The following is a 144,179-nucleotide window of genomic DNA, read 5'->3' as shown; positions in this document are numbered from 1 at the left end:
TGTTGGGTAGAAAAGTGTCTTGTCTCTGGACTGGAGGAGTTTTACCTCTCTTCAGGTTCCATTAGCCTGGCAGCCTTTCTCCTTCAAACCTGCACCATTAATTATTGCACTCCGACGTCTTTCTCCAGCCTCAGCAGCAATACGATTTCCTTCAACTTGACATCAGTTTAATGTGCAGCTGGGGACCAGAGACACTTACGTTTCTTAACTCCAAACCCTGCATCTCCTTGCTTTCTCATAGGGTGGGATTCTGAAATCATCCATGCTCTCAAGGCAGTGTGAGGGGGGAGCGCTTGTAGTTTGCTTCCCCCTCACACAAATTACCATTCCGATCTCTGCCTTAAATTTATATTTTTCCTAATTTTCCCTAGCCTCTCTGGCATATTTTCTATTAAAGTACAACCCCAAGAAGATGGCCCCTGAGTGTTACTTAGTGTGAAATACATCTAACCTCAAGTTTCTGTAGAGATTTGCATAGGTCCGGCTCCAGAGTTTGCTTTGACCACGTTACATGCTTAGATTCGAACACCAGGCTGCCAGGGGATGTTTCCTCTGTGACCAAAGTGCGGGACTCCAAGGGGGCTGAATGAATTCTGTGTTTCCTAGGTTTGCTTTCATTTTTTTTTTCTTTCCACCTTGGGCCTCGCAACACCTTTAGTCTGGCAAGCATATGAAGAAACTGGCACCCGTGATCTCAGCTTCCCTCCCAATCTTTCTTTGGCTCTTCTTAGATATTTACAGGGTGGCTCAATTACACGAGTGTGTTTAGGGACTGAGAGTATGGAGTCAGGCCTGGATGTTCGGGTTTTGCATTTTGGCTGTGCCTTTAACAGTGACCAAGGAACGTAGCCCTTGGCTTCGTTTGTGTTCATGTATTGTTTAACGTTGTTTAAATTAATATCATGACCCTCTGTTTTCTGCTTTGTTAAGTGTATAGTTAAGAAACTGTAATGCTGGCCAGTTTCTAGCAAAGAGCCAAGTTTGCCTCCTATAAGCAAACCTGCCTCCGTGAATTCCTTCATTTGCTAAATGGAGATAATAACAGTCCTTATTCCATAGGGTTCTGGGGAGCTAAAGGAGTATGTATGTATGTATGTATGTATGTAGTATGTATTTATGTATGTATGTATGTATGTTTTAGGATGGTGGCTGGCGTAGTAATTACAGTGCAAGCGTTAGCTATTACTGTCATTGATCTCACAGGTTTGCTGTGGGGATCGAATATTAGAATGTGGTCAAAATATTCCCACTTCATCTATCCATCCATTCATCTATTCATTCACTTCACAGAGGGAAGTGTTGGGTGGGCATGGGGAATACCACTGGGAAAGACTTGCATTCATTTCCTTACTTACAATAAGGGCCACGCACGGCAGGTCTTCTCCATGATTCTGGAAGGTTTATGAGCACTGTAGACAGGAGTGGCTTGCTGCGCAGGTGCCAAGCTATACTTTCAGGCTCTCTTTATTTGCCTTTAAGTATGGAGTCCCCTGGGTTGCATACGAAACAGAGCAGAACAGAACAGTAAGACATACGGTGCTTCCTTTGACCCTAGATGGCATTAACCAGTTATAGTATCCCAGGCCTTGCTCTTCTGGCTTTTTCCCCCTTTCCTTCTCTTTCCGTTTTGTTAAGTCATGAAAATTCACCTTGGCCAGTCCAATAGGACATTCTTCCAGTCACCTGCCTTGCCCTCAGAGGAGCTAACTTTTGATTTAGACTCAGACTAGCCAATGGCTGGCTGCTGCTCTTTCTGTTATTAGGATTATAGCCATGTTGTGGCTCAGATGTAATCGAACACTTACAGGCAGAATGCAAAGTGCCCCTGTGAACTCCCTCCCTGTGTGCTGAGATTAAAATGCTTTTTACGGCTGAAATCTGGAAAAGGGATTCAGGGTGTGCAGCCATACCTGCTCGCATAGATTTGCTGGCCCAGCAGGTGGGCTTCCCTAAGAGGTGCCTGGCAGCAAGTGCCCTTTAAGAAGCTCCCAGATGTCAGCAAGTGGAGGGTGAGGCTTACCCTCCCTTCCCCCCCTCCTCCCCGAGGTGATGGAGAGACAGATAACATTTAATCTATCATCTGACATCCTTCTACTCAAAAACGGAGCTTGGGGCCCCGGGACCTTTTATTTAGGGGCTCTCCTAACCTTGGCAGTATGTGAATTGTGTAAGCGTTCTTCTGGTTCCTGTGGCCACAGTTGGGGAGTTAAAAGATGATCTAGCATTTCTGATGATTTATGGGAACACTGGAGAGGTCAGAGGAACATGGACTCTGCATAACATAGGCTTCGGTCTCTGTGGCTCAGTCCATCTGGACGGCTGACCGGACTGGGAAAAAACCTCTGGTGTTGGTGGGTGGCCTTCCAAATATCTTCATTACTTTGGGGGAGCGCGGGGATTTTCTGAGCCCATAGGTTTTTGTAAGTTAAGAAAACACAATTAAGCCTCTGGTGGCACTTCACCTGTTTATCCATTCACCCCTTCACTCACAAATCCATGGAAGCAACCAACACAATATGGACTGAACACTCCAGTGATGGTTTTAAGCATGCAAGATGTAATGGTGACAAGGACAGAAAGATATTAAGCTCGGGGGAAAAACAAAATTCGTAACTAAAAGGGTACATGCTATATAATTTCATTTATATATGATTCTAGAAAATTCAAACTGAACCATGTGCCAGAAAGCCAATGTAAATGTTGGATAGAATTATTTCGTGGTAAAGTGTCAGGACAGCAGTGTGTGTGTGTGTGTGTGTGTGTGTGTGTGTGTGTTAAAGGGAATGAGGACACACTTTGGGGACTGGGAGAAATACTTGTGAACATGACTGTAGTGATAGCCAGCAGTGACCTTCCTATTTCATAACTGATGCTGCTGTTCACTTTAAGTGGTGGCTTGGCAGTGCACATTAATTGTGTTAAGAGAATGGAAAATGTAGGGGGTCTATGAGATGTCTCAGGTAAACTCTCAGAAGGAAATGCCATAAACCTTCGAACTGAGTTCAAGTCCTGGGAAGCCACATAAAGGCGAAAGGAGAGAACCAACTCTAAGTTGTTGTCCACTCCACACCCTGCTTCCCCTCAGTGCCTCTCACAGTCCATTGGCGTCCATGATGCGTACGAGGTTCTGATGAGAGCTGTGCACACACCACACATAGATAACCAATTAAACCGAACATTTCCATTCGGCAATTGTAGGAAATGGCTATTGTATATTAGGGATTTAAAGGGGTGGGAGGGATGTTGCAAGTGCCATGTTTAAGCATTTGAAACCGTTAAAGGCTGTCTGGGGCTTGGTCACGTTTGGCTTGGGGACAGCACAGGCAGGGTGGAAGTGAGACTGGGTTGGCACCAAGCCATGTACGTGTCCTGGTTCTGGAAGGAGAATAAAGTTTTGCTCAGGTATAGGTTGCTGGGGAATAATGCTTCCCACTAGTCTACCTGGAAACAAAGGACCCCTGAATGTCAGCAGCTCCCCTACATAGAAAAGCAGACTTCCTACTGCAGAGACAGGAGGACACGTCTTCCCAAGGCAGGTGGATGCAGAGAGAGAGCTCAGGTCTGTGGCTAAACATTCTCAAGAGTCCCAGCCTGGCATGTGGCTCATTGGTCACATGGCTCTGTTGGCATGCAATGGCCAGTTGTCGGGAAGGGTCATCTTTGGTGGAAGACCAGCAGGTTTCTTTTACTCACACAGCCTTCTATGGACTGATATTTGTGCAAACATAATAAAATACATTACTAGAAAACAGTTACACTATAACCTCACTATATCTTATCTGCCTATTATTTATCTATTATTCCCCTCTCATCAGAACCCAGTACATTATGGACTCTGAGAAGCTCCCTTGGAGCAGAATACAGGGGGAAACAGTGGGGCTTTCCATGCACACCCCACACCCTTGATTCTAGGAAGAAACAAACCCTGGTCCCTTTCATTAGTTTTTTTTTTTTTTTTCCCGAGACAAGGTTTCTCTGTATAGCCCTGGCTGTCCTGGAACTCACTCTGTAGACCAGGCTGGCCTCGAACTCAGAAATCTGCCTGCCTCTGCCTCCCAAATGCTGGGATTAAAGACGTGCATGCACCACCCGGCTTCATTAAGATTCTTAGCTACAGCCACAAAATCCATTTTTTTTAAAATTGATCCATCGGGAATTTTACAACACCCCAGATCCACTAATTTTCAGTCCTTCCATATCTGACATTCCATTTGTAATCTCCCCCCAAAATAAAATAATGAAATTAAAAACCAAAACATCTCGTCAAGGAAGCTATAGTATGCCCCAGTGTCTCCCTTGGTCACACAGCTTTTCATGGCAATGAGTCACTGGCCTGGTTAGAAGCCTTTGGCTCCTGGTATAATGTAGCAGTACCTAATTAACGCTAATTCCAGTAGCAACGGCACTCCTTACTGCCCTTCCCAATGTCCTGGACTTCTCGAATGAAATACACACACACACACACACACACACACACACACACAGCCTTTATCTTTTGATATGTCTTAAACAGCTCAATCAATGGCTGAGCCACTTCCTAACCTCCACGTGGCTAATCTACCCTCTGATATTCCAAAGTTACTACTTACTAAATCTGTTTTCCATCTTTGCTGCCCTATACCCAGACCATATTGGGCTGGGATCCCCTTACTCCAATATGGCGGCTATGTTCTCTGTCCTGAGCTTCTCGGGTGTGGCATCTTAGTTCTCCTTTTTCCAGCATGGCGGATCTTTCTCTTTTTCCTTTCCCTGTCCGCATCCCAGGAATCCTAAAAGTCCCGCCTCTGTCTGCCCTGCCCAGCCATTGGCTGTCCACATCTTTATTTACCAATCAGAAGCAGTAGCTCTGGGCAGGGTCCCTCAGTGTCTTACATACGGGACACTGCAAACAGGTTTTTGGGAAATGTAATTAGCATAATACAAACAACATTAAACCAAACCCACAACACAATGCTATCAATACTGGACCCTCAAGGCGACTCCTTGGAAATCCTGCTGTTGCCCTGAGTTATGGAGATCCCGCAGCGTTTGTTCTGCCGGTCTGATGCGTTCTAGCTGCTCGCAGGTCGGGTAGATGTTGGGGTGGGGCAATCCAAAGTCTGCGATCTGGGCCTGAATTGGTCAGGCTGCATCTAAGGGGCATTAAGTAGGCAGGTAGATGAACCAGGAGGCCAGACATCTGGGTGGGCTCTTTCAGCTCCGAGCATTTCAGTGTCCTCTGAGCATAGCTGAGCGCTTCCTCAGAATGCAAGCTTACTGTCAAACAGGGCCAGCACCCCTCTCTCCATCCCTTACCCTTCAATGGGCTATGTCTCTGCCACACTCCTCAGTTCTGCCAGCTGGGTTGAAGGAGTTTCAGAGCCCTTAAAAGATTCTTGGGATGTCCTCGGGGGGGAAGGGGGACCGAGAAGGTGGTTACCTTTCATGGCTCACCTGAGAACCCGGGCTAGCTCATTGGACCCTCAGAGCTCTTTGCAGGATTTCTGCAGTTTCTCGTTCAAATGTGGGAGTAGAGTTGTGTGGCTGTTTCTTTGGGATCTCTGAGCCGTGGAGCTGCTTGCTGCCAACAGTCATGTGTCACTTTTTATCAGAAAACAATACTAAAATCAGTCATGGTGGTACATGCTCTGCATATTAGAGGCTGAGGTAGAGACCAATGGCAATGCAGACCAACCTGGGCTGCGTCACGCTATCCTGCCTTAACCCCTACGCCTCTCCCAACAAAATAATAGCAACCTTAAGTCTAAATGAAGCTAGTTGGCAGTTCCCCCAAATGTTAGAGCCCTCAGGTAAGGAATGCTTTGGGGGTGGGTGGGACTTTTGTGACTCATGGCAGAGGTGTGATCTGGAGTTTTTTTTTTTTTTTTCCATGTTGGGAACAATCTAATGGAGGGGACAGATTTGCTAGGCTCAGGACTGTGGCCGCTTTGTGGTTTTTCTGTGTGGTCTGTAAATGCCTTTGATTTCGACCTGATGAAACGGTAGAGAGCTTAGAGTAAAGCTAAGCCTGCCCCAGTGAATTAAACTGTCTTTGAACCTCTGAAGCCTGATGAGTTGATGGCTGGTGCCAGCTGTCAGTCTGTGTGACCCCAGCCCCCACCGGGCTCCCTGTAGTCAGGACAAGCAGAAGGTTCCAGTTATGTGTTTTTTTTCACTCCGACGAGTGTAAAGCAGGATATGTGTTGAAAGGAGCCGGGATTTGGAAAAAGGAAGTCCGCATTAAAACCTGTATTCTGTCATTAGCAGAAGGATTTTGCCTGAGTGTTTTCATCTGGTAGAACAGTCACTGTAGTTCTGTGTGGACTGAAGGACTTCATCCGTGTACTTACCTGCCCAGCAAGTGTGACGTCACCAGGCTGTCACCCCTCACCCCCACCCTAGGGGCAAGCCATTGGCATCCTTAAGTGAACTGAAGGCAGAGGAAGGAAGGGGTCTCTACTTGTGCACACCACGAAGGCTTACCTTTGGAAGATCTTTAAAGGCCTGGATTGTTAAATGTTTGGGCCTCAAAGTGGGGCTACTGGGAGGTGGTGGGACCTTTAAGAGGTGGGGCCTAGGGGAAAATGTACAGGCTAATGGTGCATGGTCTTAAAGGGGAATAAGTCAGGTCTGGCTTGTTACATTCTTTCTGGCTATGAAGCAGGCAGTTTGCTTTGCACATGCTCCACTATGCCACTCGACAGACCAGTGAGCAAGGGGCTAGTGAGAAGACTTAGTGGTTAGGAGTCGTTACTATTTATGTTGAGCGAACCTGAGTTCAGTTGCCAGAACCCACACTGAATTGCATATAACTGCCGGTAACTCCAGAGAATCCAACCTTTCCTGGTATGGTCTCCGAAGGCACTTGTATATGCCCCCTCTCCCTCCTTCCCCAAACCCGAAAATAAATCTTTTTTTTTTTTTTTTAGAGAAGCCCAAATAAACTCTTTCACTAGCAAGTTTATTTTCCCAGGTATTGCTCTGGTGAGCGGGAGCTGTCACATACCAGTGCCATACAGTTTAATATGCTGCTGCTTATTAAACATTGCTGATCATAACATATGCTGCATTACAGAGAAGATGACAGACTTTAATGCCATCTCAGCTAACCCAGAGATCTTAGAATGAGGACTGTGAATTAGAAGGTCAGAGGGGTGGAGGGCTGAGATTCCAAGTATCCGCTGAGCTCCTGGGTGGGGCTGCACATCTCGGGCCACTCTTTGTACAGTGTTTGTTACATGTAAGCGGCAAGTGTACCTGGCAAGCAAGACTAGTTAGGGTAAAAGGGCAGTCACCTTAGCCAGTGATCTCCCAATAGGAAGGTGGCCCATTGTCTACTTCATTCTATAAGAACTATTCCTATGGATAAGAGCGTGGCCTCTCTTTCTCCAGGAAGCCCGGAGGGTAGCCTTGCACTCTTTTGTTTTGCATACTTGGTGACTGTGATGGATCTGGTGGCTTCTTACTCTGAGTCACCAGCGTATGGTATGACATTTGCTTGATAAGATATGTGGAACATCTGCCACATGACTAGTAGGCGCCACATGTCTACCAGGCTCCAGGTGCTCCAGGTGCTTCAGGTGGATGCTGCAATGATGCTGTTATAAGGTTCCCTGGTATCCACTAGAGATCTCCAAGCAGCCCAGTGACTTTGGACACTAATTTTGCACGGGGTCTGGGGGCGTTTTAAAGCCTCATACCAATGCGCTGAGTCAGTTTTCCTTGCTGTGACAAAATCTTAGACTAAAACAATCTGGGAAGGCTTGGTTTTGTTTCCGGGTTTTAGATGGTTTTAGACTATCATGGTGGGGAACCAGAGCGGGAGGGAATGGCTGTGTTAGCCGGCTTCCTACTTAATTCCGTTCTGGGTCCCATACGGTGCCACTTATTCAAGGTGAGCCTTCTCCCTTTAGTTAGTTCCTCCTAGAAAGCACTCTCATAGACACTCCCAGAAGTGTACCTTGCTGGTCTTTCAATCCATTCAATTTGGCAGCCCAGATTAACCATTCTATCAGCCATATTCCCGCCTCCCTACCTTTGCTTGGAGATACAGTTTTCAACTGGGGGTAACTTCTAGCCCAGGGTCAGTTTATAACATCTGGAGATTTGTTGTTGTTTTGTTCTTTTTTTTTTCCTGTCATAACTGTTGAGTGGAATTTAAAGGTCTAAGACAGGGGAGGACGCTGATCCCCTTCAGAGCGCAGAGCAGGTACCCCACAGATGAAAATGTCCCGGCAGCCCAGTGTTAGTGATGCTGGGCACAAGAGCCTTTGGCTTGAGTGGTTGGTTCATCCTGCAGTAAATACTTTCCCTTTCTGCTTGGCAATCTTCTATAGGTTCTCTGAGCTGACTTGGGAATAAAAGTCTCCATTGTCATTTTTTTTTCTATTTTGTATTCTTCTTAGTCTAAATTTAAGGCCACTAAGGAGCTTCCTTGTCCCCTCCCACTGCCTAGCTGCTTTTCATAGGATAGTGAGACTATGGCGCTCTACCTTCTCCTTCTGCAGCATGTGTCAGGGGAAGAGAAGAGAGGACTCCTTTGGTTGCCTGTCTGTGTTACTTTACTGTTTACATTTTCTGACTGAGACCAGGCGCTTTAGACCCACTCTTCTTGCATCATCCAGACCAGTTACTTTCTTTCATCGGCTGCAGGAGAAAGAACACTTAAAAAGAAATAGTACTTTAAGAAATTTGTTTGGCAGAAAAATCTAACCCCCTTTACCCCCAAGGGGGGGGAGGGTGGAGAAAGAATTGACAAGGTGTGACTTCTTCATTTAAATGATTTAATTTGGAATTCATATCAATCAACAGAGCCGAGGATTCAAAACACCTTCCCTGGCATCCCTGGAGCCAGGACACAACCCAGCCTCTGAAGGAGCATTCTGTCATGTGCTGCATACAAGCATACAATGGATCAGACCTGGGAGGAGGCCCTGCATGCTGCCTCCTGAAATGGTTTCTTTGCTGCAGGCCTGTTTTGGAGATGTTTATCAGAAAGGGGTGGACAGGTCTGCCACGGACAGGCCCCATTCTGTCTCCAGTGGCCTTTTATTGCTAGTGATAGGTGCCATCAGTGTCTTGCCTGAGAAATGGCCATGCTGCAGGCACCTCTGTCAGAGCATCTTATTGATCTGTGCTCCGCCTCTCTTCCAGGGTAGTAAAAAGGCAGAGACTGCTGGCAGGAGCTGCTATGGCACCGTGAGCTGCAGCTGATCTCCAGGATGAGTGCAAGGGTTACCATCACTACAGCTGTTCCACCCAGAGTCACAGAGCCTCACTCCAGGACACAAGCTAGCCTGGACTGCACAAGGACCCTGCAGCAAGATGAATGGTGCTTCTGAAAATTTTTTCCCCATTGAGGTTGTATGGCTGAGATTCATTTTTCTCACCATTGACCCATTGGACCTTGATAACATAGGATTAAAAGCGATTAATCTGGAAATCTCCTTCATAAATAATCCTTCTTGGACCCCAGCATTGGTATATAAGTAGAGATTTGTAAGTTCAAACCTGCAGGCCAAACTGCAGGAAGCAGTGTGTACCCAGCCTCTGGCTTTGCACATGAGATTAAATGGTTATAATCAAAACAGCACCATAAGCATCAGAGAGCATTCTTATGATATTTACATAAGGCTTTATACTGTAGAATAGACAGGACCTGGTCCCAGTCCAATCTGGGCATAAAAATGTATCTGATATATAAAAACATGAAGCCACTTTGGCAAAAGTTCTACTGTATGGCTGTTACAGCTATAGAGAAAGGTTTGTAGATGGTAGGCTAGGCGAGGCTAGAATTAGAGTCAGAATTGCAAGGGTATGCCAGTGGTGGGGACGGTGGCATTGCTGAGTTACGGCTGTATGGCTAAGAATCTGGCAAGTGTCTGGGCCCTGACCACGATCCCCTCACCTTTAAGCTACATGACCTTGGGTTGCTCTAGTTCCCTTTGCATCAGTTTATTGATGGAAATAAGAGTACCCGCCTTCATATGGTTAATTTTTTTCCTCTTTGGTGGTATAGGTGGTTCATATCTGGGATTTCATGCATGCCAAGTTAGCATTCCACCATTGAGTGACAACCTCAGCCTCACATAAGGTTCGTCTCCAATGAACTAAAATGTAGAAAACGTTTAGCTCATTCTTGCAGTATATAACTGTTAAGAAGGGGAAGACAATGCTGATGGTGGTGACGATGTTAGGGATGACGGTAATGATCACGATGCTTGCAACGGTGATGATAGTAGTGGTCAGCTGATATCTGAAATGGTGATGGAGCTGGTATCCAAATGCACCATGTTACAAAGTATAACCAGACATCTGACTCATTGTCCTCTTACCCCGGTCAGGTAAGACACAGGCTGAGCAGGTCACTCCCAAGCATAGCTGGTGACAAAGAGGCCCAGCTAGGCCATTATAGCTATGTCTCTGAGATGGCTGATTGTCCTGCTGAGCCAGTCCTGGACACCCCCTCCCCCGTCCTCACTTTCTCTGACTGTGTTGTGCTCCATTGGCTGTGAGTCCTGAGACTGAAAAGTCATCTCTACTATGAAGACAAGCAAGCTCTGGTTTGTGATGGCAAACTTGCGGATGCAAAGGAGATGGTTTGGCCAGCACCATCATTCACTACTTCTGTCTGTTTGATGTTGTCCATGATGTTGAGTTCGTCCAACGTTGCCACCTCACAGCGAGGATGGCAAGTGAGAGAACCTAAGCAGCCGACATCTCAGTGTAGACGTTATTAAAGAGCCAGGATTCTGGGTATCCTTTCGGGGAACAAGAACTCATGTTTGACTCCAGCCATCCTTTCATGGAACTGCGGGAGTCTGAAACCATCTCAATAGTTAACTTGTACGGAGCCTGATCTGGTGCCAAGCATTCAGGGGGATGCTTTACAAATGTGACCACAGTAAATGTGGCACCAGGCTGCAAAGAAAGCCCCGTATCTGTCAGCATTCTTGGCTGTAAGCAGCTGGGGCTGACTCAGTGTCACAAGGGGAGGAGGTTTATTAGAAGGGTGTCGGTGGCATCTAGATCTGTCAGATACAGGGAGGACAAGGCTCTGAAGGGAGTGAGGACCTGAGGAGCCCAGAGAGCCAGGTGGGCTGTAGTTTCTCCTCGGTGCTGGTCTTAGACCTCTGCTGGAAACTCTGTTTCTCTACTGCCCCCACTAACTTGTAGGTGTGCTCACCCCTGTTGCTACTATCAATTAGACTTCCAGCTGTCTTCGCGCTGCTTTCAAGCAAGACAGGTTGAGTGTGTATGGAGAGCTGCCCTCTGGCTGAGAAAGAGGTTGGCTCTGTTTCTCATCCCCAATATCAGGCAGGCTGTCAATCACCAGCATTGTATGCCCCTGGGGAGGGACTGAGAGGAATTTTGGAGATAGGAGACTAAGATTGACCAAATGGATAAATACCTTCACAATAGCATGCATGTTCTTCTTGTGCAGATTAATAAACAGATGCTCAGAAGGGCTGGTACGCTGCCCAGTTTCATACAGGAAACAAGTGGCAGAGCTGGGCTTGCGTTCAGGATTCTTCTGTTCCACTACTAATCAAGGCTCTGTCTTTGATTAGAGACCGTGCTGGGGGGGAGTGGGCCAGCTGGCCCTACTGCAACCCTCTAGAGATTAACGGGTGGAAGTGTAGTGTCTTAAGTACCTGGGGTTCTTTAATCTTGGGTTGTAGGCATGATCTTAGGGGCCTGCCCAGGTTAGGCTCCATTGTAACTTCAGGGATTGGGGTGGTTTCTGGTCATCAGGGTCCCTGCATATCTGTCATGTTCCACTGGGGAAAGCCAGAGTATATTTTGATCCACTTTAAAGCACACGAGGAAACTTTTCTCAGATGTCACAAATGTCTACGTCAGTATTGTTGGCTAGAAGTGGGGTATGTGGTCACTATCCAGATACCAGCTGGATACAGTTTAACTCAGATTTAAAACTGGTGCTGGAACAAAATTCCAAACTGCATGGCCTATAAAGGTGATGGAGATGAGAAAGAGGGGCTGCAGAGATGCAGGGCATAGCTCATCTTTTCCAGAATGCTAGCTCTATTCTGTCCCCTTGCACACTGCTTCTTTCCACCTGTGACCCCCCTCTGGCTCCCTATGGGACATGAGCCACCTAAAATAATCCATACCTCACTTAGAGGTGTTGGACGCATCTTTCATCTTGATTTCCTGGATCCCTGAAAGGCCTCTGCTGTTTCATGTGGTCCCACCCCAGCCCTGAATCTGAACTGAGCTTAGCGGTGACTCTCTGGATGATCCTGTAGGGCATTTCCTAGACAAGGAGGCCTGGGGCACAGTCCCACAGATCCAGAATCTGGTGCCAAGGAGGGGAAGCTTCGGTAGGAGCAGGGAGGGGACTCTCCCTGGTCATTTGTGGCCTTGCTTTTGTTGTTGCCTTTAGGGATTCTAAAAGTCTGATCTCTCACTTCTTATTCCAGAGGATTCTCCGAGAAAGGTGTAGGGTCTTTCAGAATGGTTAAGGAGCTGAGCGAATGCGTACCACATCACATCTACCAACAGAAAGGCCACAGGCAGACTAGGAGACAGATGGGTATGCAAGTCAGAGCCTTACCAGGGCTATAAGAACATCTATTGTCAAACTGTGCAGTGTAGCAGCTGCATCGACATGAACCCCCACCAAGGTCGGGGCTGTGTATGAGTTGACTTCGGACTCTGGACTGCAAGTCTCCTGGCACGGCATGAGTGGAGGTGAGTGGATGGATAGCTAAAGGCTCTCCCTTCAGGGCGGAAAGAAAAGTGCTCAAGAGAGATGCATGCTGGTTGCCTGGATTTTCAAAGGTTGGCTCTTTTGACTTGGTGAAGTGGGAAAGACATTAGCTATTTACTGTAAGCTGTGCCAAGAGGGTATCCAGAAAGGCTGAGGAGGAGGTCGGCTCAGTGTGTCTGCTGTTCCTGGTCTGGGCTTCACAACTGAAAGTGCTCTCTAGAGTGCCAACATATCACGGAGAGTAAACGAGAATGTCCCCAAATGTCAGCAACTTTGCCATAGTCACTGATCTCCATACATTACAACTGGACGGCCTTATTCCACGCAGTAACCAGAGGATTATGAGGGAGAGGCAGGTCAGGGATAAGACAACTGTAGGAGGACCAGAGGGCAGGCAACTGAGGTTTCAGACGGCATTGACACAGCTCTGCCAGCCACACACCACGTGACCCCAAGCAAGCCTGTCCTTGCATGTAGAGTCTATCTTTTCATAGTACACAAGGCGATAGATTTGTTATCTCTGTGGACCCTGCAGCCCCACTGCTTCATGCTCGAACACCTGGGCCCTGCTGGCTGCACTGAATTCCTAAGAAGGGCACTGATATCTTGAGTTATTCAACAAGCTGGGGAAGATGCTGAGAAGTGAGCCGATTCTAAGAATAAGGACAGAGTATTCCTGCTGCTACAGTCAAGAGTGGATTCTGGGTAAAGACATGCAAAAATGAATGAATGGCCGGGCGTGGTGGCGCACGCCTTTAATCTCAGCACTTGGGAGGCAGAGGCAGGCGGATTTCTGAGTTCGAGGCCAGCCTGGTCTACAGAGTGAGTTCCAGGACAGCCAGGACTATACAGAGAAACCCTGTCTCGAAAAACAAAAAAAAAAAAAAAAAAAAAAAAAAAGAATGAATGAATGAATGTGTGTTAAATTCCCAGAGTTGATGTAGACTGCAGAGATGCTCCTCTAGCTAGGTCCTTAGAGGGAGGGTAGTTCTGGTCTGCATATGGTTAGACACTCTTGCAGGTGATATCAGAGCCAGCCACAGACAGAGAGCTTGGGTCTCGCCCTCAATTTCACAGGGAGATCTGGACTTAATGTAGTTTTCAGGAGTACAGAGCAAGATTGTAGGAAAAGTAACCCCTATGCCTGAATGGGGGTGAGGGCTCCCTAGAGCATGTCACAATTCAGCTGAGCCAAGGACATGTGCTGCTGGACTGTGTAGGGAGCTGCAGCAGTGTGTAGGTGGAACAGGACCATCACCACAGACGGGAGCTCCTGAGGGCTGCACCCTGGGTCAGGTGGCTCGGAGGAGTGCTGTCCTCCCCTCCATGCCAAAGTTGAACTGTGTTTCAGAGGGTTCTGTAGGTCATGATGGTCAAGGCCATCAATAAAAGAGTCTTCTGACCCAGCAAGAATTTGCTCGCAGTTTTCACCTGCATTTAAAATTTATTTTTTCAAGGAAGTCACAAGATTTCCTATGGGCCAAGTAGAGCACCAGAGAGTTATCTTAGGAGCCTCTTGTAGTTTCCTTTCTTTCATTTTTATTTATTTGTATTTGTGTATGTGTCTGTGTGTATCACGGCAGTGACTGCTGAGACCAGAACTGGGGTTACAGGTGGCTGTAAAAGCTGCCCCCCATTCGAGCTGAGAATGGAATGTAGTCCTCTGGCAGAGCAGCAAACGTTTTTAACTGCTAAGCCCTCTCTCCTGCCAGATTTCTGATCATGTTTGGTTCTGGGCCACTCTTAAACAATTCATTTTCTGGTACAGGCCTGCAACTCAGTGGTAGGACAATGCCCACCATGTGCAAGACCTTTGGCTTGGTCCCTAGCAATGCAATAAGTAAATGAATTATCAGTTTATCAGTCTATAGGAGGGTATTAGAGAGTCTCTCCTGGTCAAGAGAAATGCCCCGACTCAAAAGCAAATCTTTGTCCATTAAGATCCAGTACACATATGTATTACAAAGAAAAATCATAAAAAGAATAAATAAATAAAATGACAGTGATTAAAGGTGAAGTGTTTTTAATTCCTAAGGCCCATCACCGGGGAACTTGGTAGAGATGAAGGTTTCCAGGTCCTGTTGTGCTACTAGCATCCTTGGGAGCCTGGCCAAGAGTTCCAGGTGAGCCCAACACTTACTAAAATCTAAGAGTTGCCTAATCTATTTAACAACAACAACCACAACAACCACAACAGCATGCACGTCTAGGTATAGTATAAAAGAGGCTACACCCACACCCCTCACAGGCTGCTCCTGGTCTCACTCACTTTGTCACCTTAGCTGGTCTGACTCATTCTCAGCTCTCTCCAGACTCTGTGGGGTTCTGTCCCCTGCCTGGACAGGCAGCTCCTCACCTGCTCCAGTATGGCGGAGGGGCTCAAAGGCTTCTTCAGGGAGACTGCCCTATCTAAACTCTTCTCTTTCAGGTCTAGCTCCCCGGAGTGCAAATGGAAATTGTGTCCTCGTCCACAGTCCCTGGGATATAGTAAATCCTCAATAAACACTAGTGGAGAAGACAGAAGCGGAGTGATCCTCCGTCAGAGGGGCCGCTGTAAACTGGAATGTGAAATGCACTTTCAGGCCACAAAGCTTTGTCCCACCCTGCACCTGCCAAAGTCTTTCCTTCATCCAGGAATGCTTTCCTTAGCAAGGAAAGAACGAAGACAGGATTCCTTCCTGCAGGTGTTTTTCAGCCCTACTACTTTCCATGGGTAATACTCTACATGTTTGGGTACCTGATTTGAGTGTCGCCTAGGAAGAGACTTCAGAGAAGGCCAAGAATGCTCTTTTTCTTTACAAAGGATCCTCTTTTCTCCCCTCACGTGTGAGCCACATCTTTAGATGCAGCCTTCTGGCGAGTAGAAAGAGCAGTGGCCTGGAAGTCCACTGTAGAGCTTAGAAATCAATGTAAAAGGAGCCTGGGTACAAAGAGGGCTTGGAGTGATTTGTGTAATGATTTCAATGGAGCGTGCGAGCCTTCGGAGCTTGTGGGAGTGAATGTATGGCTTGGTTTCCAGCCTGCAAGCATCCTTGGCTTCTGCATTTTCATTGCTGAAGCCCTTCCTAGGCAGGTGGTGACTTTGGGTGGTCCCCTGAGGCCCTCCTTGCCATTCTTCTAGAAGCATTCCAGGGGTCCCGGAAGAGCGCCCTGCCGCGCTGTTTGCTGGATAGCGTTATGTCTGAACTCTCACAGCTGAAACCATTAAAGGCTGTTCTCCTTTTAATTTCTCCTGGTTCCCTCTCAGCCTGCCTCAGAGAAACCTCTGATTTTCACTTGTGAGATGCTCGGCTGAGCTTGTCATACCCTAAAAGGTGATTTCAGTTCTCTGATGCCAAAGAGCCCTTTTCTGCTAATCAAAACACAGCTGCAGAGGCCCGTGTGATTTGCTAATGGGCACCCCAACTCGGGGGTATGTCTGTCTATACCTGGAAAATAGATGTAATTAGGATAACAGATATCATAAGGATATGCTAATGCATCAGGTAAAAAAAAATGGGCTGGGACGTCGACAAGCTCTTGATGCTGAACCCCACCAGGCCAGCTGTGCCACTTAAGGAGAGGCCAAAGCCAGCACCCACAAGCCTTCTCCAGTACCAGTCCTGGAGATCTCTCTGCATCCGTTTTATCCCCTCTGCTGGGTGTCTCATACACATAAATTGTATTAAACAATCTTTCCAAGGTTTTCTTTTTATTTAACGTATGTGGGTGTTTGCCTGAATGCGTGTCTATCCTGTGCACCACATGCACGCAGTGTGCTTTGACAGAGGAAGAGGGCATCAGATCTTCTGAGACTGGAGTTACAGGTGCTCATGAGATGCCATGTGGGTGCGGGTGTTTGACGTGCACTCCCCCACCCCTGCTCTATCCTCTGAAGGACCAGCCAGTGTGCCGAGCCATCCCTCTAGCCTCGTGCTTCATTTCTAACATCAACTTAGGTACCCATCACTTTCTGAAGATAAGTCCAGGTTTGATCACATGGCAGGGACTGTAGCACCGTAGAGGTGAGTGAGGACAAGAGGGCCAAGAAAAGAGCCATTTCAATACGGCCCTATTCCCCTATTCCTAGAGTGACAGTGTTGTGACTGGAGATGACCTGGTACATCCTTCAGATCCACCATGGGAAGAGGCCAGTCACTCTCTGTTGCTGCCTTCCTGACGTGCACACTTAGAAAAGGGACTCAACTCTCTGTGTCTTGCGACCTTAAACCTAAAACGGACTCAGTCCTATTACCTCGTGGGAAGGGCCTGGAATGGTGGAAGCTCAGATGACATCACAGTTTATGAAGGAGTAACAAGAGAGAGTCAAGCAACAGCCCAGGACTCTCACTCTGCAACATCACTCCACCCCTCTGCCCTTACATGATATTTCCTGCTCTGAGCCTCAGTTTCCTCATCCGTAAAGTGGACTGATGGTTTCCGGGACTATTGTAAGTAGATAGTCAAGCTCAGTAGATAGGGGACAGATGCTGCAGGGATGCAGGGATGCAGAGAAGTTAGCAGCAGTGTATTAGTGAACAGATGGAGCTGTGCATGTCAGATTTGAGCACGGCGCCTGTAGGGAGCTGGGCCGGATGGTACTGAAGAGACCCTCATTCTGAGAGCTCTTTTTCTTGCTCATCTGCTCTGCCCAAATGTAATAGTTTCCAAATGAAGGACTACAGTTCTCAGCTTCCTTTGTGGACTACAGAAGTGATTTCTGCCCCCATAAGTGGACACATCCCATCTTCCCCTAGAGGCATTTTGGCCACCTCCACACATGGGTGACAAAGAAACCCCCTCAATATGAATAAACATTGTTGCACCTAATGTTAGACCACGCTGCTATTTCTTTCTACATGTTCTCTCTCTGCAGCTGCTTTTAAAAATAATCTAATATATGGTGCTGAACGACCCAGGATGGGAGATCTGAGCCTGCTAGTGGCTCAAGCCCACCTGAGGACCAGCCTCCCTCTCAGATGAGCCCTAGCCCCAAAAGTGCCCATTAGGGCTACCTGTTCTTCTCAGGCAGTCTGTCTTTTCACTTTCTATCTCTGCCCAGTCTCTCTCACCTTCCTATCTAGATGCAGTCTGACCTAGGTGGTAGGCCATGCTGCATTTAATCAGAACATGCAAGCAACAGAGCCAAACTCTGGGACAAGGTGATCTATGGGAACTACCTCAGAGGTGCCTAGTTAGATTTCAAGGCTCCCTGGAACTCTCATAAGACTCATGAGTTGATAGCTCCAGAGACTTTCCACTGGTTGTGAGTCAACTTGTTCATTGGAAAGCTCTGACAACCTTCTGCTGGCTCCTTAACCCTGACTCCTTTGTAATGCTTGGCCACTCCCAATTAACATTCCAGAAGTATCTGATAGCCTCAGGACTTAGGGGATGCTCTATGCAGTGGGACACAGACCCCTGCTTTTACCTCAGCCCTGGGCCCAGCCATGGATTCCAGATTCTCCATCCAAAGTACCCCAGCCTGGCTAGAGGCTAATCTTCAAAGCTCCATTTGGGAGACATCATACCAAGGTGACTTGTTCAGCTCTGCATTTAAACGTGGCCTCAAAATACATTGGACAAATAGCTACTGTTGGACCAAATTGGGGATTTTCCATTTCTGATACCTAAACTAATTTAGGTAACTCTGTAAGATGGAATGGCAGCACGGTCTGAGACCCATATCCCATAAAACCCACAGTTCACTTTAATCTTTCTCAAGGTTCTGGATTATAACTACACTCAACACCCAAATGCTAAAATATAAAGGCATTTTTTAGGCTGTTTTCTCCCACTTGCAGACATACACAAATTATTTATGGATAGTAGATCACTGATTTAGTCTTACAGCGTCTTTTGAGTATTGACAATATTGAAAAATTATTGCATGTTGTTCTACTCTACTGAGAAGTAAGGAGTAAGATTTTGGACCATCTCTCCCAGACCCAAGCATGTTCGTTTAAAAGTTTCCTCCAAAGACTCTGTCCTGGCTCAAGTAGGTCTCCTGACTCTGTGACCAAGAGAAGAAGGGAAAAACAAAAGAGGCAGGAACAGACACTTTGCTCTTGAGAATAGCAAAGAAGTAAACGGTTTCCCACAGAAGTTATACATGGCAAGGTGTTCAGCTCTCTGAATTCTTTCCCCCTCCCTTGTTTGCTTGGTTTTGTTCCCTTTTGTTCAAGCTTTTGTTGAAACTTTAATTTTCTACATTTTAGGATTTATAAGTTCATAGAGTGTGATTTTAAAAGGATGTAATTTGCTATAACACCATGTTTGTGACTTGGATTCAGCTTGGTGTGGGAAAGAACGTGTTCCTAATGGGTTAACCTCAGATTACCATGTCATTTGCTGCCATCTTGGTTGATGACATGACCTAGGCTCACCTTGGAGTAAGCATGTGGTTCATTGGGGCGCCATCTTGGGAGCCATGTGACCCAGCCACCATCTTTACTAAGGTTAAAGAAAGGACATGTCATGTGACATCACCTCTTGGTTAAGGTGACCTTGTGAGATAAACGAATTAAAATAGCATGCATAAAACAGCTCCACCCACTGAGCTCTCAGCTTATCGTTGCATCTTCCTTTTATGAGACCGAGGAGGTAACCCCAGGCTTCCAACCATGGTTTGGTTTGAATTGAGTCATAAACAAAACAAAAGAGAACAAAACCAAACAAAACAAAAAATCAGGCCATTTTGTAAGACTAAGCTAAAAAACGGCCAATCTCTCTGTGACTTGTATTTATGATTTAAAGTTTATTTTGTTACTAAATAAAATATTTTGTGACCAAAAGTTATAATTCACGAATTATATTTTTAAGGCTCAAAATTAACAGGCATAAAATCATAAAATCCTAATCTTATAAAAGAATTACTTACCAATTATAACCTGTTAAAGATAATTAAGATATACAAGTGAATGCCCAGTCATGCATGCTATGTATAAATGTAATTTATTTACAGAGACAAGCTTGGAGAGAGAGAAACCAGCTCTTATCCCCTGTCATATAGTCTGCTGTTATACCATATAGTATTCTTCAAATGTCAAATTAAGCCTAAAGCAGGTAAAGTAAAATCAGAAGTTTTTGTTAATTCAGTTCATGTTACATGCAAATTATTACAGATTTGACATGACTGACTGCTTTCTTCTTTCACTTTTTTTTTTTTTTTTTTTGAGACAGGGTTTCTCTGTATAGTCCTGGCTATCCTGGAACTCACTTTGTAGACCAGGCTGGCCTTGAACTCAGAAATCTGCCTGCCTCTGCCTCCCAAGTGCTGGGATTAAAGGTGTGTGTCACCACGCCCTGCATTCTTTCATTGGTTGAGTGTATGGAATGAGTATTAGAGATTTTTTTTTTGAAGTTTCTGTAAATAGGGTTAATTTTACAAAATTTGGTAAGGTTAATAATTTATTCTTGACCAGGCAGACACTGTCTCTAAGAATATACTTTGGAAATTGGAAATAATTTTTTTTTTTCTGGGGAACACAACTTAGAATTAGGTTGTCTCCTTATATAGCCTGACAATATAAAATATATTCACTAGGTAATCTTGCAATGTGGTAATCTTGCAATGTGGCTATAACAATTCATGTTAACAAAAATATGTATTGTCATGTTTTCAAGTATAGGTCATTAAGTTAATAATATCAATTTTAAAATTTTCAACTTACAAAATTGTTTCTAACCAAAACTTTTGTTTTACTTGAAATATTCTGTTTTTTTCATTAAATAATAGCTGATATTGTTAATATTTGAAACAAATATACAAAGTTCATCATACTTGGAAACAAGGACTATTCCTTAGACTCTCTGTTCAGATTCATTCCTTAGATGCTAGGAGAGTTTTAATGACTCTCTTACAAAGCTTCCAAGTGTTCCCTCCTTGTGCGGGAGTCTGAGGTAACAAACAGCTAATTAGTCACCTTGTCCTTCTACAGAACTCTGCTGCCTGGTCCAGCCAGTTGTACAATTGCTTCAAGACTGCAGCATGGCAATCACTTGAACCATTGCAGTGGATCAAGTTTAAGACTCTTCTGCTACATGACCAAAGGACCCCCTCTTTGATGGACCCAGAACTAGCCTCTCCCACAAAGACCCTCCTAACCAAAAAAGAAAAAAAAATAGCTGTAATGTCTCTGGCATGCATTTTTATATCCTTTCAGAGTTAGCAATGCTAGTTTCCCACTCATCCCAGCTCCCCTTGCAGATTATCGTAGTCATTCCTACCCCTGTAAGCGGCCACACCCCATCTTTTTCTGTTGGCATTTTGGCTATCTTCACAAAGAGAGACAAAGATGCCCCCTCAACGTGAATATACATGGTCCCACCTGAGGTCAGACCACACCCCCTCTCTTTCTCTCTCTGTTTCTCTCTCTCTCTCTGTTTCTCTCTCTGTTTCTCTCTGTCTCTCTGTCTCTTTCTTTCTCCCCAGATGCTTTTTAATGCTCTAACAAAAAGGGCTGCCTACCCCTGTGTGCACACCTCACAGTATGACTGCTGGTAGCCCCTTGGTGTGGGCATTCAGCTCCCAATAAACCACGAGGGCCAGAAAGTTGCCATTGAATCTGGGGTCAGGGACAGTGCTGCCCCTCTTTGAGACAGTCTTTCATGCCTCCCAGGCTGGCCCTCAGATCTCAGTTGGCTTGCCTTAGCTTCCAGAGGGATGGGAGGCACAGTGCTCAGGCCTTTGCCCTTTCTCTGTCTCTTTGTTTTGCAACCGAGAGTCTAGTATACTGCAGATGCTCAGGGGATGTGGACATGTTAGTGGGTGACTGGGAAAGAATTCTCCTATGAGAGATTCCTGTGTCCTGTGGTGCAGTGAGGAAGGTACTGAGACCTGCAGTGATTGAGAGTGACGTGAACTCATCTACCTGTGTCTCAGGATCCTTGTCCTCCACTGGCCTCCATGGCATTGACAGACTGATGCCATTTTCTGACGTTGAGGTCATACCTTGATTTTGCCTTCATTATTTCTTTCTTGGTTAGTTGTTTGCAGTAGTGGAGATGTGAACCCAGGGCCTAGAGATTGCTATGCAAGTGTTCTACCACTGAGCTCTAGTCCCAGCCTTTACAATTTTTAAAAAAATATTTAAAATAGAGTCTGTGTGCTGGCTTTGAACTCACTCTGTAGTCCAGGCTAGTCTTGAACTCGTGAGCCTTCTTCTGTTCTCCTGAGTAACTGGCCTGGTTTTATCATGACTTCTCAGTGACTGACCCAGTTTGAATTTCCATTTCCTAAAAACTGGCTGAATTGGGAAGGCTTTGGGGGCTGATTCTGTAGGTTGGTGTGTCTGTGTCTGAGCCTGGTGTGTGCTAGGCGAAGGTGAAGAATGTCCCCCTCCATCTTCCCGTTCACACAGAGCTAGGCCTCCTGTTTCATACACAGCCAGCAGGTCTCAAGCCCCAGAAGAGAAAGTCATCCCTTATCTCCCTCGGCGGCACTGATGGTTTTATTCTTCTGAAAGCGTCAATGTTTGCTCAGTGGTGTAAGTCTTAAATAAGCATCTACATGACAAGCTGCAGATGATGAAAACTGTCCGTGGAAAAAATCATCTCACACGATCATGTTTCTGTCATTATCTGGGGCCTCGGCAGTGGGCAAATCTCTGCAGCTACTAAACGATAACATTAGTCCTAATACCATGTAAAATGACTACTTCCTCTGGGTAGGTTTATTTTTAATGGTGTTATGTCAGCAGCAAATAGCTGGGAAGACCCCAGAGGAAAAGCCCCGCTCTTGCTCTCACTGAAGTGATGATATGGATATATTTAATATCTATATTAAAAACCTTTTAGGCGCTGTAGTGATATTGGACTGGAATATAGTTAGAAGCATGTAGGCAAAACCCAGAGCTATTTATAGGCGCTCAGTTGTGTGTGTCATACAGCCTCTTGAGGTTGTTCAAAGTCAAAATCTTTGACAGACATTTGTCTCCTGCAGTAAAATGCTCAGAAACACAGGGCCAGTGGGTAAGATCCCACCCTCCCTGCTTTTCTGTAAGTGTTGGTATGTTTGCTACACTGTTTAAAGTTTTTATGCCCAGCAATGGTGAGGTTCCATCCCAGGCTGCTCTTTATTAGCATGTCTGCAACATGTTTGCTATTTCTCCAAAAGAGAGTTGGAGATGCTCATAGTGAAAGCCCCGCCCACTTTTCTTTTGAGAGAGTGTTTCCCAATGTAGCCTTGATTAAGAGGAAACTATTATGTAGACAAGGTTGGTCTCAAACTCGGTGATATATCAGCCTATGCTTCTCCTGCCCTGGAATTAAAAACAACCACCACCCATCTTGGCAACAAGACCCTAAAATAAATAAATAAATAAATAAATAAATAAATAAATAAATAAATATCTGCTTTGTAGCCCAGGCTGGACCCAAGCTCTCATGCTACTGCTTTAGTCTTCTGAGTGTAGGGATCACAGACGTGAGCCTCTGCTGAATTACAGACCACACTTTAAAATCCCACACAGAGGTCGAATGAATGTTATTTTGGAGTTGACACAGAGGAAACCGGCATGCACTGTTTTGCCACCCCATCTGCCTGTAGACCATAGACTACTTATGGTGTGTCCTTCAGGCACTGGCTGGCACAGAAGGAAGATGTGACAGTACAGGAGCGGCTGCTTGCCAGAGTCAAGATGAGGGTTCCTCTCAGCCTGCAGGTGTGGGTGATGCTTATGCCCAGGGAGAGGATAGATAACCAGACTTCAGGACAGCCTCCGCTAGGGCTCTCTGTGGTCCTCACCATGTCCTTCCAGGCTTCACTCAAGGCAAAGCAAATTCTGGTTCTAGAGGGGGCACACTAGCAGACTGTGGCAGACTGTGGCTGTCCTATGTGACTTGGCTCCATCAGATTCCGTTACTCATAGCCAACCACCATCCAGACAGGAGAAAATCCCAGAAAGGACCAAAGTGTAGTTTCACCTTGAAAATTAGAAAAATACATTTTAAACAGTGGACCATTCTCTGTAGGGTGAAGAATTCTCATGCCATCAGCCGTCGTCCCCTTGGGGCAGTGAGCCATGCCTCTTTCCAGTGTGTGTGCACCGTTCACTCCACCTGCCCATTACTCTTCTAGGAGCCATCCCAGGATGGGAGGAAGGATTTTGTGTGTGTAACTCAAGGCCTAAGTGGACCTTAGAGACGGTCAGTCTGGGAAGGAATGATTTAATACAGTGAAAATATGGAGTTCCCTCTCTGGCTTTAACAGCCAAGGGAGCTTCATGAGAAGGAAGACACAGTCTCCCCTATCTTCTCTAATGGGGACTTTGTTTTTAAAGCATCATTTTATTTATATGTGTGTGTGTGTGTGTGTGTGTGTGTGAGAGAGAGAGAGAGAGAGAGAGAGAGATAGCATACAGATGGAGTCCTGAGAACAAGTTTGTGGAGTTGGTTCTTCTCTCCCATCTTTATATGAGTTTTCCGGGGATTGAACTCTGGTCATCAGGCTTAGGCCACAAGCACCCACCCCCCACCCCTGTGCCACCTTGCCAGGCATAATTGACTTTAAATCGATTTTTATTATTTTTCAGACAGGAACTCTTTCAACCCAGGTGGTCTGGAGCTCCCTATCCAGCTGAGGCAGACCTTGAATTTCTGATTTTCAGGCCCCTGTCTCCTGAGTAGTGGGAGTGACAGGCACATGCCACCGTGCCAGGTTTACAGGATTTTCAATGCAGCAGAGCCCTTCCATCTACCACAGCTCTTGGCTCTGGGCAGGGCAAGTGTCAGGATACTCACCTGCCCATTTCTATGGAGAACTGGCTAGACTCACAGACTAAAGGACTTGCCCAAGACACTAAGCCAGGAAACAGAGGCTAGGGGGTCTTGAATGAGGCTTCTGTGTGTTCACTGTGGGATCAGGGGTTTCCTTCACTCTCTTTTGCATTCAAATAGGAAAACCGTGAGCAGTTGGCAAGATTGCCTTTGGGAGCTTGTAAAAGATGTAGGGAAAAAGTCCAACTGCCTAGTCAGAGAGGCCTTTTCTTCAGCTGATGTCTGACCAGGAAAGCTTGTTAGGGAAAAACCTCCCAGCTGTGAGTCAGGGACAGCATGTGGGGGTGGGGCCTGGGGAGGCCCGGAAGTGCACTGCTGGGATACTTGATGAGGGTGAAGTGGGAGAAAGACACTGGCCTGTGATGCCTGGGCCTGTGATGCTCTGGGAAAAGCAGTATCTGCAGACTGCCTTCCCTGACGGAGGTTGGCAAAGGTCTGGCCTTGGGCATTGCTTTTTCCTGGGCTTGGGCTTTCTCTGAGAATATTAGAAGTCTTACCATGCATACATGGTATCCTGCAACACATTGTCCTTCCCTTCTGTCATGGAGAAGTGGAGACTAGCTCAAGGTCACAGACAATCTAACACATACAACTCTCTGTTGTCCCTCCCCCTCCTCTCCCCTCCCCTCCCCCTCTTTCAGTGTATGTGTGTGTGCATATGCACGTGTGTGTGTGTTCGTGTGTGTGGGGGGGGGGGTGCAGAGACTGACAGCAAGTGTTTTCCTCTCCACATTGGCTCTCTACCTTAGTTTTTGACACTGGGTTTCTCACTGAATCAAGAGCTTGCTGATTCAGCTCTGCTGACCAGCTAGCAATCCCCAGGGATCCTGCTCTCTCCCTCCCAGTACTGGGAGGACAGGGGTAGGCACAGCTGCACGCAGCTTCTTTATGTGGGCTCTGGGGGATCAAACACAGGTCCCCAGGCTTGCATCTTGAACCATCTAACTCATCCAGGGAGGATATTGTTGTTATTCTATTTCCCAATTGAGATGTTTAGTCACTGGCCCAAGATCACACAGCTAGTTAGCCGTGGAGCTGGGAGAAATGGCCAGTGGTTTAGTTTCCTGGTGACATTAGGGAATGGTTAGGGCTTTAGCAAGCTGTGCGTGCAGTCTCACCTGAACACCGTCACTCAGCTCCAGTCAAGGACTGTAAAAGAGGAATATGAGTCTCTTTTGGTCCTGCCGGATCTTCTGATCTTTTCCTTTTAAAACAGACATCAGAACAAAACTCTCAGACAAGTTTTTAAAATATAATTTATTTTTAATTTATACACACTGTTGTTTTACCTGTGTGTATGTCTGTGAGAGAGCGTCAGGTTCCTTGGAATAGATGGTTGTGAGTTACCATGTGTGTGTGCTGGGAATTGAACCTGTGTCTTCTGGAAGAGCAACCAGTGCTGTTCCAGGCCAGTTCTCCAACCCCTTCAAACTCCCTAATTGCTATGCAAAGGTTATTGTGGGCCACTGTAGGCTGTAGGTGAAGACCAGCCATTGGAGACCTTACAACAGCTGACTCAAACACAAGAGGCTGAAAGCTGAGGCTGGTGGCTAGCCCAAGCTAAATGACACAGCCCAGGCAGAGATGTACAAGGAGGGTACCACTTGGGGGTCTGAAGAGGCTTTTCGGGATTGGAGTCTGGCCACAGTGACATGTGACATGGCTACAGGACTGAGATGTCAGAGATCAGAACATTCCCAGGCTGGGGCCAAGGCAGGGCCAATGGAGGGAACCTTGTCAAGGACTTAGCCACACCCTGTGTGTTGTCTTCATCATCCACATGCCTAGCATTCCCTAGGCTGGGATCCAGCAGCTTTAGTGATATTTGTGGGGTTGGACCAAGTTCTACCTGAGCATCCTTGTACCACAGAGAGAAGAAGCTGTCACTCAACATGGTTCACTAAACATGGCTTCCTGGAAACTAGACATGTCCCCTAGCCAAAGGGGGACTGTTCCTCCATATACCTCTCCTGGCATCACAGTGTTTTCATCAGACTTAGCATTTATCTTTTGAGGCTCCACTCATTCCTAGGGAGCAGAGAGAGTGACCAGTAGTTATGGCTTTAACATACAGACTGAAGTTCCAGTGACAAGACTCCATTGTGTACCCAGAACCCCTGAACTCATCAATTACCCTCAGGGTTCCACAGAGCAGAAGGTGACTTTAAATGTTAAATGCTGTTGTGTGTAGCCCATTTGCAGAAAGAAACTTGTGTGTGAAGGACATTTGGAAAACTGTTATGCCATAGAGCAAAGTCTTTCACTGCAAGAACTGCAAAATCTCTCTCTCTCTCTTTCCTTTTTTTGAGACAGCGTTTCTCTGTTTAGCCCTGGTTGTTCTGGAACTCATGCTGTAGACCAGGCTGACCTCGAATTCAGAAATCTGCCTGCCTCTGCCTCCCAAGTGCTGGGATTAAAGGCATGGCCACCACCACCCAGCGAATTGCAAAATCTTAAATTGTGTGATTATCATTGCTGAAGGGCAGCCCTGTGGTCCTGGAAACTTCCAGTTTACTTCGTTTTTCTTCAATATTTTTGTGGGGTGTTATTGAGGACATTCTTTGAGATGCTCTGTTTCATCTTCCCTATAAGTTCTCCCATCACTTCTGGACACCATAGTCCCTTACTTATTTACGTATTTATTTTTGAGCTGGAGTCTCCAGTCTCTCAGGCTACCTTTGAACTCTAGGTAGTCAAAGAGGATGGCTGGCATTACAGGCATGCATCACCCCCCTGGCCTGGGCCTGGTTGCTGCTGCATGCCCTAGGCTAGAACTGAGGACTGAGCCACATCCCCAGCCCTCCAAGGATTTTTTTTTGTTTTTTGTTTTTTTTTCCTTTAGAATTGTAGTTTTCTGTTTTCAGGAAGTAGGTCCTTTCTCTAAATCAGTTTGATTCAAAACAGAGGTGGTTAATGAAAACTGGGGGGCAGCCATAGCATATCTATCACTGTCACCCCTGTTCCTGAGTTCTAGGCTGAACACAGGTGTCCTCCCTGGTCCCCAATTCAGGAATTTCCAACCCACATGGACATTTACCTTGAACCAGAGGGGCAAGGGAGAAAGTAACTTTCTTATGGAAACAATTGCTCTTTTGCCCTCGGGGACAGCTCCCTCCACCCAGGAGGGAAGCCCCTGAGGGTCTGGGCAGAAGTGGCCCCTTTTATGGCCTTCTTGTTTATCCTGGAGCCAGGTTGTCTCCTGAACAGGGACTTTCTTTCTGGAAGGCAGTGGGAGTAGGCAGGGGTCCTCCAGTTCGCTGCCTTGAGATACATTGTTTCACACTAGCATCTCTGGGCATTTTGTTTCCCTCCAAACCAGCTGATTCACTGCAAGTGGTCTTGGTTTGATGTGCCTAACTCTGGGAATCAGTGTGTACAATTTGGGCCTGATTTCAGCTCTGACCCTGGAGATAGCTGTGTGATTTTTGGTGAGCCTGTGTGTCTCTGAGCCTCATTTATATTGGTAAACTTCCCTCAGTGTTATTTGGGAGAATGCACAGACCCATGTGTCTGGCATGTGGTAAATGTCAATAAGAGATTACGGCTAAGATCTTTCATCTTCCTCCCAGAGTCAGCCTGAGGCCACAGGGGTGGGTGTAGGGACTGTGGGCGGTTGTGCTGTGGGGATGGAGGAGAACCTGCCTAGAAGCTTCGGGACTCTTCCTGCCTGGGCACACCAAGCATTCTGCCTCCCGGGGAATGCAGGCTGTGATGGACCACAAGATGCCTAACTAAGATGAAGAACATGGTGTTAGGGCAGCAGACAGCAGGAGAAATCAATAAACTATAATTATCAAGAATAGTGTCTGTGGGATTGGGGGTGGGGACAGACAGAGATGGGAGGGGCAGGAAGATGCCAGAGGGAGAGCAAGATACACTGACAGATTCCGAAGTGTGCAGTAAAAGAAGTAAGTGGAAAGAAAGCGAGTTGTGGTAGCCTGGTGTCTTAGTGGAGGGACGCAGGGTGGGTAGAACGTAGATCCAGCGTGCTCCTTACTATTCTCCAAGTCCTCACACACATCATGCCTCCAAATTAGGATCACAGGGACAAAAGTAGGAGAGCCCAAATATAGGAGCTAGAAAGGATGCTACATATCTCTGATACAAGGATCCGCTTACAGTGTCTAAAGTATGAGTTTAATCATGCTTAGATACTGAACCAACAGAGACCGTAACAGGTTAGGTTAAGCGTAACAGGTTCATCAGCACCCTGGAACTGGCTATGCCTCTTGCTGTCACCGACACAGGTTTATTTTCCTGCCTGGAGCCTAACTGTGAGGCTCTTGTCATAATGGAATTTGCCAGCTATTCAAGAATGCAGCCAGCCTGGAGTTGGTAGTTTTGGCTTCTTTTCTAAGACTTCATTTTTTTTAAAGGCATAATTTAACCATTACAGAAAAATTGAAAGACAGGCACAGAGGTTTCCCACATACACCAGCCTTACACGTGACCTGATTGGTTTACTGTTGTCCTGGTGGCTAACATTGGCTGTTTGTACACCATCCTTGGAGAGGGATTACTGGATATGTGGGTTCCCTGTCTGCCTTTCTCCTCATTTAGCAGGATTTCCTTTATCAGCCTGTCTTCTGTACTGTTCAAGGGTGGAGGCTGCAGGTGCTCTTGGGTCTGAGAAAAACCCTCTGAGGAATGTTTATAATCTTCAAGAATGATGAGCTCCTGGTCTGTTTTATCCTGTTTTTTTTTTTTTTTTGTGGTCTCAGAGACTGAACCTACAGCGTTGTTCATGCTGGGCAAACGTTTTACCACTGAGTTCTAGCCCCAGCCCTCTCTTTGTGGTTTATTTAAAGACAAGATCATAGTAATTTGTCCATTCTGACCTTGAACTCAGTCTGAAACCCAGGCAACCCTTCTTCTTCAGCCTCTAGAACAGTGGTTCCCAACCTTTGGGTTGCAACCCCTTTGGGTGTTGAATGACTCTTTTACAGGGGTCACCTATGACTATTGGAAAAACACAGATATTTACATTATGATTCCTAACAGTAAAACAAACAAAACAAAACAAAAAACAGTAGCAATGAAATAATTTTATGGTTGGGGTCACCAGAACATGAAGAACTGTACTAAAATGTTGCAGCATTAGGAAGGGTGGGAACCACTGCTCTAGAGTACCAGGATTTAGAAGATGTGCTCCAACAGCTCTGCCTGCCTCCACCCCCACCCCCATAGATCTGGGGATGGAACCCAGAGCCTGGTGCACACAGGGCAACTGTTCTCTAACTGAGTTACAATCCAGCTCTGGAGGACATTTTTTATTCTATGCAAATATTCAAGCAAAGTTGGTTGTCGTCTGAGCTTTGCTGTGTTCGGGCACTGGGCTCGACTTTTCCACATGCATTAGATCCTTAGTGGGCTTCATTTCCACAGCATCCTCGAGAACAACTTCTAGCCCCATTTGTGAGCTGAGTGGTTGCTGGAAACATCCCAGCATCTCCTCCTCTTACAGAGACTCGGACCCTAGTGGATGTCCAAGCAGGCCACTGTGTCACATAATGTCATCACACCTTCTCCAGTGAGGAAGCTGGGGGAGATGCCCTTCCAAGACATCCCGAGACCCACAGTGATGAAGACCCACTAGGGTTTTCATTAGGTCTCCAAGGAACAAGTTGAAGAGGACAAAAGGAGAGACTCCTGTAAAACCGACTCTGTGCTGGGAGTGTCCAGGGACAGCAGTGATCTTCAATGAGCTTCCTGGCTGCCCCTGCCTCTGTCTGCCTTGACACCACCCTTCTCCAGCTCAGGACTACAGGTTTTACAAAAGGGTCGGATTCCTGATTGGAACCACATGGCTTACCAGCTTCCCAGGAGGCAGAAGGCAGGAGATAGGACCAGGCTAGGGCAGGATCCATCTTGACCCGCTTAATTCCAACAACCCCTGAGTACCCTCTCAGTATTCTTTTGCAGGTAGGCACTGCACAAGGATATTGTCTCCTGGAAACAGAAGGAAGGATCCATCTGTCCATGCACTGGTCATCTTCGGTGCTGGTGTAAGGATCCTTCCTTCTGGCATATTTCCTGTATAAACAAAAGGTCAGATGATGAGGGGTGTTGGTGGTGGTGTTGGAGGGGGACCCCCTTCTCCCTGAGCCCTACACAGGGCGCAGATTCTACTTCTGTAACTTACTTGCCTTTTAGAAAGAACATTTCATTTGTACTTTGTTTCTATTTTTAAGTTCCTTCAAATTGACTTCTGACCTTGGGCAAAGGCAGCAGGGAACTTCCTCTCAGTCTTATCTTTTTGTTTTGTTTTGTGTTTTTGTTTTTACAATGTATAAAACTGCTGGGAGGCTTAATTTGGATACAATGAGCCTGATACCAGAAACCTAACCTCCCTCATGCACACCCTGGACCGTTTTCCTCTTCTAAATACAGCCCTACATTTTACACTTGGGAAGTTATTTTCCTACCTGACAAGCTGTGGATAAAAAGGATGGTTAAAAAAAAAGTGATGTATGTTTTTCTGCTGTAATGAAAGGAGAAGGTAGATCATAGAATAAGGATCTGGTACAAGAATCCCCACAACTTGGCCCATTTCACTCGGCCCCAGGGCTCAGGTTCAGGTAAGGGGCCCTGTTTCTCCCCTCTTTTCAGCGTCAGTGCCCATTCTGTCTGTTATTACATCTGATTCAGAAACAAGAACTTGAGAATTTACAAATGATTAAATAAACCTTTGGTTAGAAGCACTGAGTTATCAAGCTGAAGGAAGCTCCCGCCCTGCTCCCCCCTCCCCCCCGCCCTGCCCTGTCTAGTTCTGTCTATTGATGTATCTTTGTTGGGGAGAAATCCTTGCCACCTCTGCCCCACCCAGAGCAGGGGGATGGTAGTCCCATGTTTTCTTCCTGGCTTTAGGTCAAAGAGAAGTCTTGAGTAGTGTGGGGAGAGATGATGCAAATGGTGACTTTCATCATGACTTTTTGATCCCTGTCTTCCTAACCCTTCAGAGCCCGCAAAAGAGTTTGCTGGCTTGGATGTTCCTGGGTGGCTTGGGGTCAATGGTCTGAGGGGAAGGAGGTCTGGGAAGCAGTTTTCCTGGGTAGAACCTGGGGCTGAGCTGAGGTCTCTACATCATGCTGAAGATGAGCCCTCTACCTTTTTTCTGATACTGAGTTGGATGTCCCCGGAATTATATTCGGGATTCTTTAGATGTTTCTAAAGTCCCTGGCTGCTGGTTCTGAGAGTTGAAGAAGAGAACTCCAAGTATTGATTTTCCTGGAATATATATATATTTGGTTTTTCGAGACAGGGTTTCTCTGCATAGCCCTGGCTGTCCTGGAACTCACTCTGTAGACCAGGCTGGCCTTGAACTCAGAAATCCGCCTGCCTCTGCCTCTGCCTCCCAAGTGCTGGGATTAAAGGCGTGTGCCACCACCACCCAGCCTTCCTGGAATATATCAATCTGATATAATATTGCCTGGAAACTGGCCAGAGAGACACAGTAGGAACACTCCTGCTGCTGTTCCTTTGGACACTGGCTTTCTGTTTGGACTGGCAAATTATCTCCCGTCTTTCTACGCATGCCTTATTCTCTTTTGCACCTTTCAATGTGTGCCGAGAAACACGTGTGTGAGAGCTATGGTGCTTAGTATCTGTCACTTCATCTTTTCTTTCTTGTCAAGATTTTGCATCTCTGCCTAAGACTCAGAGGGATTTCGCTGCAGGGTTGGCCTGCCTGTGCTGACTTCTTACTGGCTAACCCGTGGTTCATGCTCCTCTCTGGGCTCCTTTAAAGGCCCCACTGTGGTCTGTCTCCTGAGGAGCACTTAGGGTGGCTTTGATACAAAGTTTTAAGCTTGTCTCAAGTCCCAAGAACATTTCCTTCCTAATGCCCCCATGTTTTCTCCCTATCTGTTAACATGGACCAAGTACCTGCTTTCTGGGCTGATTCATGGCTGTATTAGGGAAAATTCTACCAGGGATATAAAATGCAGTGTCCCATACTTGGGCCCGATCTTACACGCTTATCAGTGATTGCAAGTGCATTTTATAACCCTGTGCCAAATCGAAATCAAGGTGATTTGTGCTTCAATCTCCCGGATAAAAATCAGGGCATGCTCTATTGCAGTCTGACCTTCCTAGGACCTTTGCTGGTGCAGCTCGTCCATGTGCCTTGGACAGTTATTGGAGACAGCTGAGGAGTGGCCAAAGCTGAATCCCCAGCTGTATCAAAAGGCTAAACTGCTCGTCCCACAGACTCCCCAGAGGTGGATGCTCCTGTTGGAGGTGGATGCTCCTGTGGGCTTTGTAACACCTTGGACCTTCTCTGAGGATCTTTCAAAGCATCCTCGACCTCCCCAGTTCATCTAAGATGTGAACTCTTACAGCAAGCTGACAGAAAGGAGCCCCAGAGAAAGCCGACATGCTACAGGGTCTCCCAGCCATAGTCCCAAGAGCTCAGCTGACTGCAGGCCAGGGAAGTCTCTCAGCTTTTAAATGAGCAAGGGCAGGGAATCCCTCTGCTCTCGCCACTACTGTCAACCATTAGTCCTACTTGCAATTGTCACAGAACAAGGTCAGGACTTCCAGAAAAACCCAAGAGTCCCCGGTAAAGTTCCAGTCTGAACCGCACTTCTCCTTGATGCAGTACAAGTCTGTCATGGTTAATACTACTTTGAACAGATTTGTGGAAATTGTAGATTTTTAGGATGTCCAATCTCCTTCATGTGGTTGGTCGGAGAGGGTACTTATGATAAATATTTTTAAGTTAGGATTTTATGACTATAATCTGAAATTTTCAACTTATATTTAACCCAAACTTCTTTTTAAAGCAATTTCAACTCTTTTGATTTTATACCCTTTCATAGCCTGGGGAGGAGCTCAGATGTCTCTTCAAGTGCCACAGCCTGCTTTGTGAAACCCTTTTAAGATATGCTAATGGTGGGCTGATCATTATGATAAATGCCTTGTGTAGGAAACCGGACTTAATTATAATATCTATAATTAGTCACCGGTCAGCCTAGAAGTTATAATTTATTGTTCCCTAATTTGCCTTTATTACCAAAGATATTTAACTTAAAGGGACTATTTTTAGGAATAGCCTGATTTAAATGGTAAGCATTTAACAAACTTCAAAACTATTTTTTCAAACTTTTCTAAACTCATAATTTTAGGAAATAATACACCAGCATAAAGAGGGTTGTTTGCATGTGTTGATTAAAAAACATGGAAACATTGCTTCATAAGAAGAAATGATAAAGGTTTTTTCTTACAGACCCTTATTTTTAGAACACTAGGTAAACTTTTATATTAGGCAGGTTCGAGTTAGCTGGGAACATGCTGTTGTGTGGCTCGAGAGGTGTCTCTTTCTCCTCTATCCATCTATCTATCTATCTATCTATCTATCTATCTATCTATCTATTTATCTGGTGTGCATTGGTGTTTTTCCTACATGTATGTCTGTGTGAAGGGGTCTGATTCTGGAGTTACAGACAGTGTGAGCTGCCATGTGGGTGCTGGGAATTGAACCCAGGTCCTCTGGAAGAGCAGCCAGTACTCTTAAGCATTGACCTATCTCTCCAGCCCCCTGAGGTGTCTCTTAATGAAATAATTGATAGTCGTCCTCATAGATGATAATTTGCTCTGGACATTCATAAATGGAACAGCTTTTGCCGCTGCTGCGACTTTTTGCAGGGATTGTTCCACACAGCTCAATTGGGCTTCTAGACAAAGGGCCTCTGTGCTCTCTCCTCTGACCCCAGCCCTGGCAGGACTCTGGGGTCCTTGGCCACACAGGCATGATGTTCTTGCAACTCTTTGTCTTTGAATTAATGTGGGTATTGAAGGGGTCTTGGCCCCCATGTGAGATAACAGAGTCTGTTATCTATTGTGCCTCCCAGGAATCTTTTTTAATAAATTTAGACGCACTTTGTTTTGCAGTATGTTAGTCTGAAATATATCCACAGGGAATTGACACGTGGATGTCATAGACATTCCTCTGGAGATGCAGGAACCTCTGTCCCAGAGTGATGGCTGCATTATCTGCATGAATAAACCTCTCAAGGACCCACGTGTTCTGGCCAAGATCATCCACGAGCTATCTGGACCCACTAGAAGCAGAGAGCAGAATGCTTCTGTCTCCATTCTCTCTTCCCAGGTCAGAAACGAGGTGTTGTTGTTTTTGTTTGGTTTTTGTAAGAGTGTACCAGTTTGATGGTCACTTTAATAAATCTTCCATTGTTTGGAAAAAATGTGTTTCTTTTATTGAGGTGAAATTGAGAAGAAAAATGGAAAAACCTTTGAAGGTAGATCCCATGTCACCCTGTGTGTTTGTGGGTCAGGTGTTAGGCTAAGAGAGTTCCTCTTGGGTGATAGACAAGACTGATGCCTTAAAGCTCATGAGATAATCTCTGGTCATTCCTGCAAGGGCGTCCTGCACAGGAAGCTCTGCTGAGCGGTGGTGTGACCACAGTGCGATTCGTATGGTGAGGGACACACTGGATGCAGAGAACTAAGGGGAAGGCACCACCTAAGAGAGATGGTTTTTGAAAAGCCCATGACGTAGCAATTCCAGGGGTAGTGGGTAGCCACTGGCATGCCGCAGGTGGAGCTTCAGGCTTGACACCAGGGTTCTATGTGAATCTTAATATTGAAGCCTGGTCCCTTGGTTGGGTCAAGGCACTCACTCTCCAGCAGCTCCAGAGGGTCAGAGCTGCCACTTTGCTTCATTGTCCCTAAGCAGCTCACAGTGCACATCTGGCCCCAGCTGGAGAAGGGATCCAAGGGTGGGAGTTTCTGCATTTCCATTGGGCAGGACCAAGGCTGTTCAGGAGACCACAGCTTTGCTTGGCTTTTCCTTCTCTTCCTTTTGCTTGGCTTCTCCTCTCTTTGCTGCCCTCTCCCTGGAGAACAACCTCACCTACTTCCAGGGATTCAGCTTCCTGTCTCAGGCTGTGCTGTGGGGACTTCCACCCCTCACCCCCAATTTAGGAGACCTCTCTGGGCAGGGATTTTCTGAAACAACACCGCCTCATCTCTAGTCTCCCTAGCCCCTCCCCCTATGCCATTCCTACATACAACTGACCTATCTCAGATCCCAAAGTACTTGCAATCTGATTTCTTTTTCTTCCTCTTTTGCCTTCACCACCAGGTAACCTTTTTAGGTTCATTTGTCATTCACAGGTCTGAGTTACAGAACTCTAGTCATGCTACACCAAAGATGTCAAAATTTGATGCTCAGGGGCTCTGTTTAAAAGTCGCACCCAAACTCTGGGATGCAAGATGCCATGAACTTGTGTTGGAACAGGTGTGGTTTAGCCCTGATTGGCAGTTGGCTCTTCCAACAACTAAGTAGACCTTACTACAACTAAGGAAAAAGCCCAGCAGCACCCTTAACAGGCGGGTGGACTAAACCTCGGTGATCTGCTCCTGAGTCCCCATTCTTCAACTGTAGCCTATCTAAGGGTGTCTGTCACAGTCCTTGGCTACTCAGAATGAGAGCAGTGAAGGTGAGTCTTTGTTTCATAGAGTCTATAAATGTGTCTCTTTTTGTTGTTGCTGTTGCTGTCTGTTTGCTAGTTTGTTTTTTGAGACAGAGTTGCTTCCAGGCTGCCCTCAAGCTCTTGATACTCTTACCTCTGTCTTCCAAATGCTGACACCACCAGCATGGACCACCAAGGCTAGCCTGTCCATGATTGTCTCTTGATGAGATGGTGAAGACAAAGACTATGATGACGATGACAAGGTTGAGAGAAGGTTTGCACACACAGGCTCAGGCTGTAGCTCAGTAAAGTGTGATGGTTTGAATATGCTTAGCCCAGGGAATGGCTCTATCAGAAGGTGTGGCCCTGTTGAAGTATGTGTGTCATGGTGGGTATGGGCTTTAAGACTCTCATCCTAGCTGCCTGAAGGCCAGTATTCTGTTAGCAGCCTTCAGATGAAGATGTAGAACTCTCAGCTCCTCCTGTACCATGCCTGCCTGGATGCTGCCATGCTCCTGCCTTGATAATGGACCTCTGAACCTGTAAGCCAGCCCCAAATATGAGTTGTCCTTTATAAGACTTGCCTTGGTCATGGTGTCTGTTCACAGTAATAAAACCCTAACTAAGGTAGGTAAGGAACTTGTCTACCATGCATGAGGCCCCTATGTTCAGTCTCTAAGAACCCAATCCCAGAGAAGCCAAATTGGAGCAAAACAAAACCTTTGTGTATTTAGACAGCAGAGGATGGTAGTGCAGTGACTTCTAGAGTCTTCCCCAAATGCTCCTTCCAAGGAGAAAACTAAACCAAACCAAAGCAAAACAAAACAAAACAAAAACAAACTAACAAACAAAACACCCAAAACACCTGGAACCTAGGATTACCTCCAGCCTGTCTGGGAGTGAATTTGAGGCCAGGAACCTGAGATGCCAACCTTGGGTGTGTCCATGTCAGGATAAAGTAGAAAGAGTTCCTGGGTGGACCTGCTTAGTACTCTGCCTGGCATGCAAGGTGTCCAGCGGCTGTCTGGGGGAGGAAAGCCTTGTGTCATGGGAGGGGACGTTGGAGGTTTCTAGAAAGGAATAAATAGTATGTAGCTTCCCATCTTGATCATTTGGGCTCTCCCAGAAGTCGTTGCGGAAGGCTTGCAAGAATTTCCTGGACTTCTACAGACAGAGATCTGTTCCACTGTTCAGGTATTGCCTGTTTCGGCCACTGTCTGTTTCCTAGGCTCCTTCCCTGTCCCCAGGTGTCCTGTGCTCCCATATTTGACCTCACTGAAAGACAGTTCCAGAAGCAAATGCTCACGAGGATAAGGATTTTAGCCTCTCAGTGCCTGCATAGTCCTCAGCATATGCTAGATGTTAAGAAAAACATTGTTGGGAAAATGAATCTTGTCAGGAGCCCAGAGCCTTTAAGATGTATATGTTCTGCTCTGGAACTGAACAAAACTGTAGACTCTCCTCATCTAGGCTGCCATTGATCCCAGGTCTGCTTTACACAAGAGAGTGTCAGTTGAGGCTACCACTGCTTTGAATTTAAAAGCGATGAAATTGATTTGAAAAGGACAGTTTTAGTAAATTCAGATAATTTTAGAATTCACAGGAGATAGTGTTTCTGGACAATATGATATAGACATGTTTTCTTAGAAGTTTCAAACCATCTTTCCAATTAGCTCTTGGGTTGAGACGGGGGAAAAATTAGAAATGAGGATACCACATACTAGAATGCACTTGCATGCACTCAAGTGTGTGCATCTCCCCTTCCTCACCCACGCACACAAAGATTAAAGACATCTTAACCTAGCCCTTTTCACAGCTAGATCATGACAGCAGGGTGTGTTTCTAGCAGGGTACTTTCTGAATGTGGTCAGCAGCTAGTACATTTTCTATAGTCAATGGCTGCCATTGTGCAGAGCATAGAGTTTTGGTAAAGACATGGCCACTGGAAAGTAACCAGTCATACTCTACTTTATCTAGGGCATTCTCAGAATAAGTGGAAGAAGATGGGAGGTGTGACTGGAGGGGTGGTCCTAGAGGGAGCAGGGCTCATTCTGGGTAGGGTAGTTAACCTCACTTGTCATCCACAATCATTTGGGAGATGGATCTCTGGGGGGACTGATATGCTTAGGTTAGCTGAGGTAGGAAGACCCTGGGTACACTGTTCCTGATCTGGGATCCTGAACTGTGTTCAAAAGAGAAGGCAGCTGAGCATGAACAGCTGTTGTTCTCCTTTCTGACTGTGTTAGACTGCATGTTTTTGAACTGTGAGCCAGAACAAATCCTTTCTCCTCCAAGTTTCTTTTTTCAGGGCATTTTGGCTCAGGAGCAGGAAAAGAAAGAAAGATCCTGGGTGACCTATATGATATGGCAGAAACACAGATGGGACCTGGAGCCTTGAGTGTGACAAGCAAGATCCTAAGTCATTGGCAAGAGTTTCCATGGCTGGAGCGGCAGCGGGGCTGTGTGTGTGTGTTCTAAAAAGCTGGCTTTCTTTTCTAGTCATTTTGGATTGTGACTCTGATAATCATTGGCGACCAGACTCTCACTTCCATGATGGTACGTAGAGCTCCCCTGGCCCTGGCTGGAGCAGAGCCTTCCTGTGCTCTCTTACCAAGTCCTGGCTCTGGGATTCAGAGAGAAGGCCAAATGCTTCTCTGTTGAGTTGTCTGTACTGAGGGTACTGCCAAGGAGAAGTACCTAGGGAATCGGAGGACTTTAAAGCCATGTTTTTGGGTCATCCGAGGCTGGTGGCCCACCTGCACTGACAACTATGCATCAGGCCCTCGGTGATAAGGGGTTCACTCTGAGGGTAGGTGTTCAGATGGGGGTTCCCCTGACTTGCTGGTCACTTGAAGCCTTGTTTGGTGCAATTTGGTTGGCTAGATTTTTGATAAAATGATATTTGGGTATTTTGGAGGTTTTTCATAGGAAATTATGTAAAAGTTGACTAAAAACACAAGTTACACCAGACTGACCTTTTCTTACTGAAAAGACTTACTGACCTGTGCCATTTTCTTACTGAAAGAAAATACACAGAGAGAGCAGAATGTTCTATTTCAGAAGGAGCTTAAAAATATGATTTTGAATCTCATGAAATTGTCACTGTTTGATATTTCTTCACCTGTAAAAACAGCAATTTCCTGCAGGTCATTCTGGTAAGATGTGGTCCATGGGTTCATCTCTTTAGAGGCAGATAGCCAGTTTTAACTATGAATTGTTGCTGTTACTGTCCTCTGTCTGGTTCCACAGAGAAGCAAGAAGACTGGCAGCTGAACCTTTCTTTTTTCTTGGTAGTATTTTGCTCTGTTTGCAGCTGCCACACACTCCTTTATATTATACTGTCTACAGCACAGTAGGGGCAGGCTCTGTTACCCAGAAATCCCCTTTAGTGGAGCATAGATCTGTTCATTTCTATGTTGATTTGAGAATTGTCTGGGAGACATCCACAGGCATGCATAACACACAAAACAAGTGTCGGGCTACAGGCTTTCTTCTCTCGACACTCAGATGAAGATGTTTTACTTACTGGAACTCAGATGTCACCTGGAAGAATAAGAGGAGGGACTGGAGGAAGAGAAAGGAGTGGAAGAGGCATGGTGAGGGAGGCAGGTGGTCCCTCTTGGTTATCAAGTGTGATGACTCCCCGAATATGACAATAAATCACGGCAGGAATCAATCTGTCGGGAGGCTACTGCTCCACGCTGATAATGCGTCAATCAATATTTAATGTTTACACTTTAATTAATCCACACGCGGGAAGCATTCTTTCAGTGACAAAAATAAAGGGATGAGAAATAAAACACCTTTTATATCAAGGAGCCATGTGAGTGCATGGCCTGTCTGGGTGGCTTTGATTGGAGCTGTCATTGATCATCGGGAGAGTGTCTGCAGCCTTCTAGTCACATTTGGATATCAAGCTAATGTGGGGGAGGGTGCAGAGGTGTCAGAATTCAGCCTGGGAAGATGGTGAGATGCTCAGAACTACTGCAGAAGAGGGATTCCAGCAAAGGTAACAGAACCAGGGAGACTCTTCAGTCCCAAGCATTGGTGGTGTCTCCCAGAAAAGACTTCCCTCCAAGGATGACAATCTATGTCTCCAGTAGAGACAGGGCAAGCCTCAGAAGTGTTTTCTTCCCTGATTTTGAAGAGTGCAAGAATTGTGTTAGATGCAGGGGTTCCCAAATCAACCACTGGGGTTGTGGCTTGATATTCCTAATACTCTGCCTTCCCCTTATCAAGGGCTGCTTTAAAAATGCCAGTCTAGTATTAAAATTATGGCTCAAATGTGACTGTACAAGACTCAGTGGCTATAAGTGGTTTTGTGCTGGCTTTGTACTGCCTTTTGCACTCACCTTGTGAGATGCTTTACAGAAATCTTTACATTGCCTTTTGAGATCTGGCAGTCACTGCTTGGCTCTGACTTGTGACCTTCAGTGCCTTTTGCTTGGCTCACCAGTGTCTTCAGGCCTTACAAGCCAATGGGTGGCAAAGGGCATACCTAGAGTTTGGTTTGAAAAAATGGCTTGGTAGACATTCTGTATATTTTCCCGGCATCTACCACTGACCATATTTCCAATTGTATGGGTAGAATGGAAACTTTTTCAAGATCCTGTTACAGGAAGCTGGTCTAGCTTCTGTCACATTGAGTAGTAGTAATGTTAGGAAGTCTTTAGTTACAAATAGTAGCCTGGGATTTTCCAGCAAGAAAAGGAACTGTTACTGGCTGGCCCAGGACATCTTTGGTGACCACAGAGAAAGCTTGCTGTAAACTTGCTGTGTGCCAGGCCCTCGGTATAACCAGAAGAACTGACTTTGCTTCCTAGACGGCACTTGGCAACATCTGGAGTCAGGGTGGGAAAGGACTACAGATGTCTGTTGTGTAGAGACAGAAGGACTCCATCATGTCCTATAGCGCACCTGACAACTATAACCCAAACATCCATCCAGGAAAAATGGAATACTGAAGTTTTGTCCCATGTAGCTGTGTTGCTCTTCCTAATGGTACCCATTTCTGCCAGTGCCCAGTGGTGCCCTTTATTGACTTAGTACACACACATACACACACACACACACACACACACACCCTTTCCAGGGTTATCCCCTGGAGATTGACACTGAGCCAGAAGGCCAGACACGACCTGTTTTTATTGGAGCCACAGGCAGATTGCTGCAAAAAGAAAAAGCCTGAAGTCTAGCGTCTTCAGGCTGCTGGGGGAGCTGAGTGCTGCCTCCTAAAGCTTAACCCTGTGGACAGATCCCCTAAGTGAATTCCCTGTTGGTCAGATGTAGAATCCCACAGCCTTTTCCTTTTCTCTCCCTTCCCTGTCACTCCGGTCTCACTGGACACTAGTCCCTCTGTCTGGGAATTGGCCACATGAAGGGGGAAGCACAACATGGAGAGCTGAGGACCTTGGGCTTGGCCTGAGTCCTTCGCTGTGAGGCATGCACATCAGGCTCTCATCCCTAAATCAGATCCCTGGAGGAGGTAAATCAAAAGGAGGAGGGATTGATTTTTGACACCGTCCCTGGCTTCATTGCTACCAGACGTGGAAATGTATAACATAGCAGGGGCCAGGAATGTGGCTGAGCAGAGGTGTTCAGTACAAGACGGCTGGGATTATGGACTGTGTGTGTGTGTGTGTGTGTGTGTGTGTGAGAGAGAGAGAGAGAGAGAGAGAGAGAGAGAGAGAGAGAGAAGAGGAGAGGAGAGGAGAGGAGAGGAGAGGAGAGGAGAGGAGAGGAGAGGAGAGGAGAGGAGAGGAGAGGAGGCAGAGGAGGGAGATGGACACGAATGTGGACACAGACACAGAGAGGTGTTCACTACAAGATGTATGGGATTGGTGTGTGTGTGTGTGTGTGTGTGTGTGTGTGTGTGTGTGTGTATGAGAGAGACAGAAACAGAGAGACAGAGACAGAGGTGTTCACTACAAGATGGCTGGGATTGGTGTGTTTGTGTGTGTGAGAGAGAGGGAGGGACAGAGGGAGGGAGAGAGAGAGAGACAGAGACAGAGAGACAGAGAGAGACAGAGAGAGAGACAGAGAGACAGAGAGAGAGAGACAGAGAGAGACAGAGAGCACGCAGAGAGACAGAGCAGAGAGAGACAGGCAGACAGAGAGAGAGAGAGAACTAGGGACAAGGCATAATCTTCAAAGGCATGAGTGCTGTGATCCGTTTCCTTCTGCCCCCCCCCACCCCCTAAAAGGTTCTATCATCTCCCAAAGTAGCATCACCAGCCAATAACCAAACCATAAGCACATGAGCCTCAGGGCCACTTCATATTCAAATCATGTCTGGGCTGGGCATGATAGATTTAAATCATGTGTGTGCGTTGTTCTTATGATTTTTGCCATGTCTATGAACTTCTTAGATTCATATGTACTTAGTCCTTTTGATTCACTAAATTTATTCTACACATTTTTTGAAAATGAATTTTTCTTGATTCATAGGTAAAAATCAGTTTGTACAAACAGAAGATAACTAAAAAGAAAAATCAGCATAACAGAAAAAAGTCTTACTATTAAAATTGACCTGAATGTTACCACTCCTTGAAGGATCTAGGCATGGTGGTACATGTCTGTCTGTACATGGACTTAGGGGCAAGACACAGGATCAGAAGTTCAGGATCATCCTTAGCTACATTGAGGCCAGCCAGGGATACACAAAACCTTATCTTATTAAAAAAAAAAAAGCCTAGCACAGAAGGGGCAATGGGGTTAAAAGTGGGGCAGGAAACATCCTTTGAGAGTCTGGGAAGGTGGTGCCAGGGTTACTGGAATTCCAGATCTTTAGTTCCTTCGTTCTGGGTGATCCTACTGGTGCTAATTAATCTTCTGTCCCTCTAGTTCCCAGGGAGTCAGGCACTTCAATTTCCTTTTAATGTGCACACAGGCACATAGCTGGCCAGGCATGGAGAGCCCTGGTGTTTGCTGATTAGCTTTCCCCACCCCCAACTCCGCACAGTGAGATTCTCAAGGTCTCTGGGCCAGGGTATGTACTGCAGCTAACGTTCTCTAGAAGGCATGGGTGGGGATGTGTTGCAGGTCCTGCCTGGCTTGAGACCCTGGATTCACCATCCAGCTCTGAAACAAAACACAATAAAAATACCACCCAAAATGTGCCCCCATGGCAATAGCCAGGTCCATATGGAAGTATCCTTTAAGGGGGCCTGTACCATTTGAGAGCACATATCCACAGCCAAGATGTCTCGTAGGCTCAGAAAAAGGCTATGTTTCTTCTCTGACTGCAGGGTCCAGTTCTGTCTTAGCAGACTGAAAAACCAAACTAGGGAAATAATAAATCCTAATCCCATTCTGCAATGAAGTTCTTTTTTTTTCTAATCTTTAAGGGTGTTTTTTGTTTTCTTTAATGGTAACTGAAAGAAAACTCTTTGTTGAATTGCTATAAAGTGGCACTTCCAGAAGCAGACTGGAGATATGGATGACTTTAACGATGGCGTTTCTGGAATAATAAAAAATGAGTCCTAGGTGACCAGCGGGGAAATGTCTAAATTTCTTACTTAAAAACTCCGATTTGTCTTTCCTTTAATAAAGGTTATGCTTGTTTTGTTATTGTTGATGATGATGATGTTGGGTTCTGCTGGTGGTGTTGGGTTTTTTTCTTTCTTTTTTTCATGATGGTGGCATGAGTGATCTTTAGCACTCTCAGGGGAAGAAACTATCACACCTAGTAGACCATTGTCGTGATAACCAGATCATTGCATGGTTTTGGGAATCGGTGAGCAGGCTTTAAACTTGCTTCTAGGCACTGTGTGGAAGTCAGCCCTGCTCACACCTCTCATGGCTGGGGTCAGAGGAAGAGCCTTGAGTGAGTGTCTGGGTCCAAAACAAAAGAGGCTTAAAATTCTGATATTAGGCTAAGCCATTTTCTGTGTTGAAATCTTCAAGAATGAATCCAATTTTGGACTAGAATATCTTTGAAATGGAGACTCAGGGGTGAACTGTGAGCTTTCCTTCCTTAATGACTCTTTCTCTTGGGGACATTCTCTTAGTATTAATGACCAGAAGAAATGCTTTGTCTGCTACATACATGACTTCCCGTCCAATTCCTGGTATACCCCAGAGCTCCTATCTACAATGTTCTTTTCTGTCTGTAATACAAAAATGAAATTTAAGCTGGGTGCTGAGTGGTGATGGCGCACACCTTTAACCCCAGCCCCCAGGAAGCAGAGAGGTAGGTGGGTCTCTGTGAGTCTGAGGCTAGCTTGATCTACAGAGAGCTCCCTAAGACACTCGGGGCTATAAAACAGCTGCTTGTTTCAAACCTCCTCTCCCCCACGAAAAGAGAGAGAATGAAATTTAGGGCACCTTTACAGGATGATGGGATTGTTGAAGTACCGTTGCCCAGAATGTGCTGTGAGCCCTGATGGGCGCTGTGTAAGCTTCTTACAAAAGGAGCTCCAAGTTGCTGAAGCATGTTAGAGAACCAGCATATTGTATTGAGGCATGGCTGTTTTGAAAGATTTAATGAAGAGTTCTACTAAATTGGCTTTTCCAATAAAAGACTAATTCCACCAAAAATACTGGACAAGGTCAGACAAACTCACCACTCCTAGGCTCTCAGAACCTATACCCAGAGGAGATGTAGATGTCCATTTATTACAACCCATGGACCCTCCACTTGATGCTGACGGTGGTGAGTGGCACTGTACTAGTGAGATAGGGAACATGGAAGAGTTGGAGATGGGGTCATCTGGATTTCCAGTTGAGTGTTTTTAGGGTGTTACCCATTTAGAAAAATCAACCTGCCTCATTCATTGTACAAAGGCTAATGATTATAAAGCTACCATCCATCCATCCATCCATCCATCCATCCATCCATCCATCCATGGATGAATCATCTACCCATCATCCAAAAATATTTAATGATTCTCTCTCTTTGGGGCATTCTCTTAGGTTCTAGAGATACAAGAGGGGAAAAGCAATCTGTGTCTTCAAGAATCAGGGCATGCTATGGATGCAATGTCTTCCTGCAACCTGTCTGCTTGGACTCCTTTGGGAGCCTAGAGAAGCTGTGTAGAAAGCAGAGGGGAGGGAATCACAGATGGATACACAGGCAGTCTGACACCTGTGATATCTTGGAGCAAAGGAGTATCAGCCCTTCCTTTCTGTCCTTCCTTTCAAGACTATTGGCTACTGTTCTTTTACCTTTCTGTGTAGACCTTAGAATCAGCCTGTCAGTATCTGCAGATATCATGGTGTGTGGAACTTTGGGATAATCAATCCTCACTGCTTCACTGTTCTATTCCTAGCTCTAGTATCTGAGCCTTTTCTCTCTCTTTTTTTTTTCCTAGCTAAAAAAGTTGTCAAGTTGGTTGATCTCTTCAAAGAACCAATCTTTGATTTCATTTGATTTTTCTCTGGTTTTTTTTTTTTTTTTTTTTTTGTTGTTGTTTTAAGACAGGGTTTCTCTGTATAGCCCTGGCTGTCCTGGAACTCACTCTGTAGACCTGGCTGGCCTCGAACTCAGAAATCCGCCTGCCTCTGTCTCCCAAATGCTGGGGTTAAAGGCGTGAGCCACTAATGCCCTGCTCTGTTTTTTTGTTTTGTTTTGTTTTTTATTTATTTATTTATTTATTTATTTTTGGTTTTTCGAGACAGGGTTTCTCTGTATAGCCCTGGCTGTCCTGGAACTCACTCTGTAGACCAGGCTGGCCTCGAACTCAGAAATCCGCCTGCCTCTGCCTCCCGAGTGCTGGGATTAAAGGCGTGCGCCACCACGCCCGGCTGTTTTGTTTTTTAAAGCTGTGATTCATTTATTTCCACCACAATCTTTATTCCTTTCCTCCTGACACTGTGGCTTCATCTGTTATTCTTCTTGTTTCCCCGAGATGGAAGTTTAAGTCACCAACTTATAGATATTCTTTTAAGATTCTTAAAAACTATTATGTATGTGGGTATTTGTCTTTGTGTATGCATGGGCCCACTAAGGAGGACAGAGGGTATTGGCTTCTTATGTGCTCAAGGAGGACAGAGAGCATTGGATCCCTTGGAACTGCATCTGTAGATGGTTGTGAGTGCCGGGACTCCTTTGCAAGAATTGGGCTATCGGGCTGGAGAGATGGCTCAGCGATTAAGAGCACTGACTATTCTCCCAAAGGTTCTGAGTTCAATTTCTAGCAACTGCATGGTGCCTCACAACCATCTTTAGTGGGATCTGATGCCTATCCTCTTCTGGTGTGTGACAGCGACAGTGTACTCATATACATAAAAGAAATAAATGTTTAAAAAAAAAGAACTGGGTCATCTCTCTATCATCTGGATCATTGAAATATATTTTGTTCTTTATTTCAAACTTGCTTTATTTATTCATTTATTTTTTAAATTTCTGTGTATGTTTGAGTATATAAATACACAGGAGGTTATGAGTCACAACATGGGTGTTGTGAACCAAAGCAAGAGAAGGTATACTTTTAGCCCACAACTCATCTCTCTCCCCCACCTTACATCTTTTTAAATAGCACTGAGAACCATAAAGTTTCCTGTTGGCACTTTTAGTTTTCTCCTATAAGGTTTTGTAGATTATGGATTTGATTTATTTTTATTTGTCTCAAAGTGTTTTGGGGTTTTCCTCATGGTTTGTTTGTTGGTTGGCCATTGATTAGTCAGGAGGGTTGGTTTGTGAGTATGTGTGGTTTTTGTAATTTTGTTACTGATTTCTAATGTCATTTCATCCAGTCAAAGATCATTTTGTGTGTTATTTCAATCTTTTTAGAAGCCCTGAGCTCTAATATACAAGCTAGCATATGGTGTACCTTGGTGAATACTGCATGTCTACTTGAGAAGAATATGGCTTGGTCATTCTGAGGTGGAGAGTTCTGTATAGATGTCTGTCAGGGATAGTGGTTTGGAGTACTCTCGGTGTCTTCTAGCTTCTTATTGATCTTCTGCTAAACTGTTCTATTCACAATGTATAGTGGCACATTTAAGCAATTAAATAACAATGTTATTCTTAGCTATACCCAGTTTTATTGAAAGCATTACATAGCAGATTCAAATGGTTCCATATGGCATTTTGAAATCTATCCCAAGTGTAGGCTGAGTGACCTTCAGCCTGGAGACACTGGAAATTCAGAAACGTCTGTATTCCCTTGGTATCAGGATCTACTTCAGGAGTCTCCTGATTCAGAGCCAAGACCTCAGGATGTAGGCTTAGATTTTTCAAAACCTACTTTAATAAGGGTTCTCAAATGATTCGATCCCCCTTCAGCCCACCCTCCAAAGGTAGGAGAGAAAATATGGTAAATAGGACCATTGGGATATAGACCTATTTAGAAATAATTCTTTGGGACAACTCCAATCTCCATTGTCAGGACACCAGCAGCTCAGCTTAGTAGTGTTAGGATACCAACAGTCTAGCTCAAAAATTGTCACAAAATACGAATCAGTAGAGGTGGCATGATCCAGCAGAAACAGCTAGGCCTCCTCTGTTGAATCAGCACCAGTTAATGGGAGTGACCAGAATCAGCCAGAATGCTAGGAGACAGTTTTGGCAGTGCTTTTCTCAACAAAGTGAAGATCAGAGAAGATGCAAGAACAATGAATCATTGCATGGCTAGCTATGCAAGTGGCCCACCCCTGTCTGTTGGGTCCTACCTATACTCTCTCGAAACATCATATGTCCTCTCACTGCTCTGCTTCAGCAAAACATCACGTGAATCTGTACCACGTGATACAAGCAGACATTTCCACTTCATCTGGAAGATAATTTATTCTTCCTTTCTCCTCCAGCAACCTGATAGAGCTACAGTTCTCAGGACCTCTCTGAATTCACTTTATCTGCTGCATGATATAGACTGATAGCATGTTGGGGAACTGCTTACCAGAATCATGGTGATATCTGTGCACAGGTGGTTGTTGGTGTGGAATTCCTTAAGTGGGTGTGTGTAGTACTTCTAGATGATGATCCAAGCTGCCTTCTTCACAGTCTTGGTTTAACTTCATGGTCTTGGTATGAATCTAGCCTATGTTGGCAGATCCTGGTAAAAGAGAAACACAGCTATTATTGTTATGTTGCCTGTTTTCAATTTTGCCAATTATTGCCTCATACGTTTTAGGCTGTCTTATTGGGTAATATATGTTTATAGTTGTATGTCTTCTTGCCAGATTAGACCTTTTACTCTTACTAAGATGGTCCTCCTTTGGGCCAAGAGACTACCATCTTAATCTGTGAAAGGTGCTGCCACTGCTGGTGACTGTATCCTAATGTACAAGTACATCCATGCAGTACAGCTACATCCACGATCCTCAGCACTAACTTGCTCTGTGGCTTTCTGAACCAATGATTTAACAGCAGCAAGCATACTGTATACAACAGCAGTCAGAACTTACTCTAGGAAGTCCATACTTCCAAGCAGAGTGTCTGTCTGTCTGTCTCCAGTGTTTTCCCCTGGTGCTTGGGGCAGAAGACCTTCCTTAGCACCCAAGCCAGAGACTTGAAGTTATTTCAGGCTTTAGTTTTCATAAACTGGCACCGTTTGTTCAAATGAAGTATTTCAGACGATCTCTTATAAAGTGAGATTCTTTACATAGATTTGAATATATCCAACTTTGCTTTTCCAATAAATAATTTTAGGGAAAAAAAACCTAGTATTTAAGCATACACATTCTCCAGTTGAATAGGTAGTTTTCATTCTGTACCATAAAAATTCAGCTAGCCGCATGCCAGGGCACGTCTACTTGTCTGACTTCTTGGTGCTTTGCACCTGCTCGGCCCAGGAGTTCTGCATCTTACTAGTGAAGTCTTGGTGGATCGTTCATGAGGCCCAGCTAGATATGTAAGCTAGTGGCCAGGCACCTGGAGGGCATTGGCTGAGTTTGATGCTCTTCACTTCATTTGGCACTGCCACATTACCAACAGGGGATCCCCAGAAGCAAGAGAGGCACAGCTATGTTCCCCATAAAGATTTATTATTTTCTGGACACCAAAGAGACTGGGCCATTTGTGATGATGTCATTATCCCGGACCTATTGCTCTCGGTCACTGGATCTTTACTATTTACAAGCATTTTTCAGAAACATGTTTTTAGAAGAAAAGCTCATCTTTATAATCAAATCTCTCTCTTTCTCTCTCTCTCTCTCTCTCTCTCTCTCTCTCTCTCTCTCTCTCTCTCTCTCTCTAACACACACACACACACACACACACACACACACACACACATACACCATGCACCTGATGTTCTCCATGGGGTCTAGAATCCCAGTGGTAATTAGGGTCAAGATGTTCTCTCAGCCCGTAGCTAATGAATACATTCACATGGAAGTGTGGCTGGGACCAAGGGTACAAGTTTATTTTCTTTAATGTGTGTATCCAGACATGAATGAGAAAGGTGCATTTTGGAAAAACCAGACATCTGGCCTTGAAATGCACATTGAAGGTAAGAGCGCCTGTAGCTTTGCAGTTGTGTGCTGTGTTACTTCCTAGTAACACATCTCTTATTCTTTTTCCACTTCTCTTCTATCTGTGGATATCACTTTCTGCTCTTAGGAGATTGAACTAAGAATAAATGTGTTTGACCTTGACTAAAAATATTCAGAAGATTCAAAGAGACATGATGCTTGTGAGCACTGGAGGCTGTGACTTGGAAGAGGATGCGGGCTCAGAACGTTTGAACCCATGAGGTAACACCAGTCCTGATGTAAGTCACCCTGGTTCAGACACGTGGTCTAAGAGGAGTCTATCTGACAAGGACTTCCAGAGAAACAGCAGAATGCTTTAGAAAGCAATGGGATCCCTTGGTTCTGGAGATACCGCAACACACCCTTGACAGTCATGCATCAACTGCTAATGTGCCTCATCTCTAGGGTCCAGAACTAGACGGAAGAGAGTAGAAGCAGCTCCAGTGGCTAAGCAGGTTGCAGCAATGAACACATTATGCCATGCAAACTCAAGGATGAACTGAAGCGTCCAGCTTTGAGGAGGCTATGGCTTGGTGTTGGCAGGTGATGCCACCCCTGTGGGACAATAGCCTTCCGAGGTTACCCTGGTTGTTATGGCAGCTGGAGACTCAGCTTTGGATATGATAGGCAAAGGTTCAGGTCTCCTGGAGCTTCCATTTTGTTGATTTGTAGAATGTGGACAGTTAACAAGGAAAAGGACATATCTGTAACCCATGGCCATGAATGGCTATTGGGTAAGAAGGAGACAGACAGGACCCTATGGAGCAAGCACTCAACTCTATTTCCAGGACCAATGTGGTGGGAGGCCATCCCCACTTCTGAGTACTTATCTCCTAACAGTTCTGGAAAGCAACTGTTATGACTCAGTCAGGGGAAATGTCTGATAACTTGGCTGCCCAGGAATTGACAATAATCAGGGCCTTTGGGCTTCAGCTACCTGAAAAGTTGAAGCAAACAGCACAGAGCTCTGAACATCACTCGACTCAGGGGCACTGACTCCCAGAAATAACAGGACTCTTGTTTGCTTTGGGTTTCCTGTCCAGCTTGGACTTCACCAGTTTGGGACAAAGGTTATTGTATTGATTTTTAGCGGAAAGAATTAGAGTAAACCAATAACCACAACAAAAGGGCCGAGCTGTTTGGACTCCTGAGTCCCTTCTGAAGATGACACTCTGGGGTCAGTTTAGGATCAGTGCTTCTTTGGCTTCATGATCGGCCCTGGATTTGAGGGAAGGGCAGAGCCCATCCTACACAGGTTATTGGCTCAGAGTACAGGCTTTTTTTCTTTTTTTCTTTTTTTTTTATTTTTATTTTTTATTTTTTTGTTTTTTGAGACAGGGTTTCTCTTTATAGCTCTGGCTGTCCTGGAGCTCACTTTGTAGACCAGGCTGGCCTCGAACTCAGAAATCCGCCTGCCTCTGCCTCCCAAGTGCTGGGATTAAAGGCGTGCGCCACCACGCCCGGCTCAGGCTTTTTTTTAAATCAACATTTTAAAAATGTGAGATCTGACCTTCAAAAAACAATTCCAGATTTCTGACATTGCTTGGAAAAGAGATCTAGCAACAAAGGTTGGCTTTCTACAAGGTACCATCGCTGGGGAACATAGAGTAGCAGCTTCCTCCAAAGGTGGGCGCTACCTCACAGTCTTGCAGCCACCCACTGAGCCACTGGGAGAGTTTGCATTCTTGAGCATGCTGTTTAACCAGCAGTCCTTAAGAACACTGTCATATTATTCATTCGAGAAGAAAAGCTAGCAGTGAACCTGGAACTCTCAGAGCTGAAAAGACATTTAAAGAGCCACTTCCACCTGTGTCCAAATCAAATCCAAAACAGACACTTACCCATGGTCATATACTCACAGTGATCTCGGCGACAAACTGCTCACACATGGGCACCCCATAGCAACCGTCACACCAAGATGATTCCAAAGCAACTCAAGAGCGCATTCCCATAGTCTGGATTTCCTTCTCAAATGTATTGGGTGGATAAGAAAGTCTGAAGGGATCTGCAACCCTATAGGCGGAACAACAATATGAACTAACCAGTACCCCCCAGAGCTCGTGTCTCTAGCTGCATATGTAGCAGAACATGGCCTAGTCAGCCATCATTGGGAAGAGAGGCCCCTTGGTCTTGCAAACTTTATATGCCCCAGTAGAGAGGAACACCAGGGCCAAGAAATGGGAGTGGGCGGGTAGGGGAGCAGGGCAGGGGGATGGATATAGGGGGACTTTCAGGATAGCATTTGAAATGTAAATGAAGAAAATATTTAATAAAAAAAATCTAGAAACCAAAAAACTAAAAAACCAAAACAAACAAACAAAAAAGAAAGTCTATGTTCTCTCTTGGGCCCATGATGTGCATTTTAACAACCTTAAAAAATGGGAGGCAAATATTGACTGTCCTTCCTTGGACACTATCTTGTTGATTTGTGCATTGTTGTGAGTTTAAAAAGTCATGACCATCTTTCATCCCTCTGGCACAGGAGTCTGGGAGGTGAGGGGAAGACACAGGAGTAAATGCTCTCTCTTCTCCTCAGATGCTGGGCAGGAGGAAACTCCTTTTATTTGTGAAAGAGTGGGCTGCACTTTGCATGCACAGTGTCTCCTTTGACGTTGAAGTCTGGAGTGTCACCATTGCACTTTGGCTTCTGGATCAAGAAAATGGTGAATGTGCTGCCATGGTAAGGCTACAGGGGACTTGATGTCACTCCAGGACGATGACATATGCTGCCCATTGGCAGCTCTGCTCAGTCACTTCAGACAGCTTCTGTCTGATTGCTCATACAGCTCCACAACCCCGTGAATGAGGAAACTGTTCACAGCTGACAGACAAAGAAACTGAGGCACGGAGAAGCTAAGGGATTTGTCCAGGACCTCTCAACAAGTCATGCCAACACTAGGGTGTGCACCTTGACCCCAGGGACTCTATGCTGCTGCTCTATTACTTTAAGTTGGGTCTTGAGGCAAAATGTATATTCTGAAGTTCTCTCTCTTTTTTTGTGTGTTGTCTTTTTTTTTTTCAATTTTTTATTAGATATTGTCTTCATTTACATTTCAAATGCTATCCCGAAAGTTCCCTATACACTCCCCCCACCCTGCTTCCCTACCCACCCATTCACACTTCTTGGCCCTGGCATTCCCCTGTACTGGGGCATATAAAGTTTGCAATACCAAGAGGCCTCTCTTCCCAATGATGGCCTACTAGGCCATCTTCTGCTACATATGCAGCTAGAGACATGAGCTCTGGGAGTACTGGTTAGTTCATATTGTTGTTCCACCTATAGGGTTGCAGACCCCTTCAGCTCCTTGGGTACTTTCTCTAGCTCCTCCATTGGGGGCCCTGTGTTCCATCCAATTGGTGACTGTGAGCATCCACTTCTGTATTTGCCAGGTACTGCATAGCCTCACAAGAGACAGCTATATCAGTGTCCTTTCAGCAAAATCTTGCTGGCATATGCAATAGTGTCTGCTTTTGGTGGCTAATTATGGGATGGATCCCCAGGTGGGGCAGTCTCTGGATGGTCCATCCTTTCGTCTCAACTCCAAACTTTGTCTCTGTAACTCCTTCCGTGGGTATTTTGTTCGCTATTCTAAGGAGGAATGAAGTATCCACACGTTGGTCTTCCTTCTTCTTGATTTTCTTATTTTGCAAATTGTATTGTGTGTATTCTAAGTTTCTGGGCTAATATCCACTTATCAGTAAGTGCATATCAAGTGAGTTCTTTTGTGATTGGGTTACCTCACTCAGGATGATATCCTCCAGATACATCCATTTGTCCAAGAATTTCATAAATTCATTGTTTTTAATAGCTGAGTAGTACTCCATTGTGTAAATGTACCACATTTTCTGTATCCATTCTTCTGTTGAGGAACATCTGGGTTCTTTCCAGCTTCTGGCTATTATAAATAAGGCTGCTATGAACATAGTGGAGCATGTGTTCTTATTACCAGTTGGAACTTCTTCTGGATATATGCCCAGGAGAGGTATTGCTGGATCTTCCAGTAGTACTACGTCCAATTTTCTGAGGAACCACCAGACTGATTTCCAGAGTGGTTGTACCAGCTTGCAATCCCACCAGCAATGGAGGAGTGTTCCTCTTTCTCCACATCCTCGCCAGCATCTGCTGTCACCTGAATTTTTATCTTATCCATTCTGACTGGTGTGAGGTGGAATCTCAGGGTTATTTTGATTTGTATTTCCCTGATGATTAAGGATGTTGAACATTTTTTTCAGGTGCTTCTTGACCCTTCGGTATTCCTCAGTTGAGAATTCTTTCTTTAGCTCTGTACCTCATTTTTTAATGGGGTTATTTGAATTTCTGGAGTCCAGCTTCTTGAGCTCTTTTTATATATTGGATATTAGTCCCCTATCAGATTTAGGATTGGTAAAAATCCTTTCCCAATCTGTTGGTGTCCTTTTTGTCTTACTGACAGTATCTTTTGCCTTACAGACACTTTGCAATTTTATGAGGTCCCATTTGTTGATTCTTGATCTTACAGCACAAGCCATTGCTGTTCTGTTTAGAACTTTTTCCCCTGTGCCCATATCTTGGAGGCTTTTCCCTACTTTCTCCTCTATATGTTTCAGTGTCTCTGATTTTATATGGAGTTCTTTGATCCACTTAGACTTGAGCTTTGTACAAGGAGATAAGAATGGATCAATTCGCACGGTAACCGCCAGTTGTGCCAGCACCATTTGTTGAAAATGCTGTATTTTTTCCACTATATGGTTTTACCTCCCTTGTCAAAGATCAAGTGACCATAGGTGTGTGGGTTCATTTCTGGGTCTTCAATTCTACTCCGTTGATCTCCCTGTCTGTCGCTGTACCAGTACCATGCAGTTGTTTTTTTTTTTTTTTTTTTTTTTTTTTTTTTTTTTTTTTAATCACAATTGCTCTGCAGTACAGCTTGAGGTCAGGCATGGTGATTCCACCAGAGGTTCTTTTACTGTTGAGGATAGTTTCTGGTTTCTTAGGGTTTTTGTTATTCCAGATGAATTTGCAAATTGCCCTTTCTAACTCAGTGAAGAATTGAGTTGGAATTTTGATGAGGATTGCATTGAATCTGTAGATTGCTTTTAGCAGGATAGCCATTTTGACTATGTTAATCCTGCCAATCCATGAGCCTGGAAAATCTTTCCATCTTCTGAGATCTTCTTCAATTTCTTTCTTCAGAGAATTGAAGTTTTTATCATACAGATCTTTCAATTCCTTAGTTAGGGTCACACAAAGATATTTTATATTATTTGTGACTATTGTGAAGGGTGTTGTCTCCCTAATTTCTCTCTCATCCTGTTTATCCTTTGTGTAGAGAAAGGTCACTGATTTGAGTTAATTTTATATCCAACTACTGCACTGAAGCTGTTTATCAGGTTTAGGAGTTCTCTGGTGGAATTTTAGGGTCACTTATATATACTATCATGTCATCTGCAAATAGTGATATTTTGACTTCTTCCTTTCCAATTTGTATCCCCTTGACCTCCTTTTGTTGTAGAATTGCTCTGGCTAGGACTTCAAGTACTACATTGAATAGGTAGGGTGAAAGTGGGCAGCCGTGTCTAGTCCCTGATTTTAGTGGGATTGCTTCCAGCTTCTCTCCATTTACTTTGATGTTGGCTACTGGTTTGCTGTAGATTGCTTTTATCATGTTTAGGTATGGGCCTTGAATTCCTGATCTTTCCAAGACTTTTATCATGAATGGGTGTTGGATTTTGTCAAATGCTTTCTCAGCATCTAACGAGATGATCATGTGATTTTTGTCTTTGAGTTTGTTTATATAGTGGATTATGTTGATGGATTTCCGTATATTAAACCATTCCTGCATCCCTGGGATGAAGCCTACTTGGTCATGATGGATGATCATTTTGATGTGTTCTTGGATTCAGTTTGCGAGGATTTTATTGAGTATTTTTTACATCGATATTCATAAAGGAAATTGGTCTGAAGTTCCCATTCTTTGTTGGATCTTTGTGTGGTTTAGGTATCAGAGTAATTGTGGATTTATAGAATGAATTGGGTAGAGTACCTTCTGTTTCTATTTTGTGGAATAGTTTGAGGAGAGTTGGAATTAGGTCTTCTTTGACGGTCTGATAGAACTCTGCACTAAACCCATCTATCTAGTCCTGGACTTTTTTTGGTTGGGAGATTATTAATGTCTGCTTCTATTTCTTTAGGGGAAATGGGACTGTTTAGATCATTAATCTGATCCTGATTTAAGTTTGGTACCTGATATCTGTCTAGGAAATTGTCCATTTCATTTAGGTTTTCCAGTTTTGTTGAGTATAGGCCTTTTGTAGTAGGATCTGATAATGTTTTAGATTTCCTCATTTTCTGTTGTTATGTCTCCTTTTACATTTCTGATTTTGTTAATTAAGATATTGTCTCTGTGCCCTCTAGTAAGTCTGGCTAGGGGTTTATCTATCTTGTTGATTTTCTCAAAGAACCAGCTCCTCGTTTGGTTGATTTGTTGAATAGTTCTTTTTGTTTCCACTTGGTTGATTTCAGCCCTGAGTTTGATTACTTCCTGCTGTCTACTCCTCTTGCGTGAATTGGCTTACTTTCGTTCTAGAGCTTCTAGGTGTGCTGTCAGGCTGCTAGGGTATGCTCTCTCTAGTTTCTTTTTGGAGGCACTCAGGGCTATGAGTTTTCCTCTTAGGACTGCCTTCATTGTTTCCCATATGATTGGGTATGTTGTGGCTTCATTTTCATTAAACTCTAAAAAGTCTTTAATTTCTTTCCTTACTTATTCCTTGACCAAGGTATCATTGAGTAGAGTGTTGTTCAGTTTCCACGTGAATGTTGGTTTTCTATTATTTATGCTGTTATTGAAGATCAGCCTTAGTCCGTGGTGATCTGATAGGATGCATGGGACAATTTCAATATTTTTGTATCTGTTGAGGCCTGTTTTGTGACCAGTTATATGGTCAATTTTGGAGGAGGTACCATGAGGTGCTGAGAAGAAGGTATATCCTTTTGCTTTAGGATAAAATGTTCTGTAGATATCTGTTAAATCCATTTCTTTCATAACTTCTGTTAGTTTCAATGTGTCTCTGTTTAGTTTTTGTTTCCAGGATCTGTCCATTGATGAGAGTGGGGTGTTGAAGTCTCCCACTATTATTGTGTGAGGTGCAATGTGTGCTTTGAGCTTTACTAAAGTTTATTTAATGAATGTGACTGCCCTTGCATTTGGAGCATAGATATTCAGGGTTGAGAGTTTATCTTGGTAAAGTTTACCTTTGATGAGTATGAAGTGCACCTCTTGTCTTTTCTGATAACTTTGGGTGGGAAGTCAATTTTATTCGATATTAGAATGGCTACTCCAGCTTCTTTCTTTGGACCATTTGCTTGGAAAATTTTTTTCCAGTCTTTCACTCTGAGGTAGTGTCTGTCTTTTTCCCTGAGGTGGGTTTCCTGTAAGCAGCAAAATATTGGGTCCTGTTTGTGTAGCCAGTCTGTTAGTTTATGTCTTTTTATTGGAAAATTGAGTCCATTGATATTAAGAGATATTAAAGAAAAGTAATTGTTGCTTCCTGTTATTTTTGTTGTTAAAGTTGGGATTCTGTTCTTGTGGCTATCTTCTTTTCGGTTTGTTGAAGGATTACTTTCTTGGTCTTTCTAGAATGTAGTTTCCATTCTTGTGTTGGCATTTTCCCTTTATTATCCTTTGAAAGGCTGGATTCATAGAAAGACATTGTGTGAATTTGGTTTTATCATGAACTACTTTGGTTTCTCCATCTATGGCAATTGAGAGTTTTGCTGGGTATAGTAGCCTGGGCTGGCATTTGTGTAGTTTTATGGTCTGTATAACATCTGTCCAGGATCTTCTGGATTTCATAGTCTCTGGTGAGAAGTCTGGTATAATTCTAATAGGCCTGCCTTTATATGTTACCTGACCTTTTTCCCTTACTGCTTTTAATATTCTATCTTTATTTAGTGCATTTGTTGTTCTGATTATTATGTGTCGGGAAGAATTTCTTTTCTGGTCCAGTCTATTTGGAGTTCTGTAGGCTTCTTGTATGTACATGGGCATCTCTTTCTTTAGGTTAGGGAAGTTTTCTTCTATAATTTTATTGAAGATATTTGCTGGCCCTTTAAGTTGAAAATCTTCATTCTCATCTACTCCTATTATCCATAGGTTTGGTCTTCTCATTGTGTCCTGGATTTCTTGGATATTTTGAGTTAGGATCTTTTTGCATTTTTCATTTTCTTTGATTGTTGTGTCTATGTTCTCTATGGAATCTTCTGCATCTGAGATTCTCTCTTCCATCTCTTGTATTGTGTTTCTGATGCTCACATCTATGGTTCCTGATTTCTTTCCTAGGGTTTCTATCTCCAGGGTTGTCTCCCTTTGGGTTTTCTTTATTGTTTCTACTTCCATTTTTAGATCTTGGATGGTTTTGTTCAATTCCATCACCTGTTTGTATGTGTTTTCCTGTAATTCTTTAAGGAATTTTTTGTGTTTCTTCTTTAAGGGCTTCTACTTGTTTAGCAGAGTTTTCTTGTAATTCTTTAAGGGCTTCCATCTGTTTTGCAGTGTTCTCCTGTATTTCTTTAAGTGAGTTATTAATGCCCTTCTTAGAATCCTCTACCACCATCATGAGATATGATTTCAAATCCAAGTCTTATCTTTCAGGTGTGTTGGGTTATCCAGGACTGACTGAGGTGGGAGTGCTGGGTTCTGATGATGGTGAGCAGTCTTGGTCTCTGTTAGTAAGATTCTTGTTGTTGTTGTTCTTCTTGTTGTTCTTCTTGTTCTTCTTGTTCTTGTTCTTCTTGTTCTTCTTGTTCTTCTTGTTCTTCTTGTTCTTCTTGTTCTTCTTGTTCTTGTTCTTGTTCTTGTTCTTGTTCTTGTTCTTGTTCTTGTTCTTGTTCTTGTTCTTGTTCTTGTTCTTGTTCTTGTTCTTGTTCTTGTTCTTGTTCTTGTTCTTGTTCTTCTTCTTCTTTTTCTTCTTCTTCTTCTTCTTCTTCTTCTTCTTCTTCTTCTTCTTCTTCTTCTTCTTCTTCTTCTTCTTCTTCTTGTTCTTCTTGTTCTTCTTGTTCTTCTTCTTCTTCTTCTTCTTGTTCTTCTTCTTCTTCTTCTTCTTCTTCTTCTTGTTCTTCTTCTTCTTGTTCTTCTTCTTCTTGTTCTTCTTGTTCTTGTTCTTCTTCTTGTTCTTCTTCTTCTTCTTCTTCTTCTTCTTCTTCTTCTTCTTCTTCTTCTTCTTCTTCTTCTTCTTCTTCTTCTTCTTCTTCTTCTTCTTCTTCTCCTTCTTCTTCTTCTTCTTCTTCTTTTGGTTTTTCGAGACAGGGTTTCTCTGTATAGCCCTGGCCGTCCTGGAACTCACTCTGTAGACCAGGCTGGCCTTGAACTCAGAAATTCGCCTGTCTCTGCCTCCCAAGTGCTGGGATTAAAGGCATGTACCACCACGCCTGGCTGTTAGTAAGATTCTTATATTTGCTTTTCGCCATCTGGTAATCTCTGATGTTAGTTGTTATAGCTGTCTCTGGGCTGGAGCTTGTTCCTCCTGTGATTCTGTTACCCTCTGTCAGCACTCCTGGGAGTTCAACTCTCTCCTGAGTCTCAGTGGTCAGAGTACTCTCTGCAGGCCACCTCTTCTCTGACTGGGGAGGAGGGCAGATGTCTGGAGCTCAGATCTGCTTCCTGGCTGAAGATGAAGGCCGGAAACGGGGCCTGTCCCAGAAGCTATGTTGCTTCTGCAGTCCACAGGCTCTCCTGCTCAGACTGGGCTCTCCTGAAGGTCTGTGCTGCTCAATACTTAAAATCATTAAACTTGTTGAAATCTAAAATCTAGATCTTGAGCTGGGGAGATAGCTCAGTGGTTAAAAGCACAGCTTCCCTTTCAGAGGATCTGAGTTCAAATCCCAAAACCCACATCGTAACTTATCTGTCTGTGACTCTAGTTTTGGGAGTTCTGATACCTTCACACAGACAAATGTGTAGGCAAAACACCAATGCACATGAAATAAACATAAATAAATAATAGATAGATAAATAGATATATAGTTAGATAGATAAATAGATACATAAAAATAAAACCTAGATTTTAGCTATGTTATATACATTCCACAGCTCCAGAGACCCACAGAACTACATCCTATAGGAAGTCTGAGCACTAAAGATAAAGAAAGCTACATCTTTCTATAGAAACTCTATGGGGAAAAAGCACAGTGGCACATGAAAAACCAGAGATGCAAGGAAACTTAAAAAGCATACAGTGAGATCCAGGCTTTGAGAAGCTCACAGCTCAGACATCCCATCGGAGCCCCTCCCTGGCTTCCTGTTCCTGCCTCCTGCATAACTTTCTTGTGGATACCACATTGCCCAGGGTAGGTAGCTCATCTTTGCTTTCCTGCTTGCTCTTTGCCCTGAGGGTTGGACTGTGACATGGTTGTCAGTACCTGCACACTCACTTGGCACTTTAGGAATCTTCAACAGAGACATGGTTGAACAGAGAGAGTATAGACTTTGAACTACAGGTAGCAGTGGCAGGCACTTGGGCAGCTTATGAGAACCTGGACCATGAGTGGGATCACCTGTAAAGGAGTGTTTGACTTCAGAGGATCTGGAAATGATCTGGTCAAACACTCTAGAGCCACAGCTCTGGTCACTACCTTGCTGTAAATGGCTTATGTGTTACTGTCCTTGCACTGGGCGGATGCTCCCCAAGGGTATACACATACTTCATGTGTACCTCCTGATCATTGCTGTATCCTTTAGGCCAGCTCTAAATTCTGGAAGTCTCTAATAAATATAATAATTACTGGTTAAAACAATGAGGGGTTTAGTCTCAGAAGAAATTTGTTATCATAAGCTTTATGATTTATATCTGCCTCCCTCTTCTTTTGTTTTTTCCTCTTAAGAGGAGATCTCACTATGTAGTCCTAGTTGACTTGGAACTCACTCTGTAGACAAGGCTGATCTTGAATTCACAGCGATCCACCTGCCTCTGCCTCCTCAGTGCTGGGATTGCAAATGTGCACTAATATGACTGACCTGGGAGAAATCCATTTTAAGACCTTTGTAGATGGCTGAAACTGTGACGGAATGAAACGTTATATAGTTTACATATCCCTGTGATGACCTTTGATCTATTACATGGGGGTCTAAGCTATGTGAATGTGCTCGCCACCGCCCCCTCTCTTACTTTACTGCACACATCTTTCTTATACCCAATAGGAAGTCCACATGCGATGAAATGACACAGCCTTATTCTCCATGAAAGGGACACTTGAACACTAGTCCCGAGATGTCCTCACAGTGGATGTGATAAGCCAGATGATCAAGTGGATACCTAACAGGTAGCAGCTATAGCAAGGATAGCTGGTCCTAGAGATGATTCTCAACCAGCGGGGTAGAACAAAATTTCCTCATAGCTCTCGGTAAGGCATGCAACTTAAAACTTGTGAGATTTTTCTTTCTAGAGTTTTCCATTTGAAATTTGATCATGGGTAACGGAAAACATGGAAAGCAAAAGTTACACACCAGGGGAGTATAGTCTAGTTCAGCTCCCCACCAGATGCACAAATCTCTAGTAGCAAGTGCCTTTGTCATGCTAGCCTGGATGCTGCTTGTACATCCAGCAATGGGGACCTCATTACCTGCAGACAGTGCTTGGCAGCTTGGATCTCCCTGCTGGATTGTCATTAGTGTCTGGTGGGGCCACAGACAAAAGAGGGTCCTGGGCTTTAGGTCATCTTTTTTTTGCCACTCAGCCCTATGAATCTCTTGCCTTTGCAGAAACAGGGTACTGCAAATTGTGTCTCCAGCTAGCTTTGTGAGGTTTCATGACTATCACTGGGGGTGGGGAGAGGTGGAAAATGAGCCGAGAGAATCTGGCTATTAAACACATTACCTGCATTTATGGTTCTCGTGCCCCAAGGCCTGGGATAAATCGGAGAAGGAAAAACATTCCACTCTGGCTCTCGGTGACCCCTGAAGGAAACCCCCCATGGAGTCGTTTAGGATAGTAATTTGAGCATAGACTCCGGCATGTTTCTAGCCTTCCCCTCCATAAACTCAGGAGCCTCATGATAATCGGCACCAAAGTGCTTGAAAATGTGGCCCAGAACCCTTCCAGATGAGGGTCGGGCTCGAAGAAATAAAAAGTTAAGGGCGCGTTGCTATGGCATTACCATTGAGGGAGTGTGCACGGACTTCAAACTGTGCGCTGAAAGTATGTTCTTTCTGTGTGCCCGGCCCATGAAATGCTAAGCCAGCAAAACCATTAAAACGTCAGACAGGGAGCCAGGTGGGAGAAATGCATGTTTAATAGCAAACATGGAGCCCATGGTAATTGTGTCCCCTGAAGAGTTAAAGATGGGGGGGGGAGAAATTGTGAAGAAAGCAAGCTGGGAGGCGGGGCTGCTGGGCTCCTCGAGCCCTCTCCTGAGCAGGCAGCCTTCCCTCCTCACCTATCAAAGCCCACAAAACAACTTCCACTCCTTTCCCTTCATTAGCTCTCTGCAGTAAATTAACCAGAAAGTCCCAAGTCCTGACTTACTTTCAAAATATTAGGTTGAATTACACAAAGTGGCCAGCATCACAGCTTCTTCGGTTTATACAAAGTGTCAGCTGTAGAAGTCAACTTAATTAAGTCTTAGACTAGCTCCTTGGCCCACCTCTACTATCACCACTTTGGTGCAAGTGGTTTTGTCCTCTTATAAGGAGAGTTCAGGACACTCGAGCACACACAGGCAAGTGCTGCTTGAGCGAGAGGGAGAGACGGGTCTGGAGAAGGTGGCATTCTGGTCTGCAGTTTCTTCCTCTGAACTGGAAAGAACAGAGTCCTTGCTTGCTCCCGCAGGCCTCTCTAGGGGGACTTTCTGAGGGACAGCTCCTGTTTTGCCTAATTACAGACCTCAGGTGAGCAGCAACACTGCATGATGAGCAAGTTCTACAGACTCAGAGCAAGAGATTGTGGGTGGAGAAGCAGTGTCATCTAAGGAGGAACTGGGGTGAGATCTTAAGGGAGGCACTGCAAAGGGTACACATCGTGGCTGGAGAGATGGCCCGGCAGTTAAGGGCACTTGCTGCTTTTCCAAAGGACCTGAGTTCAGATTCCAGGAGCCACCTCAGGCAGCTCACAACTGCCTATAGCCCCACCTGCAGGGGATCTAATGCCTTCTTCTGGCCTCTGTACACACACACACACACACACACACACACACACACACACACTACAATTTTGTAAAGAATAAAAAGAAGAAAGAAAAAGAAAGAAAAGAAGAAAGGAGAAAGGGAGGGAAGAAGAGGGAGGGAGTGAGGGAGGGAAGAAAGAAAGGAAGGAAGAAAAAAAAGTCACTCCCTGTTCTCCACGAGGAAATGTTAGCAGGCTCAATCTTGTGATGGTCTTGCTCTGATTTAAAGATTTCAATGGTCATGTTATGCTCTGAGGACAAAAATCCATCCTACCTCGACCCTAGCTTATACTCTTTGTGTCCCCCTTTTTGCAGTGTTTAGTAAGGCTTGGAGAAAAAGGTATAGCGTCTCCATTCAATAATGAGTTACACTTAACACTTTGAACACTTAGTAGTCTCTGCAGTAACTGCTTCCCTCTTCTAAAAGAAGCCGGTGTGACCAGGGGAAGCAGGAACAATAATCTATGGGAAAAACATAAGTGTTTGGAAGAAAATTTGATAGGCCTGTCACATTCACTAAAGAAAACATTAGCAATTGCTTTCCCTAGGGCTTATGACCTTGTTAATAGGGGACATTTGCCCTGGTTTAAAGTACCAGACCTGAGTTTTCTGTGTGGAGTAGGCCTTGAATGCAGAAAGTACTTGGTTGCCCCTGTAACTATTGTTCCAGTGTTGTACACGGGAACACATTTCATCTGACATGTTGATGGTATAGCGCACAGGGTCCACGGCTGAGAAGGACTGTTGGCTACAAATCCCTCTTAGCAGTCCACATAGTGCCTTTTGGCACTAACAAAGTCAGTTGCCAGGGAGGAAGCTCTGTCTTAGTCCCAGCGTTCTCTCTCTCTCTCTCTCTCTCTCTCTCTCTCTGCACATATGTGGAAGTCAGAGGATTACTTTCTCCTAAATGTGGGTTCCAGAGGTCAATTTCAGGCTCTCAGGCTTAGAAGCAAGCACTTCTATCTACTGAGTCATCTCACTGTCCCCTAGCTTGATATCCAAGTCATGGGGCATCTTCAGAACCAGGTCTTGTCATCTAGTTTTAGCATGCAACCAGCAGTAGTGACAAGAGCCTTTTATGGCTTGTGGCTTCAGGGTCCTCTCTGGCCTTTAACTTATATCACTGGGGATACAGGCACTGGGATTTTCCTCCCAACAATCTTGTGGCTCCTGGAAAGTGCCTTCTGTTCACACAGTGCTTAATTTCCAATCCTTTAATTCTGTTCTTTTCTTTATTTTAGTGTACTTGCAGATGTTTCCCCAGATCTATAAGTCATTCAAGAGTTAGCACTACAGGGAGAGGAGTTGTCGGTGAATAAAAATAAAATATATTGTATGGAAGTCTTAAAGAGTTAATAAAAAAATTTTTTTTAAGGAGCTAGCACTTGCATAATGAAACCTTTTTACAGAGTGTAAGCAGGATCTCTGAGAGCTCATTGCCCATTCCAAACAAATGCCAATTGGTCTCTGGAGGCTAAGCGGGTACTAAAGTAAAACTTTAGTAAGGGCCAAGGCGGCATGGGAAGATCCCTTCGCCTGCACCAACTGTCTCCTGGAAAGAGTAGAGGAGGTACAGTGTCATGGTTGGGAGGCACCGTCCCCCATTCCACAGCCTCCATGACCCATCTGGCCTTCTCGACCTGGGGTACTGCCTTGGGGTTCCCATTTCTCCCCACTCCTCAGACTCAGCAGGGATAGCTTTCACTACTTGGCCTGGCCCAGGGCCAAGGGGAACACAGCTATGCTCTGCTGGAGTTAGTTCCTGGGGTCTGACAGGCTCTGGTTGTCACCATGGCCGCCACCTCTCCTGAAAAGGCTCCAAGCAGGGTGAAGACTCCACCCCCAGTATACTTCTTTGCAGGGAAAAAGGTACCCAGTATACCCAGAGGAGGGTGATAAGTGCTCACCCCTAGGTTGAGCTTGCTCTTTTTGTTTGTTTGTTTTGTTGTTTTGTTTTTCGAGACAGGGTCTCTCTGTGTAGCCCTGGCTGTACTGGAACTCACTTTGTAGACCAGGCTGGCCTCGAACTCAAAAATCCACCTGCCTCTGCCTCCCAGGTGCTGGGATTAAAGGCGTGCTCCACCACGCCCGGCTGAGCTTGCTCTTTTTTACTCTGTCATTTATTCCTTCTTTCGATCCTTTGGCGAGCAGTTGCAGAGGCCCCAAAGCCGTCCTGAAGCTCCTTTGCAGGGTATTTGGCTTTTGATTAAACTTCCGGGAGAAATCTGACCCAGCACAGATCTCACGCCATCAGGTTTAGAATGACCAGATGCCCCTTCTGCTTTCGCCTCTCCTCATCTCCCCGGGAATGATCAAGTGCTTTCTTAACTCAATTACACGGTGGTCTAAGCCATTCAGCTCTGCCAGGGTCTCCTACCCTCTGGAGCGTCACACCAACGGGTCACACCAAGATCCTTGCTGAGTTGGTCTCCTTTTCAGTTCACCTGTGAACACAGACATACAAGTCCAGGGAATTGGGCTTCAAACTCTACTTCTCTTATAACCTGTTTCCTCAGTAATGCTATGCCTTCAGTACTCAAGGGGACTTCAGCAGGTACTATTGAGATGAAAGAGTCCACTGGGGCTTGGGCTCTTTCCTTTCTTATTTAAAAGTCTTCCACAGACTAGTGAGGTGGCTCAGGGGGTTAAAGATGCTTGTCCTTAAGCCTGATGATGTCTTTGAGTCCCAGATCCCCCTTGAAAGTGGGAGAGAACTGACTCCTGCAGGTTGGTTTCTGACTTCTCGGTGTGCCGTAGTGCATGTTGACCCAGACATGCAGGCAAGCAGGGGCATGCGCATGTGGGCATGCATGTGTGTCCGTGGGGAATAGGTATCCCGTTCCTCCCTTATAAACCTTTCCTAATTCGTAATCAGTTTAGAGGCTGAGTATTCCCTGACTACCGTAGTTTCCTGTATTTGGCCTGATCTGCATGCTGAATCATGGGTTCTGGAGTTTTGCTTTCTCTGTACTAAAATCTGGCTCTGAGAGTTATGTTCTACCATTTCTCCCTTGCTCTCTCCCTCTTCAGCCTGAGTTTTCCAATGGCTTCAAGGGATTTGGATCTCAGAAGGGGCTCCTGGGACTAACTTTTTTTACTCTTCCTGGTGATGTGCTAACCTCCCCAGACAAGTGCAGCTAAAACCCCCGACAAGTGCAGCTTAAGCTTCATTTTGCCTCACAGACTGAGGTAGAGCCCATCACTGTGAGGAAGTCTCGGCAGTGGGGGCTAGAGGCAGCTAACCATTGCTTCTGTGTCCAGAACCGGGGAGTAATTTATTTTTGTGTTCAGCCCATTTTTATTCCTTTTTATACAGCTCAGGGTCCAATCCCAGGTGCCACCCACAGGGATCAGGTTTTTCCACTTCAGATTAGCCTAAAAAAGGCCAAGTAACATATAAAGGAGTTGTTGGTGAATAAAAATAAAATAAAAAAATCTGATTTCTCATCTGAGACTCTAAAAGCTTGAAAGGCCTGGGCAATCCTCTTGAAGACCTAAGAGACCACAGATGTCAGTCTACACTACCATACCCAGCAAAACTTTCAATCACTGTATATGGGGAAACCAAAATATTCAATGACAAAATCAAATTTAAGCAAAAGCTTTTCACTAACCCAGTCCTACAGAGGATACTAGAAGGAAAACTCCAACCCAATGAGGGTAACTGTACTCAAGAAAACACAAGAAAATAAATAATTTCACACCATTAAAACTAATAGAAGAGAAACATTCTCTCTCTCTCTCTCTCTTTCCTTCTCTCTCTCTCTCCACCAACATCAAACTAACAGGAAGTATCATTATTTGCCATTAATATCTCTCATCATCAATGGACTCAAATCCCCAATAAAAAGATATAGACTACCAATGGATGTGTAGTAAACAGAATCCATCATTCTGCTGTATACAAGAAACAAATCTCAGAAACAAAGGTAGTCATTATCTCATTATAAAGGGCAGGAAAAAGGCTTTCCAAGCAAATGGACCCAAGAAACAAAGTGGAGTAGCCATTATAATATCTAATAAAATAAACTTCCTACTGAAAGTAATCGAAAGAGACAGGAAAGGACACTTGATATCCATATCAAAGGAAAACACGAAGACGACATTTCAATTCTGAACATCTATGCCTCAAATGCAAGTGCACCCATATATGTAAAAAAATACTACTAAAGTATAAATCATACATCTAACCCCACACATTAATAGTAGGAGACTTCAAAACCCCACTCTCACCAATGGATAGGTCATTGAGACAGAAACTAAACAGAGAAATAATGAAACTTACAGTGGTTATGATTCAAATGGTTCTAACAGATAGCTATAGAACATTTCACCCAAACACAAAAGAATATGCCTTCTTCTTAGTACCTCATGGAACCTTCCCAAAAATTGGCCATATAATTAGTCACAAAACAAGCCTCAGCGATACAAGAAGATTGAAATAACCCCTTGAATCTTAGCAGATCACCATGGATTAAATCTGGACTTGAACAACAACAGAAACAACAGAAAGCATATATACTCATGGAAACTGAACAACTCTCTACTTAATGATCATTGGGTCAGGGAAGAAATAAAGAAAGAAATTGAAGACTTTCTAGAATTCAATAAAACTGAGGGCACAACCTACCAAAACTTATGGAACACTATGAAAGCAGTGCTGAGAGAAAAGCTTGTTCATTGCATTAAGTACCCTCATAAAGAAATTGAGAGTTTTCATACCAACAAAGTAAAAGTAAACCGGAAAGATCTAGAAAAAAAGGAGGAAACATATTCAGGAAGAGTAGATGTCATGAAATGATCAAACTTAGGGCTGAAATCAATCAATTAGAAACGAGAACAATACAAAGAATCAAGGAAGCCAAGAGCTGGTTCTTTAGAAAATCAAGATAGACAAACCCTTAGCCAAACTAACCAAAAGTTAGTGACAGTATCCAAATCAACAAAGAGTGACAGTATCCAAAGAGTGACAGTATCCAAATCAACAAAATCAGGAATGAAAAGGGAGACATAACAACAGACACTGCGGAAATTCAAAGGACCATTAGGTCTTACTTCAAAAGCCTGTACTCCATTAAATTAGAAAATCTAAATGAAATGATTTTCTAGACAGATACCAATTATGAATATTGAATCAAGATCAGGTAAACGATCTGAAGAGTCCTATAACCCCTAAGGAAATAGAAGCAGTCATTAAAAGTCTCCCAACCCAAAAAAGCCCTGGGCCAGATGTTTTTAGGGTAGAATTCTACCAGGTTTTCAAGGAAGAGTTAATGCTAATACTTCTCCAACTATTCCACAAACAAAAGGAACACATTAAACTCATTCTATGAGGCCACAGTCACCCTGATACCTAAACCACATAAAGACGCAACAAAGAGAATTTCAGATCAATTTCCCTTTGAACATTGATGCAAAAAATAAAATACTCACAAACTTAATCCAAAAACATGTCAAGACATCATCCATCGTGAAGAATTCATCCCCAGGGATGCAGAGGTGGTTTAATATACGAAAATCCATCAACATCATCCACCATATAAACAAACTGAAAGACAAAAACCACATGATCATATTACTAGATGCAGAAAAAAGCATTTGACAAAATTAACCATCCCTTCATGATAAAAGTCTTGGAGAGAACAGAGATACAAGGGGCATACCTAAATCCAGTAAAGGCAATATACAACAAGCCAATAGCCAACATCAAATTAATGGAGAGAAATGCAAAGCATTTCCACTAAAACAGGGGCAAGATAATAGGGGCTGTTCACTCTCCCCAGATTTCTTCAATATAGTACTTTAAGTTCTAATTAGAGCAATAAGAAAACTAAAGGAGACCAAAGAGATACAAATCGGAAAGAAAGAAGTCAAAGTATTGCTATTTGTAGATGATATGATAGTTTACATACATATGTAACCTCTAAAATTCTACCAGAGAACTCCTACCCCTTCAGCAAAGTGACTGGATACAAAATTAACTCAAAGAAATCAGTAGCCTTCCTCTACACAAGCAATAATCGGGCTGAGAAAGAAGTTAGGGAAACAGTACCCTTCCCAATAGCCACAAATAACATAAAATACCTTGGTGTAACTCTAACCAAGCAGGTGAAAGACCTGTATGACAAGAACTTCAAGTTTCTTTAGGAAGAAATTGAGGAAGATATCAGACGATGGGAAGCTTTCTGTTGTTCATGGATTGGTAGGATTAACATAGTGAACATGGCCATCTTGCCAAAAGCAATGTACAGATTCAATGCAGTCCCCATCAAAATTCCAACAAAATTCTTCACAGATCTTGAAAGAATAACTCTCTATTTCGTATGGAAAAACAAAACCCCCAGGATAGCTACATTGATCCTGGACAATAAAAGAACTTTTGGAGGTATCCCTGACTTTAAGATGTACTACAAGCAGTAGTAATAAAAACTGCATGGGTATTGGTATAGAACCAGACAAGCGGATCAATGGAATTGAATCAAAGACCCAGAAATAAACCCATAAACCTACAAAGACTTGATTTTTGAAAAAGAAGCCAAAATCATACAATGGAAAAGGGAGAGTATCTTCAACAAATGGTGTTGGTCTAACTGGATGTCTACATGTAGACGAATGCAAATAGGTCCATATTTACCACCCTGCACAAAACTCACATTCAAACGGATAAAAAAAAAAAAACCTCAATGTAAAACCAGACACACTTAATCTAATAGAACAGAAAGTGTGGAATAGCCTTGAACTCATGGGTACAGGAGGCAGCTTCCTGCACAGAACACCAGTGGCTCAGACACGAGGGTCAGGAATTAATAAATGGGTCCTCATGGAAGTGAAAAGTTTCTGTAAGTCAAAGGGCACCATCATTAAGACAAAATGACAGCCTACAGATGGGAAAAGATCTTCACTAACCCTACCTTTGACAGAAGGCTAATATCCAAAATATATAAAGAGCTCAAGAAGTTAGACACCCACAATCCATATTAAATAACCCAATTAAAAATGGGGTACAGAGCTAAACAGAGACTTCTCAATAGAGGAATCTCGGATGGCTAAGAAATACTTAAAGAAATGTTCAAAGTCCTTTATTATCAGAGAAATGCAAATTAAATTGATTATGATATTCTAAACCTTACACCCCTTAGAATGGCTAAGATCAAAACTCAAAGGACAGCATATGCTGGGGAGGTTGTGAGCAGGGGCAACACTGCTTCATTGCTGGTGAGAGTGAAAACTTATACAACCACTCTGGAAGTCAATTTTGCGATTTCTTAGAAGATTGGAAATAGTTCTACATCAAGACCCGGCTATACCACTTCTGGGCATATACTCAAAAGTTGCTCTACCATCCCATAAGGACTATGTTCAACTATGTTCATAGCAGCTTTATTTGTAATAGCCAGAAACTGGAGACATCTTAGATGTCTCTCAATTGAAGAATAGATACAGAAAATGTGGTATAGCTACAGAATGGAATATTACTCAGACATTGAAAACAAGGACATCACGAATTTCACAGGCAAATGGATGTGACTCTCGTCCTAAGTGACATAATCCAGACCCAAGAGGATGAGCATGGTGAAGCAGTCCATCACGGGAGGAAAGGGACAAGAACAGGATCCTGACATCCTCCATCAGGAAACAGAGAGAAGTAAGTGTTCACGTTTAGCTGGATTCCTGCATTTCATGCAGCCCAGGACCTCAGTCCATGGCATGATGTCACTCAGTTATGACAGGTCTTCTCATCTCAGTGACCCCAGTTTACATAACCCCCTTGTACTGATGCCCTGAGGCTTGTCTCTAGTGCCCGTCAAGCTGACGACTTGACATCATCCCTCTTTCTCAAATTCTTCTGAAAATGTGAAGAGAGGAGAATTTTTCCTTAGGCAGGTGGGGTCAGGATTAACCTGATAAAACCGAAAACCAAACAAAGAAGCTAGAAGAATTGTTAGACTTGCCTCCCTTATGACTACTGATCCTCAGGGAAATATAACAAACATGATTTCATAGCACTAAAGTAATTATATACTATGACCAAATGGGATTTATTCCTGAAATATAAGGGTAGTAAACATGAAAATCAGTGGGATATAAAATACTAAATAAAAAGCCCCATGCCTGGAATGGATCGTCTCTATTGGAATTACTGCCCAGCGAGGTCCATAAAACTCCAAACACTACAGGTTATTATTGCCTCTCTTCTCGATTACCCTCCAGATCATGACAGTAAGGCCTTATTGCTGCAGACAGCACATCTGTGAGTCATGGAACATAGAGAAATCAAGCTAGTACTGGCCTGCAATCCTCGTCCGTAGTGACTAGCTTTCAAAATGCTGGGAGGTGGTGTGCTTGCTACTAGAGAAGAAAACGAATCAATCTACCCCAGCTGTGGGCCCTGCAAACCACAATAATTGCCTCCCTGGCAATCTATGACCACTAGTGCATTAGTGGCATGGATGGAATGAATGTAGCCAACGACTCTACGATTGGATTTTAAGTTCATTCCACAAATAGGAAGGCTTACTTTGAGCAGCTATTATGGCTAAAATACTGTGGATAGATGTAGGTCATAGGTACCAGGAGACAAACCACTCTTAGTACTCTGCTAGTGGGTTATAGTATTTAACCAACGTCTGGTGATTTCTTTTTATTCCCTTAGATGAGTGCATCTTTCAAACCTTACCAGAGAAGCTTCCTTTCAGTAGATAGTGATTAACACCGAGACCACACCCACTCAGTGTGCAGAGAATAAGAAAGTAAACAGTACACAGCCCTAAATGGGACATCTATAATATATAATATACCCACCTCCTCCCAAGAATCAAGATTAGTGCAGAAGAAGGGCAGAAAGTTTGTAAGAGGATGAGGTGATGTTATTGAGTTGGAAATGCTGACTTCTTGTAGTCACTGGATGTAGACATAATAGGAACAGTTGAACATATAAACCCACAGCGGTTGGGACAGCACTGCACAAGACTTGTGTAATCTAAAGCCACATAAACTTCCAGCATGGAGTCTGGGAGGGGGTCATGAATTTCTACACCTACCTGAGGAGTTATTGGCAATTGATGCTGTCAGGAGAGAGAGAGAGAGGAAGAGAGGGGAAGGAAGAGGGAGAGGGGGAGGGGGAGAGAGGGAGGGAGGGAGAGAGAGAATCCTTTAAGAGTATGACCTTGGGTAGATCTATCACATTCCCGGGTATGACCACATACCTAAGAATATATTGGCAGCAATAATGAGTCACAAAACAAACAGAAACATTAGGAACACAAAGTTGGGCAGGTATGAATTGGGAGGTGGGTCGTGTGGGGGGAGTGATGGATATGATCAAAATACAATGAAGGAAATTCTCAAAGAATTTCAATACAAAAATATATAATAAAAAAAGAAAGACCTTGAAAGAAAAGAAGGAAGGACTAAAACACAACTCTGTAATCTCAACTGACACAACAAATGCAGTTTGCAAAACCAACACTGTCCTCTGACAGACACCAAATGAACTAGGACTAGAAAGAAACTGTTGATAGCAAGAGGGCATGGCTGACTCCAGATTAAGCATAAAAGATGTTTTTCCCTATAAAAGGATGGAATGACAAAGATTTCTCCCTTTACTATTTCTAGTTAAGATGATGTCGCAGCTTCTAGAAAGAGCCCCGAGTCAATTAGAAGAAATGGGAAGCACCCTCATTAGACAGGAAAGAAGTAAAATGACCTCTGTTGCTAGATCCACTATCACATTCACAGAAAACAGAAAAGACCTGCAGAGCAAACAAACAAAGTTAGAACTAATAAATGAGTCAGCAGCCCAGCAGGGCAGGAAGTGATCTCACGAACATCAGTTGTGTTTGCATGGACCAGCAGAGACCAGCATAAGAAGTATGAGAAGAATCCATAATAACATAAAATATTGTGTAATAGAGAGGAGATCAGGACCACCCATGGCAAAGCAACTCCCAGAGACGAGACAAGGTTCTAGCAGCTGGGGGAGTAACAGGAGGGAAGCTAGACAGAATCCAGCACCCTGCCCAGCCCATCTTCATATCACATGCTTCAAGTTCACCGCTAGCTCTCTCTCACTATACACACTCCACCTGAACATAACATCCAATTTAGCATGCTAGTGTGGTCCCCTTATGTTCTTACCCTACATTGCCATTCTCTCGCCTCTTTACTCTCCTCTTTCCCTTTTACTGTCCTGTAACCTGACCTGGTTAGCAGGACCTCAGTCTCCCTTTAGTCGACCTTTAGGCTAAACTCCCTCATCTTGTGTTCTTTTTTATCCCTAAGTGCGTGCTTCTATTTAGGTTCTTCTCCAGTTTCTATTGCCTCAGTACATATAGTCTTACTATATTTTCTCTTTCTTTTTATTTACTTTGCACATACATACACAAAATGAATGTATTAATACACAAAGTACTGTCAGTGTCCCTTTACTCCGTAAAGACTACTGCTTTAGAAGTGATTGCTCTACTCTGTTCTCACGGGTCTATCCCTGGCTACCAACACTTGTTATAGACAGTGTTCTGGTTCAGAGGAGGATAGGGATACAGCCTGTTGCCCTGAAAGCCAGTTTAATAGAGAAAAACAATACATCAATTCTACTAGAACCCAGTCTCTCTTAAACATTGCAGATACTTGCATCAAAAGCAGAGTGATGAAACAAATGGACAAATGCTCCCAAACCAACAAATCTAATAAAGAGTCTGACTCCCTCCTGAGACCCAGGTCCTAATACAAAAAACGTAAGCAACAAAGTATTTCCACCAACAATTATTAGTGTCACAGTAGAGGTCACCGAGGAGAGTGACTTTGATGATACTCCAAATAAAGAATTCAAAGGAATGAACATAAATACGTTCAAAGAAATCAAAGAGCAAGTCAAAAAACTCTTGTGTTAACTCTAAGATATCACAAACAAACAGCTAAAGGAGATAAGGAAGAAAATACAGGATATTCTATAAAGAGATGGAAATAGAGACACAAAACAAAACAAAACAAAACACCCAAACAAATGAAAAAAAGTCAGTAAAACAAATGAAAACCTGTACAGAAGGGCTTAGCATCCGAAAGGATCATGGAGAGGACAGAGGCCAAAGCTTGGAGACCAGGTAGGAGAGCTGCGAATTCCAGTAAAGGACAAGTTAAGTTAAAAACACAAAACCAAACAGACAAACAAAGAAAAGATTCGATCTGGGCAGTGGTGGTGCTTTCTTTTAATTCCAGCACTTGGCAAACAGAGGCAGGTAGATCTCTGTGAGTACAAGGTCATCATGGTCTAACGAGTGATTCTGGGACAACCAGGGGTAAACAGAGAAACTGTCTTGAAAAACCAAACAAAACATTTGGAAGTAATATGCAAGATCTTAGAAATATCCTGAAGGGGGAAAAAAGGAAACTATAAATTATAGGAAAAATGAAAGAGAATTCTACACCAAAGGCACAGAAAGTATTTTCAATATAATCATAGCAGAAATTTCTTCAAATCTAGGGAAGGAGAAGCTCTTTTTTTTTTTTTTTACAATGATTGGCATCTTTATAAAAAGTGGAAAGTGAGGATATACAAACATAGAAAATACCATACCATATTAAGATAAAATTCAAAATTGGGGTGTTTCTACAAGCCAATAAATACAAAATTTAATAACAAATCACCAGAAGCTAGGGAATAATCACTAAACACATGACTCCACACAATGTGTGTAGGAAACAACACTGTGAATGCCTTATCTCAGTTTCTGTCCAGCAAAATCAAGAAACAATGACTTCTGCTCACATAATCCATTCTTTTTACAATGTCTTGTACATCAGCCATATAAAGCAAAGACAGTGTGGAATTAAAATTAAAAAAATATACATCATAAACAAATTTCCATTTATTTACTATTAAAAATCTTCAACATACATAGAACTGTCATATAATTGACAACGAGCTATTTCTTAAGAGAGACAGATCAACAAAAACAGAAATATATATTGTTTCCTAATTGTAAGATTATTTTTTACTTTTGTTTATATGAAATTATACTTGGTAATATATATAGACATATTTTATACTATCATTTAGTCATTTTTTTTTAAAATGTATACAGAGAAACCTATTTCCAAAAGACCAACTTCCATGACTGTCTTTTTTTTTTTATATTTTTATTACATATTTTCCTCAATTACATTTCCAATACTATCCCAAAAGTCCCCCATAGCGCCCCCCACTTCCCTACCCACCCATTCCCATTCTTTTGGCCCTGGCATTCCCCTATATTGGGGCATATAAAGTTTGCAAGTCCAATGGGCCTCTCTTTCCATTGATGGCCGACTAGGCCATCTTTCGATACATATGCAGCTAGAGACAAGAGCTCCAGGGTTCTGGTTAGTACATCATGTTGTTCCAACAGTAGGGTTGCAGATCCCTTTAGCTCCTTGGGTACTTTCTCTAGCTTCTCCATTGGGAGCCCTGTGATACATCCAATAGCTGACTGTGAACATCCACTCCTGTGTTTGCTAGGCCCCGGCATCGTCTCACAAGAGACAGCTATATTTGGGTCCTTTCAGCAAAATCTTGCTAGTGTATGCAATGGTGTCAGCATTTAGAAGCTGATTATGGGACGGATCCCTGGATACAGCAGTCTCTAAATGGTCCATCCTTTCATCACAGCTACGAACTTTGTCTCTGTAACTCCTTCCCTGGGTGTTTTGTTCCCAATTCTAAGAAGGTGCACAGTGTCCACACTTTGGTCTTCATTCTTCTTGAGTTTCATGCGTTTATCAAATTGTATCTTATATCTTGGGTATCCTAAGTTTTGGGCTAATATCCACTTATCAATGAATACATATTGTGTGAGTTCTTTTGTGATTGTGTTACTTCACTCAAGATGATGCCCTCCAGGTCCATCCATTTGGCTAGGAATTTCATAAATTCATTCTTTTTAATAGCTGAGTAGTACTCCATTGTGTAAATGTACCATAATTTCTGTATCCATTCCTCTGTTGAGGGACATCTGGGTTCTTTCCAGCTTCTGGCTATTATAATTAGGGCTGCTATGAACATAGTGGAGCATGTGTCCTTTTTACCGGTTGGGACATCTTCTGGATATATGCCCAGGAGAGGTATTGCTGGATCCTCCGGTAGTACTATGTCCAATTTTCTGAGGAACCGCCAGACTGATTTCCAGAGTGGTTGTACAAGCTTGCAATCCCACCAACAATGGAGGAGTGTTCCTCTTTCTCCACATCCTCGCCAGCATCTGCTGTCACCTGAATTTTTGATCTTAGCCATTCTGACTGGTGTGAGGTGGAATCTCAGGGTTGTTTTGATTTGCATTTCCCTGATGATTAAGGATGTTGAACATTTTTTCAGGTGCTTCTCTGCCATTCGGTATTCCTCAGGTGAGAATTCTTTGTTCAGTTCTGAGCCCCATTTTTTAATGGGGTTATTTGACTTTCTGGAGTCCACCTTCTTGAGTTCTTTATATATATTGGATATTAGTCCCTTATCTGATTTAGGATAGGTGAAGATCCTTTCCCAATCTGTTGGTGGTTTTTTTGTCTTATTGATGGTGTCTTTAGCCTTGCAGAAGCTTTGTAGTTTCATGAGGTCCCACTTGTCAATTCTCGATCTTACAGCACAAGCCATTACTGTTCTATTCAGGAATTTTTCCCCTGTGCCCATATCTTCAAGGCTTTTCCCCACTTTCTCCTCTATAAGTTTCAGTGTCTCTGGTTTTATGTGAAGTTCCTTGATCCACTTAGACTTGACCTTAGTACAAGGAGATAGGAATGGATCGATTCGCATTCTTCTACATGTTAACAACCAGTTGTGCCAGCACCATTTGTTGAAAATGCTGTCTTTCTTCCACTGGATGTTTTTAGCTCCCTTGTCGAAGATCAAGTGACCATAGGTGTGTGGGTTCATTTCTGGGTCTTCAATTCTATTCCATTGGTCTATTTGTCTGTCACTATACCAGTACCATGCAGTTTTTATCACAATTGCTCTGTAGTAGAGCTTTAGGTCCGGCATGGTGATTCCACCAGAGGTTCTTTTATCCTTGAGAAGAGTTTTTGCTATCCTAGGTTTTTTGTTATTCCAGATGAATTTGCAGATTGCACTTTCTAATTCGTTGAAGAATTGATTTGGAATTTTGATGGGGATTGCATTGAATCTGTAGATTGCTTTTGGCAAGATAGCCATTTTTACAATGTTGATCCTGCCAATCCATGAGCATGGGAGATCTTTCCATCTTCTGAGATCTTCTAGAATTTCTTTCTTCAGAGACTTGAAGTTTTTATTATACAGATCTTTCACTTCCTTAGTTAGAGTCACGCCAAGATATTTTATATTATTTGTGACTATTGAGAAGGGTGTTGTTTCCCTAATTTCTTTCTCAGCCTGTTTATTCTTTGTGTAGAGAAAGGCCATTGATTTGTTTGAGTTAATTTTATATCCAGCTACTTCACCGAAGCTGTTTATCAGGCTTAGGAGTTCTCTGGTGGAATTTTTAGGGTCACTTATATATACTATCATATCATCTGCAAAAAGTGATATTTTGACTTCGTCTTTTCCAATTTGTATCCCTTTGATCTCCTTTTGTTGTCGAATTGCTCTGGCTAGGACTTCAAGTACAATGTTGAATAGGTATGGAGAAAGTGGACAGCCTTGTCTAGTCCCTGATTTTAGAGGGATTGCTTCAAGCTTCTCACCATTTACTTTGATGTTGGCTACTGGTTTGCTGTAGATTGCTTTTATCATGTTTAGGTATGGGCCTTGAATTCCTGATCTTTCCAAGACTTTTATCATGAATGGGTGTTGGATCTTGTCAAATGCTTTTTCCGAATCTAAGGAGATGACCATGTGGTTTTTGTCTTTGAGTTTGTTTATATACTGGATTACGTTGATGGATTTCCGTATATTGAACCATCCCTGCATCCCTGGGATGAAACCTACTTGGTCAGGATGGATGATTGTTTTGATGTGTTCTTGGATTCGGTTAGCAAGAACTTTATTGAGGATTTTTGCATCAATATTCATAAGGGATATTGGTCTGAAGTTTTCTATCTTTGTTGGGTCTTTTTGTGGTTTAGGTATCAGAGTAATTGTGGCTTCATAGAATGAGTTGGGTAGAGTACCTTCTGTTTTTATTTTGTGGAATAGTTTGTGAAGAACTGGGATTAGATCTTCTTTGAAGGTCTGATAGAACTCTGCACTAAACCCATCTGGTCCTGGGCTTTTTTTAGTTGGGAGACTATGAATGACTGCTTCTATTTCTTTGGGGGATATAGGGCTGTTTAGATCATTAACCTGATCTTGATTCAACTTTGGTACCTGGTATCTGTCTAGGAACTTCTCCATTTCATCCAGGTTCTCCAGTTTTGTTGAGTATAGCCTTTGGTAGAAGGATCTGATGGTGTTTTGGATGTCTTCAGGATCTGTTGTTATGTCTCCTTTTTCATTTCTGATTTTGTTAATTAGGATGCTTTCCCTGTGCCCTCTAGTGAGTCTGGCTAAGGGTTTATCTATCTTGTTGATTTTCTCAAAGAACCAGCTCCTTGATTGGTTGATTCTTTGAATAGTTTTTCTTGTTTCCACTTGGTTGATTTCACCCCTGAGTTTGATTATTTCCTGCCGTCTACTCCTCTTGGGTGAATTTGCTTCCTTTTGTTCTAGTGCTTTTAGGTGTGTTGTCAAGCTGCTAATGTGTGCTCTCTCTAGTTTCCTTTTGGAGGCACTCAGAGCTATGAGTTTTCCTCTTAGGAATGCTTTCATTGTGTCCCATAAGTTTGGGTATGTTGTGGCTTCATTTTCATTGAACTCTAAAAAGTCCTTAATTTCTTTCTTTATTCCTTCCTTGACCAAGGTATCATTGAGAAGAGTGTTGTTCAGTTTCCACGTGAAGGTTGGCTTTCTATTATTTATTTTGTTATTGAAGATCAGCCTTAGTCCATGGTGATCTGATAGGATGCATGGGAAAATTTCAATATTTTTATATCTGTTGAGGCCTGCTTTGTGACCAATTATGTGGTCAATTTTGGAGAAGGTACCATGAGGTGCTGAGAAGAAGGTATATCCTTTTATTTTAGGATAGAATGTTCTGTAGATATCTGCCAGATCCATTTGATTCATAATTTCTCTTAGTTTCACTGTGTCCCTGTTTAGTTTCTGTTTCCATGATCTGTCCATTGGTGAAAGTGGTGTGTTGAAGTCTCCCACTATTATTGTATGAGGTGCAATGTGTGCTTTGAGCTTTACTAAAGTTTCTTTAATGAATGTGGCTGCCTTTGTATTTGGAGCATAGATATTCAGGATTGATAGTTCCTCTTGGAGGATTTTACCTTTGATGAGTATGAAGTGTCCCTCCCTGTCTTTTTTAATGACTTTGGGTTGGAAGTCAATCTTATCAGATATTAGAGTGGCTACTCCAGCTTGTTTCTTCATGCCATTTGCTTGGAAAATTGTTTTCCAGCCTTTCATTCTGAGGTAGTGTCTATCCTTTTCTCTGAGATGAGTTTCCTGTAAGCAGCAAAATGTTGGGTCTTGTTTGTGTAGCCAGTTTGTTAGTCTATGTCTTTTTATCGGGGAGTTGAGTCCATTGATATTAAGAGATATTAAGGAAAAGTAATTGTTGTTTCCTGTTATTTTTGTTGTTAAAGTTGGCATTTTGTTCTTGTGGCTGTCTTCTTTTAGGTTTGTTGAGGGATTACCTTCTTGTTGTTTCTAGGGTGTGGTTCCTGTCCTTGTATTGTTTTTTTTCTGTTATTATCCTTTGAAGGGCTGGATTCGTGGAGAGATAATGTGTGAATTTGGTTTTGTCGTGGAATACTTTGGTTTCTCCATCTATGTTAATTGAGAGTTTGGCTGGGTATAGTAGCCTGGGCTGGAATTTGTGTTCTTTTAGTGTCTGTATAACATCCGTCCAGGATCTTCTGGCTTTCATAGTCTCTGGTGAAAAATCTGGTGTAATTCTGATAGGCTTGCCTTTATATGTTACTTGGCCTTTTTCTCTTACTGCTTTTAGTATTCTATCTTTATTTAGAGCATTTGTTGCTCTGATTATTATGTGTCGGGAGGTATTTCTTTTCTGGTCCAGTCTATTTGGAGTTCTGTAGGCTTCTTGTATGTTCATGGGCATCTCTTTCTTTAGATTTGGGAAGTTTTCTTCTATAATTTTGTTGAAGATGTTTGCTGGTCCTTTGAGTTGAAAATCTTCATTCTCATCCACTCCTATTATCCGTAGGTTTGGTCTTCTCATTGCGTCCTGTATTTCTTGGATGTTTTGAGTTAGGATCTTTTTGCATTTTACATTTTCCTTGATTGTTGTGCCGATGTTCTCTATGGAATCTTCTGCACCTGAGATTCTCTCTTCCATCTCTTGTATTCTGTTGCTGATGCTCGTATCTATGGTTCCAGATTTCTTTCCTAGGGTTTCTATCTCCAGTGTTGCCTCATTTTGGGTTTTCTTTATTGTGTCTACTTCCCTTTTTAGGTCTAGTATGGTTTTGTTCATTTCCATCATCTGTTTGGATGTGTTTTCCTGTTTTTCTGTAAGGACTTCTACCTGTTTGATTATGTTATCGTGTTTTTCTTTAAGGATTTGTAACTCTTTAGCAGTGTTCTCCTGCAATTCTTTAAGGGATTTTTGTGCTTTCTCTTTATTGTCTTCTGCCTGTTTAGCAGTGTTCTCCTGCATTTCTTTAAGTGTGTTATTAAAGTCCTTCTTGAAGTTCTCTATCATCATCAGGAGATATGCTTTTAAATCCGTGTCTAGCTTTTCCGGTGTGTTGGGGTGCCCTGGACTGGGCGAAGTGGGGGTGCTGGGTTCTGATGATGGTGAGTGGTCTTGGTTTCTGTTAGTAAGATTATTACGTTTACCTTTCGCCATCTGGTAATCTCTTGGGTTAGTTGTTATCGTTGTCACTGTTTAAAGATTGGAGCAGAAGGTGTGTTCCACTCACCAGCAGTCTCTAAATCCTGCGGCGGGGGTCGTGGGTAGCTGACAGTACCCCGGTGCTGGTCCAGCCGGAAGAGGCCTGTGGTCCTACACAGGCCGTTTTTCTGCTTCCCTAACTAATGCAGTCTCTGGTCCCGCGTGCAATTGGATTGGAGCAGAAGCTGTGTTTCACTCTCCAGAAGTCTTAAGATCCTGCGGCGGGGGTCGTGGGTAGCTGGCGGGTGTCAGGCAACCCTGCGCTCCCGCTACCCTGGCGCTGATCCGGCCGGATGAGGCCTGTGGCCCTCCTCAGGCCGGTTTCTGCTTCCCTAACTAATGCAGTCTCAGGTCCCGCGCAATTGGATTGGAGCAGAAGCTGTGTTCCACTCACCAGCAGTCCCAAAATCCTGTGGCGGGGGTCGTGGGTAGCTGCAGGGTGTCAGGCAACCCTGCGCTCCCGCTACCCCGGCGCTGATCCAGCCGTATGAGGCCTGTGGTCCTACTCAGGCCGGTTTCTGCTTCCCTAACTAATGCAGTCTCAGGTCCCGCGCAATTGGATTGGAGCAGAAGCTGTGCTCCACTCACCAGAAGTCTTAAGATCCTGTGGCGGGTGTTGTGGGTAGCTGGCTAGTGTCAGCAGACCCTGCGCCCCAGCTGCCCAGGTGCTTTTCTCGAGAAGCTCTTCTAAGAAAGGAAGCATGGAGAACACCAAAGAGAAAGAACTAGAAAGAAACTCCCCACATCATAGTTAAACCTCTCAGTATGGAGAATAAAAGAAAAAAGTGTAGCTGGGCGGTGGTGGTGCACAGCTTTAATCCCAGCACTTGGGAGGCAGAGGCAGGCAGATTTCTGAGTTCGAGGCCAGCCTGGTCTACAAAGTGAGTTCCAGGACAGCCAGGGCTACACAGAGAAACCATGTCTCAAAAAAAAAAAAGTGTAGAGATCTGCAAGGGAAAGACAAAAACAAACAAACAAACAAACAAACAAACAAACAAACCTAGCCAAATTACGTACAAAGGCAGAATTCTAGGAATGACAGCTGATTTCCCAACAAAAACTTTAAAGGCCAGAGGGCATGGGATGGTACCTTTCAAGTTCAAGCTAACAATCCTAACTACTGCACACTTCAAAATTATTTGTCATAATTGATGGAGAAAAAGAAAAAAAATTGCATGATGAAAAAAGGAAAGGAATTCCTGACTACCAAGCCAGCTCTGCAGAATGTACTAAGAGAATCCTTCAGAAGGAAGAGAATGACAAACACATCCAAGAGGAAGAAAATAACAGTAGAATGTTAGCTAAACACCGAGGATCAGGAAAACACCAATCACTATGAAATTATCAAAGATGGCAGGAATCAACACAACATTGTCAAGAATAACTGAACATTCATGGACTTAATTACCCATCGAGCTTGACACAGCCTAGCAGATTGGATTTAAAAATGGGATTAATTTACTTGCTACCTCCAATAAACAAACAAACAAACAAACAACAAAACAAACAAAAAACCTTAAACTCAAAGGTAGACATTATTTTAGAGTGAAAGGATAAAAAAATTTCAAGAATATCAAACTAGAAAGTGAGTGTCACTATTATTATCTCACAAAGCACATCAGGCAAAAACTAATCAGGACACTTGGAGAATGTCAACTCCAACATAATGATTCCAGCAAGAGGAAACCTCAACTCTGTACATATATGTACTGAGGACTGCCATACTCAATTTCATAAAACAAACCCTATGAAATGTAAAGCCACAGATGAATCTCAACACAGCAATAGTGGAAGCTTCAGTTCTCCATGTACTGGAAAGGTCATCCAGGCAAAAAGTAAACAGAGAAGCACTGTGATTAAATGATATCAGAGTTCAAATGAACTTAGTAGCTATCTAGAGAACATTCTATCCAAACCACAGCAGAATACACATCCTTCAGAGGAGTCTATGGAATGTTCTCTAAAATGTATAAGATAAACCATGTCTCAGAAAACACAGGAGAATTGAAATAGCTTCATGTATTTGACCTGATCATAACTGACTAAAGCTTGGAATCCAGAACCTGGGAAACTACAGAAAATCTATCAACTTGTGAAGATTAAAAAAGATGCTTGAGGAATAACGAATGGATCCTTGGATAAATCATGAAGGAAACAAAGATACTCCTACAACTGACGGAAAAGGAAGGACACTAGAGCAAAGCAGTGAGCCCCAATGAAAAGCAATCCTCAGAGACATGTTCATAGCTGTGCCTATTTATTAAACAAACAGAGAAAGAAACCAGAGAGTTCTCAAATAAATGACTTAACAATGCACTTTAACTCTTGGAAAAACAAGGAGAAGCCAATTCCAAAAGAAGTAGATATAAAGAAAAAATTAAGATCAGAGAAGAAATTAATGGAGTAAAAATGTATAAAATAATAGAAAAATCAATGAAACAAAGAATTGGTTCTTCAAACAAACTAACAAAATTGGCATCCAATCAAAATAACCAAGAGAAATAAAAAAATTAATAAAATTGTGTATGAAAGGAAGACGTACAACTGATAACAATGAAATTCTGAATACCATAGGGACATGTATTAAAAACTGACATTACAACTAACTGGGAAAATCTAAAAGAAATGGATGATTTTTCTCGATGTGTATGATATAAATAATCAAGAAATGAGACTGAAATAGTAATAAAACAATTTCTCAAATGGATTCACCCATGGAATTCTACTAGATCTTTAAATAAAGATTAACATTGCCAGGTGATGGTAGTATATGCCTTTTTAATACGGGAGGTAGTGGCTCTGAGTTCGAGCCCAGACTGGTCTACAGAGTTAGTTCCAGGACACCCTGAGTTACACAGAGAAACACTGTCTCAAAAAACCAAACCAAACCAATCCAAAACAAAACAAAAACAAACAAACAAAAAGCAAAATACCAAACAAACAAACAAACACCAGAAGCAACAACAAAAAATTAATCATTTTCTAATGATTTCATAAATAGAAAAGGGAGTAATACTTCCAAATTCTTTTTACATAGCTATTAGAATTACTCTGATATCAAAGCTAGATAAAAACAGAACAGCAATAAGTAAAACTATAGACCAATCTCAAATGGAATTCATGAGAATCTCAAGAAGATCATTGGCCATAATCAAGCTGGCTTCTTTCCAGAGATGCAGGGATGCTTCAATATACACAAATCAATACACATAAATAACATACCACATAAATAATTAGTGGATTCAAGGACAGAAATTACATGATCATCTCAATAGATTCATAAAAAGTCAATACAATGTTACTTTATGGAAAAAACCACGGAGAGGTTAGGAATGGAGGGAATGTTTCGCAACGCAACGAAGACAAATCCACAGGCAGCATCATGCTAAAGGAAGCTCAAAGCATTCCCACTAAGATGAGGGCCAAGACAAAGGCTTCACTCTCTCCCCCCTTATTCAGTAATAGTTCTCCAAGTCTCAGCTACAGCAATAAATCAAAGAAGGGAAATCCAAGGGATACAAACAGGAACCGAGGAAGTCAAAGCATCACTTTGGTGGTCACTGTGAAGGTGGTGTCATTCTACACCCAAGAGACCCTAAAGAATCCGTGAGAAATCTGTCAGAACTGAGTGGCGGTTCCAGCAAATTGGAAGGGCACAAAACTAACATACGAAAATTAGCAGTCTTTCCATACAGCAATGCTCAGCTCAGCACACCAAGAAAGAGATGGGGAAGGATCTCATTCACAGTATGCGCAAGATCAAACAAATGAGCAAAGGAACAAAGCCCTAGAAGTAATCGTACTGAAGGAAGTGAAAACATATAGGATGCAAACCTCAAAACAAGGAAGAAGGAAATTGAGGCAGACACTAGAAGATTGAAAGACCTCTCATGCTCACCGACTGGAAGAATCAATAGTGTGAAAATGGCCATCTTACCAAAAATCATGCACGCAGTCAGTGGGATCTCTAACAAAACTACAACACCATTATTTACAGAAATAGGGGAGAAAAGTCTTCAAATTTATATGGAAGCACACAGACCTTAGCTAGACAAATAATCTTGAACAAGAAGAATAACGCTAGAGGTATTTTGATACATGGTTTCAAACTACACTAAGAGCCAGCGTGGAACAGGTACAAAGCAGACAAAAAAGGTCAAGTAGCCCAGAGAACTGTATATACACCAACATAGCCACAGTCAGGTGATTTGTTTTACAAAGAGTCCAAAAAAACCAAACCAAACCAAACCAAACCCAAACCCAAACCCAAACCCAAACCCAAACCCAAACCCAAACCCAAACCCAAACCCAAACCCAAACCCAAACCCAAACCCAAAACCAAAACCAAAACCAAAACAAAAACAAAACCAATCAAACAAACAAACAGACCCCCAAAACCTACTGGCGAAAGGATAGATATTTCAGTAAATGCTGCCAAGTAAGATGTACTCACTGGTGTTGTAGTGGCAAATCAGAGTGACATCCAACTGCCTTCTGATGGGACTTGAAGCCTACCAGACAGGAGGGCTTCGTGTCAAAAAAATCTGTGGCTAGAGAGACCATTAGGGACACTTCTCTTGTCATTTTTGCTAAATGGAAATGATATGCCAATTAAATCGCCTTCTAAATAGCCATAGACTAGTGCTGCCTTCAGAGAAACATCTGTCTACTGCAGTCAGCAGTGGCAGCAGAGACTTATAGCTTGGTCAAAGTGATGAGTGTAAGTGACTGTTGAATACTAGGCTGGGAGAGAGCTATAGCATCCTGTCAAGGCTCAGGGGCTCTCAAGGAGGGATGGAAAGAATGGAAGAGCTGTACGAAGGGGAAGATCGATGTAGGGCTCCAGAGAGGCTCAAAAGATTTGTTTTGTATGTGTACGAAGGTCTGCCTACATGTATGTATGTGTGCTAGGTGTATGCCTGGTGCCCTTGGAGGCTAGAGGAACGTGCTAGACTTAAGAGTTACAGATCATGGTGAGCTGCCATGCTGGGTTCAGCAAGAGCAGCAAATGCTCTTCACTATACTGAGCCATCTCTTGGTTCTTACACCCTTGAACTCACCACAGCTGTGATTTACATGTACCTGGTCTGTATACAACTGGAGTTGTGTTGTATACATCCTGTCATGGAGCAAGAGGAGGCTTACTGGACCCAGCCCTGAGGATCTGTACATGGTGGGTGACAGGGATGCGTGAAATGTCATTCACCCTCTTCCTCCTCTCTCCCAGTAGTTGCCTGTCTCCTGGTAGTTCAAATTTTCCATTTTGGTTTGAAGTAAGTATTTAGAAGATTGAAAGACCTCTCATGTTCACTGACTGGAAGAATCAATATTGTGAAGATGGCCATCTTACCAAAGGGCACGGACAGGCTCACTGAAATCCCTAAGAGAACATCATCATTAGCTACTGGTGAGATTCCTGTGTTCCTGCCAAGGAACTCTCACTCAAGATCCTGAAAGTCACCCCAGTGAAACTCACTGAGTTATTTTAAAACTAAAACCCAAACCATGACACTATTTGGCAGCCTATCATTGAAAAGAATAAGAAGATTAGAAGGGCTGTGTGAGAAGGCCAGCATGGTGCTGTATGCCTTAATCCCAGAACTGAAGAGGCTGAGATAGGCAGATCTCTGGGAATTTCAGGACAGCCAGGGCTCTGTGGAGAGACCCTATCTCAAACAAACAAACAAACAAACACCCAAAAACCAACCACCACCCAAAACAACCTCCCCTCCAAAAAAGTTAAAAAAGAGAGAGAGAGAAAGAAAGAGAGAAAGAAAGAAAGAAAGAAAGAAAGAAAGAAAGAAAGGAAGGAAGGAAGGAAGAAAGAAAGAAAGAAAGAGAGAAAGAAGGAAAGAAAGAAAGAGAGAAAGAAGGAAAGAAAGAAAGAAAGAAAGAGAGAAAGAAGGAGAGAAAAAGGAAAAAGGAAAAGGAGGGGATGAGGGGAACAGGAGAAGGTAATGAGGAAAATATGATAGAAATATAATATGGGGCTGGAGAGATGGCTCAGTGATTAAGAGCACTGACTGCTCTTCTGAAGGTCCTGAGTTCAAATCCCAGCAAGCACTTGGTGGCTCACAACCACTTGTAATGAGATCTGATGCCCTCTTCCAGTGCGTCTGAAGACAACTGCAGTGTACCTATTTATAATAATAAATTAATCTTTAAAAAAAGAAATATAGTATGTATATGTTAATTCACCTTTATGTATAGCTATCTATGTTACTAAAGAACATTAAAGAATAATTTAATACTCAGGAGTGCATTTAACCAAAGATGTGAAAAACTATGTAACAGAAACAGCAAAAAGCTTGCTGAAAGTGGATATGAGTAAAGACTCATCCCGTCTTCACTGATCATTAAATATTCTCAAGATGTCAGTATTACTCAAAGCTATTACATTCATGAATGACTATCAACATTTTTTCATTGTGATATTTTTGCAGCACTGTTCACTATCATTAATGTATAGGGTATCCTATGTTCCCATCAATGGATGAATGGATAGAGAAAACACAGCAGATATACACAACAGAGCATTAGTCTGCCATGAAGAAGAAGAAAAAAGGCATGTTTTAGCAGAAAAACATATTAAAGTGGAGACCACCAGGCTCAGTGAAATAAGCCTAAAAAAACAAATGTCATATTTTTTTTCCTCAGATGCAGAGCCTAGATTTAAACCCACATAATTACAAGAGAACTTCCAGTGAATAGGAAGGAATCTATTGGGGGACAGTGTGTGTGACGTGGGCGCTGATCCAAATGCGTTACATACATGTGTGAGATTGTCCCAATTAAGCCCCTCATTTTGAGGTAATCGTCACTAATAAAGACACAGCTACTCACTGTTAAAACAGATGAAGCAATTTTAGAGAATTGTTTTTGTTATGAGCATCTAAGGCTTCACCTCCATACAAAGAAGGGAAATTTGAAAGTCTCTCTTCCCCACTCATAAATTCCAGAAAAGTGACAATTGAATAAAAAGTCCCCAGAGGGTAGATTGTCCCCAACCCCAGTGTTCATCATCTAAAACAGTGGTTCTCCACCTTCCCAGTGCTCCGACACTTCAGCACAGCCCCTCGTGTTGTACGGACACATAATCAGAAGATTGCTCATGTTGTACGGACACACAATCAGAAGATTGCTCATGTTGTATGGACACACAATCAGAAGATTGCTCATGTTGTACGGACACACAATCAGAAGATTGCTCGTGTTGTACGGACACACAATCAGAAGGTTGTTTTTGTTGTTACTTTATAACTGTAATTTTGCCACTGTTATGAATCTCAGTGTAAACAACGGTGCTTTCAGACGGTCTTAGGCCACCCCCTTGAAAGCATTCACAACCCCCAGGTTGAGAACCACTGATCTAGAGCAATGTCACTAATACTTATGCATGAATGCTAAGGAGATCACTGGTGTCTAACGACAGCAAGAGAGGCCACCCTACCCACTCATCCAGGAAACTGTCTAGCAGCTAGCCCCACCTCAAGGAGTTGCTCTCCTTTTATAAGAGCAAAACATTCATAACATAAATGTTTACCATTTCAGCCATTGTGATTGTTAATTAAATCACATTCATTAAATTTAAATTGCAACCAACCACCACTTCTGTCCATGTCTAGAACTTTTTTTCTTTTAATCCCAAATGGGAACTTAGTGCCTGCTGAACACTACCTTCAGGTTGTCCTGTTTGTTCCAGCCCTCGGATTGCCAGTCTGTACTCCTGGAGTCTCCAGTCTCAGAGAAACTGTAGCACCTGCTCTGTGGTCTTTTGCTTCTGGCTTTGCTTTCTCAGTTAACGTTGTGAAGAGCCCTTCAGACAGCATCTTCTTCCCTCACAGAGGAGAGAACCTAATGCCGAAGCACAAAAAAATTTGACCATTGTGTCAATGAGCCACTGAAGTTATTATAGTGGCAATTTCTGGCACAGTGCAGGGGCAGAGAGCCATTATCAGCTTGAAGGAAGCAGCTCTCAGAGGACACCAGACTTCCTGATGTCTTTTCACGCGTGGCCCATTTCTCTATGGTTTCTGTGAATGGAGGCAGCTGAGGGGAGGAGCCTTTTGATAGATGTCTGGGTGGACCTCCAGCGATTCATTCCATCTCGCCTTCCATCTCACCGTCTCAAACAGAAGGAAACCTGAGCAGGTAGATGAGTTCTGTCACCATGACAACTAAACAAACCCGCAGATGAAGGTAAGAAGAGGAAAAGGACCATTGGGTGATGATGCTTTGCAGGAGGTCTGCGTCTGTATCGCCTTCCCTCACGGAGATAGGCTCCACACCTCCTCATCCTCAGCTTGAGATTTCTTCTTCTTCTCTTGGTTAGGACCCAGGTGAGCAAGTAGGACTGACTGGTCGCGATACCTTGGACACTGCCACTTGCTTGGCGTCATCCCAGACCTGGGAGCAGCTGCCCAGCCAGCCAAGGGAGCCTCCCCACCAGAGGTGTAGCATAGAGAATGTACGGCTCCAGCTTCCAGCTTCCCCAGGCCGTGTTTACACTGCCACGCTGTGCAAATTGGAGAGTTTTCTCTCCGTGAACATCTGGGAGGACCAGCTGGACACGTGTTTCCCTTCGCATTAATTTAGGCTCCTAATTAATCGTGCAAAAACCCAAACCAAATAATCAGGAATCGGGACTGAAAATAATCATTAGCCCCACCCCGCGGCACACACAATTCAATGAGAACTTGGCCCAGGTGATGGGGGCTCGCTTGGCTCAGGGCTGTGGTGTGGAATTGTGGTTCTACACTGGGAGTTCACCAAAAAGAAATGCCAGGAAACACACGGCCATCTGTCTTGCGCAGGGCAGCCTCAAAGCCAATGGGTGGGATCTGTGTCCAATAATTCCTAAGGATGCCTTCAGTGAACCAAGTGTGTTGGGTTCAATGGTGTCAGGCGGCCTGAGTTCAAACCCTCCCTGCGGTAGCAGCTGGTGTTTGGCTCTCTAGCCTGCAGTTTTTTCCTCTGTAGAATAGGAACACAATGTCCTCTGTCTCACAGGCTATTGTGAAGATTAAGATGATCTATTTCAGGTGCTTAGTTTAGTTTTGACTGTGGCACACTATAATCTTAGTTGTCATTCTTATCATAGTTCATATCCGTAATCTCTATTATTGTTAATCACATTAAAAAATAAAAATGTTAGTGGGCAGAGTGGGTATAGTCTTTTAATCCCAGCACCAGGGAGGCAATGCAGGTGGATCTCTGAGTTTGAAGCCAACCTGGTCTACCAAGAGAGCTCCTGGATTGCCAGGACCACACAGGGAAACCCTTTCTCGACCTTCTTTCCCCAAAATAGAAAAGTTAGGAGCTAAGGGTACCATATTAATAAACCCCAAGATATATTTCTACCAACAGGTCATAGGCATAAAAGTATTTTTCTTGTCTTTGTCATCTGTCTTGGGCCATAAGAATCCAGATGTGTGTGTAGTTGTGGTCATCTGCTATGAGATGCATCTTTCTTTTTTGATAGCATTGTGGACTAGTCTGCGTAGGGGGCAGCATCCTAGCCAGAGGGAAGTATCTATGCTGGGTGACTTAAAACTGGAAAGTGCTTGGTTTTGCAACCTCCTTATATCCTGAGATCAGGGCTCCTGGAAAGATTGATTGGTTGATTGATTGTTTCAAGGGCGTCTTGCCCATCAGACAGCTGTGGAAAGGCTGATGTTGTCCTAGTGCACCCGAGGCCCATGAACTATGCTGTGCTATGTTTGGGATTACACGGACCAGGTTTGGGTTATTTATTTTTTGTGCTCGTGCTGAAACCTGGAGTATATACTAGGTGAGCTAGTCAGAGGAACAAAATTTATAGAATGTGTGTGTGTGTGTGTGTGTGTGTGTGTGTGTGTGTATAAAGGGGGTTTATTAGAATGCCTTACAGCTATGATCCAGCTAGTCCAACAATGGCTGTCTACCAACAAAAGTTTCAAGAATCCAGTAGTTGTTCAGTCCGTGCATAAGGCTGGATGTCTTAGCTGGTCTTCAGCATGCATCAGAATCCCAAAGAAGATGACTCTAAAGCCAGTGAAGGAACAGACTTGACAGTGAGAGTGAGGGCAAGCCGGTACAGAGCAAAAGCTTTCTTCTTCCATGTCCTTACATAGGTTGCCAGTAGAAGGTGTGGCCCAGATTAAAGATGGATCCTCCTACCTCAAAGATCTAGGTTAAAAGTGAGTCTTCCCACATTGAATGATTTAATTAAGACAAACAAACAAACAAAAAAACCAAAACAAGCGAACAAACAAAAAATTCCTCACAGGTGTGTCCAGTCATTTGGATTTTAGTTAATTCCAGATGTAGTGAAGTTGACAACCAAGAATAGCCTCCACACTAGGCAAAATATTCTATCTGAGTACTCTAGGATTCAGGCCTTTTCAAAATTTAAGACAGGGTCTTGCTAAGATGTTTAGCCTGGATTTGAACTCACTGTAGCCCAGGCAATGCCTAGAACTTGAGGTCCTCCTGTTTAACCCTCCAAGTAGCTGGGTAACAGATATGTGGCATCCACAGCTCTTTGAGGGTGGGTTGGTATTGCCCTTTCTTTTTTTTCTCTTCATCTTCTCCTCCTTTTCCTTTTCCTTCTCCTTCTCCTTCTATTTTGTTTGTCTGCTTCCTTGTTTGTTTTTCAGTATTTTGGAATCTGGAAGATTGATTTATTCAGGCTCACTGTGATACCTTGGAGACCAGAAAGACATTTGCAATTATTCATATGGTGTAACATTTCAAACCACCTGTGCTGAAAACTGAGAACTGAGTTTCCTGTCACTTTTTCTGAGATTTTCTTAACAGTCAAGCAGGAAGAGATCAATAGATACAGAGGTATCACAATGAGAAACATTCTGAAACTGTTGAAAGAACAAGGAATATCTCTTTGTAATAAGGAAATATTAAATCAAATTACACAAATGTTTTCCAACACATAGTCACCTTTTTCTTTATCTCCCAAAGACCCCTGAAATGCAGTGGAAATGGGACACAGAGAAAAGTATAGGCAGCTACCTCCTTAAGGTCAAAGCTGACTATGGGCCTATGCAAGTCTCCTTGAGGTGAGGGAGCTGCCACCTTAGCCTGGAGTTGTGACTCTGTTTACCTCTAATATCTAGCTCCCTCTCCTGCTTCAGACTCCTCCCAGTTCCCAGGTCAACAGAGTCCTGTCCCCTACAGTGTTCTAGACTACACCCCAGCGTCCTCCCCAGGGCTCCTTCCAGTCATGCCTCAGAGCCTTTGATTTTCTGGCAGCATGTTTCCACCAAATGAGCCTTCATTCAATTTCTCTTCTGTATCTTCTGTCATCCCCCCATACCTCCTACCTCTTCCAGAGGGATAGAGCCATATGAGGTCTCTGTCTCTTTAATTTGATATTCTAGACCTCTCTCTGGCTAGAGGTTTAATGAGTTTGTGTGTGAGGGAACTACATTCAGGCTGAACTGGGAAGACAGACAGAGCCACTGCTCAGGGCCACCTAAGCAAACCTGCATAGTTGCATGCTCTTCCTACAGACTGAACCCATCTCTCTGACACGGCCTTCCTAGTCTCCTGCCAGCTCACCTCTCCTTTGACCTTTGGGTTTATGTCACTTGGCTTCCTGACTGCCCATAGGATCCTGCATGTCCAGGTCAATGATGGCAACTTTAAGTCACACTGACTTGTTTTGCCTCACACTCTCTCTTCTAGACATCATGGGAAAAAGCCAGGTCCTTGCAAAGTCCCCTCCCCATCCATTCTACCTGCTGTGTTACCAAGCATGAGGCCTCATGATTCATCTCCTCTCAACAGAGAAGGCAGTCACTATGCAAGCTTCCATAATGTTATGTCAGAGCTGAAAGCTGCCGGTGACCTGGAGTTCGAGGGAGGATTCTGTACAACAGCACACAAAGGCCAGACAATGTGCTCCCAACACCAGGAGACTGAGGCTGGGGAACCCTGAGTCTGGGATACACAGTAAACCTTGTCTCAAAATAAAACAAAAAGGGGAAAAAATAATCCAAACAAACTGATACTGGATTTCCTGTGGTAAACAGAGCTGAGAAACCTGGCAGCTCTAAAGGTTTTGTGCCTGCAGCTGTCAGTACCAGAAACACCCAGCTCAAAGCTGTGCAAGCACGGGAGGCTGTTCTTGTGGGTGCTTGGAAATCACCCGTGAAGGGTTCAGGCTGAGCTGCCCACCCTGAGGTTGGGTGATCTCACTAAAGACCCACTTTCTCTCTGATGGCTTTCAGTGGCTTTGGAAACTCAAGATATTATTTGAATCAAGGAGGGAAGAGAGAAATACCTTGTTTCTGGCATTTCTAGAATGTGTTTCTATTAAACTGGTTCAACTTTCAGCCAATCGCCACGGCCATGGGGAGGGAACATGCTAATGGAAAGGCCAGACGACTCCTAGAATGGGGGAAGCTGACTACTTCAGAAAACCACGGGCTTTTAAATAGAAACCAAGAAGGAAGAAACAGGGACACATGCTACAAAGGCCGCCACCGACCACTGTGCATCCATAAGTAGCCCGGGCACAGGAACCAGTAACTGCCGATCAAAGAGCTCCCCTTGGTGAATGGCAAGAAATTACCAGTGGCTGGGTGTGTGAATGCTGTGGCACTGTGCCCTGGCCTCTGCCAAGAGCAGGGGAGGAACATTTGGTTGGGATTTCTGCCAGCTTTTGGGCAGGTACACAGTTGGGCTGTGAACACATGTTTGCAGGTGTCTCTGGAATGGATACTAGAGCCACGAGCTGGCACCTTGCTTGGTCACTCCTGTGGCCAGGGTCCCATTGTCCCCACACAAGCAGGGCAACATGAATGTCTCTCTCATTACATTTCCTTGTCATCTGGACATTAATCCAAGCCCAAGGAATGTAATGCTAACCCACACACAATGCACGAGAAGCAACCTCAAGCCTTCTGGTCGTCACAGGTTAGCAGCGCAGTCCCCTGTAAGAGCTTGTTTACTTATGCAATACACAGGTTTTACTTGGTTCAATGTACTGTGTTACAACAACCTAGCAATTTGCATGTTCTTCCTGATTATCTGGTAATTAAACCCAGTAAGTACAAACATACTGTAATTATCGTGTAACCGACCATCTGGACGGAGGGATGGGAATAACTGTGTATTTACGCGATAGCTGTATGATAATTATGACGTAATGGAATGATCAACCATGAGCAAGAGAGAGGATTTGCTGAGAGTCACAAACATGCTTTAACGTGTTTCTAGAATTAATTCTGGCATTAATTTTCTAGAAATAGCCAGCACTGAAAGGCAACATGGCTGATGAAGCCTATCCAAATGGGAGCACGGGAGGCATTGCTTCAGATGAACTAATAAGGAAGAGGGGGCTGAGCAGGAATCCAATGCACCCACTCATTTATTTGGATCATGTTTACACTTCATTGGACATCGCTAAGCATTTGTTTATTTGAGCTGTTCCCCATTTGCATCAGACAAATCAGTGCCCATCAGTAAATGAGAATGTGTTTAAAATTGGTTGATATGTTTTGTTTTATAGGTCTCAGATTCTTGGAGGATGAAATAGGGTGCTCAGCCACAGAAATAGTTTGCAGATAATAGCATTTTGTACTGTTATAAAAGTATTTGTAAAGCACGCTTGATCTGTTGAATAGAAATGGCGGCCGTGGCATCCTGGCTGGTGGGTATGCTTAAACATTAAGCACCACAGAGTGATGTGTACATGGGAGGAGAGGAAAGAAAGCAATGAACGTGGGACATAAAGATAGCCAAGTTGCAAACATCTGAGTTATAAGCTGTGAACCGAGGCATCCCTATCAAGTTTTGGATGCTGGTAAGATCAGGTACATCACTCAATGTTTTCTTCCAAGAATTTTAAGATTATGTTGATTGCAAGCACACTCATACATACATTTAGATGTGGATTCAGGATTTTTTTATTTTTAATCTTCTCTTCCTCTTTCTCCCCCTCTCTTCCTCCCCTTCCTCTTCTTCCTTTGCCTCCTCCTCTTCCTCCTCTTATTTCTCCTCCTTGTCTTCATTTTTGGTAGGATCACAACCCACGAAGGCCTCAAACTCAAGATCTTCCTGCCTCAGCCCGCCAAGGGCTGGGTTCTAGGTGTACAGGCACGTGCCGTCATGCCTAGCTCCCATTTGCATGTTATATCTTTTGTTCTGTAAACTCAAAGGAGAAACATATGGAGAAGGTACTTGTAAGCCATCTTTGTAGGGTGTGGCTGCCTCTTTCAGATGGCTTTTGACACTAGATACTTGCTGACTATGTGGTACAGTGACATACTACATTTTCCATGATGAGATGTTTTCTATGCTTTGTTGTTGTTGCTGTTGTGTGTTTGTGTGTGTGTTATTTTGGGGGCAGGTTGCAAGGGTGAAGGGCAGATATGAGGGGATGGGAAGAGGAGCAGGGCCAAGGTACATGATGTGAAACTCACAAAGAATTAATAATAAAGTTTTTTTTTTAAATGTTCCTCATGTCATTGTGCCTGTTGGTGACCCCGCATCTCCTAGAAGACATAATCATTTATGGTGGCTCTGAAATGGAAGTCACAATGTTCATTAAGTTAGAATCAGAAGGCTTTCCCTCAGTAAATATGTATATGAATGTTATATGAATTAAAAGAAATCCAGTTGACAAAAGCCGTCTTGAGGGCATTGGTTTACTCAAGATCCCTTCATGCTGAGTCAGGCTGCAGGGTCGTCACTGAAGTAGTCTATCGTAGACGAAGGTTAATGAATCTACAGATTTGTGTTTTTAAGATTTTCATCCAAAAAAAGTGGCCAACACGTTCCCACTGTGACTGAGAGATCACCAAGTGCTTCTCTTCTGATACCTGCTTCTTCAAGTTTGCTGAAGTTCACTGCACTTCTGCTCTTGAATCCTATCCTATACATAAGTACACTGTGGCCATGAGCCCCAGCAAGCTTCTGGCAACAGGAGTGTAGACTTTCCAGAACATTCTGGTCCTTGAGTCTGCTGCTTCTGTGTGGGGGTGAGTTCTTCACTCTCTCCCACTTTCCCCAGTAGCTTTTCAAGCATCCATACCACATGACTTGGTCGCTGTCTCCCAGCAGTGGATCTAAACACCCAGGAAGGAGCTGCTAATTGTATCAGTTAAGGTCAGAGCTCAGTTGATCCAACAACTGTGGCCAGAATTCGAGAGTCACCAAAGATACAACTGGCTCTCAGTCCACCCTTGGGGAGTAGGAGGAAGGTCCTGAGAGCAAGAACTCTGGAAAGAGGCTTAGTCCCGGGGATGTGTTCACTCCCAATGGCCTTGGAGTGGTCTCTTCAGGGCTTGAGGCCAAGTTCCTCCTGTATAACTGAGCTGTGCCTTGTGTGAGAATGGAAATAAATGGGCGTGGGTGTAGCCACTGCTGTGAGATAACTAAGTGTGGAATGCTTTCCCAGGTTCTCAGCAGTGCTGTGTATATCACAGGGATTGGAGAGATTCATCCCTTGAGTGGTTCACCATTGTACACCTAGCACTAGGAAGCTCTCTTTAGCAACACTGTGAACAACATCTGCTTCTCTAGCCAGGTTCAGTGCACAGCACTTTCTCATTCATGAATACACTGATCCAGGGCTCCTCTTAGGCATCAGAGCCCATGCCCTCATCTGACAGACGAAGCAGCTGGATGGTTTCCTTATCCCGTGGTTCTTGGCATGAGCATCTCCTGGGAATTTGCTAGAAGCAAATCAGAGTTTTCAGTGGTTCTCTAGGGTATGCCTTTGACAGCGATTGTGATTCTTGTACCCACCAAGGCCTTGGCCTCTTTGCCAGGTCATTTCCCTGCAACCTTTGCAGCCCTCAAGGTAGGCTTGCCTGCTGAGTGCATGTACCTGTAGCCCTCGTTTGAGCTCACGAGGCCTCTGATGCTGCAGATTTAGAGTCAAAGTTCCTGCTTCTTAGTTCTTACTTACTAGGGACATCTGAGGAGCCTGGCTCTGTCCTTCTGTCCTTCTGATGGCCTTTGTCAGGCAAGGCCAGACTAGCTCTGCCATATCCTTCAGTCCCTCCATACACCCCAGGGTTTGAGCTGAAGAGAGTGAACTGCCATGGGGAGTTCTCTCTGTCTGTTCTCCTGGCTCTCTCCTCTTGCCTCTCACTCTTCCCTGAGGAGTCTAGGCAGTGCCTTAGTGAGATGATGGTTGGTACAGCCGATGTACCAGGGTTTTCATGGCAGCATGGGCTGTGTATGATCCAGTGGGTTTAGGTATGTGGTCTGTAGTTGTCTTTGGCTACTTTGTGGGGTCTTCCACCCTTCCCCACTCATTTTCTCCTATTTTTTTCAGATCTCTATCACCAGATATAGAGGAAAAAAGGGTAGAGAGGAAAGGAAAGAAATCTCTGAATAAAGTAAGGGATTGGAAAGGGGATGATGCTATTGTTAGACTACTGCCTGCCGATTAGGGGTGTTAAGTTCCTTGGGGCAAGCTTCATGCTCCCTGTCAGCATATCAAATTTCTTCTTGTTGTTTCTTTTTAAGTGCACAACCACTTAACAAACAGTAACCAACAGTGACCAATGGTGACCAACAGCAAATCACCAATAGCCAGTAACCCACATGCTTCTCAAGGCCCTAGCATTTCTATCAAAAGTTCTCAGAATTCCAAATGTCCCAGTCACAGAAACTATCTGCAGCTGGTAAAACCACACCCCTGCCAGAGCACGAGGTAGATTACAGTCAGCTGCTGTGAACACTCTGAAGCAGCCCCTTATCCTATACCTGGGATTAAAATGAAAACATGTTCTTACAATATTTCTGTGGTCTTTTCTTTTCCTCCTCTATTCTCCTCTCCTCCCTTCCCCTCCCCTCCCCTCTCCCCTCCCCTCCCCTCCCCTCCCCTCCCCTCCCCTCCCCTCCCCTCCCCTCCCCTCCCCTCCCCTCCCCTCCCCTCTCCCCTCCCCTCCCCTCCCCTCTCCCCTCCCCTCCCCTCCCCTTCCCTCCCCTCCCCTCTCCCCTCCCCTCCCCTTCCCTCCCTTCCCCTCTCCTCTTCTCTAGACCAGGCTGGCCTCGAACTCAGAAATCCACCTGCCTCTGCCTCCCAAGTGCTGAGATTAAAGGCGTGCGCCACCACCGCCCGGCTTCTGTGTTTTTTAATGAAACCAAAATTCCAAAAATTATCACTACAGTGGTCCACCCTGTTGGTGCCAATAACAAATTACAGAATCCCAATGCTCATGTGTGCTTGGCTGCAGTGAAAGACTTCGTCATGGCGTCCATAATCTCAATAAGCTGAAACTCAAGTCCTTTAAGAACTCCGAGCAATACTTTTCACCCCGCACTACTCTCTCAGCAAGACTGGTACCTGTAAGGACCCACAGGCTGACATAAGCAGGAAAGAAATTAGTTAAAGGTGCTGGGAAACAGCATGCCATAGGGAAAGCTGAGAGGTTCCACTCAGGGACTGCAGTGTCAGGCGATGCCTAATTTTTCACGAGAAGATCTGGTAAAGGCCACTGCTCCTGTGGCCTACATAGACAGCTAATCTCACTGGGGCGACCCTGCTGGCTGGCTGCCTTCCCACACATCACATTGCTACTACAGCCCCCAGTATTTCCAAGTTCTATCCTTTTTATATCTTGAGGGTCCAGAAAAAAACAAAAACAAAACCAAGAAACCAAGGTCATGTGCAAGGGATCCTGGGAGGTGGATATTTGCTGAAAGGAAGTTGGAGAGCTTCTTCAGAAGTTTCAACTCTGCAGAAATAAACAGACACTGGAGTGTCTAATAGGAAGGGGAAAATGCATTCAGATTTACTCCTGTGCACGTGCACGGAGCCGTGTGAAATAGGCTCACAGAAGGACCAGATGGTTGATGTTTAAATAATGCCTTCATGGAGGAAAGCAGAGGGGTGTGAGTACTCTTAGAGAAGAAATCATTTGTAGGAGAGAGTAGAAGCCGGGAGAACTCACAGTAGGGGCTAGGAAGGTCATCTGACTTTTTCGTCTCTTTCACTCCGTGGTGGGTTTATTCTTCCCGGAGTAAAGAAAGACCTGTCATGGAGAAGATCTGAAGGCAGTTGGCATGACCATCAGTTCATTGGCTTTTACGTAGATAGGAGAACTTAAGAGCAGATTCCTGGCCTGGTGAGATGGCTCAGTGGGTAAGAGCACTGACTGCTCTTTGGAAGGTCCTGAGTTCAAATCCCAGCAACAACATGGTGACTCACGACCACTCGTAATGAGATTCGACACCCTCTTCTGGTGCATCTGACGTCAGCTACAGTGTACATTATAATGTATAACAATAAATAAATCTTTTTTTTAAAGAGCAGATTCCTTCTTGCATAACCTGTTCCCCAAGGACTCTCGTTTTTAAATCAAATTACCATCTTTGGTCTTTGAGGTCCATTTATTGGGACTTGACATGACTATTTTTATCTTTTTTGTTTTTTGGTTTTTTTTTTTTTTGGTTTTTCGAGACAGCGTTTCTCTTTATAGCTCTGGCTGTCCTGGAGCTCACTTTGTATACCAGGCTGGCCTCGAACTCAGAAATCCGCCTGCCTCTGCCTCCCGAGTGCTGGGATTAAAGGCGTGCGCCACCACGCCCGGCTATTTTTATCTTTTAATGAGGGAGATAGACTATGCTTTTTTCCAAGGTCCAGAAGGTGGGACGTTTTCCCCAAATAAAAGAAATTTATAAACTGGATATTCCAAAGACTAGCCATTAAAAAAATCTTGACTGTGGAGCCATCATGGTGACACATGGAACTATGAGGCAGGGAGGTGGGAAGTTTAAGGCCAGCCTAGGCTTCATAACAACACCTTGTCTCAAAAAATGAAATCAAATTAAAATAAGAAAGCAATCCTTATAAAAAGCTGAGAATTCCATAGCTCTTACGGTGCTGTCCAGCACACATACCCGTCTTAGGTGGAGTTTCAGGTTCTGTGATAAAACACTAGGACCACGGACAACTCGAGGAGAAAGGGTTAATTTTTATCTTATATTTCAAGGTAACAGGCCGTCAATGAGGAAAACCAGGGCAGGAACTCAAGCAGAGGCCATGAAGGAACACTGCTTACTGGCGTTACTCCCCATGGCTTGCTCAGCCTGCTTGGCACTGCCCATAGCGACCTGGGTTCTCCCACATCAGTCTTTAACCGAGAGAATGTGCTAGAGGCTTGCCTACCTGCCAATCTGGTGCAGCCTTTTGTCAACTGAGTTACTGAGGTTCTCTCTTTTCAAATGATTGTAGCTGTGTCAAGCTGACGTAAAAGTAGGCAGCACACATCCCTTCTTTAGCCTTCCCAGAAGTCCAGTGAGAGTGGTACTATTATTACCACCCCATGTTAGCAGGAGGAAACAGAATCCAGAGAGATGAGCCCTAGGAATGAGATCAAAGAAACCCCCGACTAAGTGCTTATATGATGGGATGAATTTACCCCAGAACCACAGCTCCAGCAACTTTGGGAAACATCTCTAGAAGCACAGTGTCTCTGTGTGTCTTATGTGTCTCTCTGGACCTGAATAGACTTTTCTTGTCATTCTTCCTTAAGCAGCCCAGAGTGGAACTTTTTACAGAGCAGTTGTCACATCAGGTGCCATAAGCCACCTAGGAAGATGTTCCTAGGCTATGGGCAAATACTGCTATGTTACAGGTGAGGCCCTGGCACCTGAGGAGTTGAGAATACTGAGGTACTGAACCAATAACCCTCAGGGATACTGAAAGGAGATGGTATTGGAAGCACTAATGGTGGCTTTGTTGGTTACTTCCAACTCACCAGAATGGGCATGTCACACAGGATGTCAATGGTGTCCTCTCAGATCTAAAGAGAGTGCATTCCAAGTGACTCCAGCCTGAGATCTCTTTCTAGGGAGTCAAAGCAGCAGGCAAGCTGTTTCCAGCGCACGTGACCATTGACCTGTAACCCATGGTTAAAAACGAATATGATCGGGGAAGCTATTCCCTTAGTTTTGTTGGAATTTTTCTCCACTTAATGCAATTATGTTGCTTATTGTAAAAATCACATCTTCTTTAATTGGGCATTTAACAATACTAGGAAGTAGAGAATGGGGAGACAGTATTGCTTGAATGTTACATTTTCATTTGAGTTTCCTGGCAGTCTGGTAGGGAAGGACAAAGCTGAGTCCTGTGAGCTTCCCTCTCTAAGAAAGCCAGGCAGAGTGTAAATTAGGATCATGGGGACCCTGGCTCCCAGGTGGCATTTTTTCACTATGTAGTAGTTCCCTTATTCAGGGGATGCCTGAAATTACAGAGAGTAGAAACCCTACATGTTTTCCACACTTAAACCTTCAATAAAGTTAATGTATAAATCAGGTCTAGTACAATGTTAGTAATAATAATTAATAATAAAATAAACCAGAGCCAATGAGATGACTTAGCAGATAAAGAACTCTGCTGCTCTGCCAAGGATCTGAGCTCCATCCTAGAATCCACGTGGTAGAAGAGGAGAAGTGACCACTGCACAGGAGCCATGCAAACAAATTTAAAAATAAAATCTAACAATCACAAACATGCTATGATAAAAATTCTTTCAAACTCATGAATTACTTATTTCTGGAATTTTTCCATCTGCTACTATTGGACTATATATGACAGGAGTCAGTCAGGAGTATCTGAAACTGAGAAGCAAAGTCACGGACCAGAAAGATCAATACACACGTTTAAAAATCATGGACTTTATTTTTTTTATTTCTGATTATTCTCTTTTCATGGTCATGCTCACGTGGTGATATGCTGCTTTAATGTGTTTATCTAGCCTGCAGGTCAAGTTCAGCCTCTCTGTCCACCTTCTGTGAGTGCTCTCCAGCCACTGCACACAGGGCAGTCGGTCGGTACATAGTTTCTGCATGTGAGCCAACTCAGCAGATCTCTTTTCACCAGCCCTGCCTTACAAAGAGGGTAAGCTACAGCCACCCCAGGTTCAGAGCTCTCTAACCAGCAGCCAGCAGCTCCAGTTTGTCACCCTTCCACCATTCTCTCCACTGCTGCTCCCTTGTCCCCAGACAGCCCCTGGGAACACCCTGTTGGGACATGAGATGCACACACTGGTGGCCTGCTGCCCAAGGAAGCAACTGTAGCTCCTGCTACACACTGTGCTGCTTGCTCCCCTGCTTCCAGAGGAATCCATTGCCTTTTGGATAAAGTCAAAGTCCTTCCCAGGTCCCAGCCCACAGGCCCTGCCCTCCCCTTCACTGCCCTCCCCTCCCAACACTCCCCCCCCATCTCCTCCATTCATAGCTCTTGTATTGGACCTTGTTTCTTTCTTTCTAATTGCTCCAGCTTCCTTAGCTCTTTCTGTACTTCACATGTACTCCTTAGGTGCCCACTTCCAGACCTCAGCCATGGCTTGTCCTCCTCTTGGACCCACCCCTAAGCAGCCAGCTCAGGTCCCCTCTCAATTGTTCTCAGCACTGTTTCTAAACTAATCTCCCCACGTCCACTCCCTAACCACAGCTCATACTTCACGTTGTTCCATGATTTCAGTAGTATTGATGGTGCCCATTTCTCTGAGTACCTGTTTGTTTGTTCACCAGGCAATGTAAATTCCTTAGGGGATAGGGGGTGGGGCGGAGCTCACGTTTTGTTCATTATTACTGTGTGCTTTGCTCCAGAGCAGTGCCTGGCACATAGGCGATGCTGAATGTGTGGCATGAATGCATAAAAGTCTATGATCAGTCAACATTTATATGCAAGATGTATGGATGGACCCTGCCCAGATAAAGACATCTTTATATCAACGTAAAGTTTGGAGACATAGCAATGCATTGTTTGATCCTGAATTGTAAGGATACAATGCTATAAAGATAGCTATGTTTATATCTGTAGTGTTTCCAGATTAAAGGCCAAACAATGGCCAGTAGTCAGAGCAGCTCAGAACAATGAGAAAGCTGTTTACAGTTTCCTAGTGGCTCAAACTGAGCCTGAGTCCCATTTCTCCTGAAGCAATATTAACCCTTTGTGGGATCGCTAAAGCAGTATGGCTGGCCGACTCTTCTCTGTCTGGTGGGGCAGAATCTAGACATGGGGCCCAGATTTACACGTAGCTTTTGACATAACTATCATTCAATTAGCCTGGCTCACTTCTCCAGACTGCACCTGTGTGGCCACTGGACCAGAACAAGCCTGATGATGGCCCAGGCCATGCCTTACCTGTCAGAGCCTCTCAGGGCAACGCTGAGAGCTGCCCTGCCCATTTCCATCGCTGTCAGCCTATGCCATCTCTTTGCCCCCTGCTAACAGGAGCTGCCCTTGGCCCACAAGTCTTGTTTCAATCATGGCAGAAATGTATCCTTCCCCAAATCGGGGCTGGCCTCACACCCATTCAGGTGCGCCGTTTGGGCACGCCATCTAATCTTGTGCAGCTGACTGCCCGAAGAACTTTTTTTCATTATTTGCATCCCAGGTGGGCAGCATTGGCAGACTGTAGAGCCTGGTTGGAGATAACTGGTGGGGAGTCGGGGTGGGGGTGGGGTTATCCTAATCTGGAGAACTGTGTGAGCCAAGCCATCCATCAGGTGGGGACCCTGGTGGGAGCCTCACTGCCCCTGAAGCCCTCCTCTGGTCCTCAAGCTTCCCATTTCTTTGCACCCTACCACATGAGTTCTTTCAGCCCCTCTTGAGGGAGAAGGGATTTTAGTCTCTGGCTTAGAGGCGGTCTTCCACCACTGAGAAGATGGGGGTGCCCTTACGGGGGTGTCTCCCCCCCCCCAAGCTCCTCAGACCCTTCTGCTAGGAGAAAATGCCTTTTCTGCCCCCTCTAAAGCCACTTCCGGAGGCAAAGCTTTAGGAGCGGAGAGCAGATGTCAGCCGAGACACCCAGCCATCGATCTACTCAGTGCTTGTATTTTCCTACCAATTTTGTATTTTTCAAAAAGGACAATAAAACAATTGTACTCCGGGCTAATTAATGACAAGCTGGTAAAAGCGGCCTCTCATTGTTCCATTTATTTCTCCATTTCTCCCAGTTAACAGCCCTGTCTCCGAAATGAATCAATGTCGTTTACACAATGCTGTCACCCCATTGTTCCTTTATCATCCTCCATTTTCATAAATCGGGGTGTTAATCCCTTAATGGCTTTTCTCAGCACTTAAAAAAAAAGAGAGAGAGCAAGGGAAAGAAAAAAAATATCTAGCTTCAACTCAGTCTTAATCCACCCAGAGACAAAGCCTGTTTACACAGGCGGCCCTACCCTGAATTCAGCTTAGGGATTTAGCCCCTTCTGTTTGTTGGCCAAACAGGATCCCCGACCCCACCGGGACACGCCCCTATCCAGTAGGGTCCTCCCTAGAGTTGCCTTCAGATGAGGCCTCAAATTTGGCCCTGCACCTAAATGGGTGCAAGACTAGAGGAAAGGGAGTAGGGGTTCCTGGCCCCCTTCCTCACTCCCCAGGTTGGAAGGCAGTGTTTCAGAACTGTGGGGTCCCTGGGTAAGCAAGGTCCACATCACCTAGGCACCCGGGAAGAAGCTGGTCCTCCAGATGACTTCTGATGCACCCCAACATTGAGACCTGCAAGCCCAGACCATCCATTTCATTCTCAGCTTAAGCAGAGTAAATGCAGAGAGACTCCCTCTGATCCAAAATGCTTCTGTCAGAAGTGCTTCGGATTAGGGACGTTTGTGGGTTGAGGGATATTTGTATATACTTCATGCCACACCTGGGGGAGCAGACCCAGGTGTGAATGCCAAATTTATGTGTCAAGTATGCCTTACACACACACAGCCTGAAAATACTTTCATACACAGTTTTTTAGTGTACTTTTTCTGTGACTATCACACATCTATGAGGCCAGGTGTGGGATTTTCCACATGTGGCATTGTAGCAATCTCAGAAAGGGGGCTTGAAGTTTTTGGTTTCTTTTCTGATTACAGATGTTCAATCTGTATATAAAACAAGATCATTTCAGTGAGTAACTATTGTCTGGCTTCTGATATGTTTGGCACAACACGGATAAGTGACATCGTTAGAACTGGTGCTTCCAAGAAGATCCCAGTCTACTGAACTCTGCCAGGCTACCACTAAGATCAGCAAAGTGGTGGCCATCAGTATAAGTCAGAATGGAGGCATCAAGAATTTCCCATCATCAGCTGGGACAGGCTCATTCCCCGCTTCAGCATGATTGCTAAGCACCAAAGGCACTTGCAGTTGTTGGATGGAGAGAGAGAAAATGAGAAAGAGCCAAGGCCTTGGCCACAGCTTCCTGCTCAGAAACCTAGGTTCTCCATGATGAGGGCACATTATGTTTCATCACTCAGTGAGTGAACCCTTGTCCTCAAAGGGCACAAAGCTCAGGAAGTGTACAGATCACTTGAAAACCTCCTTGAAGGCTCCGATAGCTTGTCTGAAATTGCACGAGAAGGTACAGTCGCTATAGTATTAGGTGGTGAAATAGACCTGGCAGGGGCTGCAGTGGAGGAGGCGATGTGTATACTGGAGGTACTGGTGATGAAAGCACTGAGGCTTAGATGCTGGCAATGATGGTAGGATTGGAGGTAGTGGTAGAGAAGGTGGTGGTGCTGGTGGTGTAAGAGTTGATGGCTGGGGTGATGATGCTTGGTGGTGGTCAGAGTGGGGGTAAGTGTGATATAGCAGTTGATGTTGGTGATGGTGGTGGTGCTGAATGTAGTGTTGAGCTTTGGATGACGGCAATGGTGATAGTCTTGGATATGGTGGTAGTGGAGGAGCCAGTGATGTAGGAAGGAGTGGTGGGGATGGTAATAATCGTGGAGGTGCTAGAACTGTAGGTAATGGAGGTGACTAGGGTGATGGTAACGTTGATGTGATGCTGGTAGGGAGGGGCAGTAGGTAAGGAGGAGATGGTAACTGGTCAATAGCTTTCACAGAAAAGATTCTCAACTTGAACATTCTGGTCCCAGGCAGTGTTTTCTACTAGATGAGAGACCATTTAGAGTAGGCCAAAAGCACAAGATTTGAATAAGGGCAGTTTCTACTTACAACAACTGGAAAAAGCCAGTATGTTTTAGAGTCTGACTCATGTTAGCTGATGCTATAAAGGTAATTTATTGACTCATACCTGAACTGTTCCAGAGTGAGAAAAGGGGCCTCAGGCATCGCTGGATCCTGGAGCTCAGGCAACATATCAGAATACTGAGTCTGTTTTCTTCATCCCAGGGTTTATTTTTAGACATACACTCCCCCATTGGATGGCAAAGAAGGTCTTTAGCAATGGTCACAGTTAGTTTTCTAATGTCGAACAACATTCGACAGAAATCTAGACATAACCTGAGAAGATGAAATCTCAACTGGGGAATTGCCTCCATCTGATTGGCATGGTAGTCTGTCTATGTGGGCATTTTCTTGATTGACAATAAGATGGGAGGGCCTAGCCCACTGTGGGTAGCATCACACCTAGGCAGCTGGGCCTGGAGTATATAAGAAAGCAGGCTGAGCAAGCCAAGGGAAGCAACCCAGTTAGCAGAGTTTCCCCAAGGTCTCTCTGCTTCAATTCCTGCCTCCAGGTTTCTGCACTGAGATCCTGCCCTGCTTCCCTCAGTGACAGATGGTGATCTGGGAGTTTTCAAAGGAAATAAGCACTTTTCTCCCTGCGTTGGTTTTGGTCAGTGTTTCCCCACAACAACAGAAAAGCAAATTAGGACAGGAATGTTTTGGGCTTATTTAGTCTGTATGCCAGGGTATTCTAAAGAAGGTTGAGACCTAGAAACCCAGAAAGGGCTCAGGAAAGATTCTTACCTACCTGACTCCTGTCACATGCATCTCTTGGTCAATTGTTCTGACTCAGGTTCAAATGAATCAGCTAGGCTTGGGCCACATGATTTCCAGACTGGAAGAGTAAGGTAAACGGTGATCTCATTGGAATGACAGGAAACAGAAGCCGATGAGGGTGATTCCTAAAGTAATTGTGTAATGTTTGTCTAGATAGGGCATGGCAAGGAAAAAGGGTGTGGCTCCAGGTAAGAGTTTAGGGATAACAGAATAGATACAATCACATCTTTCCTAAAATGACCTCTATCTATATGTGGCAAGATTAAAAGTCTGCAGTTGCCTGTCAGTGGTGAGGTTACAGGTAACATTGATCCTTCCTTCTTTCCGATGGACAGCAATCAGCAGCCAACCTGATTGGAATCCTACTCCTTCTGATTCCAGGTAGAGGGCTCTAACGGTCCAACTCAATGGCTCTCAGTGGTAGCGTAGGTCGCTAAAAAAATTAGACCTCACATCTTCCTGATACCCACTGGCTTCCACAGAGTATCTGATTGTACGGTCACTGCTTGTGCTGGCTAGTTTTATGTCAACTTGATACAAATGAGTCATTTGGAAAATGGGGAACCTCAAATGAGACAACACAGCCAGCAGATTGGGCCTGTGAGCAAGATGGAGATGCATCTTTTTAGTTAGTAATTGATGTGGGAGATCCTTGTTTACTGTGGGTGATTCCACCTCTGGACTGGTGGTCCTGGGTTGTGTGAGAAAGAAGACTGAGCAAGCCATGGAGAGCAAGGCAGGAAGCAATATTCCTTCACATCTTCTGCTCCAATTCCAAGTTTCTGCTCCAAGTTCCTGCCCTGGCTTCCATTGGTGACATACTTACAAACTATAAGATGAAATCAACCCTTTCCTCCCAAAGTTGTTTTTAGTCACAGCCAAGGCTATCTGTCTGACATAGCTTACCTCACTATTCTGGATTTTTGTTTTGTTTTGTTTGTTTGTTTTCATTAGTGACTTGAGTATTCCTGCAAATATTTCTGGCTGGTCAGTTAATTTTATGGTTTATTGTGAAAAACCCCATTGGCTCTTTAACAGAAAGCACCAAACGCTTTATGTCCTAAGGCTTTGAAAAAAAAAACCTTCCTCGTGGTTTAAATGTGAAACACCAACCTCTGCCTCAACCCATAAGCTCCTTGTTGGAAAGTCTGCCCTCAAATGGGGGTAATCCTTAAGGCCTCACTAAAGAAAGTGGGTTTCTCGGGATGGGTCTTTAGGTTTCTCAGACCTAACCAACTTGCTCTATGGTCTCTGCTTCCTGACATTTGTACATGTGACCAGGTGTGCCACATTCTTGCCTCTGTGTCTTCCTCACCATGTTGGTGTGTGTGTGTGTTTGGGGGGGGGGGTCCACTCAAATTGTAAGTTTAATTAACCCTTCTTCTCTTATCTCTTGTCATGTATTATGATCTTGCAATGAGATAAGTTATTGGCAGCGCCCTATACACATCCTGTGCCCCCCCCCAGCATCCCTCTCACAACCTCTGCCCAGAACTTGATACCTTCTGTGTTCTTGCCTACTTCTGTCAACCCATCGCCTTGAAAACTGTCCCCTAAGCTAGACTTCAGGATCTCATATGCAGTGGAAATGTCCCTGCTCATTCTCCTTTAGGAAGACTCTCCATTGTAGGGATCAATATATTCTGCTTTGCCTTAAAAGGTTCTTAGTAGAACAAGTGGGTACAGCTCAGGTGGAGTGTTTGCCGGGCAGGCAGGAGGCCCTGGGTTCTAGCACTGGCACTGGGGTGGGGTGGGGGGAAGCAGATGTAATTATGGGAGCCTGGGTTCAACGTCTCCAATAAGAAGCTCTAGAATGCTACATCTTAGAGTACTGCAGCCTCGCCTCAGAGAATCCCCATCCAAGACAGGACACCTGCTTCAACTGTGGGGCTTACAGAAGTAGAAGCATATGGAGTTCCTTGGAAATCTACTCTCTGAGAGTCTCAAAACAATTCAATGATGTGCATGACAGTGTTAGGTGTTCTACTCTCCACAAACACTTGGTGAGTGTCTTTCTCAATGTCCAGACTAACACCTCATCAAGGCAGGCATCATGTCTTCATGGCCTTTTATCTCTGGCTTCTAGAAAGTGCCAGGTACTGGGTGCTCAGTTTTGGCTGAGTGTGGGCATCTGGATGGCAGTATTGAATCTTGGTTTTCTGTGTGTCTTTGGGAAGCGCAATTCTCTCTCCAGACCTCAGTCCCCCCACCACCTTTGAATTCATGGATCTGCTCACAATCACAGTCATGGAGGCCAAGAGTCCTAAGGGGGTTCATGGCAACTACTCTGAGGTCTCAGATCTTGAAGTAAGAAGAGAGAGAGAGGCCAGGGACCTCCCGCTGCTTCTGCTTACCCACACAAAGTGTTATCTTTACCTAAATTCGTATTTCCCTTGAGAGATGGCAGCATGGGTGGTTGAGAATTCTTTGAGTGGTCTTCAGTAGCATATGGTTGGCAGAGACCCTGGACCACTTTCTGTTTTCCTTCTGGTCATGCCTGAAGTCTTTCAAGTTCCAGCACAGTCTGCTTTCTAGAAGGGAGTATATCGGCCTCTATACCACTCACTGTAGGGGCTTTCAGTCTCTGATGTACTTGCAGAGACTTTTGGGAGCATGACTTTCTATTAGGAAACACAGGCTGGCACGTTCCAATCTCATCAGTGACTTCTAACCTTTCTCCATGAACAAGGGTAAGATAAATGCCTTCTCTATTGTTTGATTTCCCTGTCTGCAAAGTGGACATAGTGCTAGTAGCTACTTTGTTGGGTTATTATCTTAGTCTGTTTTTTTTTTTTCTGTTATAAAATTTCAGAGACTGAGTAATTTATGAAAAGCAGAAGTATCTGTGACTTATGTTTCTGTAGATTGTTGGTAAGTCTGAAGGCAGGGCACTGATGTCTGATAGGCATCTGGTGAGGGCATGGCCTTGCATCAGCACATGGCCTTATCAGTTGGCAGACACAGCTGGATCGTCTTCTTATAAAGCTACTCCTGCTGTCACAGGAACTCCTCCCATGACCTCCTCTCATCCTCATCACTTCCCAAAGACCCCGAATGATAGAACTAGGCAGCAAGGCCTCACAGAAACACAACACACAGCAGGTCTCAAGTGGGAGGTTTACTAGACAGGAATAGAGGCAGCCTCTGGGAGAGGGAAGAAAGAAGAAGGGAGACAGGGTCAGGGAGAATGTGACTTTTACTGGGGCTGTGGCGCATGCTCAAAGGAGAGACACCTTTGCCCTTGGGCCTCTAGAGATGGTGTGTTTCATAGCTGGGTTGCTTGAAAGCTGGATGTAAAGATGTCTGATGGTTGTGGAGTCACTTCTAGCTGTCCATGGATATGCCTGATTGCCAACACTGACTCCTAATAGCATCCAAACAGTCTGAGTTAAAATGTTGTTGTTGTTGTTGTTGTTGATGATGATGATGATGATGATAATGATGACGACTATGACAATGTTTCAGGACAGGCTGGTCTGGGACTCACTATGTAGAATATGCCAGCTATTAAACTGTGGCCAACTTCCTGCCTCAGCCCTCCACAATTACAAACATGTAATCATAGTCAAGCACAGACAGCCTAACTTTTCAAATAGATGTTTGGGGTGGCAATGGTTACATGATTATATACCTGTGTTGAAATTACTAAAATTGTGACCCCCCCAAAGTCACTACTTTTACCTGTGGAGGCTGAATAAATGTTGCTGGCCTCTGCCTTCAACCACCATCCTGGGGACATGAATACAAAGTGCTGTGCACAGAACCTCACTCAGAAACCCCTCAACATAAGTGAGACATACCCCAAGCCATTCCTGGTCTCTATGCCAAGGCCCAAAGCCAGTGAGGGCTTAGAATTAGAACCTCAGTGTGCAGAGCTATTTAACAACTTCAGCGAGGTACTTAAAGAGATTTAAACACACATTTCCTAGTTATTCTGAGGTGGGGTTATAATTGCTGTCCTTTCCAAATAAATCTTTCAGATTAAATGGATATTGAGTGTGGAAGTTTAAGGATGCTTGTGGCACGCGAGCCTTGTCAAAGTTCAGGGTGAGTCGAGCCTAGATTAACAGGAGGAAGTTGGCAAGTGTTGTGCGGGAGTCTTAACGCTATCATTTGGAGCTGTTGGGTGTTTACGTTATGGGCAGAGAAAAATTCAGGCCAGATAAGGCAGCTGGGAAGAGCTCTCAGGAGGTGGGAATCTTGGCTTGGCAACAAGGTGTCGTAATTGCTGGGAGTCATTTCTCCTGTTGGAACTTCCCTTTCGCCACCTGATCTCCTACATGGACCGAGCAGAACCTCAGCATCTCTAAAGCTCCTTCCTTTCCGGCTCATACACTTGCCTCTTCCTTCTGCTCCTGGAGATACAGATGCCAACTCCTCCGGCGCTGGCTGGAAACGAGCCTATGTCTTGAAGGCGCAGAGTGATTTCCCCAAAGCCATCTCAAGTCTGCCTTGAAGTTGACGAGCAGCTTTTACCCATCTGCCTTCCCAAAAGGAATTTATCTGAGAAAACTGTGTACAAAAGTCAACAGGCTCCGCAGAGCATCCTAGAAATGTGCCCAGAGGTGCCGTTAGGATGCGGGAATTATGAGGTGAGTGGGGAGAAGCCAAAAATCAGGAAGCCACTTCAGCAGAGAATATAAACATAAATATCTCCAAGCAGGCCCCAGCCCCGGGTTTTTATGTTGATGTGCTAATATGTTATCCACTGAGGGTTTATTCACGCTGTTTTGAATGCCCTGCAATTCATTTATCTGCATAAGGAAGAGGTGCTAACAGGACACTGCCTCATGAACAGAGTCCCTGTGTGATCCCCACTGCTGTTTATAATCCCACATACCCAGATCTATAATTCATGAGCTGATGGCCGAGTGGCAGTTTCCATAAAGGCCATGCCGGGTACCCAGTCGTTAACGCGCTCACTGTCATGCATGGAATCGAAATAAGCCCTCTCCCCTTCTATCCATCACAGCACCACCGACGTGTGGGCAATGATATTATCCAAATATTATTAAAACTTTGAACCCTGTCCTCATAAATTATGGCCGAATGGCTGCGTGGCCATTAGAAGAGAGCGATGTATGGGCTTCGGTTGCTGCCGAGTAATTATGTGCTTAAAAGGAAGCGTGGCCGAGCATTCTCCCAGCAAAAAAAAAAAAAAAGGAGGCTCTCAGATCATTTGTTATTGCTGTGGCGCTCGAAGTTGGACGCTCAGGCAGGTCAAGTCAACCTTACAGCAGGACAATTATCTGTCTAGAGAGACCAAACATCTGTTATTAAGTATGTACAGGCATCAAGGCAACATGCTACAAATCTTGTCCACTTCAAACACTTGGCATATTCCACACAACATCCCCCTTCAAGTTTGGTTCCTGCAGCAGGCAGCTTTGAAATACACCCTATCTTCCCTCCCCCAGCCCCTGGCTTTAATATACCCCACAGCTGCTAAAGATGCTGTTGGAACTGTGGAAGAGCCTTGCTATCTCTTTCTGGCTCTTTAGGTAATAATAATAATTTTTGTTAGTCCCTCCCCCCCCCCGTAACTTTCTTTGGCATTTATTACTTACTCAAGGAGTATTGCTAGGGCGGAGATAAGGAACTGTTTGAAAGAACAAGGTCAGCCCATGTTTATGTTAGCAGCCAAGTGTCTCTTTTAGTTCCTGTGTCTGTAACAGCTTGGAGGACGGTGGTGCAGTGCTCAGGACAGAGAAGGTTCTGTTGGGATTATGCAGCACGGGGGGGGGGGGGGGGGGAGGAGTTTGGCATGCTGGAAAGTGGCATGCTAGAAACCAGGTAGAAGGAAATGGAGAGGGTGGTGGGAACCAAGACTGCAGGCAGAGAAGTGGGCGGGAAGAGAGCAAGGCTATCTTGGAGGGAGTGGTGGGGGATGTCTTAGCAGGTAACATTGTAACCATTCCAGCAGAACATCTCCAGACAAGAATCAGCAGAGTATAATTTCCTTCCTACGAAGAAGCAGAGAGGAGAGTAGGCCACGCCTGTGGAGGAGGTTGAGCCGGATTCTTCTTTGGGGAACGATGCATAGTAATAACAGATTGGATGCCTTTCTTCCCTAACAGACTGGGCTCTCCAGCTCTTGGAAGGCCCTGCAATCTGCGCATCTTAAAGATATATGAGGTCTGGGTTCTCTTCAAAGTACTCTGGGGTAGAGTGGGACAGGCGGGGCTGAAGATGAAAAGAAAATGGCCCTAGCTAATCACTGGTGAAGCCAAGGAAGGGGTACGGGGGCTCACTGGACATCCCTCCACACGTCTGATCATATCTGAAAAATTTCCATAGTTAAAAGTAATCTGAAGAAGCAGGCCTCCCTTCCTTGTGCATGACCAGCAGAGCCGGCAGACTGTATCATCCCAGGATCCAGGTCTGTGAATATAAACCAGAACACAGCAGTCAAGATGGACTAGTTGGCTGAGTTGATGGAACTCTCTGCTCTAATCCATCCCATATACACATTCTCTGAAAAACAATGTTTGAGTCCTGTTTGTTTCCCGCAGGCCTCCCTGGCTCAACAGCATGAAGGAACCAGAAGACAATAGATTAGTCACTTTGCTTGTTGATTTGACAATATGCTGACAGAAACACATTACGGGAGGAGAGAATAATTCTAGTTCACACTTTGAGAAGGGCTGAAGTCATTGTGGCTTAGCTCTATTGTCTCTGGGGCCTCGGGGAAGCTGACAACTATGGCTGCTCACCTCATGGCAGGCAGGAAGCAGAGGAGAGGAGATGTAGGAAGGACCAAGGGACATACAGCTCCCAAGGACACACCCCCGCTAACCTCCTCTCTCTAAAGATGCTCTGCCTCCTACCGTTTATCATAGTATAAATCCATCTATGTGTGAGTCTGTTTGTTAGGTGAAGACATGCATGATCTAATTGTCTTTGGCAACAAAGTTATACATCTGCCAAGGTGTGTGCTCTATAATTCAAGCATTTCTAAATCTGATCAAACAAACTCTGCACCACGGAGATGTCTCTGTTCATTTGTCCCCCAAAGTAAATTCAGATTAACCATCATGCATCTCATCAGCAATTCCCTTATTTAATACTGTGCTGTATTAAACATGTTCTTTCCTACTAAACAGAGATGCTCTACTGACCAAATGCCATGCTGCTGTTGTCTCTGCCATTCTGGCCCCTACAGACATCTGATTCAGGCTCTCAGTCCAGGCAGTTAGGAGTATGGCCAGTGTGCTAATACAAACTTCCTGGTGGAGCTAGCAGCTGGAGGAGTGTCAGAATGTGCACTTTCCCTAAAAAACAACCAGGCTTTCCTTGATGGGTTAAGAGAAAGCTCATCTTCCCCGAGAGATGGGTTCTTAGGTCAGGAACTGGGCTTTGGGGGACAAATGAACAGAGACTTCAGTAAAGGACATCTCCGTGGTGCAGAGCTCAGACAGTGAATCATTGAGTACAGCCTGGGCCCTGTGGCCAGCTTTTCCATGGAGAACTGCTCTTTGCTATGGCCCCAGAAAAGTCCTCCTGTCCCTTAAAGTCTTCTGCCCCAACCCATCCTCTGATTTATTGCTTCTGTTTTTGAGTCAAGATAAAGTATTTCTAGCTCTGTTTTCTTAAAATCAAAGCATTCATGCTCACCGTTCCCATTTTCTAGCTTGACTGCAAGGGAAAAGCCAACCTAGTGAGAATTCTGCTTGCATGAAGCTGATCTGGCTGGTGTTTGTCCTCTTATTTCCATGTTACTCCAGAAAACAGCCAGTTCATGGAGGCTGGGCTGATTTGATCTATGCTGGCTCAATGTTTTAGACATACCCTTGTGCCAAGAGGTCCATGTCTGCAGAGAGAAGAACACAACTGCACTCTATGGGGCAAGAGGAACCATCTAAATATGCTTGCTTCTTAAACAAATATCAGGAGAAAGGAAGTACTGAGGATGGGGCACCGAGGGCTGATTGGTACTCAAAACGATCCCAAGCTCACTCTACACTCCCCTGTCTAGAGTCACATTTTCTCAGATGGTAGAATCCTTCAGGCAAATAAATGGGTATAGTGTTGAATCCCAAGGCCTCCCTTGAGTCATTTATGTATCTTCTGTCCAGATATCAGACATGAACCGGGTGTAGCTGGCCTTCGGAAGCCACCCCACTCCTGGTAGGAAATCTCTGGTGGATATCTATTTAAGATTCATTGCATGGGTTGTTGAGGTTAGTTCTGAATATTCAGGCTGAGTATCTGCTGTTTATAGCTCTCCATCTGTTTTCTTTACCTGAGAATCAGTCACTTAGCCCACAAGCTAATGTCTAGCATACACTCTGGGTCAGATGTTGCCTAGGTGATAGTCCAGAAGTAATAAATTAGACATTGTTGAACCCAAGTTAGGGTTTTACTGCTGTGAACAGATACCATGACCAAGGCAACTCTTATAGGGACAACATTTAATTGGGGCTGGCTTCCAGATTCAGAGGTTCAATCCATTATCATCAAGATGGGGGCATGGCAGCATCCAGGCAAGCATGGTGCAGGAGGATCTGAGAGTTTTACATCTTCATCTCAAGGCCCCTAGGAGAAGACTAGATTCCAGGCATATAGGATAAGGGTATTAAAACCCATGCACACAGGGACACACCTATTCCAACAAGGTCACACCTACTTCAACCAGGCTACATCTTTAAATAATGCCACTCCCTAGGCCACACATATTCAAACCACCACAGCAAGGCACTGGAGAGCTGAGTGCGAGGATGATTGTTAGAGTCAGGGCAGCTCCGTGCTATGGGTGTATAGAACGGCCTCTGCAGATTTGTTTTCATTAAATAAACACCATGTAGTGGAGCTAGGGAGGACATTGTTCTTTCCTACTACATAGTGTAATTGCCTTGTTGTATGGCTATAAAGTGTGAAATGAGCTAGGAGTGAGCTGTGCATCTATGCAGGGCCTCTCCAAGGACATTGCAAATGCTTTTTAAAAAAAAAAAAATGGCTCCTTTTGTTAAACAAATGGTTCCTCCTGCTGTCTGCTAAGGCTACCCTGTCCACATTGGCCACCTGGTATCTATCTCAAGGGTATTCCTGGTTTTCAATCACAAAGACCCTCCACCTGGGGGGTTATCCTGATCTGGGGTTCAGTGAAGGAAGAGTATACTGCTGCCATCTTTCCAGTTGTGAGGTGGGATTTACAAATATAGGGACTTCCCCTGAACTTGAATGATACTCTATTCTCCAAAATCATTCCAGTTTCCACCAGAATTATAAACTCTGGTTCTCTACCCTGTCCCATCCCTTGGGGATTCCAGAACAGGGAGATCTCCTGGGTGCCAGGTGCTCAGACAGGGAGAGCTCCAGAGACCAGCACAGCAGTGATAAATGTCACCAAATTCATTAAGTAGCCTGGGAGAGAGCAGCTGGGATTATCTTTAATTTTGCTGCAAAAGAGGAAAGAGACAGTACTACAAAGGAATGGGAAAGTGACTAAAATATCAGGACTTAAAGGTCATTGGGACAATCTTCCATCTAGGTTTATGTCTAACTAGGCCATGGAAACCCAGAGAAGGTGGCTCTCCTTTCTCTTCCCTGACCACCTTTCCTGAGATGTGTATTTGCTATGTATTCCAGGATGACCTTGAACTCCCCGTCCTTTTATCCTCATTTGAGGATTATAGTGTGGACCATGGTGCCTGGCCACTGGCTGATGCTTTTCTTTTTTTTCTAATTTTTAATATTTTTTATTACATATTTTCCTCAATTACATTTCCAATGCTATCCCAAAAGTCCCCCATACTGCCCCCCACTTCCCTACCCACCCATTCCCATTCTTTTGGCCCTGGCATTCCCCTATATTGGGGCATATAAAGTTTGCAAGTCCAATGGGCCTCTCTTTCCAGTGATGGCCGACTAGGCCATCTTTCGATACATATGCAGCTAGAGACAAGAGCTCCTGGGTACTGGTTAGTACATCAGGTTGTTCCAACAATAGGGTTGCAGATCCCTTTAGCTCCTTGGGTACTTTCTCTAGCTTCTCCATTGGGAGCCCTGTGATACATCCAATAGCTGACTGTGAGCATCCACTCCTGTGTTTGCTAGGCCCCGGCATCGTCTCACAAGAGACAGCTATATTTGGGTCCTTTCAGCAAAATCTTGCTAGTGTATGCAATGGTGTCAGCGTTTAGAAGCTGATTATGGGATGGATCCCTGGATACAGCAGTCTCTAGATGGTCCATCCTTTCATCACAGCTCCAAACTTTGTCTCTGTAACTCCTTCCATGGGTGTTTTGTTCCCAATTCTAAGAAGGGGCATATTGTCCACATTTTGGTCTTCATTCTTCTTGAGTTTCATGCGTTTAGCAAATTGTATCTTATATCTTGGGTATCCTAAGTTTTGGGCTAATATCCACTTATCAGTGAATACATATTGTGTGAGTTCCTTTGTGATTGTGTTACCTCACTCAAGATGATGCCCTCCAGGTCCATCCATTTGGCTAGGAATTTCATAAATTCATTCTTTTTAATAGCTGAGTAGTACTCCATTGTGTAAATGTACCATAATTTCTGTATCCATTCCTCTGTTGAGGGACATCTGGGTTCTTTCCAGCTTCTGGCTATTATAAATAGGGCTGCTATGAACATAGTGGAGCATGTGTCCTTCTTACCGGTTGGGACATCTTCTGGATATATGCCCAGTAGAGGTATTGCTGGATCCTCCGGTGGCTGATGCTTTTCTCTGCAAGCTGTTTTCCTTTTTACCTCATATACAAAAGTCTTAAAAACTCCCAGTGCCTCAGAACAAGTTCTGTATCTGGAGAGAGGGCTTGGGCATTGGTCTAGCTTCCAACACCATAGCAAACCCTAGAACTAATTGATTCACAGAGACTCTGGGCTCATGGTTTGTGAGGTTCCAGACCACTGTTTTCTTACTTTGGGTCTGTGGTGAGGCAGCTCATTGTGGACAGAGTAGAAGACAGAAAGAGTAGGTGGCTAGGATGCCACAGTCCTCTTGGGACATGCTCCCAATGACCCCAGAACCTTCTACCACGCCCCACCTCTTGAAGTATCCACCACCTTAATTGTGCCCAAGACTTTGGAGAACATTCAAGATTTAAACTCTAATAATCTGTGGAGAAGTAATTTTTAAAAATGGGTTTAAGACAGTCACTAATCAAACCTTGCTGGTACCTAAAGAGGAAACAAGTAACCATGTATACCCCAAGGAAAGACTGTTACTCCTCAATTTGTGCTGTTTGTTTCAGCAGCTGGAACTGACTAAGTCCCTTGGACTTAGAACATGTACTTTGCCTGGGTATCAAGTACTTAGGACTGGTTGGATATGAATTTGAAAATGAGCATGGCTAAGGATGGGATTTTTATTGTTGTTGGTGGTGGTGATGGTTGTGTCCTGGACCTGAGAGTCGGGCTGAGATAGCTATTCAGTCTGTGAAATTCTAAAGAGTATCACCCCCTGGAGTGAGGAATTGTCCCATGTCCATAACCAATGGCCCCAGGATGAGGAAGGTGACAAGAACTGGATTTTTCACTTGTCATCTCCCCTCCCTTTCTCCTTTTCTTTTTCTGTGAGGTAGATGCCTCACCTCCCGTTAGAACTTCTGTGGTTGTGTTGGCGATGCATGCTTGTAATCTTAACACTCAGGAGACTGAAGCTGAACAGTTGAGAGTTCAGGGACAGCCTGGACTCTATAGTTAGAACGTTTATGACTCAGAAAGAACCTCCTATGGTCCATGACTTTTTATTTTACCAAGTCTATAAGCAGATGAGAGTTGCTTTAGAGTGTGTATTGCCTAGTCTGATGACATCAGTTCTATTCCCAGGACCTTCATGGTGGAAAGAAAGAACCATTGTTCTTTGATCTCCACATACATGCCTTGACACATGTGCCCCCAACATTCTAGATACATATTGAAAGAAAGAAAGAAAGAAAGAAAGAAAGAAAGGAAGGAAGAATGAGAGAGAGAGAGAGAGAGAGAGAGAGAGAGAGAGAGAGAGAGAGAGAGAGAAAGAAAGAAAGAAAGAAAGAAAGAAAGAAAGAAAGAAAGAAAGAAAGAAAGAAGTGCCCAGATGAGGTGGTGGAATGAGGGGATTTGGAAGGTTGTGGGTTCAGGATTCTAGTGTGGCTGGCATGGTGTGGCTGATCACTCTTTGTTGCCCATTTCTGGAGGGAGGCAGCAGGACTGTCTGTGGATCAAGGGTTCTAGAGCCTGTAGGCCTTGAGAATCCTTCACTGTGTCTCTTCTCAACAATCCAGTCATGAGAGCCCAGAGACCTGAGCAATGTTGAATAGGTCCTCCAGGATATGTCCTGAAGACAAGGCCCCTGAATCTCCCCACTCAGAGACAGCCATGCTGGGTACCCGTTTGCTTCCCTGGGCAGAGCAGAAGCAGTAGACCATGCCCCACTCCACATCTGCACAGCTGATCTCTAATGAGGCCTCATCAACAGGTCAGCAGCAATGTAGAGACTGCATGTTTGAGGAGGTCACTTAGAGAAATCTGAGTGATGCCCTGCCTCTGTCTCCTTCAGTTTCCTTTTCTTGTAAGGATGCTACCAGAAGTCAAGGGAAGTGGGTGAACCTCTTAGCAGAAGGTCCAGCTGAGAGTAAGCATTTGATGGTGATAGTGACAACACTCAGGGAGGCATCCGGTCCTGTTCATCCCTCCCTGGCCTGAGCAGAGATTATCCACTTGTCTGTGTGATGTCTTCTCACTGCCTACAGCATGCGCGGTGCATCATCAGGCCTGTTGCGAGGGACTGGCTCATGATTTAGGCTCTCTGGAGAGGTTGGGCTGGGAGGACAGGGAGAAGGAAGCCAGGCAGCCTTCCCTACCACTCTGATAATTGGCAAGCCGCAGGTACCTCCTCAGTCTATCTCTGCTTCCTTGATAATAGATGATCTAATCTGTCTCTCTACAGCACTTCTTTCTACGAGCAGCTGACAGAGATGGAGTGCTCCCATCCTTCACCCAGAGGAAGCATGACTTCCCAAGGCACTCTCTCTGTCTTGCCGCAGCCCAAGGGTGGCACCCTGGGAGGTTGCCGCCAGATGCTCTCAGGCGTTGCTGCCAGTGACTGGTGGCTGGAGAAACCAACTGCAGCATCTCTCATCAAGTTGCTTCCCTAAGCTCCCCATGTAGTAATCCTACCTCACCCAGTGAAAATTCCTACTGGCACCATCCTCCTCTGCCTCTTAAAACTCTTAAACTTAAGACTGTTGGAATATGTCCAGCATTTGGAAAACCCATAGGAAGTGTTTTCATAAATATTAGAATACCCAGTATTTAGTTTAGGATAGAACATAGATTGGGTACAAGGCACAGGTCTCTCTATAATCACCATCCCGGGGAAACTGAGCCAGGCGTCTTACAGGTTTGAGGACAGCCTGGACAGAGATGATGTAGCTCAGATATAGAGTGTTTGTTTACCTTTGGAGGTGTGAGGGTAGGGATGGGGAGAGAAAAGACAGAATTCAGATCAAGCCTTAGATCTTTTGACTGGCTCCTACCTCCCGGCTTTTTAGATAGCGGTAGCTATCTAAGTATTCTTTCATGCCTTTGTTATTTGCTTTTCTTTTTGCATTCCTGTCCTTCCTCAGAGTCTCTCACAACCATGCCATCCCTTCAGTTCTGCGTCTGAAGCATTCACAGTGCACTCTAGTTCAGTCTAGTTGGATGGCTGCAGTTCAGTTGGATGGCTGCCTGGTGTTCTAGAACATTGGGGTTCCTACCCACTGTCTTCTTCATGGTTCCAGGCTTAGTGTGTGTGTGCTGATTACTTTAGTATCGATGATAAAACAAAACAAAACAAAACAACAGCAACAACAACAACAACAAAAACCTGACAGAAATACTTAAGGGAAGAAAGGTTTCCTTTGGTTCGTGGTTTCTGAGGGTTCAGCTCTGCTCAGTTGGCCCCATGTGCCTAGCAGAGTATTACACAGGAAGGATGTTGCAGAGACTCCTCTATTCACAGCATGACTGACAGCAAACTGTATACCAGGCACTAAGGGCTGGTCTGCCTCTAGTGATGCTCTCATGACAGCCAGCCATCTCCTAAAGGTTCTATATGCCTCCAAGATATTGTCACCTCTGTGCAGGAAGATAAGGAGTGCCCTAAAGTGTGCTTTAGGTTTCTGGTGCCAGGAAGGTCCTGACTGATGAACGACTTTGTCAGTTGAGACATAAACCAGAAGCAAGAGGAAGAAACACAGCTCTCAGTGCCTGAAACCCACACTCTCAAGCGAGGTTCCCATGGTGGGCATCATCCTATGATGTATTTTATGGCTAAGAACATTTCAAAGTGGCTCAAGAACACACAACAAATGCCATGGTACTGAGAGATGTCTGAATCTCAGCGATGTGCTCGATCCCTCTAACTGCCCCTCCCCCCAGGAAGCCGGCCACTCCCATCTTCTCCAGGTGAACTTCTCTGACCAACAACGTTCCAGATCTGAAGTTGATGACAGCACAATTAGCTAAGTGAGAGTGTTTTGAAGTCTGTGGTCACTGACTCCCATGAGTTCTTAGCAATAGAATATAAACGGACGTACTCTGCACGCATGGATGCCGACACAGGTGCAACAGCTTGTCTAATGCTTTCCCACTGGAAATTAGTTCTGTTAGGTCTACCCTGTCAGAGCTAGTGGCTCACCCAGGCAGGCAGACTTGGGCTAGACAGTTGCCCAGGTGAGAATTGTAGCAGTCTTCTTACATGGCAAAGTTCAGTGTGTCCTTCTGAGGTCCGGCTACACTGGGTCCCCTGCCATCTCTGCAGCATGAGCTTGCTAGCCACCACTGGCCCACTCAGCTTCTCATCAGGCTTTGCTTTGTACTTGGAGGTGAACATCTGGATTCTGAGGACCACGCCACCATTGTGTCCTGAGTGTCCTGTTGGCCCCTTGTCTATGCCTCTTCTCTCTGAGTGACTGGAGTAAACGAACTTGGATGAGTCCTTCCTTGGATGCCCCTCCATCTGTCTGGTCGGGGTTCCCTCTCCAATGTCCGTTCACCCCATCTTCTTCCCCAGTAGCTTTGCTTGATTGGCTATGGGTCTAGCTAAAACATCTCTAGTAATCATGGCCAGTGAGATTCGGTCACGGGTTGTTGGAGCAGCTTCTGCGATGGCACCTTGGAAATGACCTAATTATCTGAGCAATGCACTGTTATGCTGTTGCTTTCTTTCTCTAGTCTGGAATGGAGTTGTGACAGCTGGAGCCTCAGCCACTTTTTTGAGCCTTCAGGCAACTTTGTAGATTGATGCCAGTTATAAGATTAGTGCAAACACAAATAGCTTGGGGGTTTGATAAATGTGAGGCTCTGGGCTGGCCTTGAACAGGATTCGCTGTGTAGCTGAAGCTTGTCCTGTTCTCACGCGTGGAGCCTAACCTTAGTCTCAGCACAGCTTCTCAGTGCTGACTGCTTCCTAACACCACTTTGCTTTGTTAGTCCTTTCCAAGTCAACAGAAGCCCACTGGGCTCTCAGGGCCAGCATTATGACACCCCTCCCATTCATTTTCTTATATGTTCACTAACATATCCTTAGTAGATAAGCTACTCTCAGAGCATAGAATCTGATGCAGATAAAACAGAAGTGTCAGGAGATCCCTCCCTTGACCCAGAAACCCAGGTATTAAAGGAAGAAAGGAAGGAAGGAAGGAAGGAAGGAAGGAAGGAAGGAAGAAAGAAAGAAAGAAAGAAAGAAAGAAAGAAAGAAAGAAAGAAAGAAAGAGAGGAAGAAAGAAGACTATCAGATTATTAGATTGAGGAGCTTGGTCTCAAGACTCAAGGCAAGAGAGTTCACAGACCAACCAAACAACTAGAAACACACACACACACACACACACACACACACAAGCTTGTAGAGGAGGAGGTTGGAGTCTGTCACAGAAACTATGGGGAAGTCACTGGTCTCCCTGTAGCACAGGGAAGTTGATTTCGAGACTAACTGTACTAAGACACTGGTGTTAGAACTGGATTGGTGGAGGTGACTTGGTCGTGAAGGAACGCAGACCAGAGTCTCAGGAGCAGAGCTATTCTTTAATCAGGATGCCTGAAGGACGCCAGTCTCTCCTAGGGAATGGAGAGTATGTGCATCTGGTGCAGGGATAGGAGTTTATACAGGGGACAACAGGAATTTTGGGGATGGCAGATTGCATCTGAAGATCAGTCCCCCTGCAGTCTAAGTGGCAGATGATGATGGAGGATGTAGGGAAGCCTCCTGGATCCTAGGAGCCCACAGGTAATGTATTGTTAGTCAAGTTGGCTATCCTGTCTGGAGCATTCTTAATCTACTCAAGGATTTTATTTTAGGTCCTTAACCCTTCAACTATGGACTGCTACTCTGCCCAACAAAAAAAAAAAAATAAGACTCTGATTCTGAGTGTTGCCAGTCAGAAAGCAGCAGGTCGGTCAGAGTCCCTAAAAAAACACCACAGTAAACTTCAGCCTCCTCAACAGAGAATGACCAGGCTGCTTCAGGGCAGCCAGCTCACTGATGCCCTTGTCAAAATAACTTACTTAATGGATCAGGTGAGCCGAATCTCTACTGGCCTCAGTACCACAAACACCATCCTCTTGCCTCTGTCTCCAGTTTGCCAAGTGTCTAAAGCTTAGGAGAAATTAGCTTTCAGTGATCCAAGCCCATGGAATTCATACAGAGAATTTTGTTTTTGTTGTTGTTGTTGTTGGAAAATATCTGGCTTTGTACATCATATGAATACAACTTATACCACCAGAGGAAAGTTCCAGAATGCTGGAAAAGACAAAACACACACACACACACACTCAACCAAAGAAACAAACAAATAAAATCCAACCATCCCAGAAAGTCCACAGAAGCATGAATGTAGAAAAAAACAAAACAAAATGAAATGAAATGAAACAAAACAAACAAACAACAACAAGAACAACAACAACAAATGAGATTCTATGCACTGGTAGGCAGGCCAGATGTCCAAATTCTGGTTTATATGTGTGGTTTTCTGGGGTCTCCCTCAAACACAGTGAGGAGGTCTGGTTATTGTTACTGCCTTGGCAATGAAACAGGTTCAGAGAAGTTAGGCCATTTGTCCAAGGTCACACAACTGTGAAATGCTGATACCTAGAGCTGGGGTGAAGATAGGCAGTATGATTTCAGTGTGCATCCTTTCTACAATACTTTCTGTCACTTGGGACCTATCAAGTGGTGGGAAGTCCTCTTTGGGTACCAAGGAGCCACCAATCAGAGCACCACCAACACAGAGTGCCTCAGGAAACTTCATGTACTGGCTGATAGTAACAACAGGAATGCATTCTCTTGAAATTCTAGAGGTCAGAGGTCAGTCGCATTGCTTTCACTGGACCCACATCAAGGCATCAGCAGGGGCTCTTCTCATCTGTTCCAGGTTGTAGTGGCTGCCAGCATACCTTCATTTGTGGCCCCATCATTCCATCTCTAGGGTCTCTGTCACAAGAATACCTAAGACTTCACCCAATCCAGGACAAAGTCAACAGTCAAAATCCCAAGATCCATTTCCCCAGTGAGGTAGTCCTGCATTAACCAGCAGACTCCGGGCTGGTACTGGCTCCTTTGGGAAGTATTACTTAGTCACTTTCTCTGACTCATGTCCTGCTGCAGATGGGAGGCCTGCTGGCGGATGGTCTCTTCAAGCATCTGGTTTTGTCCTGCATCCTGGAATATCAACTGGAGCATCCCTGAGGAGCAGAATCCCCAACAACAGGTCTGCAGGTAGAGCTGCCTCTACATTCTTGGCTAAGGCTCCTACATTCCCTTCTCTGTGGGAGTCAGAGCCAATTTGTAATAAGCAAGAGCAGTTTGACCCAGATTAAAAGATACAATTAGTCTGTCTGCATGGTAAACCTAAAAAAGTACCACTTACAACAAGTTTTTGTTTTTTGACAAAGGGAGATGTCCTGGCAGAACAATAAGCCCCCACCCCCCACCCCCACCCCGCCACTAAGAGCCTGGTAATTTACTGCAAACATCTCAGTCAGCAGACAGAACAGCCGTTGGGAAGCCAGGGTGGGGACAAGTGACCTCAGGTAGGGAGGTGACCACCCATTCATTCATTGCAGCCCAGAAAGGGAAGAGACTGATGAGCTAGGCGGAGGACCCTCCCATTTTTCCTTCTTTCTGTGGCTGCCACAGATGTGGTGACACTCAGAACGGTAGACTAAAGTACCCCTCACTCTAGACTGGCTGTCCTTAGCATCAGTTAGGCATGGCTTTGGAATATGAGGAACACCGATGGGGTCTTGGGGCACATCTATCCTGTGAACTCAGATAGATCCTGAAGCCATCAACTCCATGACACTAGCAAACTTGAGGGACTATGTACCAAGGGGTCTCTCTTTCCTTTTTAGGATGGGCCTAGGCTTCTTCCATAGGGATATATATTCATAGGTACCTATGGTACCTGTGTATTGAATCTCTGATGCAAATGTCCTTATTTATGTCTTATTCTGTTTCACATTGCTATAACAAAATGACTGAGTCTGAACAACTTAGAAGGACACTTATTTGGCTTGTGATTCTGGTGGATACAGTGTTCACAGCACGGCCTTGGCCATAGGAAAGCAGATTCTTGCAGAAAGAGCCTAAGTGTGAATAGGAAGAAGAGCAGGGAAGGGTGGGCTCCATTTCCTATGACAAGGGAGCCAGCCAATCCCACAAGACCAAATGTACTCCTAAGCAGCAACACAAATCCGTCTTCCTGTAGAGGAGTGGATCTGATGCTTTGATTCAATCTGGAATCTGCGCTTACTGACGCTCGGAGAGAGGAAGAGGGAGAAGATGAGGCCGAGATTCTTGGGGGAGAGAGACGGAACAAGACTCAGAGCTGTTGGGAAGATCTTCCAAAATGTAGGCAGAAAAGTAAAGCGGTCTACAGAAGGGCAGTCTGAAAGGGTCTTGGGCAGCAAGGCCAATGGGCTTCACAGATGGTAACTGGGCAAATAAGTTGAGGGCAGATTTAGAGCTGTTGAGTTAGGAGTAAAGGTAAGGACAAGCTAGCCATGGAAGGCTTAGAAGAACCCAGCCACAGGGGCAGTAAGTCAGTTTAAAAATGAGCTAATGTGTGTGTGTGTGTGTCTTTCATCCGTGAATCTGAGATAACTCTTGGGCGAGTGTGTGCCTGCGACCAGCTGAGAGTACAAAGTGGGTAGCCCAAACTGCCTGCTGCATTTCACCCCTTGACAGTCTGATCACCTCAATACCATCACAATGGAGACCCAACTTCCAACGAGTGAATAGGGAAGAGAGAAAGCGCATTGAAACAGTAGCTCCCTAAGAGTCACAGCCTCAGGGAGCCGCAGCAGATCTTGTTTCCCTTTTTAAATTAATTAATTAATTAATTAGTTTATTTACCATGTAACCGCTGCTGAGGATGAAACCCAGGGATTCATGCATGCTGGGCAAAACCCCTCTTAGATGTGAGTCTCTGAGACAGGGTCTTGCTAGGGACACTAGTCTGAGCTAGTGTCCACCTGGGGAGTCTCCTCCCTAGGCTTCCACGTGCTGGCATTCAGCTGAGCACCATCTGACCCGCTGGGGAAGGACTCCTGTAATGAACCTTTTATACTCAGGGACCAGGGAAGTTGTATGCTGAGCTGGGTCTTCTTCTCATTCATTGTCCTGAGAGACATGTCATGAAGTCTTATCAATGCAAAACGTTTCATAATGTTGCTTCCTCTGGAGCGGAGTGTCTTTACCACACACCCAGGGGACAAGGTTAACATGAGGTCAAATGGGTAGGTGACTGTAGTGGGTGGGCCAGAGGCTGCTTGTATTCTAATGTTCTAATGTTAATACTGCTTCCGCAATCGCTGGTTGCCAAGGACAAGCAGAGTCTCTCATGCTCAAGTGATACCCTGTGAATCTTCTTCCCAGTATAACCGGTCAAGGCCAATAAAAGGCTAGATAGAGCCTTTGATTGGGCAGTGGAGGGGAAAGGTGGAACAGGAGGCTTGAGGGGCGTGGCAGGGAGAGAGGGAGAGAGGAGGAAGCTGGAGGGGGAGGAACCCACAATGGACCAGAACCACGTGGCCAAGAGAAACAGCAAGTACCAAGGGGCCTTAGAGCCAGAGAATAAGTTAGTACAGCCCTGGATCTGCCCAATCTGGGTGTACGGCTTGTAAGTAAAACATTCGGATTCTGTGTCCTTTATATGGGTGTATTAGGAATGAAAAACCCAGGAACAAGGAATGTGTCTGACTGGATCCTTAAGGAAGCCTGGGGGGGGGGGTGGTGGTCCCCACGTCTACCTGAGAACATAAAGAAGGAGGTAAAACTGAAACTGCCAGGGAACACTGAGACCAGTCAGTCCAGAGCATCAGAGGCTCACAGGAGGCCAGCCCAGCCTCTCTTCTGAGCCCCCAGAAGGCTGTCGTGGCTGTCTGGCAGCCCGCTAAGGCTTCCATCCCTGGTGGCGAGGCCATGTATCTCTGCCTTCCATTCATCTTTCAACACAGCTTGCTCCCCAGGCACTTGGGTCCTGTAGATTCAACTGAAACTATGTGGCAAAAACCCTGCATCTGAGCCAAACACACAAGGGCTACTGCCGCCGCCACCGCCGCCGCCGCCGCCGCGCCGCCGCCGCCGCCACTACCACTGCTGCGCTGCTGCTGCTTCTGCTGCTGTTCTTGTTGTTGTCTTTCCCTAAGCAATACAGCATAGGAATGACTTGTGAGGCATTTATACACTATGTAATAATGTTAGACGTTGTTAATGTTAGTCTGAGGATTTGGGAAGATTCATACAGCATGAAACCAAGCTGTTGGATCTAAGATGTCTGAGCATCTACTGTCTAGGCACCTGAGAGGCTTCCTAGAATACAGATATCAGTGGAAACCTTGCAACTAGGAAAGATTTGGAGCAGGCACCTGGTGACCTGGGTACCGTGCAGCTGTCCCTAATACTGCTTTTTATTTATTACCTTCCATCTCTTCTCTGGTGATGCAGCTAATGAGACTAAAGTCTGCTGGGAGTTTGTGCGCCTCTCTTTCTATCTCTCTGTCTCTCTGTGTTTCTGTCTTTCTCTGTCTCTCCTTTTCGATGTTCTTCCTATAAACACAGACAAGGCTCATGCCCAGTCCAACCTCCGCTCTTCTTCTATACAGCTTCACCAGCCGACAGCTGACAGGTGCCAGCCTGTGACATGAGGAGAGGGCCTCAGAGCTGCTGACCTTCCTGAGGTGGACACGAGCTGGATTTCTGAAGGAAAGGTGAGCTTTGAGCCATCACAGTTTGTCACAGTGCCCAGAATGTTCTACCTGCGCCATGGGTCAGTGTCCAGCTGTCACAACTGCCTTGAACTATAGGGCCTCTGGTACAAGACCTCTGTGGATAGTTAGTCCCGCAAGGATGGCTTGCACTTTTTCTTGCTGACTGTTGGTCTTAGATGTAAAGAATACTCGGGCCATTTAATACCCATATCATCTACTGGACTAAAAGTGGCCGTATGAAAGGTCTGTGTTTATCTTCTATTAAAGTTCGTTAAGGAAACTTAAATCAGGTTCTGTCTAACTGCTGAGCCCAGCACCGTGCTGCACCCATAGCAACCAGTGTTTGTTAACGAGTAGACCAACAAATAAGGAAAACCCACAAAGGAATCGTCCTAATCTGTTCACTTGATGCTTGAGTTTCCAGTATGTGAGTAAGGGGGAAGTGGACTGAAGGGGAAAAAAGGACCTACTGTGGTCCTTTACTTGGAGCTGGTCACTTGAAAAAAAAATCTTGTCTGTGATCCCTGGCCTGGGACAAATGGAACTTCACTAAATGGTCATGTCAGTGATTGACATGAGGTAGGGCAGGGGCGACGGGAGGATGGCCTCCTACTTAACCAGTGCTCCCTGCCCCCACTCTGCCACAGCAGTCCCCAGGCACAGAGCTGTGGGATGGGATGATAAACCAGCAGCCTTAGCATCTCCATCTCTTCTACTGTTGGACTCCCAATAACCTTAGCTTTAGAGACACATCTGAGTACCTGTTCCCATGCCCGGAAGCTGACCACAGCACCTGGCATCCTGAGGACTCATAGGCTATGCACATTCTTTTCCACAGTCCCTGCGTATGGAACTGATTCCTGGGCTAACGGCCTGAGAGTGGCGCCTAGCTTTCTTTGCGTGGCTCTTCCATGCTTCCCTGCCCATGCCGGTTTATATTCCACGATTAAACTAATTTGTTTCCTGTTTGCTCCTGGCTGCAGGCTTCAGACAGCTCAGCTTTGCTGCCCCGTAGACCAGCTAGGCCTTCCCCCCTGCTTGTAGTTCCCATCCCTAGCTAACCACATCTGAAGGGGAAAGATTAGCAGGCTCAGTGCAATGTGACTCCAGAGAGAGCAGTCAGGAGGCTCCTGCTACCACCAAGAGCTGGGGGTGGGGGTAGGGCGTGGGATGGGGAAATGAAGGCTTGTGGCTGTTTGGAAGGAAAAGGAGGCCACCCACCTGGGGTCACCCCTCATCTGACAGCAAACAAATGGGAATAATCACTAATCATATGGATGTAGCTGATTGGAGTTGATGCAGCTAGCATAGATCCCGGCATCTCAGCCCAGCTTCCCAGACATTTCCCAGGATGCAATGCCATTCTTGTGCCCACTTTGCAGATGACGACCCCAGGATTAAGAAGTGAAGAAGTCCTGCACGGTGTCTGCCTTAGGACATCAGCCTCAAAGCCTGAGATGTCAGAACCCAGAAGCCATGCTTCCAGACTATCGGCAAACAGTATCTCCAGTCTGTGCCTATGGGTGTTGACCGGAAGACGAGTCCACACGCACAGCCTGAAAACGGAAAGGGGAGGGGCTCTGGAAACAGGCTAGGGTCAGGGATCTGAGACATTTGTAGCCTACTGGGTGTCCCCAAATGGTATGTTTCTATTTTAAAGGGACAAACTAGGAATACCGCTTTTCCCCAGCTTCCCTAAATGCCTGAATTGTGTCTGCAAAGAGGAATGACTTTCTCATAACTCTTATAACCGTAATTATGGTTGTTGGATTGCTTATGTTTAATGCCCAGAGGACGCCCTAAGAGAATCTCTTGCTGTGTTTATCTTTTAGGAAGGGGCCTGCGACCGCTTGCAGTATTAACTGCTTCGTTAATACTCCCCAAAGCTGCATATGTCATACCCTGTCCACCCGCTTCTGAGTAGACACTGAGTAAAAAAATGAACATACTTTTAGAGCAGAACTTAGAGCCCTAGCCCAAAGCCATGTATTCAATTGCACATGCCTACGACAATGGACTATAAGACAGCAAGGCAGATGGATAGACTTCAGCTATGTCAGAGGTGAGGCAGAGCCTCAGATCTGCTGTGGTGACTGAGCAGAAGTCAGACTCAAAGTTCACCCTATGGCATTTAATGCACATGACATTCAAGTACAGGAATGGCTGATACCTGTTATCAGTTGGGCATAGGTGCTTCTTGAGTGCTGGCGTCACTGGGGGGCTCATAGACAGATGTATCAGCTTTATATACACAGGCTATAGCCTCCCTCATCTGTTGTACTTTTCCTGGAGAAAGGCTGCTGCCCTCCTGCGTTCCCTGCAGCCAATCAGAGATGCAGTGGGTGGGTGTGGATAGGCTTCACTGTTTCCATCCAGAGCCTCTGCTTCGGTTTTTAAGGCTCTACTTGTTAGCTCAGTCAGTGCTTCCAAACAGGATGGTCTTCCGTGTAGCCAGAAAGTGGGTGGTGAGGTTCATTCAACATATCTTGACCAGATTTTAGAAGGAAACTCATAATAGTATATGAAATTGTATAGGAATAATATACAAGTAGAATAGGAATATATAAAGATAGGAATTGCATGATGACAACTTTTTTACTTATGTAAATATATGTGTAGGTAGTGGATGGTATTGGATGCATGCAAACATATATATAAAATTCACACATGGGTTTTATATGTATAGATTTACATACATGTAAGTTTTAAGACTGAGTCAGCCAGGGTCAGAGGCAGGAACATTCTTCTGTGGATTTCTCTTTCAGGTTCTGGCCACAGGTGGATGCATGACTCTGAATGTCTCGGTCTCTGTGGCCAGAACCTGGCCCTGTTGGTGCCTTCAGTTTTGATACCAGCATAGTAACTCACCAAGCCCTCAACCTGCACTGGCATCCTTAACAAGTCACACCTGGTGACTTTTGCGCTAGCAAAAGTCTGGCCTTGCGTTCTGGTTTGAATCAACTGACTTAAATAGACGGGACTCGAGAAGGGGGAAATGGGGCAGTCAGGAGACTTCATTGCTGAAAACTTGGAACTGGTTTCCAGATTCTATGCTTTCTTGGCTCAGTTCAAAACTCCCTCAACTTTTCAAAATTGTCAGGCAATAAAATGTGAGTGGGTATTGGCCACCAATAGCTGGTCTCCTTTAGGGTCAAATAAATACCCTGACGTAAGTGGCTGTAACCAGGGACTATGACATCATGTAGGTAAGGAGGGCTGTCTTTCCTTGGGCTGAAAGCACAGTGAATTAGCTTGAAGAACAGCTTGGTAGAGCAGGAAGTGACGACGTCTCAAAAACATGTTCTGTTCTTGTGCTGGCTGTCTAGGCTCTGAGGGCTGGTGTCCCTCACAACTCCTCACTGAGGCAGTAGAAAGCAGGGTGAGGGAAGGTGCTGTGGGCTGGGAATCTGGGGGTCGCTTGCCAAATGCTTTCTCCAGCAGTGACAGAAACAAGTCAGAGGGATTTTCTTTCGCTTGTGGTTTTGAAGGGCTTGTTTTGTGGTCATTCGGCTCCCTGTGCCTGAGCAAAACAGAACAGCACTAGGCATGAAGTGCCACTTCATAGACAGGAATAGTACAGGGTGGGGCCAGAGCCCAGGGACATCCCCCAGGGGTCTATGTCCCCCGAACACCTCAAACACTGCTCCAGGAGTCCATCAAGGGTTAATGAGTTCAAAAAGCTTATGAGCTAATAGTTTCTGGAAACATCACTACAGACATAGCTCCTGGGCAGTTATCAGCCCAGTCAAGTTGACAATAGAAACTGACCATCACAGGTGGATAGTTAAAATTTACTTCTACTTTAATTAAATGTGTGTGTGTAGAGTTCATGCACGTGTAGAGTTCAGAGATCAGCCACAGGTGTTGTTCCTCAGTCGTCATCCACCTTGGATTTGATGCTGCTACTGCTGCTGTTGCTATTACTGCTGCTGATGGTGATGATGGTGGTGGTGGTGATGATGGTGGTAACCTTTTAACTTATTCTGTGTGTGGAGAGGGGGAGGACTTGTATGTCACAGCATGTAGGTGGAGGTCAGCAGACAGCTTAAAGGAGTCAGTTCTCTCCTAACATGTATACCAGTCTCGGAGACAGACACCTTTACCTGCTGAGCTATTCCACCGGTACATTTTTTGTGCTTTTGAGTCAGGCTCTCTCACTGGAGTGGAGACTGACTGGCTGCAGGGAGCTGCCTGTCACCCTTCTCCTGCTGGGGTTAAAAGCAACTGCACTGTGCTGAGCTTTTCTGTTTGTGCTAGGAGCTGAACTTAGGCCTTCATGCTCCTGCACCAGCCCTCTACTGTCAAACCACCTTTCTGTACTGTGTAGCTTTTGCTACCGTGCCTAAGCTCCAGGAATGGACCACACTACCAGCCCCCACCCACAGAATATTGGATCCATGGATGAAAAACACAGACACACATAGACACACACAGACACACAGAGTTGGTCAATTTCAACTTACTTTATTAGCTCAACTGCTGGGCACCTCCAATCTAGCTCAGCTAGAGTGCCCTTCCCAATACCATGGTACCATAAATTTAGTACCATAAATCTGCACTCAATTTCAGTTGCTCAGCCACCTTCAGTCCCAGCTTGATGTCCCCAACCTCCCACTTGTAGAAGCAGCCTGTGGTCACTCTACCCCAAGATCTCTCCTGGCTGGTTGGCTTTCCTCCTTCTGAAGCATGGCAAACCCTCCCTCCTCCTCTCCTTGCATCTGCTAGCTTGCCTGAGGGGCCCTGGAAGTCCCTCCTATCCTTCCACCCAGCAACTGGCATCTTTATTGATAGTTCAAGAACCAACTGGGGAACAGGACCTTTGCATCAGAACCACCCCTATTCCTCTCTATCCCTTAGTTAAAACATTCACCTGAAATACATGTATGTATGTGCTGATTGGTTTTTGTCAACTTGACACATGCTACAGTCACCTGGGGGAAAAAAAAAAAAACATCAATTGAGAAAGTGTCCCTATCTGGTTGGCCTGTGGTCCACCCTTCTGTGGGCAGTGCCATCTCTGGGCATGTGGGCCCAGGCTATAGAGTACAGGCAGCTAAGCTGAGCAGCCAGAAAACCAAGCCAAGAAGCAGCAGCTCTGTGGTCTCTGCCTCAGTTCCTGCCTCCAAGGTCCTTCTTCAAGTTCCTGACTTGACCTCCATCAATGTTGGGTTGTATCCTATAAAGTAAATAAAACCTTATATCCTGAGTTGGTTTTGTTGAGTGTTGTCTCATAATATAACAGAGAAGCAGCTCTTCCCGTCAGAACAGCACTGGGGTAGCTAGGGCGCAGGGTCGGCTGACACTTGCCAGCTACCCACAACACCCGCCACAGGATCTTAAGACTTCTGGTGAGTGGAACACAGCTTCTGCTCCAATTCAATTGCGCGCGGGACCTGAGACTGCATTAGTTAGGGAAGCAGAAAACCGGCCTGAGTAGGGCCACAGGCCTCTTCTGGCCGGACCAGCACCGGGGTAGCTAGAGCGCAGGGTCGGCTGACACCTGCCAGCTACCCACGACCCCTGCCACAGGATTTTGAGACTGCTGGTGAGTGGAACACAGCTTCTGCTCCAGTCCAATTGCGCGAGGAAATTGAGACTGCATTAGTTAGGGAAACAGAAAACCGGCCTGAGTAGGGCCACAGGCCTCTTCCGGCCTGAACAGCACCAGGGTAGCTAGAGCGCAGGGTCGGCTGACACCCGGCAGCTACCCACGACCCGCGCCACAGGATTTTGAGACTTCTGGTGAGTGGAACACAGCTTCTGCTCCAATCTTTAAACAGTGATAACGACAACAACTAACCCCAGAGATTACCAGATGGCGAAAGGTAAACGTAATAACCTTACTAACAGAAACCAAGACCACTCACCATCATCAGAACCCAGCACTCCCACTTCGCCCAGTCCAGGGCACCCCAACACACCGGAAAAGCTAGACACGGATCTAAAAGCATATCTCATGATGATGGTAGAGGACTTCAAGAAGGACTTTAATAACACACTTAAAGAAATACAAAGGAACACTGGTAAACAGGTAGAAGACATTAAAGAGGAAGCACAAAAATCCCTTAAAGAATTGCAGGAGAACACTGCTAAAGAGTTACAAATCCTTAAAGAAAAACAGGATAACATAATCAAACAGGTAGAAGTCCTTAAAGAAAAACAGGAAAACACATCCAAACAGATGATGGAAATGAACAAAAGCATACAAGACCTAAAAAGGGAAGTAGACACAATAAAGAAAACCCAAAATGAGGCAACACTGGAGATAGAAACCCTAGGAAAGAAATCTGGAACCATAGATACGAGCATCAGCAACAGAATACAAGAGATGGAAGAGAGAATCTCAGGTGCAGAAGATTCCATAGAGAACATCGGCACAACAATCAAGGAAAATGTAAAACGCAAAAAGATCCTAACTCAAAATATCCAAGAAATACAGGACACAATGAGAAGGCCAAACCTACGGATAATAGGAGTGGATGAGAATGAAGATTTTCAACTCAAAGGACCAGCAAACATCTTCAACAAAATTATAGAAGAAAATTTCCCAAATCTAAAGAAAGAGATGCCCATGAACATACAAGAAGCCTACAGAACTTCAAATAGACTGGACCAGAAAAGAAATACCTCCCGACACATAATAATCAGAGCAACAAATGCTCTAAATAAAGATAGAATACTGAAAGCAGTAAGAGGAAAAAGGCCAAGTAACATATAAAGGCAAGCCTATCAGAATTACACCAGATTTTTCACCAGAGACTATGAAAGCCAGAAGATCCTGGACAGATGTTATACAGACACTAAAAGAACACAAATTCCAGCCCAGGCTACTATACCCAGCCAAACTCTCAATTAACATAGATGGAGAAACCAAAGTATTCCACGACAAAACCAAATTCACACATTATCTCTCCACGAATCCAGCCCTTCAAAGAATAATAACAGAAAAAAAAACCAATACAAGGACAGGAACCACGCCCTAGAAACAACAAGAAGGTAATCCCTCAACAAACCTAAAAGAAGACAGCCACAAGAACAGAATGCCAACTTTAACAACAAAAATAACAGGAAACAACAATTACTTTTCCTTAATATCTCTTAATATCAATGGACTCAACTCCCCAATAAAAAGACATAGACTAACAAACTGGCTACACAAACAAGACCCAACATTCTGCTGCTTACAGGAAACTCATCTCAGAGAAAAAGATAGACACTACCTCAGAATGAAAGGCTGGAAAACAATTTTCCAAGCAAATGGTATGAAGAAACAAGCTGGAGTAGCCATTCTAATATCTGATAAGATTGACTTCCAACCCAAAGTCATTAAAAAAGACAGGGAGGGACACTTCATACTCATCAAAGGTAAAATCCTCCAAGAGGAACTATCAATCCTGAATATCTATGCTCCAAATACAAAGGCAGCCACATTCATTAAAGAAACTTTAGTAAACCTCAAAGCACACATTGCACCTCATACAATAATAGTGGGAGACTTCAACACACCACTTTCACCAATGGACAGATCATGGAAACAGAAACTAAACAGGGACACAGTGAAACTAACAGAAATTATGAATCAAATGGGTCTAACAGATATCTACAGAACATTCTATCCTAAAACAAAAGGATATACCTTCTTCTCAGCACCTCATGATACCTTCTCCAAAATTGACCACATAATTGGTCACAAAACAGGCCTCAACAGATACAAAAATATTGAAATTGTCCCATGCATCCTATCAGATCACCATGGACTAAGGCTGATCTTCAATAACAAAATAAATAATAGAAAGCCAACCTTCATGTGGAAACTGAACAACACTCTTCTCAATGATACCTTGGTCAAGGAAGGAATAAAGAAAGAAATTAAGGACTTTTTAGAGTTCAATGAAAATGAAGCCACAACATACCCAAACTTATGGGACGCAATGAAAGCATTTCTAAGAGGAAAACTCATAGCTCTGAGTGCCTCCAAAAGGAAACTAGAGAGAGCACACATTTGCAGCTTGACAACATACCTAAAAGCACTAGAACAAAAGGAAGCAAATTCACCCAAGAGGAGTAGACGGCAGGAAATAATCAAACTCAGGGGCGAAATCAATCAAGTGGAAACAAGAAGAACTATTCAAAGAATCAACCAATCAAGGAGCTGGTTCTTTGAGAAAATCAACAAGATAGATAAACCCTTAGCCAGACTCACTAGAGGGCACAGGGAAAGCATCCTAATTAACAAAATCAGAAATGAAAAAGGAGACATAACAACAGATCCTGAAGACATCCAAAACACCATCAGATCCTTCTACCAAAGGCTATACTCAACAAAACTGGAGAACCTGGATGAAATGGAGAAGTTCCTAGACAGATACCAGGTACCAAAGTTAAATCAAGATCAGGTTAATGATCTAAACAGCCCTATATCCCCCAAAGAAATAGAAGCAGTCATTAATAGTCTCCCAACTAAAAAAAGCCCAAGACCAGGTGGGTTTAGTGCAGAGTTCTATCAGACCTTCAAAGAAGATCTAATCCCAGTTCTTCACAAACTATTCCACAAAATAGAAACAGAAGGTACTCTACCCAACTCATTCTATGAAGCCACAATCACTCTGATACCTAAACCACAAAAAGACCCAACAAAGATAGAAAACTTCAGACCAATATCCCTTATGAATATTGACACAAAAATCCTCAATAAAGTTCTTGCTAACCGAATCCAAGAACACATCAAAACAATCATCCATCCTGACCAAGTAGGTTTCATCCCAGGGATGCAGGGATGGTTCAATATACGGAAATCCATCAACGTAATCCAGTATATAAACAAACTCAAAGACAAAAACCACATGGTCATCTCGTTAGATGCGGAAAAAGCATTTGACAAGATCCAACACCCATTCATGATAAAAGTCTTGGAAAGATCAGGAATTCAAGGCCCGTACCTAAACACGATAAAAGCAATCTACAGCAAACCAGTAGCCAACATCAAAGTAAATGGTGAGAAGCTTGAAGCAATCCCTCTAAAATCAGGGACTAGACAAGGCTGTCGACTTTCTCCATACCTATTCAACATTGTACTTGAAGTCCTAGCCAGAGCAATTCGACAACAAAAGGAGATCAAAGGGATACAAATTGGAAAAGATGAAGTCAAAATATCACTTTTTGCAGATGATATGATAGTATATATAAGTGACCCTAAAAATTCCACCAGAGAACTCCTAAACCTGATAAACAACTTCGGTGAAGTAGCTGGATATAAAATTAACTCAAAGAAATCAATGGCCTTTCTCTACACAAAGAATAAACAGGCTGAGAAAGAAATTAGGGAAACAACACCCTTCTCAATAGTCACAAATAATATAAAATATCTTGGCGTGACTCTAAGTAAGGAAGTGAAAGATCTGTATAATAAAAACTTCAAGTCTCTGAAGAAAGAAATTAAAGAAGATCTCGAAGATGGAAAGATCTCCCATGCTCATGGATTGGCAGAATCAACATTGTAAAAATGGCTATCTCGCCAAAAGCAATCTACAGATTCAATGCAATCCCCATCAAAATTCCAACTCAATTCTTCAATGAATTAGAAAGTGCAATCTGCAAATTCATTTGGAGTAACAAAAAACCTAGGATAGCAAAAACTCTTCTCAAGGATAAAAGAACCTCTGGTGGAATCACCATGCCGGACCTAAAGCTTTACTACAGAGCAATTGTGATAAAAAACTGCATGGTACTGGTATAGTGACAGACAAATAGACCAATGGAATAGAATTGAAGACCCAGAAATGAACCCACACACCTATGGTCACTTGATCTTCGACAAGGGAGCTATAAACATCCAGTGGAAGAAAGACAGCATTTTCAACAAATGGTGCTGGCACAACTGGTTGTTAACATGTAGAAGAATGCGAATCGATCCATTCCTATCTCCTTGTACTAAGGTCAAGTCTAAGTGGATCAAGGAACTTCACATAAAACCAGAGACACTGAAACTTATAGAGGAGAAAGTGGGGAAAAGCCTTGAAGATATGGGCACAGGGGAAAAATTCTTGAATAGAACAGCAATGGCTTGTGCTGTAAGATCGAGAATTGACAAGTGGGACCTCATGAAACTGCAAAGCTTCTGCAAGGCAAAAAACACCATCAATAAGACAAAAAAACCACCAACAGATTGGGAAAGGATCTTCACCTATGCTAAATCAGATAAGGGACTAATATCCAATATATATAAAGAACTCAAGAAGGTGGACTCCAGAAAGTCAAATAACCCCATTAAAAAATGGGGCTCAGAACTGAACAAAGAATTCTCACCTGAGGAATACCGAATGGCAGAGAAGCACCTGAAAAAATGTTCAACATCCTTAATCATCAGGGAAATGCAAATCAAAACAACCCTGAGATTCCACCTCACACCAGTCAGAATGGCTAAGATCAAAAATTCAGGTGACAGCAGATGCTGGCGAGGATGTGGAGAAAGAGGAACACTCCTCCATTGTTGGTGGGATTGCAAGCTTGTACAACCACTCTGGAAATCAGTCTGGCGGTTCCTCAGAAAATTGGACATAGTACTACAGGAGGATCCAGCAATACCTCTCTTGGGCATATATCCAGAAGATGTCCCAACCGGTAAAAAGGACACATGCTCCACTATGTTCATAGCAGCCCTAATTATAATAGCCAGAAGCTGGAAAGAACCCAGATGTCCCTCAACAGAGGAATGGATACAGAAATTATGGTACATTTACACAATGGAGTACTACTCAGCTATTAAAAAGAATGAATTTATGAAATTCCTAGCCAAATGGATGGACCTGGAGGGCATCATCTTGAGTGAGGTAACACAATCACAAAAGAACTCACACAATATGTATTCACTGATAAGTGGATATTAGCCCAAAACTTAGGATACCCAAGATATAAGATACAATTTGCTAAACACGTGAAACTCAAGAAGAATGAAGACCAAAGTGTGGACACTGTGTCCCTTCTTAGAATTGGGAACAAAACACCCAGGGAAGGAGTTACAGAGACAAAGTTCGTAGCTGTGATGAAAGGATGGACCATTTAGAGATTGCCGTATCCAGGGATCCATCCCATAATCAGCTTCTAAACGCTGACACCATTGCATACACTAGCAAGATTTTGCTGAAAGGACCCAAATATAGCTGTCTCTTGTGAGACAATGCCGGGGCCTAGCAAACACAGGAGTGGATGCTCACAGTCAGCTATTGGATGTATCACAGGGCTCCCAATGGAGAAGCTAGAGAAAGTACCCAAGGAGCTAAAGGGATCTGCAACCCTATTGTTGGAACAACATGATGTACTAACCAGTACCCAGGAGCTCTTGTCTCTAGCTGCATATGTATCGAAAGATGGCCTAGTCGGCCATCACTGGAAAGAGAGGCCTATTTGACTTGCAAACTTTATATGCCCCAATATAGGGGAATTCCAGGGCCAAAAGAATGGGAATGGGTGGGTAGGGAAGTGGGGGGCGCTATGGGGGACTTTTGGGATAGCATTGGAAATGTAATTGAGGAAAATATGTAATAAAAATATTAAAAATTAAAAAAAAAACAAAAAAACCCAGAAAAGCAGCTACATCTGTATACATTAAATTGAAATATATGCACATACATGTTATATATACATGTTATATAGTGTGTGTGTGTGTGTGTGTGTGTGTGTGTGTGTGTGTCTGTAATTACAACCTGTGGGTCAAGACCTCTTTGGTGTCAAATGATCCTTCACAGGGATTGCCTAAGACCATCAAAACCACAGATATTTACAGATTATGATTCACAATAATAGCAAAATTACAGGATCAACAACGCCCTCCATCTGCCACATCACGAACAAAGGTTAGCTACTTGTCTATGAAAGGATAGTGTTCATTTAATTTTCATAATTATGATTACTGAAGAGAACTTACTTATCTAAAAATATGAAGGTAAAGACAATTGGTAGTATTTTGGGAATTTTATTTTTTCATATATGCCTATACTCAGACGGAGGAGAAGGTTCAGTCAGTATTTGGGAATCTGAAGAAAGGTATACAGAAATTCTTCATATTATTTTTGCAAGTTATCTGTTAAAGTGAGAGCTATTTCAAAATAAAGGTCTTTAAATGCAAGATAAAACATTTTATTAGTGTAAACAGTTTTGATTGAGACTTGATAAAACACAGAGCTAAAGAAAAACTGTTTGTATATGATAGACTATCAAAACCTAATAACAAATGTTTTACTTGTAAGTACAAATACTGTCTCTAAGGTCTGAAATAAGACATTGCTTTGAAGGATCCCGTGAATGCAAATAGGAGAGAATATGAAATTTGTATGAATGTTGGAAGATAAATATTCTTCTTATGCTAATATGATTATATACTCATAAAATCCAAAAGGCAGTCATGAAAGCCTGTCAGCATTAAAGATAGTTGATAAGTGTCTAAAAGAAATCTGAATGTAGAAAATAAGCACCTAACCCAGGCAGCAGTGGTGCATGCCTTTATTCTCTGCTTTTGGGAGGGAAAGGCAGGTGGATATCTGTGAGTTTGAGACCAGCCTGGACTACATAGCAGGTTTTGGGTTGGCCCAGCCATAGCTATATAATGGTGGTCTCAGATTCAGGAAGACTGTGTGATTCTGAAAAACCCTTCAGTGATTCATTCTTTCTCTCTGTGTACTGGGGGAGGTTTCCTCTGGGGAAAGTCTCTCTGGTCTGGGATGTCTTTCTACCTCCATTCCTATCTAAGCACACCCCTGCCTTCCTGTACTCCTGCCTGAGTGTCCTGAGTGGATAGCCCATGGAACCCACAGTTGGTCTCCAAGTCAGAAGTGCTGACTGTTAGACAGTTTTCTCTGCTGCCTGCAGCGTGAAGTGTGTTAAAGAAGGTATTAGTGAATTGGAAAGGGCCATGGCATGCTTCCCCTTCTGCATGGGCCTCTGCATGACTGTGGATACTCTACAGCTCCCCTTTCCCTCAGTTAGAGACACCCCAAGGAGACTGTCTCCCAGGGTACACAAGAGTGTCAATACCCACATAGTCACACATGCATGAGCCTCCACTCACACCCGCACAGTCGCACACTCATCAGGCCCATGCTCATCCATATTTTTACACCTGCTGGAACCTTCAGACCTCCCCTTGCTCTATACGTTCGGAGGCTGTACTCTGTATGACATCACTAACTCCTTGTCTTCTTGTTTCTAGGTTGGTACCATCCGTTAGAAACTGGCAGGACAAGAGCTGATTTCTAAAATTCCAAGTTGCAAAGACAAGGAGGTCTGGAGTCAGATGTGAGCCCTGAAAGAGGAAGCCTTTAAAAAGCTCTCAACACGACCCTGAAAGCTGACTCCATGCTCAGTCAGACTGGAGAAGGTAAACGGTATGATTTTAGCTGCCAGTGAATGCAGCCACACAGTGAAAATGGCCAAGGCACACTCATGGCATCTTCTCCATGACTAGTGACTACTTCCCAAAAACAAAGAAAAATATGGAAGGAGTAGATTTGTTTATGGAAAGTGTGTGTGTGTGCAAATGTGCACATGCATGTGCCTGTGAGTGCATGCTCATTGCTAATGGTGCTTTATTTCCTGGCCAGCCTGTGGCTTCCTTCCAACTGGGATGAGGGCCATTGCCTTCTATGCTCAGGGCTGTCTGGCCAACAATCATGTGTTCCTCAGCGTCAACAGTAGTGGCTCCCTAAATGTTCCCTCTAGTTACCAGGAGGGCAGCAGCTTCCAAATACCAACAAATGCTTCAGGAAGATTGCTGGAGGGTGTTCCCCTGGAGAGCTCTCTGGCTATCACTACGATTGCATTGATAATTGGCTCTGGCCTCTTGCCTGTACTTTTAGAATGACTTCGTGTGTAAACGATATCTTTAAATGTTATTCAATAACTCTATTAGCTATTAATATGATACGGCCAGTAATCGAGACAGTCCTATGGATTTTTAAAATCAGCTTTAGCACAATTACTGGGCGAATTACCCCTAATCTATTTTTCTATACACTAGACTCTTAATTCCCCACCTCCACTCCCCAAGTATTTGCTGTTTGGGTCTCACTCAGGTAACTTCTGATCCACCAGTCTGTCCTGGACACTTCACTAGGCCACATTCTTTTGGTTGATCACATGTAATGGAGACCTTCTGTTCTTTCCGTCTTCTTTCTCTTTTCCCTCTTTCCTTCCTTCCTTCTCTTTCTCTCCTACCTGTCACCCCCAGCCCAGGAGCTGGAACATCATCTAACTCTATTTTTTTCCAAGTAATTTTCTGTGGCCACTTTTATTTAACCAATAGTTTTAAATTGGGAAGTAAGGTTTACACAATAAAGGTTGGTATGTGTGTGAATATGGTCATCGGGGCTCACTAGATCTTGGGGTTCAGAACTTAGCATTTGTATACCTAGCACTAGACCAACTCCCAACATTCATGGCCATGGATGTGTTGTCTGACAAGAAAGGAACTGGAGCAGCAGCTTCCTTTGCACCCAGTCAGTGTCAGGGTCTATGGACAGTGCTCTTTAGATGACCACATGATCCAGCCATCAAGGTGTTGGAAGGAACTCCTCTGCATGGCCCAGAAACAGGTACAGAGAGCATACACAACTTGTCTATAGATAGCTGCATCCAAGTAGGATCTGAACACCGTGTGGCAAGGTTCCTGGACACTTCAGCTATGACAGAACTTGAGTGCCAGCAGGAGAAAACTGGAAAACTGGCTGCAAATGCCTTGTGGGAGAAATGGACCCTGCCATGTGTCACGTAAATAATTAAGTGTGTTGTATAGTTTTTGTTACTGTAATGAAATGCTTGAACTCTTGGGTATGTAGAGAGAAGAGGTATCCCTGCCTCATGGTTTTGGAGTTCCCGGGCTACAGTCAGTGGGGCCTGTGTTTTGCGGCTTACGACAAGGTAGTACACTGTGGCAGAAATTCATGGTGGAACAAAAATCACTCAATTCATGGGGCCAGTGTTATGAGACTTCTTCAAGGGCACTCCTCCAATAATGTAGCCTTTCCACTGGGCTCCATTTCTTAAAGGCTCCACTATGTCCTTCTAACACCATCCTGAGGACCAAGCTTTTACCGCATGGGCTTTGGGGATATTAGGATCTAAACTGTAGCAGCTGTTGTCTGCAACCCTGGCTGAACCCTGCCCGATAGAATGTGGCTGATGTTTGACACCTAATAAGGTTCTACACAGTGACAAAATCCACAGGACATTGTGGTTCTTAATCGTCATTGTCAACTTGCCTCGGGTTAGAATCGGGGTATGTCTGTGAAGGTGTTTCCTGCAGAGGGATGGCCAACCTTGACTAGGCTAGGGCTGTTTCACAGGCTGGTCCAAGACCAAACAAACGACCAAGGCAGCTGAGAACCATCCTTCATCTCTTTGCTTCCTGACTGCAGATGTGAAGTGACCATATGTCTCACCCTCCTGCTGTCAGGCTTTTCTTGCTATGGTGGACTGTATTCCCCTGAAACACGAACCTCAATAAGCCCTTCCTCCTCTAAGTTACCTCTTGTCAGGTATTTGGTTGTAGCAATGAGAAAAGAAACCAATATAGGTTTTCTTTCTTTCTTTCTTTCTTTCTTTCTTTCTTTCTTTCTTTCTTTCTTTCTTTCTTTCTTTCTTTCTTCTTTCGTTCTTTCTCTCTCTCTCTCTCTCTTCCTTCCTTCCATCCTTCCTTCCTTCCTCTCTCTCTCTCTCTCTCCTTCCTTCTGTCCATCTATCTATGAATCATCTATCAATCATCTGCTTATTTTTCTATTTGTATCAACTATTTATAAATCATAACTATATTTGCCATCTATCACATACCCACTTACTGGTCCGTCTGTCTGAAGGGATTTGTTATAACAACTACTTCACCTGAATTAAGAACTACTATAGTCTGCCTCTGCAAGTAGAGACCAGAAGAGTGGATGAAGGTAATTCAGCCTTTGTCTTATAACTTAAGGAAGCCGTACAAAGTTGGAAGCTGGGGTATCAGAGTCACAGGTGTGTGGGAGTGGCTAATGTCCTAAGCCCTTGAGTCAGAATGTCCAAGACCTGGAAGCTCAGATGATTCTGAGCAGGGGAAGTTTTCCAAGCTTGGACAATGAGATGAAACCCATCCTTATTTTGGCTTTTAGTTCTACCTGGGATGTTAAGTGGTAGGATGAAACTCAGTCACAGTAGAATGGACTCTTCTCAGTCTGCTGACCAAAATGTTAATATTCTCTGGAAATACCTTAGACACACACACAAATTTTATGTAGACCCTATCTCAAGGAAAAAGAAATACTAGTCTATCTTTAATATCTGCGAGGGTTAGTGTTGTTCATCAACGTGATGGAATCTGGGGTCAACTAGAAGACAACTGCTGGAAATACCTATAGATTGTTTTAATTAGCATAATCTGCACAGTACTGGTTTTGCAGGCGTAAAATGTATAAACTTTATGGAGTCAGGTAGTTTTGCTCTGTGGCTTCACAGAACATCTAAGGCCACATCACAGGGTTGAAATCCCCGCAAATGAGGCCCTGATAGGCCACTGTGTGAAGCTGTGAAGGTGAACCCTAAGTTTCAGTGGATTCCCCGGGGGTTTTGGAGATCACAATATGGGCAGTCTACTGAGGAAAACTGCAGGCACAAATGGAGGAGTTGGGCTACCCGATCCCTTTGGAACCCAGAAGATTCTGTCAGGAGACTCAGATACTGGATATGGAACTGTAGTTTTTGGTCATTGTGCTCTTAGATTTTGGTCTTGGTTTGGCATGATTATTCCTTGCTGGACCGGTGTCTTCCTTTCTGTGCCATGGTGTATCAGAAGTATGTGACTCAAAGTTAACACAGTACCTTGAGTCTTAGATAAGACTTGAATGTGCTAAAAATGCAGGAATCACTAAAGCACATGACACCGTACAAAGTTCGA

This window comes from Mus caroli, unplaced genomic scaffold (assembly GCF_978045245.1).
Source record: "Mus caroli unplaced genomic scaffold, Mus_caroli_1 scaffold_10, whole genome shotgun sequence".
NCBI lineage: Eukaryota > Metazoa > Chordata > Mammalia > Rodentia > Muridae > Mus > Mus caroli.
This window is presented reverse-complemented; position numbering follows the sequence as displayed.